Raw genomic sequence first — 108,965 nt, forward strand, 5'->3', positions numbered from 1 at the left:
GAGAACTGAGGATCTGAGACACGAAGCAATGTGCCCAAGGCCACACAGTTCGTGAGTGGCAGGATCTGACCTTGAGCCTGCAAAACCCACAGAGCTTTTTTTTTTAATGTGAAATTTAATATCATCAAATCATATTTCTTTGAAATGCAAACTGATCTTGTAAAATGGTAATGGTAGGATCTAGGTGGTGGGTACCCTGGCCTTCACTGTTGAATTCTTTCACCTCTGCTGTATGTTTGGAAATTTTCATGATAAAATATTGGTAACGAGAAAATGTAGCATGATTTCCAGGTGTTTTTTTTTCACCTGAACGAACTTGAGGACCTTGATGGGACTTAGGAAAGCTAACCTCCTTGGGCTCTAGGTGACCGGGTGGTCACCACCTTAACACTGGTCCCTCCAGGACGCCAGGTGCCCTAGGCCCTCCTGCCACCACGCTGCATTGCTCCTCTGAACATTAGTGTAGGTTCCCTTCATTCAAAACAGACACAGCTTTCCGGCAGAACATGACAACAAAGACCTTCTGGAACCTTCCCTCCAACTTTCTTCTGCTACCAAATCAGCAAAGAGAGTTTGGTCTAATGTCTGTGTGCCTTTGCCTTCTCATCCTGCTTATAAACTTGCTTTCCCTTTAGTGACTCCCCTCGATTATTTTGTCCTAAGGCTGCAATTAAAAAGAGATCACTGTGGTCTGGGGCCCAGAGGCCCTGCTGGTTCCCATTAGCTGGGCCCCTAATGTAGCCGAAGCTGGGCCCTGGTAGTAATTACTTGGCAAGAATAATGGGACACTTATTGCTCCATCCGGTGCCCAACCCAGGGCATGATATCAAATATGCAAAGTTGGGCTCTTGTGTAATCTACACAACTGTCTCCCCAGTCTCTCACGGGTGGCTAAGAAAAGGAAATGCAGAGCGCACTGGTGTGGCCTGATTGACAGAGGCCATCACTCCTCCTCCTCCTCCTCCTCCTCCTCCTCCTCCTCCTCCTCCTCCCCCTCCCCCTCCCCCTCCCCCTCCTCCTCCTCCATCATCACTTTGAACGATGAGTGCATTAAGATCGGGCACAGGTACGCAGCACTTGAAGATGCAGAGCCCTTCTGTGCTCCTCGTCTCCGGCGCGGCGGGCTGCCATCGAGGGCGGGGCGGCCGGGCAGGGATCACTGCCTCCACTTTGCAGGTGCAGAAACCGAGGCTGGGTGGGTGGCGGTGGCCCGCGCTGCTGGCCCCTGCCGAGGTGAGGTCTGACTCGGCCTCTCCGGCTCTCTGAGTCACGCGGGGCAAGGGCCCGGCTCACTCTCTTCCCCTCTGCTTTTCCTCCTGGCAGCTCCCTGCCCTCTGCGCTTTCCCTCTGCCCGCTCCCACGCCCCCCGCCCACCCTCAGGAAGGTTGATTGGCCAACGTGGGTCACATGTTCTCCCGAGAGCCAATCAAAGACAGGAGGCGTGGCTCTGCCCGCCAATGGCAGCTCCCGCCCTAACCCCTATAAAGAGAGTGGGAAGGCCTTTTCCAGGGGTCCTTGCTTCTGTCCTCCCCCTCTGCCCCACCCAGGAATCCCGGAGCAGGAGAAACCTCCCTCTCTGAGGGCGTGGGCCCCAACTGTCTGGCTCTTGCCGACTTGTCCCCCAAATTGCAGGCAGGAAACCAGAACCCCAAGTGGCCTTCTCACTTCCTGCCCATCACCCTGAGGCTTCCATTCCTGTGATCGGACCCCAGGTCCCCCCTTCCCTGCCAAGACCCCAATTCACTGGCGTTCAGAGCTTCTCGGATGGCTCCTTGGATTGTTCCCGTTCTTCCCCTTCCCACTACTTCAAGATGCCCAGGCCCCGCAGGTCTTGTGCCTGGCTGGCCCTGGCCTGGCTTTGACAGACCAATGCCCAGAATGAGTGACCTCAGAAACACAGGGAGTTCCCAAAGGCGGCTAGAGACTACATTCTGCAGTTGGAGTAGTGCTCATTTCAAAGACCAGAACACCAGCCACATTGAAATCCCAAGGGTGACATCCCATGTGGGGTTGAGCTCTCAGCCAGTGCCAGGGTCCAGTCTGCTGAGGTGAGCTGGAACATGGGAGAAGAGAGGCTCTGAGCCACAAGTGGGGTCCCTGCCCAAGAAGATGGGATAAACCCGGGGAGGATCCAGAGAAGAGGCATGTGTGGAAGCGAGGGGCCCTGGTGCTGAATCCCTGTGGGTCCCAGTTGCTGCGGAGCTTAGGCTGGGGGTGTTGGGACACCCTATAAACCCAGTCTATCCACCTCTCTTCTGACCCAGGGCTTCACAGAGGGATGGAGTTTGGCACCTGATAAACTGAATTTGAATCCCGTGTCCCTGAAAAGCTGTGTGACTTGGGCCGTGGAGTTCCTCTCTCTGAGTCCTCTTTGCTCATCTTGAAATTGTGTCTGATCATGCACACCTTGCCGGGTTCTGGGAGCAATGAATGAAGCACCACAGGCCAAGTGCATGGGAACTCACTGCACCCCGGTGGTCTCTCCTTCCTGCTGAAGGGAATCGTTATTTCTCCCCGGTGATTTCTAGAAGGGACCAGGATCCCATACGGAATACTATCTTGCCTAGCAGGGCTGGACATGGGGCACGGAGTGGGCTTGAACTACACTTGTCAGAGGGCAGCGTGGTATCAGAAACGACATGGGTGGAAAGCTATTCCTATACACGGGCCGGGTCCCACCCCAGAGCCTCCCAGGGGGCAGAGGGTCTCTAAGAAGGCGTGAAGGGGCATTCCCAGGTGCTTTGCTAGAGGAAAGCCCCCTTCTTGAAAGACTCTCATGCACAGGCCATCAGGAGGATCACAAAACTGTTTATTTCCCCCCCTCTGATAAGAAAAGATGGATGCAGGGTGCAGAGAAAACCCAGCCACTCCCTTGCTGACCACACAGGGTCCACACACAAACCTAACAGGCTCTGTCTTTCTTTCCCGAAGAATTTTTCCTGCTTTAGCAGAACCATAATGCACCTTCTAAGTGCTCCCCGAGGCATCACGTCATGCTGCTTCTGGGCAGAACGGGTCGTACCTGCTACTCGACAGCAACCGTGTCATTGGACATACAGCATCCAATTGGCAAAAAATGTACCAAATGTCAAATTTCATATGATCAGTGCAAGAACTGGTTTTCTCTTGGCATCTAGACTGGCTGCCCCCTGAAAAATGTCTTTCTTTCCTTGGTCCTTAGCAATGCTTAGCCCCCGGGCAGAGAAAGGGAGCAAACTTTAACCTTTGCGTTCAAAAATAAGCAAGGTTTTCAACAAACAGTTGAGTAATTGGACTCATTATTTAAATACCGAAATACATCAGATGAACTTATTCATCTGGCCCAGCTTAATACATGTTGGCCTAACACTAAAACAAATACATCAGTTTAAGAAATGTCACGAGGGATAGGCATGGTTGGTGTGGCAATGACTTGGCCTGGAGGCACAGACATGCTGCGCCATGGACAGGCCCTCAGAACCAGTACTCAGAGACAAAGATGTGCACGTTGACCACGTTTCGGTGGGACACCACACCCCCGACCACGTAGTTCATCTCCAGCTTCAGGACGGCATGGAATGGGCCCACAATGGGCCGCACCTGGCGCACGACACCTGGAGAGAAACAGAAGGCGTCTTAGACCCCCTCAAGTCCCATGCTGAGCCAGATAAAGTTTGAGTCCCCTGTCTAGCATCCACCTCCCAGTGGTCACCCCTGGGCTCTGCTTCCACCTCCAGGGGACAAATGACAGTGAGCTCACTCTGGCTATCTACCTGACAGAGGATTTGGAAGAGCCTAGAAGCAGGCCTGGTGTGGAGTGGATGCCCAATAGACGCTTGTCCCCCTCCTTCCTACCCACCGTGCCCAGTTCTGACCCTGGGGAAGAAGCAAAGCAGATGTGATCCTGTCTCCTGTGATACTGAAGATCACAGCGGGGTCCCGGAAACCCTTTATCCAAGCAGAGCTGTCTCCACGGGACATGCCCCTGGACCCCTCACTGTCCATGCCTCTGTGGAGGGTGATACCTGAGCTCACCAGTGTTGCTGGTAACCGATGAGCAAGAGGCAGCTCTGCCAACAGAGCCTCAGAGCAGGTCCAGCCTGAGCAGCGGAGCTTGGCCAGGGCCATCAGCAGGAGGACAGGTGGTGGAGGGACCACACAAAGGCCATGACTGGCGGCCTCCTCCGCCACGGCTCAGAGTACAGGGCACAGACAAAGCTCAGCTCGGAAGAGGGAACAACTCGAGGCAGATTTGCAGGGGAGCAGGACTGGGGGGAAAGAGTGGATTCCATAACTCTCTCCAAACCCGTGCCTGGCCATCTCCCTGTCTCCAGGCCAGGCTTTGCTAGCCCAACCTTGCCTCCACAGGACACCCAGAGGCTCAGAGCGAACTCTCCTGCCCTCTCGGATGAGATGGATGGGGCTAGGGTGGGCGTTACCCTGGCCGGACTGTGGAGACGCTGCTGCCCTTTCTGGGCCTCGGCTTTTTCAGTGAACAAATGATACCATGTGACCCTGTGTTTCTGCAGCGCACGATCCAGATGACCCAGCACAGCAACTGCCCAAAGGATGAGCTGCGGGTGTGCAGGGCCGCCTCCCCGCCAGACTGAGGGCTCAACCTTCACCTCCACCTGCATCCATACCTTCCTCCATAGGCCCCCGGAGCCGTTCTCAGTGACACAGAGAAAATAACAGAATCCTGGTTTCAAAGCCCGTGAAGGATCTGAGTTAAGTGCCGTGTTCTAATAGAAGTCCAGCAGAGGAGAATGGAGGAGACGGAGTCTGACGGAGTCAGGGAAGGCTTCTTGGAGGAGGGGCTCCCCCCTGCGGAGGAAGCAACACAAGCAAAGTCTGCAGGTTGATGGATTCCCGGTGCTTGCGGCCGACCAGGTGCCACCAGAGCTGTTGACATTTAGGGATGAATGACGTCCGAAGTCCTTTCTCCGTCCCGCCTGCTCTGATATTAGGACCTGCCCCGAGGGGTGGCTCTCCCGCTGGACTGTACAATCTCCGCGGCTGATTTTAAGCCGCGGAGGCGAGGTCACTGCGGGCGGGGTGGGAAGCGTGGACGGGCGCCCCTCAGCCGGCCGTCGAGGTGCACCAGAGCAGCGGGCGGGCAGGGGGCAAGCTCGGCCCGGCGGCTCCACAACCACGTGCTGAGCAATCGCCGCTGATTCTTTGCTGCTCCGCACTGCTGACTCCCTGCCACAGACCCGGGACCCAAGCACGGGGCAGCGTTGTCAGGCCCCGGGGCCGCCCCTGCCCGCGTCAAAGGCTCGGGGGGCACTGAAGGCTGGCGAAGGCCTTCTGCGGTGGCGCCAAGTTCATGCTCAGAAGGGGAATTTCGGCGTGCCATCCCCCCTTTCAGTCTCTGGGCTTATGTCTCAAAAGTGAAATGCCCAGCAGCCGGGGTGGAATTCCAGGCTATTCTAAGTAAACAAGGGCTTTCGCTCTGATGGAGAGAGATTCTGCAGGCTGTCAGCACCCTTTCTCTGGCCCTGCCCGACGGTGACATTGTAGCTTTGTCCCGGGTGAATGCCCGTGAACATCTTCAGCTCGCTGCTAAAGACGCGGGCTTGTCAGCAGCCCTCCGTTTGCCAGTGGCCCCTGACGACCCGGCCGCTCCCGCCCACGAACCCCCCCCACAGAATCTGGGCTGGGTCGGTGGGGGCTCCCCAGTGGGCCCCCGTCCATGTCAGCTTCTCCTCTCCCCAGGCCTGAGGCCCACGGTGCTGCCCACCAGACTCAGTGGTCCGGGTTACCTCCTGACTTCACCCACCCTCGGGGCAGAAGTTACTACTCTGCTTCCAGTGCTCAGAGAAGTTTCCGGGTCTTCAAGGAAGAGGTGAGAGGCTGGGGGAGCCTGAGAACTATTTTGGGACAGAGGAGCAGTGGAGTGGAGAGTACATTTCTTTTTTTTTTTTTTTTTTAAGAGTTTATTTATTTGACAGAGAGCAGGAGAGACAGCGAGAGAGAGAGCACAAGCAGGGGGAGCAGCAGAAGCAGAGGGAGAAGCAGACTCCCCACTGAGCAGGGAGCCCGATGTGGGACTCGATCCCAGGACCCCGGGATCATGACCTGAGCTGAAGGCAGACGCTCAACCACTGAGCCACCCAGGCACCCCTGGAGAGTACATTTCTGCAAACTACGATCGGATATGTATTTATTTCTATTTATCATTATTCTCTTTATATAGCATATAATTAATGTGATATAGATTATAAATAATTTAAATTATGTTATTATTATAATGCCAATGTATAACTAGATACTATGAAATATGTAAATATACTTATTTAAATATATATTAAAATCTTATATATAAATATGAATATAAAAATGTATAATTATATATTTTAAATGTATGTAAACTTTTATATATATATTTTAAATGTATGTAAACTTTTATATATATTTATATATATAAATGTGTTTATATAATTTATGAATATTGTATAAAAATATAAAATGTGCTTATACATTTATATGTAAAATATAAATATTATAAAATTATTATACACACACATTTGAATAGCATGAACGGTTTAGAGCCACAGAAGTTTCTGGGCATTGTGTATGTGTGCCAAGCACTGTACTAAGTAAGTACATAAAGGCAATGTTGGGCTGTCCTCGTGGCTCAGCATGGGGACAGGGAAGAGCAGTATGACCCCAGAAGAGTTTGTTAACCTTCCTGCATTTTAATTTGCTCTTCTGTGAAACGGGGATTAAAAATAGCAACCTTCAAAATCAGAAACAAAACAAGCACGAGGACATCCTCCTCCTTCACCCTCAGAAATGACTACTGGACAGCAAAAAAAGCATTTTGCAATTCCAAATTAAATGTGATCTGATTTTCAAAGTATGGCTGAATTCTTGGATGATGGAAAAACAGAGCAAGTGTTGAGTATTTTTACGGGATTGATTTTAAAACTGTACTAAAAGGAAAGCCCCGAATGTGTAGAAAGCGTTTGCATCTAAATCCATCATGTTGGGCACTTTTCGAGGTTTGGTCTCTGCCATGCGATGGCTCATTGTTTGGCTGCAGCTGAGTGTTGAGACAAAAGAGGCGTGGAAGGAAGCCAGGGGCTGCATTAGTGAAAGGGGAACTGGGAAGGGCCAGGGGGGAGGTGGGCCTGACTTCTGATGCAGGTCACACTCAGAGCCGAGATTTCTGCAGGGTATTTGCATTTAACAAGAAAAATGACTAAGGCAGGACAAATATGCGTGCTGCAATTGTGAAACAAGAAATCATGAGTGCACATAGCAAAGCTCAGAAGTGTGTCCCCTGCCTGCCCCCCTGCTCCCCCCCCAACCTCACCAGAAGGAGCTTCTCTACCCCTTCCCTCTGACCTGAAGTCAGCACTGAATCCCCACCTCTAACCATAATCCCAGCTAACCCAGGGCTCCCTTTCCAGGCCACACCCATTCTGTGGACCTGACCACTACTTCTTCTGCTTAGTCACACTTCCCCTGGAGCTCTGGTTTGGGTGAACATGTTCCCTCCTTTCCCAGGATAGTCTGAGCTTGAGTTCCACCTCCTAGTCCTCCCTTTGACCAAGCCCAGGCTTTCTCCTGATATCACTTCTTTCTTTACAGCTTTCCTACCCATCCATCCACCAATCCATCCATCCACCCAATCATCTATCCACTCATCAATCCATCTACCCACCCATCCATCCATTTATCCATCCACCCACCCACCTATCCATCCATCCATCCATCCACCTACCTACCTATCCATCCATCCATCCATCCATCCATCCACCTACCGAGCTATCCATCCATCCATCCACCCACCCATCTATACATCTACTACCCACCTATCTATCCATCCAGCCAGCCATCCACCCATCCATCCATCCATCCACCTGCCGAGATATCCATCCATCCATCCATCCATCCACCCATCCATCCATTAGAGGACATTCTACACAGGGGCAGGTTTAATGAAGATTCTACAGACATTTAAATTGGATTTTGAAGAATAATTATGAACCTAGGAAGCAGGAAGGACTTGGGCAAATCCCCAAAGTATGATGGTTCAGGCCAGTTCTCAGAACAGTGTCAATCCTGGGAAGAGAAAGGCAGATGAGGCTGAGGAGGTGGTCACAGCCTGCTCCCAGGACCTCACACCTCGTCAGTCTCACAGAACCAGGAGTCTAGGTCTGCAGTCTCCTGGCTTCTTCCCCACCATGGATTCTAGACCAGTGTTCATTCAGAACCACTACCAACCTTCCTACAGCAGGGAAACAGGGGAGGGAGGAAGAGAGACACGTGCTGCCCATCTGTGGCACCACAGAGATCGAAAAGTCTCCCCCGGCGGCCCAACTCTCCCCTCAACTTGATTCTACAGATATGATATTGGCATTTGTTGTGTGCTAGGCATTGGGGACCAGCTGGACCGCTTAGGTCCTCTTTCATGAAGCCTCCCCAGCCCTGGGGTACCTGATACCTCATCCCCCTCAGCTCTAACGCTGCACCTGCCCATGGCTGGGATGCGACAGTTGGCTCCCCCTTCGAGGGGCACCATCTGCAACTCATGCATCCCACTGTCCCCAGCACAGAGCACCATCATGATGACTGAGTGGGATAAGGCGGAGGAAGAAAGAAGGCAAGAGGAAAGAAGGGACAGGAGTCCTTGAGGCCCCCCACAATCTAGGAAGGAAGACAAAACTCTGTCCTGTAGGAAAGAGGAGCCACGGAAGACTCTGAAGGACACTAGTTAATGACCAGTCTAGCAGCAAAATACAGGCCCAAGGGAGAGGTGCATTTCCATCAAGCCTGGCGTGTCCATCTGACCTGCTGGGGTGTTTACCTCCTCAGCTTTCCAGAGCCCCAGAAATTAAAAAAAAAAAACCACCATGGTGCCGAGTTCAACTGTGTTAATCTTCCAAATCCTCGTCCTTGGCATTTCTGCTTCGGGTCTCAGACGCTGCTAGTATTCCTTGGCGTGTCGACGTGTCTGTGCCTCTTAAAGATATAATTAAGCCTTTTTTTTCCCTTTGAAAAATGTAGGCCCCTCGGGCACTTCACCTTCACATCTCGTCTCTGCTCTGTAAATTGCAGCTGATGTGCTGGGATCCAGGAGCCCGACATGAAGCACAGAGGTCCAACGGGGATCTTGGTCATCCCGTGGGGTCTGTGGTCGGTCCTCCTGGCCCTTGAATCCACCCCCCAGCGTCTGCTGCTTGGCGTGGCACCCAAGTGTCCGTCTGTTGTTTGGAAGGATGGAAAGCAGCCGTGGCGCTCTCTGCACGGGTCTTGTCTCTGACACGAGACGCTGATCTATAAAGAGACCCGTGATCACAGACTTGGGTTCCGGCCCTGGCTCCACAGGGACCAGAGGTGTGACCTTGTGCAAGTCACCATGCGTTCTCAAGGTCAGCCTTCAACCCAGAAGTCCTGTGATTCTAAATGACAAAGTATAATGCGTGAACGGGGTTGTCAGAGAGGATTTTAACAAGCCAGGTGATGCATCAAGAGACTTCGTGTTGATCTCATGTCAGTGGAAATTAACCGTGCTTTTAAGAGAGATCCGGCTTAGGAAAGACAGAGGTAAGAAAGTCACGTGCCGGCATAATAAAAAGAGGGAGAAGCTATCCCTCCGTGAAACCCGGTTATAGAACCACTTGCTCTCTTGGGAGTCATCAGTCTCCCCGTGGCTGTGTAATTCCGGGGGCCAACGGCACCGTCTTTCCGGCCACTCTTGTGTCTCTGGCATGCGTCACAGAGCAGGTTCTTCGTCCTGCTTTGCACTTGACACACAGGAGGTCCTCAGCCCACATTTGCTGAATGAATGAGTGAACGAACTGAACATCAAAGCATTAAGCACAGTTTACAAAGTGGAAAATTATCACCCGGAAAGGAGAGCATGGGGAGAGGGAGAATGCACAGTTGTCGAAGGTCGTTGAGTTTCCTGGCTTAGGTGGAAAGGGGACGAGGAAGAGCAAGTCCTCACTATCTGGCCTCAGTGGCCACCACGCAGGGCCACAAGCAAGGAGGAAGGCGGAGTGCCGGCCGAGGTGCTGGGACCCAGGTGCTGGGACCGAGAACCGGGAGGTCAGAGGAGACCCGCGTGGTCACGACAAACACAGACATGACGGGCAATCGGGAAGGGGCACATCATCACCCACATCTCAGTGAAGTCTCCTTGGTACAAATAATGAACCCTGCAGACGAGGATTAAGAGCACAGATCAACGGCAAAGAGGAAAACCCAAGAAAATGAAGATACACTGTGGGTACATATAAAGAGATGGGGCGCCCAGCTCAGTCAGGAGCATGCGACTCTTGCTCTTGGGGTCGTGAGTTTGAGCCCCACATCGGGCTTAGATATTACTTAAAACAAAACAAAACAAAACAAAACTAGAGCATGGATGGGCTCAGGGAGGGACACACAGCAGGCGAAGGGGAAGGGAAACAGGTGGACCTCACGGGCCGGTGGCTTCTTCGGTCCTCACCACAGTGCTATCGGGAACAGACCGTCCCCTCCCTTCCCTGGGGGAGTAGAGTGGCCTTGGAGGGCCGGATGCCCCGGGTCCCACAGCGCACAGCTCCGGATGCCATCCAGCTGGGACTGACCCCAAAGCCCAGCTCTTCCCAACCCCCTGCGTCTCCTCCCTCTTCACAGTGCCACGTGACATGGAGGAAACTTCCAGAATGTGCTGCCCTTGGCTGAGTCATACATATAGGGCAAGCATGGCAGAAAGGAACCAGGAAGCAGTCACATCTGTAATTGGCAGTGGAGGAACTGAGCTCCCGAAACCCCGTCTTCTCTTCTCCCCCTGAGAAACACCCAGGCAGGAGCTTGGAAGGAAGGGGGACAGGAGTCTGGCTGCATATTTAAAATACCAAATGGCACTCAACATGTCTTCACAGAACTCGCCATCCACACTTCTCGATTGTTCTAAGTGTGCTCCCCCCGCCAGCCTCCCGGGAGCTAAAGCAGCCTGGACGGGACAGCTGCAGGCGCGAGAGGCAGCCCCCGGAGACCACCCTTCCCCTCTGGGAGAAATGTGGAAAGCTAGACCTTTCAGCCTTCCTCCCTGATGTGGAAGCTGAGTTTCTACCGCGCTTTGTCCTTGGGAAGCCCACTCCCGTCTACTGTCTGGTCCTCCTCCTGTCAACAGCATTGTCTGTGCTCCTGGAGGAGGAACCGGCTCAGTGCGGGGAAGTGAGCATCAGGGAGCCCACCCTGGGCCACGCCCCTTCCACCGAGCAGTGTGGCTCGCCAGAGGAAGAGGAGGCCGGGCACTTTTCTGGAAGGGATTCACCATCTAAGGCACCGACTTCAACGGAGTTAGTTAGCCAAAAATGTGCCCATGAGGAGGAGGATAAGAAATCATTTGCTGCCCCCACCCCTGCCTGCTGGGGTCCTTCCGCTCAGATCTCCCCAGATGCTCCCTTCCCCCAAACCCACTGCTCTTCTGCAGTCTCCAGAGAACTTGGACCCATCCTCCCATCCTCAGCAGGCCGCCTGGCTTCCATCCCTCCCACTCCGTCACCACGGACGCAGAGGAATTCCATCGGCAAGAGTGTCCACACCCTCCTGTCTGCTCTGGCCCCAACCCCGCCTCAGGTCAGGCCTGACCTTACAACACCTTCCTCCTCACCCCCAACGCGCTGCCCCCACTGCGGCCACAGCCAGCCTTCTAGAACACAGGTCGGATCCTGGGGATGAGGTGTGGCTCAGCCAAAAATCGCATCTCTCCCACCCCAGCCCCCAGCTCACAGCAGGTGGAGTTCACCTTGCTCAGGTCCCCCGCGTTCTCAGCACTCTGCCCCCGCCGCACTGAACCCCTCACAGTCCCCCCAGGATGTGCAAAGACCACAGAAAGGCAGGTGTGCACAGTCTTGCCAACTGGACTTAGAATTAGAGACTTGGGAGTACCAGAGTGAGCCAAGTCCTGACCTCTGCGACATTACCTCCTTCTTCAGAGGCAACCAAGGCCCTGAGGAATTAAGACGCCGGCCCGGTGTGCAGCTGCTGAGTGCAGAGTAGGGACCCCGAGCCCCCACTTCTGGTTGCAACACAGCGCCCTCTCTTCTCTTTCCTTTGGCAAGCACGGAGCCCGTGTTCTGGGCACGCACTGTGCTGGATGCCATGGGTATAAACACTGCCCAGCACTGGTGAGGGTCCTCATGGAGCTCTCGGCCCCCTGGGGGAGTCAGACGTAGATGGCGGGGCCGCAGAGCCTGGGAAAGTGAGGAAAGAGGCTTCGGGGGAGCTCGGGAGAAGTGCTCACCCCAGACCAGGCCCTGGCAGCCCATGGAAGCTTCGCCAAGGAATTAGTCTCGGCTGAACTTTGAAGGACAAGTCGGCCTGGCAAGAACAGTCTGGGGGCGGGGGGGGTATGCTCGGAAATGCAGATGCAGAGGAATTTCAGGACTGGGCTGGACCCCGAAGAGTCAGACTTCACCCTGCCCAAGGTCGCCCTGGAAGGTCATGGCCCAGGAACCCCACATGGAGTCCCGACACCCCGTGTGCTCTCCTGACTCACGCTCCCTGAGCCCGAACATGCTGTGTGCCTCAGTTTCCCCGTCTGCAGATGGGGAGGAAAGTGAGTAGCATCTCCACCATGCTGGAAGAGTGGCTGGCACACAGCAAGGTCCCCAGGGGGTTAGCTATTAGTCTGATGACAGTGATAACTAGGACGCTACTTGGGGTCCCCAGTCTCAGCCACGGAGCAGATGTTCCTCGCAGAGTCCGTCCAGAAACGCCCTGCCCCTCGTAGGTCCTTGCCTCCAGGAATTCATAATTGTTGGAAGAACAAGACCAGCAAGAACTCATGGGGCCGTGAGCACCGCACCCCTGCCGCGGGCGCGGGCATTTCTGTGCTCCCATTCCAGAAGGATTCTCCAGTGATCCTGCCCCGAGCGTCTCCCCTCCACCCTGTGCACTGGGAGGGCCTCGCCAAGGTCACCAGTGGCCTGGGCGTCACCTAATCCAATGGGTGTGCCCTCCGGGAAATGCCTTCCCCTCTTCCAGGACATCTCGGCTCTACGCTCGCTGGCTCACCCCGACCTTGAGCACGAGGGCTGCGGCGCCCCATCTTGGCCTCTTCTCTGTGTCTACACTCGCTCCCTCGGGGAGCTCATGGGGTCACGGGCTCTGATCACCATCCCCACGCTAACATCTCCCAAGCTCATCTGTTTCAGTGCTCACCACCATGGGGCCATGGCGTCTTGATCCTAATGTCCAAACTGAACTTCCGGCCTCCCCAAAGCTGCAGTGTCTCGGCCTTCTCGTCTCAGCAGACGGCAATGCCAGTCTTCCCGTTTTCGGGCCAAAATCTGTGGGGTTATCCAGCCTACATCCAACTCATAGCAAAATGTGGCACTCCCTTCTAATGACACCCCGAATCTGTCTCCCTCTCATGCCTTCTGCTGGACCCGCATGGGGGGGTCCCACCATCGCCTCAGCCCAGCCGGCTGTGGGAGCCTCGGCCCCGCCCCCAGAGTCAGCCTTTAAAGCCTTAGGTCATCTCACTCCCCGCCTCAAGACCCTCACATGGCTCCTACCTCACTCAGTGGAAAAGCCAGTGGCCTCACAACAGCCTCAAGACCCCGCCTCACCAGCCACCAGCTCATGCCTCTGCTCAGCCACATTGGCCTCCTTGCTGCGGTTCAAAGACACCAGGCTTGCCTCTGTCTGCCTCAGGGACTTTGCACGTGCCATTCCCTCTGCCTCAGGGACTTTGCATGTGCTCTGTTCCTCACATCTCCGTGTGCCTCATTGCCTCAGCTCCTCAGGTTAGACAACTGTCTCTGACTACCAGATTTAAAGTTGTTCCTCTGCCCCACCCACACCTTCCCCCTCCTCCTCTCCAGCCCTCTGCATCGCACTCACCACCCCCTGACCGTGAACATATTCTACTCGTTTCTTGTCTGCTCCCACCCTCTGGAATAAAATGAATATGTGGCAGGGATGCATGTCTGTCTGTCTTGGTTGCTGCTGTGTCCCCTGGACCAGGACCTGCCTCTGCAGGGCATAGACAGTGTTTGCTGGAAGAAGGGATATGGGAAGAGTCCCAAAAGAGGCCCATCCAGGCTGCTGTGGAACACAGGGGAGCAGCCGAATACTCCAGCCTGTGGGGGTGCAGAGGGTGGGCAAGAGGAGAATTTGACACTGACCTGGGCTTTGAGGGATGGATAGGAGTTTACCCAGAGGAGGAAGAGGGGCATGTCCTAGCTAATGTCCAGAAGAGGGGAGAGGCCACGGATGTCTGGGGTCTGAGGCATGGGCTGGGGGGCTGGAGAACAGTGGACAGAGAGAAGGGACAAGAGTGCTGAGTGCCGAGGAGGACAAGGACAGGCCTAGGCGGAGGATGTCTCTCTGGCTGGGCAGCAGGGGTTTAAAAGCTGGCAGTCCCGGCAGCAGCTGGTTGTGGGGGTGTAAGGGGAGCCACTGAGGGGGTGTAGAGGGTCCCTGGCTCCTGGCTTTAGGAACCGAGGGGCTAGGGCACATTTTGCCGTGACACGGATGCACATTGCTGAGACAGGAGGCATGCGTTGGCCAGGCTCAGCGGGTCCAGCTCGGGCCACTGGGGCAGTCTGGGCAGGAGCAGGGTTCCCTGCATGCCTCACTCGGGGGGACTCCAAAGCCCTGAGCCCCACCGAGCCCTCGGAGGGTCCAGCACAAGCCTGGGGGGGCTGCCTGGGGGCATCGTCAGCTGTGTGAGGGGTGACCTCTGAGAGTCTGTGTCGGTGAAACTGGCGGCCGAGAGCCCTCCTTTGAGGGTTTTGGGGGCATAAAACTGACATTTGAGCACGGTTATGAGGTCAGGTGCAGCACTGGGCCCCATGCCCTCCACCCCATCTCTGCTCCACGGGATCCCAGCACAGGGGGCACAAGAAGTGTTTGTCCCTCTCATCTCCATCCCATCCCCTTCAAGAGACCCTCCCACATACACTCCACCTCCCACCACCCTCAGTGACGCTGCCAGCCTCAGGGTGAAGACGGGCCACGGCCCATCCTGGGCCCCGAGGCTGCTGGGCCATCACCCCAGGAAACACGCTGGCTGCTGGCCAGGGTGTGGCCCGGGGTGACGGGCAGGCTGCGTCTCCGGGAGCAGAGAGAGCGCCTAATCCCTGGGATTTGCCGTGAAAGCCGGGACAGGGCCAATCACTCGTCACCCGGCAGGGACAGCCGCACTGTTGTTTTTAGGTGGAATTTCTGAATGTCATCTGTAATGTGTACTGATCCCGGGCCAAGCTTTCTGAATCAGGCTGCAGGACAGGGTCAGCAGCACACGTTTAACCCCTTGGGGTAATGATTTTAAAGAGGTGATCTGCGCCCCGCTGGCTGGGACAGCCGAAGGTGCCCTGAAGCCAGATAGTTGGGCAAGCAAGCGCTTTGCTCTGAAAGAGGCTTCCCTCGGCGGGGGGCGGAGGTGCCGTGAGCTTGGGATCTTCGCTCACGAGCTCTTGTAACAGGTTTGCTGTGTACTAGCCCGTATGTTGTGCACTGCACACGGAAGAGGCTGAAAACCCTGGGGTTTTGCAGTACACAACATATTCAGCTGGACGGGGCAGCCCTGCCACACCCCACTTCTCTTTCCCTCTGAGACATTAACAGGTATGGGGCCTACAGGAGCTCAGATGGCAGGATACTAGGGAAGCGAGGAGGCAGCTTCATGAAAGAAAGCTCTGTGGCTTGGGTGTAAGTTTGCTGCCCAGCACCCAGCCCGGGGCTTGGCCTAGAGTAGGAACCCGGGATGTTCTTGTTGAGTGAGCAAGATAATTCAAGGATGCCAGAACTTGGACGGCACGGCCTCCACCATCTTGCTTCTGGCTGGGCCTGCCTCGCCCACCCAGGCCACAAGGATGGCTCCCGGGCAGCTGGAGCTGCTTTGGGGTGAACACTCTCAGCCCTGTCGTCCCCTCAAGGGCACCAAGCTCTCACCCACTACAGCTCCAAACGGCTCCTCACCTCAGCTCATTTATCCCCTAACAACCCACCCAGCTGTGTTCGAATGCGCACATCCAGTCCTCCCAGCAGGCGGTTATCAACCCAGCAAGGCAAGTATTATGGCAATTTGGCTGAGATGAAAACTGAGACTCAGAGAGGTTATGCAAACTGCCTGAGGTCACACACCTAGAAACAGGGAAGCAAGAATCAAGCCCGGAATGTCTTACCCCGAGTCCAGTGCTCAGACTGTGGCCACAGAGACTCAATCACGTTTTGCCCCAGAAGGGCCACCCCAACTACGATCATTTTCAGACAGTCAACTTGCAATAGGGTAATAACCCCTAGACTCACAGATGAAATTCAGAATGCTATTTCAAAGTGAAGATGTTTTTAGTTTGCTTCAAGAGGAATACTGTCCGAGGGTGCCCGCGCCCCGGTCGGCACACATCACGCTTCGGCAGACAGCGGGGCAAGTGGGGACTGTCGACCCCTTTCCATGGAGAAGGCTCAGGTCCCACTAGGACTGACTCTCTGCACACTCATTGCGTGCCAGGCACTGCTAGGAGCTTTCACATAATCATTTCATCTAATTGCATTAATGGGCGTCTATAATTAGGGCATATCCCTTCTACACCTAACATTGGGAACCATCTCTGAGGTGAGTGGGACAATCACATGATCCTCCATTCATTCTGACTTTATCGAGCACAGGACTAGCTGCCACGGTGCCAGGGGCAAGAACAGGAGCCCATCAGTTTCTCGGGGGGACCCAGGGGCCCTCAGAGGCGCCCATGAGGCTAGGGAGCTCGGGGCAGACCGAGCACGGAGCGGGCACGCGGCAGACAAGCTTTCCAGCTGCAGCTCTGCCTCGCCGGCTGCAGGACCCAGGGCCGGCCCTTCAGTCTTTTCTTTTTTTTTTTTTTAAGATTTTATTTATTTATTTGACAGAGAGAGAGAGAGCACAAGTAGGCAGAGAGAGAGGGAGAAGCAGACTCTCCAATGAGCAGGGAGCCTGACACGGGGCTCGATCCCAGGACCCTGGGATCATGACCTGAGCCGAAGGCAGCCGCTTAACTGACTGAGCCACCCAGGCGCCCCCCTTCAGTCTTTTCTTACAGAAACAGCGACGCCAGCCCACAAGGCAGCACGAGGAGTGTTTTGCTCACAAGTGCTGAGCGTGTAAAGGGTTCTGCACACGGGAATGAGTGAACGTACACAGGGGCACCAGGTGACCTCTCCACTCCCAGGCAAAACCGTGAGCAAAACCTCCAGATCCTGGCCCTGGGCCCAGGGTGGCTTTGCACTGGGGACATGAGGCTGAGCCTTGGTATTATCGGGTCACCCTTCTCCAAGCCCGCAAGTATCACACATCTCAGAAATCAAACCCTGTGTGCATACACACGCTCATCTGCATCCTCCTACAGACCTAGACACTTAGCCACACCCATGCCTACACACATCCATATACACTCACCCGTAAACTCACACCCACCCACACACACACACACACACTGTCAGACCAGAGGGCTTTTCCAGAGACAAAGGCACAAATAGAGTGGGATCTGAATTTCTCTCCAGATTTGTAGGTTATAATTAAAGCATGTTTCCAGCCAGAGTCCTGCCCAGCCTACAAACAATCCCCCTAAGTTGCAAGTACCCATAGGGGGTGTGGCTTGGCCCAGGCTGCAGCTCCCCACTGCAGCCCTGGACCCCCCTACCAGCCTCCTGCGGGCAGATGGGGAAGAGGCAGGCCCGAGGGTCCCAAGCAGCAGCCCCCCCACCACCACCACCACCACGGCCACCTGTGGGAACAAGAATGAGTTCGCACTGGTCAGGTGAAGAATCAGAGAAGGCTGTTCCAGGACCCTGCTCCCTCCCCAGCATGGTGGTGTTTAAACCTCATCTCTTGACCATGTGGGCTTGGAGGGGCTCTTTATTCACAAAGGGGTAGCCTGAGACCCAAGACCCCATGGCTGGGAGCACTGTGGCTACTCGAAAGGAAATGCTTCACTACCTATCCCCTCTGACTGCTGCTGACAGATAGATGCCAGTGGTATAGATGTCAGCCGGTGTAGACCAAAAGAAAACAGGGTGCACCACGAGGGCCATGGGGGTGGGAGGCTCTGGAGACAGGTGGCCCAGGTCCAACTTCCGTCCTCAAATGCTCCCCAGCTGAGAGGCCCTGGCAAGCAGCTTAGTTCCCCTGGCCTCAGTCTTTTGATCTGCAAAGTGGGGACGACCACCACCTCAGGCTGCAGGAGGTTGCAGGAGGCTGCAGAAGGATCTAGAAGCACCTTGGGCGGTGCAGGCCTTCCAAGGAGCGTCACGGACCTGGAGTGGCTCCCTGTGGGCCGCGGAAGTCTACAGGGGCCCGGCCCTGTGACCCCTCCCAGCCTCTCTTCTCGCCCTTGCTCTGGTGGTACCAAACTGCGTGGGGTGCCTTCCCACCCACTGCCTCTCGTCATGCCGCCCCTGGGCCAGGAATAGTGCCTCCTTCAAATTGATATGGTCAAGATGTTCAAAACACCACCACGCTGAGGGCGGGGGGAACGAGGTCCGGGAACAGCCTTGTCTGATTCTTCACCTGGCCAGGGTGGAGCCATCCAGGCACCACCTCCTCCTGGCAGCACGCGACGACAGTTTGCCCAGGCAGGGGTGACCGGACTCTGCACCCACAGCACCGCGGTGCTCTCCTGTCCCACTCCGGCAACTGTCAGCCTCCCTACAGGCAGAGACTGCATGCTCCTCACCCAGCACAGGAAGCTCTGTGGCATGCGCAAGCCGGTTAACCGATCAGTCCTGGTGGCCCCGACGCCCACTGCCAACTGCCCACGGGGGACCAGGGAGCTGCGTTAGCGCGGCCACCATTGGATCCTTGCAGACCGCCACAATTTAATCAGAACGCGAAGGGGGAGCGGCTGCTCGGAGGGACATGGGGGCAGCTCAGGGGAGCAGCCTGCCCCGGAAGCTACGATTCATACCCGCGTGAAACCTCTACGCAATAGTTTATTTCCAGGATCTCTGCAGCCGGAACGCGGGGACGGTCACGTCAGAGTTCAAGTGGAAAGACTAGTGCAGATCTCACGAGGCCCAAGGCTAACAGCGCAGGTGATGCTGACACTGATCTGTTCTTTTGTGTTCCTGCTCGTTTTAGTAAAATTAGAGCCCTCCCAGTAATTATGCAAAGACTGAAAAAACAGAACTCCCCACTCCACCAGGCAAGAACAATTAGCAAGTCCATCTCTTTTACTTCAGCCCATTTTGGGGCTGGGAGAGCTCACTAACTAGTAGTTTTAGGGCTGTTCTTACCTTAATTATTGTCATTATTTATAAGGGACGTCCGCGAATACAGTCAAATTTTATGAACCTCACCTCACACACCAGGGGCCAGGCGTGAAGGATTCCACTAAAAACAGGAAACGTGAGCTGTAGTCACGGCTCCATCCCAGTCCGGTGGCCCTTTCTTGCCAGGGTGGGGGGAGTGCCTCGGGAGGCTGTGACCCTTGGAGGCTGTGTGAGCCGGGGCGCTCCTGTCCCTCCAGCGTGGCCTTGGGTAAATATTCGATCGCCTACTGTGTGTCCATGCCTGATGGGGAACCAGGGTCCCGACCTGCATAGAGCTCACACCCCACGTGGCTGACGTACTGTCCCGAGGCTCCCCGAGCACCCTCCAGCTCACGAAACGGGTATGTGGCAGGAGGGGCTGACTGGCAAAAAGCCACTAAATCTCCCATCCACGTGCCCACTGGCCAAGGATCGGGGCGGGCCTATACAAAATCGAAAGGTGGGTCTAAAAAGCCACTCAAGCTACGAACTGTCTAGCTCCTCTTGGCTTTGGGGAGGTTTTCACAGAAATGTTGGCAAAGCTGACCCTCAGGATAGACCGATTTTATTCTCCTGTCCTTGGAAAGAGAGTTGAAAAGAAGCAGGGAGGAGGGAGGGTGGCGGGGAGGGCTGAGGCTAGCTGGGGCCCAGCGGCCCGGGGAGGGGGCGGCCCCCCGCGGCAGGGGGGCTGACAGGACTCAGCCCCCGCAAGTCCCCCATCCCGAGCTAGTACCAGAAGGACCCCCTTCTTGGTAGAGCCCTTGACCGCAGCCGATAGCCCGAAGAGCGAAGCCTGAATCCGGGGCTGGGTGAGGAAGGCTTTGTCGTGGCCCGGGAATACCTCAGGCATTAAGAGGGCATTTTTGCAGAGGCTAAAAATGCTTTCTTCATTTTTCACTGACAGCTGGTTAAGGAGGAATGCAACAGAATGTCTGCTCAGGCTTTGGGCCGACAGCAGGCTCAGCCCTGCTGCAGAGCCGCCTTTATCCCCGCTAAGAACGGGCTTTTAAAGGATACATTAGGGGAAGGCCTGGCCCTTTCAGGTTCTGAGTGGACTTGGGGCACTTTCTTCTTCTGTTATTTGGGGGAAGAAGGAGCTCCGTGGCCTCAGGGTCCTGGCAGCTTATACAAGCGTATTTCTCTGGGACCCAAACCCTCAGTCACTTTGCCCCAGTCGGCCCCAGCCATCAGTGGGCTCCAGCCCCGGGTGTTTGGGGAGCACCGGGCTCTTGCTCTCTCTGGCCCTTGCTGCCTCACCTGGGAATAACGATAGTCCCACCATGTCACAGGGGTGTGGCGAGGAGGAAACGCCTGCTCCTGGTACTCACTAGGTGTCAGTCACTCCTTCACATGTGTCGAGACTCAGCTCAGACCTCACCTCCTCCAGGAAGCCTTCCAGACCCCGGTGTCCAGTGTCCGAACAGGGCATGGCCTAAAGCGGGCAGGTGTTCAGCCAACACCTGTGAGCAGGTCAGTGTCTCTTCCAGGAGCTACAGGCAGCTGGGGCTGCACACTGATTCTCATTGGGCCCAGCTAGGAGCCCCCCCACATCCCGCTGGATGCTGCAGACAGGAGGCATGAGTGGCCCCAGAAAACAATTTCTTCCTTTCCACTGACATACAGGGTTTCTAAGACATTGCTTGAAATGAGAACTGCGCCCCTAAAAACAAGTTTGCAAACACCCAGGCCCCATAGGGTTTCAGATGCCCTGTCCCAGGTGGTTATTTAACTCAGTTCCCTCCTTTGCCCGAGGGAGACGATCACACCCGTCCCTGAAGGTGTTTGTGAGAACCGAGCTGGGTGCGGGGTAGACAAGCTTGGCTGCGACTTGCGGGCGGCTCAGGCTTGGGCTCAGGTCCAGCAGCAAACCATCCACCGCAGGTGGACAGGCCTGGAGCTGCAGCGTTGTGCCCGTGTCCAGGGCCAGCACGCACCAGCATGGCCACCCCCGGTGGCCCAGAGCTCCCGGGGTGCACAGGAGTTATTTGGGATAGAGGGGGAGAGGGGAAGAGGTGGGGTTAAGGAAGTCCAGGGAAGAGACCCAAGCAGAGAAATAAGGCAGCGACGGATGGGCATAGAGATGAGGGTCCAACCCGACATACAGTCCAGGTCCTACCCCAGTGGGACCTTGCCATCTGGACTCCCCTGGCCTCAGTCCTCTACCCAGGAGATGACACTGGCATGAGGACCCTGGCACGGGGTCCTGGCCAGATGGATGCCCTGCAATCAGAGCGAGGAGCAGAGGAGGCCGGGCCCACCGGAAGCAGGACGAATTTTCCGGGGCCAGCCTGGGCCCTCCTCCACGCAGCCCCAGCCCGGATTCCAAAGACCAGGGCACGCGTGACCGAGCGCAGTGAGGGACAGCCGCTCTTTCTTTGTGACCTGATCCACATTCCATTCCCAGGGGCTCCGTTCTGTTCCCCACTCTGCCCTGAGGCACTGTGAGAAGGCTGGCACACCCTCACGCCTCTCTGGGCCTCGGTTTCCCCCTCTACAAAGGAGTTGGAAAGAGATGGTCTCCAGGAGCCTCCAGGCTTCGACACGCCAAGATTTTCTGCCCCAGTGGATGGGAAGCCGAGAAACAGAGGCTCCCAGGTCGATTTTGTCTGGCGTACAGATGCGGCTAGAAAAATGCGCTGGTGGGCACTGGATCCGGGCCCAGCCGCTGCCCAACCCCCGGGCGCAGGTCACCCAGGAGGGATTTAGCTGGGAACGCAAGGCGAAAACGCAGCAAGGAGCCACCCCCAAGAGGTTTCTCTTGGGGTCATGGAGGCTTGTCAGTCTCTGGAGTGTCAGATTTTGATGATCTGCTTGTGGGGCCATCTCTCTTCCCCACTGGATGGCAAAGGCCCCGAGGGCAGGGTCTGCATGGTGTTTATTCACCTGTCCCTGCAGTGTCCAGCCCAGGGCCCGGTACAGATGAGGGCTCGGGAAAGGAGCAGAAGGGCAAGAGTAACTGAGTGAAGCTGAAGGCTCTCAGTCCAGTTCCTATGGTTCCGAAGCTGTGACTTCCCCCGCGAGGCCGAGATTTACCCCTGCGAGGCCGAGATTTACCCCCACGAGGCCATGTTGCGTGGCGCCCGCCGGCCTAGCATCAAGCACGGGGCTGCTAGGAGGGGGGCTTCTGGACGCCAGTGTCTCGAAGAGCTCACCACCACCCCACCCAAGCGGGACGAAGCCTGACCCTCCCTCCTCCCGTCTGCCCTCATCCCTGGGGCCCTGCAGGGCTTCGTCATCTAACATGGGGGAAACTGAGGCCCAGGGTGGGCAGTGACTCAAGGGCAAGCAGCAAGTTTTATGACTGCTGACAGCCAAACTGCATGCCCTCCCCTTGGGATCCCAGCTAGGACTAATGTACCATTAATTGTAATTAACTAATTATTCCTGCTGCCAACTAGCGGAGGAGGCGGCTGGGAGTGGGGAGCCCCTAAATGACTCAGTCATGTTTACAACATGCAAACCCATTTAAGAGCTTGTAAAGTCGCTATAAATGGCTCTTTGGCAACAGGGGAATAACGATCCCCTGTCTCCAGCTGCCAGTTTAACAACGGTTGGGGTTGGCAGCGGGTGTCCGGGCGCAGGGACCAGGGTTCTGAGATCCAACAGCGCCACCTAGAGACCTTGTTCCAAAACTCGGCTGAAGGGCCACCCGCTCGGACGCTCCTTCTGGTCAACACCTCACAGAATCCACGACCCAGGACACCACAAAGCCCGTGCCCCCCCCCCCATTCGCAATGGAGAAACTGAGGCCGACGCGAGGACAGGGCCTGGCCTTCGGCTACTCATCTGCTTTGAATATACTCAGAGTCTAAATCTAAGTCCAAAATGGTAGCTGGGATGGTTTCCATTCCCCACAAACTTGAGGTCTCTAAAACTCAACAGTGCAGGAGAGGTTTACGAGCCAGTTCCCCAGACTCACCTGCTTCCCGCCTCCGCTGGCATCCCTCCCCTCCCTGTCCACCCCCCAGCCCTCCTCCGTGCTCCCGAGGCGCTGAACCTCGGTGGAAGGCGCCAGCAGGCTCCTCGATCAAGGGCTGTGCGCGTGACCTGCCGGGCGGGACACCGCCTGGACGCACGGCAAGGCAAGCGGTCTGGGGCCGAGGCCAGAGCACGGGCTCAGACCCCCCGTTTGCTATTCCTTCTGTCGTCGCCCCCGGAGACCTGGAGCCCAGCCAGGAGCAGAGCCCACTCCTTGCCTGTGACTGCCTTGGGAGGGGGCAGGAGGGGGTTCCAGCTGGCCCTGAAGAATAGGAGGGATTTAGGAGGGGGACTCAGATGGGACATCGGCTGGTCCAGAGAGGTTTTCCCAGCAGCCTGGCACCACGGGCCTCCACGAGGCCGCTGGCTGGGAGAACCTGAACGTCTCCAGCCACTCACCCACAGTCATGCCATCCATGTAGCGCTTGATGATATCAAAGGAGTCCCGCAGGTTCCCTTCGGTGATGTCGAAGATGATGTCGGCGTGGTTGGCAGGATACACGGGCATGATGGCCCGGAGAAAGATGATCTCTGCGGGAGGGAAGCACATCATGGAGCCCCCGGAGATGCACCCTCGGGTCCCAAGAACCCAGGGCCGGCGAGCCCTGCACCGAGAAGGCGGAGGAGGGGTCCTGAGGGCTCACAGGTCATCGCCTCTCCCCCTTGTGATCAGCGGGGAAACTGAGGCCTGGAGAAGCTTTGGATCTTCCCTGAGGTCCTGCGGCTAATGGGCAGCAGTGGCAGGGCTGAGGGGCACTTGGTAATTAGTTGTAAATCTTCATGAACTTGGGAAGAAGGGGAAGGGCGGTGGACGCGGGGACAAATGGAGAGAGGTCAGCAAGGGCAAGAGAGCAGGCTGGTCTCCTGCCCTGTGGTGACGTGGGCCAAAAAAGCCACTTCTCAGGGTGGGCTGGGCATTTTGGTGGTTGTGTCCATCTCCTCGGCCGCCCCGTGTAACGCGGGGCCAACCACCCTGGGTTGGGGGCACAAGGCCCCAATTCTACCCTGGCTCTGGGTGATCTAGAGGCGTCTTCCCTCTGGGCCTCCGTTTCGTCATCTGTAGAGTGAAGGAGGCAGACCGCCAGTGCCCACTGAGGGTCCTTTCAGCACTAAAGGTCACGGTCAGGATTTCCTGGGCCCCAGATGTTAATAGGCATCTCCAGCCACGCTCAACTCCCTATAGAATCAACTTCCAGACCAGCGCTGCTCAAGAGGCCACAAAACCAGCCGTTAGGGGTTTGGGAAGGATTTGTATGTGGTTTGGTGGAACCGGTCATTTGGCACAAGGCAAACACCAGTCAGTGGATTTTCTCCAATCCAAGTCCATGCCATCCTGCAGAGATTCTGTGCCTCTCCTTTTCTAGAATAACGAGTCAGTGGGGAGGGGAGCAGGGGGCCACCCGCTCTTTCAGGTGACCATGTCCTTGGGGAGCATCTCCTGCCCTCGTCACCCCCACGCCCCCCACAACCAGGTGTTATGTTCTGGCATGTGCCCCTGTGTCACCCCGTGGGATGCTATCACAGTGTGTAAACATGGGCTTTAGTCCCACTGGCTCAACTCCAGGCACATCTCCCCTCGGAGGTTCAGGGAGCTGTTCCTTACCGTTGCGCCCCAGAGCCTGGCCCTGGGCCTGACACCTAGGAGGCTCCATAAATGTTTGCTGCGTGAATCAATCACGCGGCAAGGCCAGGGATGAAGACCCCACAGAGGAAGGGGTGGCCTCAGCATGGGGGCTGCACACCCAGAAGCAAGGTGTACAGCTGCCAGGAGGGTGGGGTGCCCCAGGTCCCACCCCAGCGGAAGGGGTGCTATGACGGCAGGTCTATACAGCAGGCCAGGAGCCGCCTGGGCCCCTACTTCACTCCTGGGCCCCCTGGATCCAGTCTAGGCCCTCGGTCTCCAGGGTGACATTTCTGTACGCAAATAGTACCAGGCACAGCCCTGTGATGGCTCCCAAAAGCCTTGCAGTGGAAGCCCCAACCCCAAGTCAAGGCTTATCTTCCCAGCCTGTCTCTTGCCAAGCCTCTCCCACTCCAGCCAGAAAAGCTTGGCTTCATTCCTCAAATACCCACCGCCCCCTAAACTTACCTCCAGACCTTCCAGATGAGTTCTGCTCCACTTGGCACCCCCCTCTCTCCCTGTTCCCCACTTTTACTACTTACCTCCTACTGACCATCTGGGCCCCAGCGTGGCAGTCACTTCCTCCCAGAAGCCCTCCCTGACGCCCCAGCGCTTGGCACAGAGCCAACGCTCACCACCCAGAAGAAGCATCCTCCTGAGCTGAGAGCCAGGAACGGGCCGGCATGGTGCTGTGCGCTCTGGGCACACTGGGAGACACAGAGGCAAATCCACGTCTTTCCCAGGGAGTAGCTCCTTGGGGCCAAGCTCTCGGCTCAAGCGCTGGGAAGCCCCAGAGGAGGCCGCCTCGCAGGGGCGTTTCTCTAGCCCCGGGGCCCCCGCGCCCATTCCAGCCGTGGGAGTCGCCACTCACCTTCAGGGCGGGTGAACTCTCGGAAGGTGGGCAGTGACACGACAGTGTGGGAGATGGTGTGCACTGGGTCCAACATGCAGGTGACGTCGTTGGGGCGACAGGACCTGATGCAGCGGACGGTGTCCGTCTTCTCCTGGCGGAGCCTGAGGGGAACCACAGCACAAGAGGAGGATGGGAAGGTCGGAACTGCCACTCCCACAGAGACCCAGGTTCCAGGAGGAGCCGCAGGTGGCCCGGCGGGGAGCGCCTGTCCCAGGGACGCCCCGCCAGAGAAGCGCAGCGGCCTCCACAGCCGAGCTGCTCGCCTGGGACGCCGCGTAGCCCTTCCTGCCAACCGGACCAGGACCCACACTCCGGTCCCCATCTGCCCTGGCTGTGGATAAGCGAAGCTTTGCTATTTGCCAAACTGTATGGACTGAGCTCCGGCTTCCACAACTGCAGGCGGATTCACCCGCTTGACAAGTGTGTTTTGAAGGCCTGCTGGGTTCGAGGCACCAGGGACGCCGAAGCAAACATGGGAGACATGGTCCCGCCTCCCCGGAGCCCCCCGGGCAGGTGGGTCGCAGGGGTAGTGAGAGACCGCATAGTAGCGCCCAGCTCGGTGCCCAGCACAAAGAGGTCAAACCCACAGTGTCATGCGACAGACCGGGAGGGGAGAGACGAGGGGGGAGCTTGTTTGCTAGCCATATTTTAAATCCTCTTTATTGTAAAATAAAACACAGATGCAAAACCTACCCGGAACAAAGATGTAGTTTAATGAGTAGTATAATCACCGCTGAGGTCAAGAAAGAGATCCTTCATCTGCCATCTGAGGCCCCTTCGTGTGCCCACACCAATCTCAGTGCCTGCCTGCCCGCCCCACCCCTCCCAGGACCCCTGTCCTGATGGCCCCAGCATCGCCTACCTGGGTTTCTTTATAGTTCCTATCACACGGTGCATGCCTCAAGACAGTCATGAGAAAAACGTGCTGTGTCTCAAGTCCTTTCTAATCTACAGGTTTCCTCTCTATCCCTTCATTTCCCAGACAGTTGATCTGTTAAGGAACTGGAAGCCTCTGAACCATAGAGCTTCCTACATGTGGGCTCGCTGATTGCATCCTCGTGGTGCGATGCCGGCTGTCGATCTGTCCTCTGCATTTCTGGCACACTGGCCGCTGGATCCAGATCTGATCAGATGCAGGCCCAGTGCCTTTGGCAAGATGACAGTTGGTGGTGTCTCTTCCATTGGGGGGCACTTGGTGTCTGGTTGTCTCTCTCTCTGTGATGTCAGCAGCTGTTGATGCTCAGGGCCTAGATCCACTGATCCATTGGGGATTGCAACATGCTGGTAGTCCGATTCTATCATTTCTTTTTAGTGTGTTAGTTGGAATACTTCTGTAAAGAGCGCTGCCCCTCATACGCTATCTGGTTACCAGGAGGTATTATTCATAGAAGAAAAGCAAGATCAATGCCTGATTCTTGCCTTATTTTCATAGGTTTTCAGGATCATGAACTTGCTCTCTCTCCATCATCACCAGACGTTACCGTTGATTTTTTAAAATATTAGTATGAACTCATGGATTTAAACCATTTGATGGATTTCAATCCATTGCAATTATTATCCTTTGTTGGAACTCAAGCTTTCCCATCTTTGGTCAGAGGGAAGATCAGAGTGGCTCCAGGAATCTTCAGTAGGTCTCTTACTCTGTGGTCCAACAGGGTGGTCCAGCCTCATCTTGTACTTTTCCTGCCCCAGCTACTTCTCCAAGAAGTCTTGGTTTTTTGTGTTTGTTTGTTTTGGTTTTTAGTGGAAAATGGTATTTGAAGACCACACCCTAGATACCAGGTATGATGGGTGCTTCTAGGTTGGCCATTGCTTCCAGGCCTCTTCAGTGGATTTTTAAAGGGAAAATATATCATGAGTTCCTACTGATATTTCTGATTCAAAGCAAGAATGACACAGACTTTTAATCTCTTCTATATTACAAAGGAATCTCTTTTCTTCCATAACAGAATCCTGGTTCTTAGGAACACAGGAGATGTTAGAATATCCCATAATTATTGATGTAGTTATTCTATATTCTGACACGGTAGTCTCAGAAGAGCAATACCTAAAATTACCACCACTGACACAAGGACTTAAAATAATGTTTATTTGGATATGTTCTCCCTATTCCACCTATTTTAATGGATGTGCTATATCTACATTGTTTGAACATATAGCAATTCATAGTATACCATTTCCTTATAACACTCACTTAGTTGTAGCTGGAAGAGTAACTATGCCTAATGCCAGCACATTGATACTTTTTCGTGTTGGTAATACTTTGTGTCCTTTGTCCACACAGGTCTGTTTTGTTGGGTATATAATCCTTGGCCTATGTTTTCTTGAGGATCCTAAGTATTCACCTTCTTCTAGCATAAGTGTTGCTGTGAACAAGTCTGATGACAATATAATTTTTCCCCTTCAAAGTCGTTGCTGGTTTTGCCTAGATGCCCTCTAGATGTTTGTCTTTTCTTCAAAGTCTGATAATTTTACGAGGCTATGTCTTCATATTTGCTGCTCTGAATAGGTATGTTCAGGTATGCTGTGTGTTCTCTCAATGTGGATTTTCAAATCCTTTTTTTTAATTTCTGGAAACTTCTTTGAGTTACCACTTTTAATACTTCTTTCTTTCCTTTGTTGTGGGTTCGTTCCTCAGAGATTTCTATTATCTGTATGTTGGGTCTTCTTTGCGTGTCTTCAATGTCTGTTACTTTCTCTTCAAGCTTTTTCATCTCTTCTATTTTTTTGATTTATAAAATTTGTCTTCTTCTTGGTCCCTCCGTCTCTCAAATATTTATTTCTGCAGTTGCTTTTTGCTTTAATTTTGTATTATTTCCTGGGTTCTGTCACTGTATTTCTCAATTTTTCCTAATTCTGACTTACAGTTTTCATCCATTTTTTAGCATTTTCTTAATGCTTTTACTTTGTTTTGATACAGGTTACAGTTTTGATCTGGATTCTGAGCATATCTTTCTGGTGTGTTTTCATTGTGCAGAGGGATGTCATTCTGTTCCTTATTATCCTTTCTCTTACATAATTTTGTATGAGATTCAATGTTGATTCTTTTTGGTTGGTCATTTTCAAGTGTTATTAATTTTCCTGAAATTTTAGAAAAGGGCATATTCACAGCAGTTTTCCTGACTTCACAGAGCTCCCTTACCTGTCATTTGGGGCAGTGTGCTTTCTGAGATTCCTCTACATTTACCTGGACTTTCTTTATCCAGAGTCTATTGTCTCTTTCCTACTTAACTCTGCATTTCTCTTCCAGCAGCTTCTCCATAGTGTGAGATCCTGATCTTAAGGCAAGCCCTGCTGGCTCAGTTCCAAGAGTTCCTAGGGGCTAGATGGCTCCATTCCCTCAACGCTTCCGTGAGCTCCTTGCACACACTGGAATGGAATGAGTAAAATGTCTCCCAGTCTCAGCTGCTGCTCCAAACTTTTTCTACTGTATCTTCCAGGGAATACCTGTTGACTACTCTGGAGTCTCCCACTGCTTTCTTCTGCACAGGTGCCAAGACCATGCAGGTGGACATAAACTGTTATCTTGGGGCTTGTAGGGATATCATGTCATCTTGTTTAGTTGGGCATATTTTTCTGTGGATTTTCAAATTTTTTTGCCCAGCCATCTTGGGTTGGGTTGGGATCTTTGGGTTTGGATCCAGAGAGCTTCAAACACTATGCTGCTGCATCTTCCCAGATTCTCTGTGCTTAAAGAGTTTGCACAAGTTATCTCATTTAATCTCCACAGCTCTTCCCTCTATACCACATTGCCTCCCTCTTTAGCTAATAAAACGTCCAATTCTATACCTGGGAATTATAGAATAGGGCTCATATCCATTATTTAGGAAAAGGGGCCAGAATAACAATCCGACCAGCACTGACTAACCCCAGCAATCCTGCCCTCTTCACAACATTCAAGGCAGCAGGGGGCAGGGTTTCAGGGAAGACTCCAGAGCCAGGCTGCCTGGGTTTGAATCCCAGCCCCACCTGATACCAGCTGTGAGACTTTGGGCAGGTTACTTATCTGCTCTATGTCTCCAAGGCTTCCATGTGAAATGGGGATCTTAACAGTATTTTCCTCACAAGGCTGTTGGGAGGGTTAATTGAGTTAAATGCTTGGAGCAGTGCCTGGGCCTCAGTAAACAGTACACGTGTTAGCTATCATAGCTATGATTATTATCATTATAATAATGACAATCATGATTATTATCATTTGCCCTTGGGAGCTAAGGTTAGTACAGTGATCGAGTCAGAAGAGCAGAGGCCTAGGAGTTAGTCAGAAGTGATGGCAGTGACCTTGGACACATCCAAACCCTCTGAACCTTCATTCCCCATTTAACTCAAGATCCAAATGAACACTAATGTTCCTTCCAATGAATGAAGAAACCAACACTTATTGACTGCCTACTATATATACCAGATAATGCCTCATCTGCAATTGCATGTAATCTTCAAAATAATCCATGAGGGGGCCATGAAAGCTCTGAAAGGCAAATGACTTATCTATGACTTTGGATAAGTCATAAAACTAGTAAATGTCAAGGAGGACCTTCAAACTCTTGTAACTTTTGTTATGTTTCTGCCCTGCATGATCTCCACAGCACGATGTAGGACTATCACCATGTAGCCCCAAGGAACTGCCGGGCAGAGATGAGCCTTCAGGTAATGCAGATATGGCCTCACATGTGCACTCAGGCACACACAAAGACAGCAGAGATGTCCTGAAATGGAATGGGCCACCTTACAAGTTAAGGAGTTCCACAAACAAAGGAGAGTGCAAGCAAAGCTGGATGGTCAGTTGGTGGGAATGTTGTACAGGAGACTCTGGCAAACCCTGTAACATCACTGCATGGCCTCTAAAGCCCCTGAGAGTTCTCCCCCACTTGACACTCCTATGGACATGAAGGAAAAGTGCTTCTTCCAATCTGAATGATCTGGAGCATGATGAAAGAATAATTGAATACAATAACTAGATCCCTGCTGTAACTTGCTGACTTCACAGAAGAGATGATATTTGAACTAGCCTCGAAAATACCATCCATCCATCCATCATCCATCCATCTATCTATCCATCTATCCATCCATCCATCAATCTATCCATCTGTCCATCCATCCATCCATCCAACCATCCATCCATCATCCACCCACCCACCATCCATCCAACCATCCATCCATCCATCCATCCATCCATCCATCCATCCATCCATCATCCACCCACCATCCATCCATCCATCCATCCAACCATCATCCATCTATCATCCATCCAACCATCCATCCATCTATCCATCATCCACCCACCATCCATCCATCCATCCATCATCCATCTATCATCCATCCATCTATCCATCCATCCATCCATCCATCCATCCATCCATCCATATATTTATTCAGATGTTTACTGAACTCCTTCTACAGGCCAAACACTCTGAAATGATAGAGAATACAGACATAATCCCTGTCCTTAAAAAGGCCCCAGTGCAGGGGCTCCTGGGTGGCTCAGATGGTTAAGCATCTGCCCTCGGCTCAGGTCATGATCCCGGGGTCCTAAGATTGAGCCCTGTATCGGGCTCCCTGCTTGGCGGGGAGCCTGCTTCTCCCTCACCCTCCTACTGTTCCCCCAGCTTGTGCTCTCTTGCTCTCTCTGTCAAATAAATAAATAAAATCTTAAAAAAAAAAAAAAGGCCCCAGTGCAGTAGGGATAATAAAAAGTAACAACCGGGCGCCTGGGTGGCTCAATTGGTTAAGCGACTGCCTTCGGTTCAGGTCATGATCCTGGAGTCCCGGGATCGAGTCCCGCATCGGGCTCCCTGCTCAGCAGGGAGTCTGCTTCTCCCTCTGACCACCCCCCTCATGTGCTCTCTCTCTCTCAAATAAATAAATAAAATCTTAAAAAAAAAAAAAAAGTAACAACCACAAGATAACAGGAAAAATGTTCGGATGGAGTATGTCCAGGGCTATGCGAGCTCAGAATAAGGAAAGGCTTCATGGAGGAGGTGACCTCTGAGCTCACGCTTCAAGGAGAATAGCAGTTTGCAGAAGGATAGCATGGCACATGCTAAAGCCAAGGGCAGGCACATTCAGGGAAGGGCAAGCAACTCTGCGTGGCTAGAACAAAGAGGATGAGCTAGGATGGAGCTGGAAAGGTGGGCAGAGCCTTGAATACCATTCAGGAGAGTTGGACTTCATCTGCTCGTAATAGAGAACCACAGAAGGTCCTAACAAGAGAGAAACATAACCAGACCGGCCCTTCAGAGGGGTCCTCTAGCTGCAGCTTGGAGAATGCATTAGAAGATAGGAGACTGGGTGCTGGTCCAGACCAGACATGATCAGATAGAGGTATGGGAGACCGATTGGAGGCTTGAGGTGACTGGCTAGAAGTGTGCATGGTTCCATGGCAACTTAACTGCTGCTTCTGTCAAAAGTGCAAAGCGTAGAGTTTATTTCCCTACCAGACAGCAAGGCCAGGACACCCTCCCCACCAACTTACATGTCATTGTAGAAAGGATCTTAGGATCCTGCAATATCCTTTACTTGATTCCTCTGTGGCATTCTGCCTTCCCCTCTTGTTTCTGCTCGGAAACAGCATCGGCAGTCACAGAAAATGCTACAGACATAAGCCAATGTTGACAGAGAGTCATCCACTCCCTCAACAGACATGGACAGAGCACTTAGTGTGTGTTACGCACCTCACCAGGAGCTAGGGACACGTCACTGAATGAGATGGAGCTGGTCTCTGCCATCACAGAGGCTTCTGGGTGGTGGAGAAGACAGATGTGAAACACAGACAAATGGGAAATGCAAACTGTGAGAAGCATAATGTTGAAGTGTTATGAGAAAGACTGACAGAGGAGACAACGCAATGGTGTTGAGGAAGGCCTCACTGAGAAAGGAACACTTAAGCTGAGCTTTAACCAACTTTCAAGCCAAGGGTACAAAGCATGTGCAAAGGGCCTGAGGCAGCAAAGAACTCAGCAGTGTGGCTCAAGGGAAGTGATCAAGGGGAGAATAATTCGAAGTCAGGCTGGAGATGCATGCAAGGACTAAATTATACAGGGCCTGAAAGGCACCCTAGGGACTTGTGATGATGGTTTGGCTGGAATCATGGTGGGGAAGATGAAGAGAGGTGGGTGGGTCAAGGCCAATGTTGAAGGTATTGTGATAGAAAGGAATAGTCAGAGTTGTGGAGGCAGCAAGCCAGGGTTCAAATACCAGCTGTGTGATCTTGGGCAAATCACTCGCCCTCTCTGAGTCTCTATGGGGATGAGACACCTGCCTTGCACCCCCTGGAGGTAAGGATCACAAAGGACCTGAAGCACCCTCAGTGGTTCCCATGAGCGGCACATTTATTGTGTCGTCCTTAACCGCCTCCCGGCATGGGGGCAAAATCCCCAGTAGAGGCAACCGCCCTCATTTAGGCAAGAGCTGCATCCAAGATTCTGCAGCTGTGTTCGGGGCTTTTCCCCACAAGTTCAGGCCTCTCATCAAGACAAACAGAACGAGAGGCTTGAATCTCAGGATAGAGTTTTTCTGACTCCATTAAATGCTCAGCTCCGTGCGACAGAGCAAGGAAACCAAGGAGAGCCAGAAGACCTGGTCCCATGGCCTGGCTTTGCCACACACGGGCCACAAAACTTTGGCCGAGCCCCTTCCCTTCTCCGGGCCTCGGTTTCCACATTTGTAAAATAAGAGAGGAAGGAGCTCAATAATCTTCCAATGATCGCCTCATCCTTTGGGCTCAACACAAAACGAAGAGATCCTTCATCTGAAATGATACACGCGAGCTTCCTTCTCCCCGCCCCTGGGCTCCCTGGTGGGGTGTATGGTGACCTCCATCAACAGGGACCCCCAGATGCACGCTACTGTATGAAAAACACTTTGTCACCGCACGGGGGCACCAGGCAGTGGCAGGTGCCTGCCCCCCTCCCCGCCCCCCCACCCCAAGGTGAGAGACAGCACAGAATCCCCACCATGCGAAATAAAACCAAGGCACGCGAGGCATGCTGTGTAGGGATCGCCTGCTAAAACTTTATTAAAATCCCGGAGGGGAGGGTTAGGAAAGCGACAAGGGGGAGCCCCCGGCGCCCCAAAGCAAGTGCTCAGAGCTCTGCGGACACAAAAATGAAAAGCTTGGCCACAAAGGAGCTGACGGTGCCGTGGCGGTAGAGGTCCATCTTGACGGTCAGGAGCAAGTCCCTGGGCTCAGGGATGGGCTTGGTGAGGGCCACCACCCCACTGTGGTGGCTCACCTTCCGGGTGGTGAAAAAGCCCTCCTCATTGCCGCCAGTGATGGCCAGCTGCATGCTGTACCCAGGGACGGCACTGGAGGGGCCCATGCGGAAAACCACCGCGGGCACTTGGATGTTGGTGGGGAAAGAGAGGTGGTAGTAGGTTATTCTCAGAGGCAGCTTGGGGCACTCCTGATTCTCATGGCAAGGCAAGCGCTCGCAGCGACTGCAAGAAAAGTGGACAGAGACACAAGAAGAGGGTTAGAGCCAATTCAGCAAGCGGAGGAACAACAGAGCACGAGGGAAAGCGGGGGGCTCGCTGTGCGGGGCCTCCCGCCCCCCCCCCCGGCCAGGTCAGCCGACAGGAAGAGCCCCCCTCACTCACCTGCGGGAGGTGCCGTGGACCTCCGGGCCGCCGACTCAGCCACTAGCCTCTTCCAACACCCTCAGGGGGCACTGGGTGGCTGGGGCCTAGGGCTGTGCCGGGAGCGAGGCGTGTGCCCTCTCACTGGCAGAGCCCCACCCCGGGCCACACTCACCAGGCACACCCTGCCCGCTGAGGGTCGTCCAGGCGCCTGGCCCCTCACCCAGACAGCGGTCAGGGCCATACAGGGCTCTTGGTGGGTCACGGAGATGCCCCTGGGAGTGATCATCTCCGCCACGAGCAGTCATGGCTGCTGCCATCTATCAAGTGCTTGGCCATTCGTCATCAAGCTTTCTCTAGTGATCACTGTAACCGCACTGTGACAGTGGGCTGAGTGCCATTCTTCAGGCGAGGAAACTGAGCCTGAAAGAGTTGGGGGCCTTCCCAAGGTCACAGTGAGTGAGGAAGCCAGATCTGTGTTCAGGCAGTGAGGTCTGTTCCTCAACCCCCTCGCTGAGCCTTGTGCTCCAGGCCCAGGTTCCTGTGTGTCCACAGGGACAGCCAGGGCTTGGAATGGAGAAGGAGACAGGTTCTAACTTCCTGTGACAGGATGGGGAGAGGTTCTGACTTGCTGTTATAGTTCTAACTTCCTGTGACAGAATGAGGACAGCTCCTAACTTCCTGTGACAGGATGGAAAGAAGTTCTAACTTCCTGTGACAGGTTCTACCTTCCTGTGACAGGATGAGGAGAGGTTCTGACTTCTTGTTACAGGTTCTAACTTCCTGTGACAGAATGATGATGGCTCCTAACTTCCTGTGACAGGATGGAAAGAGCTTCTAACTTCCTGTGGCAGGTTCTAACTTCCTGTGACAGAATGATGATAGCTTCTAACTTCCTGTGATAGGATGGAAAGAAGTTCTCACTTCCTGTTATAGCTTCTAAACTTCCTGTGACAAGATGGAAAGAGGTTCTAAGTTCCTGTGGCAGGTTTTACCTTCCTGTGACAGGATGGGGAGAGTTTCTAACTTCCTGTTATAGGTTCTACCTTCCTGTGACAGGATAGGGAGAGGTTCTAACTTCCTGTGACAGAATGATGATAGCTCCTAACTTCCTGTGACAGAATGGAAAGAAGTTCTAACTTCCTGTTATAGTTCTAACTTCCTGTGACAGGATGGAAAGAGGTTCTAACTTCCTGTGACAGGTTCTAACTTCCTGTGACAGAATGATGACAGCTCCTAACTTCCTGTGACAGGATGGAAAGAGGTTCTAACTTCCTGTGACAGGTTCTACCCTCCTGTGACAGGATGGGGAAAGGCTCTGACTTCCTATTAAAGGTTCTAACTTCCTATGACAGGTTCTACCTTCCTGTGACAGGATGGGGAGAGGTTCTGACTTCTCGTTACAGGTTCTAACTTCCTGTGACAGGTAGATGATAGCTCCTAACTTCCTGTGACAGGATGGAAAGAGGTTCTGACTTCCTGCTATAGGTTCTAACTTCCTGTGACAGAATGATGATAGCTTCTAACTTCCCATGGTAGGATGGAAAGAGCTTTTAGCTTCCTGTTACAGGTTCTACCTTCCGTGACAGGGTGGGAAGAGGTTCTGACTTCCTATTATAGGTTCTAACTTCCTGTGACAGGATGGAAAGAAGTTCTAACTTCCTGTTATAGTTCTAACTTCCTGTGACAGGATGATGATAGCTCCTAACTCCCTGTGATGGAGATAGAGACAGGTTCTAACTTCCTGTGAGAGGATGGGGACATGAACTATCTTCTGCTTCCTGAATGCTACGCCTTCACACTCTGATGGGAGCTACTTTAGGAAGTGGAGCCAAAGTGCCGAGCCCTATGGGACTTGGCAGAGCATGTCCCAGTAAGTTCTGCCATCTTGACTGTGTTGGGATTCTCCAGCCAGGAACATGTACTGTCCTAGTCTTTCATCACGTCTCCCTTTCAGCTCTTTTAAGTTTCCATGCCTCATGTTGGGTCACTTGGACTTATTTTACACTTGGCATTTACTGTCAGTGTGGTCTCTTTTTACATCCTATTTCCAGCTCTTTATCAGGGCTGGTAGGAATCATTTCATTTACTTGGCCATTTACCATTCTGAGCACTTAAAAAGGACATCCCTGGGCGTGAGCGCCATGGCCCTCCCTGGGCGATGATCCTCCATGGTAGGTGAGGAGTCACGCATGGGAGGGGCCCTGGACACAGAGGGGAGAGATGGGAAAGAAGGTAAGCAGAAGAAGGGTGCTGCTGAGGGGCTGCCTACGCCCAGAGACACCTAGGTCCAAGCCAAATGGGAGTGTTCCTGGGGATTTGGGAGCCACTGAGGGATGGTGCCCTAGCATTATGCCGGGTGCATGAGGGCTTCTCCTTCCATTAGCTCACTTCATTGTCCCACTCTGTTCTCCTGTTCTACCAGCGGGAAGATCAAAGCTCAGTGAGGACACGTCCATGACTCCATAGCGTAGTAAGTGGCGAAAACAAAATTGGCCTCATTGAAAGCCGTGGTGCACACATACACACACGTACCAGCTGCTTCAGGAAGGGCCTGGTAGGTCTGTCCAGCAGGTGGCACTAGAGTCTCCTTCATGTGACTTAAGCTTGCCCACTCCTGTGTGGCCTGTACCCTGTCCAAGGACAGGGTTTTGATTTGTCCGATGGAAGCATTAGCCGAGCGTGTGCGGAGGGAGGGAAACGTGAAGTGTGCGTGATGCTCTGGGAGAGCTCCCGTGGGCATCGCACACCAAAGAACTGGACACCCCCTCTTCAATGGGCTCCACACCGCTCCCCTGACCCGAAAGCCAGAGCACCCCAAGCTCTTTCTCACACTAGGCATTTCTGAGCTCTCACCTCCCAAGAGCTCTTCGGTTTTATCTCCAGGACGTGACACCTACTATGTGCTTCGTAAATGGACACAAATAAATATGGCCCCGATTTTCCCGGTCAGTTCCAACCTCAGTGATCCTATGCTGCTCTACCCTACACTTACTGAAACATCGCAGAAATCATAGCTACTGCATCTGGCAAACTGCCTGACACAAAAGTCTTCGTTAGCCAGGATGTCTGGACTGAGGAGGGGCCGCCGTCACGCAGAGAACGGCCAGGTCCCTGGGACCGCACGTCTTGGGTTTCCATCTCACCGTGTACAAGAGAACAACGTGCCCTAATTTTTCAGTTCAACAAGCTGGATCAGAACACCCTATTTTCTGTGAAAATGCAGTTACTGGAAGTCGGCACACACCAGAGAAAGAAGGTCCTCCAGGCCCAATCCCTTCTTCTGGAAGGCATGGCCACTCGGGCCACCCCCCAGGCTGTCTCATGCTCACAGCCTTCCCTGCTAGCACTTCCCTGACTTCCATTCTCTTGTCATTCTGGAGAGAAGCCCCAGGAACAGGCTGAGGCAGGACTCCACCCCCTCTTGTCCACCCGCGGTACACCCTCAGGTCCAGAGCTCTGCCAACCGGGGCTGCCAAGACCACGAGCCTCAGGGGTCGGCCCTGCTGAGGGGATAAAGAGGATGTTTTCAGTCCCATCCCAGGCTCTGGAACACTTTGACATTCCTCTTGTGGGTCGGAAGGAATCGTGTGGTCAGGATCTTAACAGCCTGGATGATCCACGAGGCCCAACCCTGTGGTTTGTGGCCCAGCCTGCTGGGTCATGCTCCAGTTACCGCCCCTTGGCTGCCAGGGACACTGCCCAGAAGGAGACTGTGTGAAGAGAAAGAGAAGGCTGAGGCCCAGAGAGAGAAAGAGAGAGAGAGTATGCACGCCTTAAATCTTCCCTCTCAAGGCACCCTAAATGTTAACCTCAGAAATGCTGGCTACTGGGTCTTTCCTAATACAGCTCTTTTAAGTTTTACAAATTGCTTTCTGAAGGTCAGATTATAAATTCTTTAAGAGGATTTTTGAGGAGGAGGAAAAGAAGCCATGAAAATGGCAAACTCCAGCCTGAGCTGTTAGCAGGGCTGAGAAGATCGGCCCCTCCTTGCTTGGAGCTCTGGCCTGCATCCTGCCCGTGTTGCTTTCAACTTGTCAGAGGCTTGTCTCTAGGTTCACACTAAGCTATGAGCTTCCATGGTCCCAGAGTAACTCCCCTCACTAGGAGGGGGCAACCTGGATAAGACCCCTCCTGTGGCCACTCAACTTGGGATTCCAGCCCCAGCCCCCACTTCCTACTCTGGGTTCCTGGCCGGCCCGTGATTCTCCACAGGGATCAGCAAAGGAGAAAATTGTAACCAGATGGATTCCAGTGTGTAGCCGTGACGGCCCCAACCACCCAGCCCTTCCAGAATCCCCGTCTCGTCTCCCATCTGAGGGCCGGGCAACTCCCGTCAGCCACACGGTCAGCAAGCAACACAGCAAGAACGGCAAAGTTACCCCGAGGAACCTCCGCGTCGGATTTGCCGTGCCCCAAGGAAGAGAAACGGGGATGTCTAGTGATCGTTCTCCTCACCACGACTTTTTCTAAGCATGGATTATGTGCTGGCACTGGGCTGGACGCCTGGAGCTCGTTACTGCTAATCCTCGCTAATCCTCAAGGCCTTGCCAAGCAGGTGTTGCAGACGCAGAAAGGGTCCCTGGGTGGCCAAGACACTGACCTGAGGCCACAGCCCCGAGGAACAGGAGAACGAGTCTGGAAGCCTAGAATCCTGGCCCTGGTTCTTCCGCTTTCCACGCAGCCCCTCGGGCCATACCCGGACCTGGACACCAGGGGCACCACCCACCTTCCCTTCATCCATATTACACTGGCAGTGAAATACGCCTTTGGGGTGCCTACCCACACCCCACTAGGGCTGAACCCAGTGTGAGATTCATGATGGGGCTCTGCCCCACAATCACTGCTCACCCCACGGGAACCTGGCAGGGTGACATCACCACCCCCTTCACAGCTGGAGTATGGAGGCTCTAAGAAGCTCAAGGGACCTGGAATGGACTGAGTGGGGAGGCAAACCCAAGTGAACCTGACTTCCAGCTGGCATCTTTCCAGAATGCCACAGCATCCCCACGAGGCTTGAGAACAGTCACCGGGGGCTGGTGCACCGGGTGTCAGGTCCAGACTCCGCCCCCTGCGCCTTTCTCCTCCCCGCCCACCCCCCCCGCTCCCACCGCTAGGTGGCGCTGGAGAGCAGGACCATGCGTTAATCTTGGGCATCTTCTTGGAGGGGCAGCTTGGAGGCTCATCCTCCCCTTCTTGCCTGTACTGTGGGTGGGGGCCCACTTCCTGTCCTTACTCACAGAAAATGACGGGCCCCCTCGTTATCTGCCCCAGGTACCGGCTGATGGATCAATCCATGGGATGGGGACAGACTGAGCCTTGAGCATCAACACCCCAGTGAATGGAGTGCGGGTCCAGGTTCCCTGCTGAACACCCCATTTCACGGCTGGAACCCCTTCGCTCCCCTGTCCACAGCTCTACTCCAGTCCTGCCCACCACCCCTTCCCTCCCTGCCTAACTCAGCTCTTCCTCCCCATTCTCTCTAGCATCGCCTACTCCAGGCAGCCCTCCGGCCCCCACCCCAGCCAGGTGGGAACCCTGCTATATATATACTCTGTGGCCACGGCTGTTCTGGCATGTGCCCCTAGCAGGCACGGTGCAGGGGGTGGGGGCCTTTGCGGGCCTCCTGTCTGCCCAGGCACCTGCACACGGTCTGCCCACTGTCCCCAAACAAGTAAAAGACTTTCTCCAGCATGTGCCAACATGCAGCAAGGAGCCGGGTCTGCTGATTTCAGCCACGACCTCGACACACAGCGCCCACCTGTCAGCCCCGCGGGCTTGGGGGGCGTGCAGACCCCCAAAGGGCAGCCGCCCCCTCTGGGTTTCATGGCTGGGTATGAGAAGTCCATGCCCAGTGCCAGCCAGTCTTCCAGAGTCCTCAAACCCAGACACAGACAAAGGCCTGGGAGAACAGGCACAACACACAATGGCATCCCAGCCTCAGACTGAGGACACGGAACTTTCTTAGCGGTCAGAGGAACGTCCTCACTGCCCTCTGGACCTCCGGGTAACCCAGGACGTCTCTGGAGTGCCGCACACTCAAAAACCCAGCTCTGGAGGGGATCTTCCTTCACAGGGGCGCAAGGAGGACATGAGCTGTTGGGTTTCCAGGCGGATGAACATACCCGCGCTGGGGGAACAGAGCGGGCCCACGGAGGTGGGGGGGCCAGAGGATGAACGCAGACACTGGGAAGAGCCCAAAGGGCTGCGGGGGAGACGGGTTATCTGAGCATCTCTCGTTCTGGCGTTCGGCAAACCGGAGGCCGGGCCAGAACCACAAGCCAGGGCAGCCGCCCCTGAGGCTGAGCAAGTGGAGACCGAGGCCCTGACCCTCCAGCGGGAGCAGCAGACTCAAGGTCAAAAGGCCGAGTCACAGTCCGCCTAGCTGTGCGCTGGCTTTGAGCATTTCCAGGGGTAGGAGGGAGGGGTCACGCACCTGTGCTCCCAGATCTGGCCCCACTGGAGAGCTCTTCCTGAGACTACTGACGGGGGCACCAAATGAAACTCGCTGAATAAAATCAGGGGCAGGGTGGCGGGTGGGGAGATCAGAGGGTCCTCACGACGCCCTGAGGAAGGGGGTTTCTGGATGCTCCAGCACACATCCCGGTGGCCTGGGAGGGAAGGAGCTTCCAATGACATGGGAACACACAGCTTCAGGTCTGGGACACAGACCTTTTGTGCTGGCCCCACACTGTCACCGGGCTGAAGGGAATCTGGCTTTTAAGAAGGGGGGTGTCGCTGACTGATGACGCCCCAGCAATCACATCAGCTCACCCAGAACCAGCACTACCTTCATCTGGGTCAGAGCACGTCCTGACACCTGCATCGTGCAGATGAGAAAGCTGAGGCCCAGCAAGCTGCCCCGCGCCCTGGTCTTGCCCTCGGAAACCAGAGGCCTGGGATCTCTGCCTGGCTCCACACACAGGCTCCCCCGGGGGAGGGGGGGTAGGCCCGCCCGTCTTGAAGTCACTACCTTGGCTCTCTGCGCTCTCCCGGCGTTTGGGGACTAGAGACTCAGGGATCCTCCAGTTTCCCGGGTCACCCCCCCCTCCGTGGGAGGGCACAGTCGGTTAACTGGCCATCCAGGCCGGGAGCCACGCCCCGCAGGAAGGCCGACGCAGACAGACCGCGGGGGGCCCGAGGGACTTACGTGTCTGCGGAGCGCCGGTAGTTCTTGGGGCACTCGAAGGCCAGGCAGCGGAATCCCCCCTGGATGTTGAAGCAGGTCTCGTTGATGGAGCAGTTGTGGATGCCGGTCACACACTCATCGATGTCTGTGAGAGACCCCGAGGCAGCCCGGTGAAGGCGGAGGCCGCCCCCATCCCCAGCCGGGGAGCCCAGGCCTCCCACCGCGCAGCTCCCTTACTTACGGGATATCGGTATTTTAGAGTTTGTACTTATTATTCACAGTTCCTGGGATGAGGGTGACAATACAGCTCTGGAAGTGCTTTGGGGAGTTCTGTCCCTTCTAACGCTTCCATGGGCAATACCATTATTATCCTCATTTTAGGGAGGAGCTCACAGAGCTTCCATGACTCGCCTAAGGTCACACGTTTTGCAAGCGGCCGAGTCGAGCTTTGAACCCACGCGGGCTGGTGCCTGGGTCAGCACACCCTTACCTCACACCTTTACCTCGTGTGGGGCTTGTGACATCCCGGCAGGGACATGGCAGAAACTACTGGCCCCATACGGTATAGGGGAGGAGACCCAGGCTTACGGGAATTCTAGGTTGCGCCAGGGGCCCGGGGTCGGTGATGCCGGGGGCACGGTCCTGAGAGGACCCTGGACGTGGGGAACTGTCCCCCTTCCCACAGCTCTCTGGAGCAGCCACACTGTGGGGTCCGGGGGACGCCACCAAGCCTGGGAGGCATCTGTGAAGAGGGGCCAGGTGCCTGATCTTGGTGGCAAAAACAACACTCTCAATCTCAAAGACCGAGGTTCAGGAATGTGTTTCTGCTGGTCCTGGCAGAGCACCCAGGCTGCGGTAGTCATCTCTTGCGCCAGAAAGGAGAAAACAAAGTGACTTCCATCCAGAGCTGCAGGCGAGCTGAGTGGGTGCCTCCCAGGAAAGGCCATATAGCTCCTGCCTGCCTTTAATCAAAGCCACCTTCTTCCCGACCAGAACTGACAAGTGCAGAACCCGGGGCCTCTGGAGCCTCTGGGTCGACAGTCCTGTGGGGGGCACTCATGAGCAAGGGGCCGAGAGACCCGACCTCTGGGATTCAGCTTCTGGGGCCGTCCCTGGATCCATTCCAGGGTCCTTCATTCACAAATATCTACTCAGCACCCCCTCTCAGTTGCCAAATGGCTCAGTTCCAGAGCTCACAATGACCCCTCGAGTGTTCTTAGACATGGGAGCTGAATACAGATGGGTGTCGCTGGCCCCCTCATTTAGCCCATGCTGGAGCCGACCCCCGGCCCCAGAAGGACCCTCGCAGCCATAGTGCTCATAACTACGGGGACTATGCTCATAACTATGTAGGCTGTCACGCACCAGAACACACCCATCCCCTCGACCGGGCAGTCATCATCAGCACCCGGGGACAGAGGCCTCCACCATCCGCTCAGTGTTCTGCCCTTAACTCTTGGCAGGCTCGCATCAAGGGTTCGTCGAATGGGCGAATGCAAGATGGAGCGAGAGGCCCTGTGCTGTGGAACGGGGTCTTCTGGGCACTGAGCTCCCATTTCCTCCCTGGCTAGCATCTTTCTAAAGGCTGTCATCCCCTGTTCTGGTCCCCTTGGGGCTGTTGAAGGCCTGGCAGGAGGGTCAGAACCCCCTGAAGACAGGTGTGCCGCGTGCGGGAGACCAGGGCGCGTGTGCAGAGGCCTCCCCTCGCCCTCCCAGATGCACCCCATCTATGGTGTGGCCCCTGGGTCAGGGGAGCGCATCCCCACAGCTGCGGGCTGCCTGGCCTCAGCTCCCCAGCACCGCAGAGCCCCGCGCACAACCTGAGCGACCCCCGGGGGTTCCACAATGCTCACCTTGGCAGTTGCGGCCATTGGGGGCCAGCCTGTATCCAGACGACGGGCAGCTGCACTGGAAGCTTCCAGGGATGTTGATGCAGCGATAGGAGCAGATGTGGCCGCCAGTGGGCAGGGCGCACTCGTCAATGTCTGTGACGGCAAAGCGCCCCCCTCAGCATCCCGTGTGGACCCCGGCCGGGCTGCATTCCCAACAGTGGGCCAGGATGGGGTAATCTGGACACAGGAAGCCTCCGGTGCTGGGGCGGCCTCAGAAACTATTATGCCAGAAGGGGAAACTGAGGCCCAGAAAGGGGAAGGGCCTCGCCTAAGGTCACACAGTGAGTTCGTGGTGTGGAGCGTGCATATGTGGGGGAGGAGGCAGACTGGGGGCTCAGGGAGGGGACTAGCACATTATACAGGCGACCTGCGGGCCCCAGGTACATCCTGATGCTAATGAGTACAAATGTGCTGATAAAAAACACGCCTGCCGGGAAAGGAGCAGGAATCCTAACAGCAGCTGCCAGGCACCGGACCAAGCGCTTCCGAGTCGTCGTCCGGTTTAGTCCTCTGACAGCCTGGCGGGTCTGGGCTCAGCCCTCAGGCGGCAGGGGATGCACGGCCCCGGCCAAGGAGAGGCAGAGCTTCGGGTCAGGCCTGTGGGCGGCCCCTGGGCCCCCGCCTCGCCCCTGGGTCGCCACCACCAAGCCCGGCCACGTGCGCGGTTCAAGGTCCCGGCACACGTGATGCTCGCGGTCACATGTTTGCTCCTTTCTAAACCTCACTCGCAGTGGCTTCTTTGTATCCAAATAAATCTCAGTTGGAGGGGGAAGAAAAAACCCACACCCCCGCCAGCCTGAAAGGGCGTTAAGCAGAAGCGGGGAGGAGGGGCTCTCCCCTCAGCCGAGCGGGGCGCCCCCACCTTCGCAGGTGACGCCGTCCACGTCGCTGAGCTGGTAGCCTCGCCGGCAGTAACACTGGTAGGAGCCGTACACGTTGGCGCACTCCTGGCTGCAAGGACTGTTGCTGCACTCGTTCACGTCTGAAAGGGACAGGGTCCCCGGAGGTCAGCGCTCGGAGCCAGCCACCCGCCCGGGCTCCCTGGCCGGGCTGCAGACACAGCGCCTCCCTCAAGGGAGCACAGAGGAAGGGCCAGCGCTCCCGCGGCGGTGGGGGCTGGGCACCCGCCTGGGCTCGTCCCGAGGGACAGCGGCTCCCACTCCATCCCCCACGGCCGAGGGGCCGGGGACCTCTCATCAGGACGACAGTAAAGCCTCCGGCCTCGGCTCCTCCCAGTGGGTCCCCATCAGACTACCCATCTAGTCCTCAAACGGAGATCTGATCACGGCCCTCCCCGTGTCACCTCCAAGACGATGCCCTCTGCAGACAGGGAGGCCTGGGTGAACAGCCGAGAGGCCAATATTCCTAACACGCCAATGCTTGGCGCTCACCAGCCCACTCGGCATCCCTGGGCTCCTGCTTCTCGGTTCCCTTCACTGAGAGCAGGGATCAGCACACATCCGGCCCACCTCTTGGTTTTGTAAAGAAAGTTTTATTGGCACACAGCTATGCTCGCTCACTCATTTACCCCGATCTGTCGCTGCTTTTGCAACACAGCAGCAGAGGGGAGTAGCTACAACACAGACTGTATTTACTATGTGGCTTTTAGGGATAAAAAACAACTTTGCCAACCTCTGGCCCAGAAGCCTCTTCTCACGTTTATTTACTGCTAACTCCTAGCAGGGCAGGAGAGGCGAGCAGCTGAGAATGTCCATTCGCCTCTCAGCCCGTGTTTCGTCCTGCAGTAGCCCCGTGCCCAGCCTGGCCGCCACCTGCCCACCTGCTCACCTGTTCACCTCTGCTCTCGTCACGTCCTGGAGACACTCCTTGAAGGCGGGAACCATGTTCCCGCCACACACCTTGTCAGGGGGCCTTCATAAAAGCTTAGTGGAACGACATGGCAAAGCTGGCCAGGCCCTGTTTTTCTGTCCCCAGTGTTGCTGCTAATGTAGACGTGAATATCTCCTTTCTGGTCACTTAGCAGTGATGAGGAACAGCATAAGCCATGAATGAGAGGAGCAAGAACACCGGCGGTCTCCATAGATGGCACTTTGTCGCACGCAGGACACTGGGATGAGCTCTTCACGTGCTTCACCCTCATGACTCCCGATAAGGTGGGTCCTGCTACCCCCCACTTTTGCAGGTGAGGACACTGGGGCCCAGAAATGCTGAGTTACTTCTTCAAGACCATAAAATGGCAGAGCTAGGATTTGAACCCAAGCTCAAGGGACAACCCCCCCACCGCCAATGTGTGAATGCTTTCCTTGCCAGTATACATGCATTGGGTCCGGTTCTTGGGGGCAGATCCTAACTCTTGGGGGGGACCCTAGGGCCCAGGATTTTGTCACACTGTCCAGCCTCCAGTTTGAGAACTGTGCATACTGGGTGCATCTGGGCATAGCTGACTTCTGTGATCGTTCTGCTGAGGGTCCAGAGGCTGTGCTGGGCAATGGGAGGGCATCACTGAGGGCCGTCAAAGCTCTTTCCTTTGCTGACCTCAGAACCTAATCCCCATACAAGATGCGATACCTGTTGAGCACCTACTATGTGCCAAGCCCTGTGCTGAATGCCCTTCACGCCATCTCGGTCCGTCACCAGAAGAGGCTGGTGCTGCGTGCTAACCGAAAGACGCAGCACGAACAACTCCATCCAACCCCCACGTGGTGGACGGAGAGACCGGCCACACTTTAGCATGGCTTCTACTGGCCCAAGACGGGGTGCTTAGGATGACGGCCTCAGACCCTTAAAATGCCTGCCTGAGAAAGCTCAGCGCTGCCCAAAGAAGATACTCAGTATTCCAGCCAACACCTGATGACACGCCCTGGCCTCCTTCTTCTTAGAAGTATTTACTTTAGAAAACCTGTAAATGTAAACCCTCTCTCTTGTCCCTTTGAGATGTATCCTCTGCCACCCAAGAGTCTTTCTCCAGGATGCAGGAACCACACCTTTGAGATGTGGTCATCAAAAGGGGAGGCGCCCCCCTCCCAGTCTCTGCGGGAGGGGAGGAGCCAGTTAGCAGGTCCAGGCTGACCCCCACCTAACATCCTGTGGTGCCTCTCCTTAGCATGCCCCAGCATCTCAAAAGCCTCTCGCCTTTTGTTTCTGCAGAGCTGAGATGGATTTACACTGACATGTGTCTCTCTCCGCTACTGCAAAATCTGAGTAAAACCTGTCGTTCCAATTTACTTGAAAATCTGACCTATCAACCCCATTCCTCCCGTTAGGACACGGAGGCAGGTGACATCGGCCACTCCCCACGGTCACGGGAACACAGGGTGGGTCGGATGCCTCCAAATCCCGCACTCTGAGCCGCGTCCCACACACCTGCTTCAGCTCATTAATCCCCACGTGCGGGGCCCTGGACAGACGCCGCCAGGTGTTCCAAGGCCCGGGAGGGACTGGGGGAGCAGTCATCCCTGACAAGCCACCTTTTGCAGGCGATTCCCCGACCAGCGCGCCACCTGATACGTGCTGGGGAAACAAACTCGAGTCCGTCCCCGGGGGCCTGCAGGTGGAGCGCTGGCTCTCCCCAGCAGCAGGGGGTCCCGGAGCGCCCCGCCCTGCCCGCCCCACCTCACCTTCGCACGACCGGCCGTCGGCAGAGAGCCGGAAGCCCACGGTGCAGCTGCAGAAGTAGGAGCCCGGCGTGTTCTCGCACTTGTGGCCGCACAGGCGCCCGGGGTAGCGCCGACACTCGTTGATGTCTGCAACAGAGCGGACGGGGCCGGCTCAGGGCAGCGTCCGTCCCCCAGCGGGCAACGCCCCACGCCGCCTCTGCTCGCCACCTCCGTCCCCCACCGCCTGCACACCATCTCTCGGATGAGAGAGGCAAAGCGACTTGTCCCCAAGCCACAGCGAGTCAGCGGGGGAGCCGGGACCACACCCGGCCTCTGCCTGTCCGCTGGGCAAGTCTCAGGCTCCTTCCCTGACGGCCGCCCTCCTGGGGACGGGCCCACCCGCCAGTTCTCCACCCTGGAGTCCTGAAGGAGGGTCCGCTGGGGTCTGACACGGGGCTCTGGGGCTGAACGGGACAGTCGTCAGCCTCTCCTGAGCAGCCTGGTTTGGGGGTGGCAGGTGGCAGTCAGCGGGGGTCTGTCCCCGTTCCTGGCGGAGAGGTGGCCATGCCACCGCGGGTTCTTCTGCCGTGATCCGTGCACACCGCCCCAAAGCCCTGCGGGTGCGCACGGACTCTGGGAAATCACTCATGCTTCTGGACATTTGTGGAGCGGGCCGTAGTCTCCCAAACCCTTGCCGGCCTTGGGTCAAGCAGAGCACCTGCTGTACAGGCAGGGGGCCTGGCTCACACCCGGGAGCGCAGTGGCAGGTGGAACCAGGATGGGGGTCACCTGACTCAGGGTCTGCTCTCTGGGGCTGCTGTACCGGGACTTTCTCAGGGGACCACCGAGGCCTGTGGGGACACCCACGTACCCACACACGTCCTGCTGATGCCGTCGAAATAGTATCCAGCCTTGCACTCGCAACGGAAACTTCCGGGGGAGTTCACACAAAGGTGCCCCGGCCCACAGGGCTCAGAGGGTGCTGCACACTCGTCCACATCTTGTAAAAAAGAATGACGCATTGAAAAACGTTTAGTGTGGGTTTTTTTTTTTTTCCCCTAAGATATCAGAGAGGAAGACAAGAAAGCAGCAAACTAAAATGTATGTTGACAAAGCAACATTATTTATTCTTCAACACGATGTCACAGAGTGCCTGCTCGTGCTGCGCCCCATGCTGGGGACACAGCGGAGCCAGGTTGCAGACCCTGCCCTCAGGGGCCTCCTGCTCCAGCTGGCTAGCAAGGGCCCTAGGGAAGGCAGGAAGTGCCCAGTGACCCGGGGGAGACGCTAGGGAAGTGCTCTGGGAGTCACAGGGAGAAAGACTCCTTCCTGCTAGCAGGGATCTGGAGCCAAAGGAATGTAGCAGCAGGTGGGCAGAGGAAATGATGTAAAAGCAGAAAACCACACAGAGAGGAAAGGGTAGGGCTTGTTTAGGGAGCAGCAAGACCTATTTCATCTGAATTATAAGGTTTTCGAAGTTGGGTCAACCTCAGGAGGACTGAATTGTAAGCGGGGTCACTGCCTGAACTCTGTGTCCCACCAGTGGGAATTGTGAGCAGGGAGGCACAAGGGAGCTTTCAGCTCAGGACACCCCAGACAGACTGAAAGGGACAAAGCTGGGTGCAGTGGTAAGCTGGCATCCTATTGCAATAGTCCAAGCAATCGATGGCAAAGGTCTATGCTTGGAGATGAGCAATGAGATGGATGGACAGGTGGAAACGGCTTCACTTTGGGGATCTCCTCTCCCCTTTCAGAGAAAGGAGGGGTGTGCTGGGAGCAGACAGAAAAGTTGGTTTTCTTTTTTAATACCAACCAACACAGCGGGTTCCCTCCTCGTTGAGATGGTAGCCACGGCCACAGTTGGGCACGTTCTTCTGGCATGTGTAGGAGCCCTCCGTGTTGATGCACGTCTGCCCAACAGGGCACGGGGCACTGATACTTAAACACTCATTGATATCTGCAGCAGGGAAGACAGAGACAATGTGGTGAAACACGGAGGGCCTGCAGAAACCCAACAACCCGGTCTCCAGAAAACCCCTACTTCCCCCCCTCACTACAAAACCCCACACAGAGGTACCATGGTGCCCCCTCACCCTGGACCACACAGCAGCCTCCCAAGTGGCTCCCAGATCTTGCCAGCACATGCCACCTCAAACACCACCTGCCTGGGCCATCTCCCTGTCCCTGAACCTTCAACCCACCCGTCTCTCCCTGTACGGCATCTGAGGCTGCCTGCCTGGCTCTCAGGTCTGCCCATGGTCACATGGCCATGTCTCTTCTGAATTTCACACGCCTAGTGAGTGCGAACCGGTAAATGCACAAGGATAACCTTTCGCTCCTCTAGCTCCAATTCGGTGCAAAATCACAGAGGCTGGGGCGCGGGGGTGGCTCAGTTGGTTAAGTGTCGGACTCTTGATTTCTGCTTAGGTCATAATCTCAGGGTCATGCGATCGAGCCCCGTGTCGGGCTCTGTGCTGAGCGTGGAATCTGCTTAAGATTCTCTCTCTCCCTCTCCCTCTGCCCTGCACCCCACTCGCGTTCTCTCTCTCAAACAACAACAACAATAAACCGCACAGGCTGAACTTCTCACTAGGGGAGACTTCTAAAGGGACCGAGGGTTTTAAGAATTCCCTTTTTCAGATACTTACAAAGTATCTAGGGGACAAAGAGAAGGGAGTGATGGTAGAAGACCCCTGAGCTGAAGTCAAAAAGAGGGATTGGCTGTACTTCTCCCCTCCCGGCCACACCCCACCCTCCTTGGACAGTCAGTGACCAGTCGCATCCTCCCCCTTGAGTCGGCCTTAAGCACAGATGCAGTACTTAACAGTTGACAAAAGCGTTTAGGTCCACACTGCCCTCACCCGCCACAGCTAGCCTCCAAGTTAGGCCGGGATTAGCCTCTGCATTTTATAAACAAGGAAACTCCCAAGCACACAGCTGGGCCTAGGGCCCACTCAGCTCTAGAACCAGGGAGTCCTGCCTCCCAGCCCTCAAATCGGGGGTGGGCAAACTATAGCCTGCCAGCCTGCCAACCAAATCCAGCCCACTGCCTACTTTTGTCAATAAAGCTTTATTGGAACACAGCCATGCCCATTCTTTTACTTGTTGTCTACAGCAACAGAGACCCTAGAGTTCATGAAGCTGGTACTTAGTATTTCGCCCTTTACAGAAAAAAATTCTGCATCAAGAATAAATGCAGTGTTTAGCAACAACATGGCTTCCCTCCAAGCCTTGTGCTCGCCAATCAGATCTACAGTTCCCAAACTCTGTCCCCGGAACTGTGAGCGTCCCAAGACAGAGTGGGCCAGCGTGTGGGAAGCCCTGCTCTGGTCCTCTCTGTTGTCCTCACTAAAGCAGAAGGGAAGACGGCGCACACCAATTGGGAATCAGAAGAAACAGGGAAAAGAAAACCAACAAAAAGATGGGATCTCTCAAGGCCCTCAGCAACCAAACCTCAAGGTTCTAGAACATTCTATGTCTTATAATAAGGAAAAAGGCCTCTGCTTTCTTAGAGCATGGCCATTCTTGTGCATCCTCCCTTTCCCCCCTCACCCCGGGGTAGAGCTCTACAGCTGCTGGGCTGTCTGCTGGTGGCCGGAGGGGGACAGGCAGGCTTGTGGGGCACCAGGAATGCTTCCAGGGATCCTGGGAAGATGCATTTGGCTGCCCATGAGGTCACGCTGTTCTGGAGGGGGTGAGGGTGCCGTTGGTGGAGGTGTGCAAGCCGAGGACCAGGACACACACAGGGGAGGGGAAGACGGCCTTGAAACTTGCATTGGATCCCGATACACTTTCTCCTTGTAGAGAAGTATTTGGGATGACGAGGTCATTTTTAAAAAGATGACATAAAGGTACTGACGTAAAATGATGTCGAAATACACTGTGAAGGGGTCGGCGGTGGGGTGGGGGGGAGCACGTTGCAGCTCAGTCTGGCTCCATTTATATCAGAAACAAAGAGTCTCCAGACAGCAGGAGCCCAGAAGGGCACACAGACACTGCTGAGCAAGAGAGAAGCGTTTCCTTTCTGCACTTCAGGATTGGCTTGCATTTTTGTAAATAAAGATATATATATATATGTATAAAACTTCTGAAATTAAAAAAAAATTTTAAAGAAAGAATCCTGAGTCTGGTTGCAAGGAGTGTGGGCACATGAAAAGGGGGGGCCGCCCCAGGGCTGAGATGAGGGGCATCTCATGGTTGGTTTGCAAACCCTCCACATAACCAGGTGCTGGCGGGTGGGGCTCCTTTGGGGCTCAGCTCCACTCACCCGGGCTCTCCCTGCGTCTAGGGGAAGACACCGAGGGGACTGTCCCCTCCCGCTACTCTCACACCTTGTCCCTGCACAGTCTGCACCCCATAGAGGGGGAGGAGGGGGCCACGCTGAGACTTGCCAATGTTCCTTTGTGGAAATCGGGGCTGGTTTTGCCATGAGTCAGGGTTTCCATCCCAAACAGATGCCAGCCTCCTCAGCAGAGCCCCCTCCAAGTGCATGGCAAGTCCGGGCAGGCCCCTCCTCCCTGCTGGCCCTGGGAGGGCCGTCAGCAGCATGGTCCCCTGCACTGTGGAAGCTGGTGAGGGGCCAAGCCCAGCCAAGCTGAGCCCCTCCCCCGCCCCCCAGCTCCGAAGCCTCCCCACACGGCCCGCACGGGATGACAGGGGAGCTTTAAAGAAGGAGGCTGGGGCACGGCTCAAGGAGGCCCCTGTCCAAAGTGAGGGTCACTGTTCGATTTGTCTTTAAATATCCCAGGGTGGTAAAAAAAAAAAAAAAAGGCTAGGAGACCTTTCAGTCCAAACTACCACTTCAAATCAAAGATCAATACAGATTTCTCTGAGAGCGGGTGAGCCAGACAGACACCCGCCATCCCTCACTCCCGGAGGTGTCAACCTTTCAAAGAGGGTAACGGGGCAGTCCCCCGGGAGGGTGGGCTCTAACAGATGGCATCTGCAGCTCTCATCGGGAGAGAAGTCTTCCTACCCTCAAAGGCAGGACCCAGAAGCTTCTGCTGAGCAGAGGCCAAGGCCAGGCCGGCGGATCTGGACGCAAAGGCCAACAGCACACAGTGACCGAGCCAGGTGGTTAGCCGGGGTGAGCCCAGGAGAAAGGGGAGTCACCCCCCGTGTACAGAGCAGGTAACTGGTCCGCTCGGCTCCCTGCCCCTCCCGCACGCTGCTTCCCCGACCTGAGCCTCTCGCCAGGCCTCCTGCATTTACTAGTTTACTACGTTCCCACGGGATTTTCTTTCTCTGATAGCAACAGAGTAGTTTTGTGGGGTTTTGTGGTGCGATATATGTGACAGAAAATGTGCCGTTTTCCCTATTTTTAAGTCTACAGACAGGTGGCATCAACTACGTTCGTGCTGTTGTGAAACCATCACCACCATCCAACCACGCAACTTTTTAATTTTCCCCAACTGAAACTCCCTGTGCCCGGTAAACACTAGCTCCCCACTCCCCTGCCCCAGGCCCTTTGCACCTCCCGTGCTCCTCTCCTCTCTCTACGAAACTGACTACTAACACAGAGTATCTCTTAAAACAAATCTTTAGTACACCAGACTCTTCACAATCCTCTTCTTCGATCCTTGCCTCAAGCCTCTAAGGCAGATATTACGATTCTTCCCATTTTATAGAGGAAGAAATTGAGGGTCAGAGGAAGGAAGTCAATTACCCTAAGTCATTGAGTTCTAAACCAGGTGTCTCTGACTCCAAAATTGAAGCCAAACCGGGGGTTTCGTCTAAACCCGGGGGTTGCTCAACTCTGGCCCCGGGGCCAACCCCTGCCTGTACCCGTTTTTGTAAATAAAGTTTTATGGGGACACAACCGCCCATTCATCCACGTTGTCGTGGCTGCCTTCCAGCTTCAACGACAGAGCTAAGTAGCCACAACAGAGACCGCACGGCCCACGAGGCCTCAGCGTTTGCTCCCCGTCCCTTTATAGGATGTGCCTGCCGACCTCTGCTCGGCGGCCCCTCACGTCGCAGAGACGTGGCCCGGCACTGGGGCATCGGCCCCGCCCGGGGGACCCTGCCAGCCCTGGCGACAGTGTCTTACCAATACAGTTGCCTAGAGCATCTTGTATAAAACCGCTCTTGCACTGTAGCTTGGGTCTGCAGCGGAAGGATCCCAGAGTATTCTGACAGATAAAATCGGGGAGGCAGTTATGAATACCACTCTCACACTCGTCAATATCTGGTACGTCATAAAAAAAGGAAATTGTTAGCAAGAGTCCTGCCAGAAGCATCATACAACATTTAAAAATCACAAGAAAGTTTTTTTTTTTAATGCTCATTACTCAGACTACAACCCAAAACATTCCAATAGAGAGGTCACATAAAAAGGCGCCTTAGCTAGCCCAATAATGCTCATATTGCTAAAGATTGAAAACTCTTTCTCTTCCCCCAAGGCTCTTATGAGGCAAACTTTCTGTTATATAATAAATATCCCAGGCATTTTCCTGGCAGTATGTGGGATTTTTTTTTTCTTCACTTTAGGCTAAGTGCATGTTTAGTTTAGATAATAAGCAATGATCTTAGTGGTAATAAACACTGTCCCTATAAAGTTATTCATTCTGAAATCGTCATAATCTTCCAAACATGAACAATGGTGATTGTCATGATCAGACATGTTGGCTGCCCTTCCCCTGAAGTTCATGGCTGTCAAGTGTTCAAAAGTGTATACTCAGCTGGCTGGGCCCCTGGGTTCTCAGGGTCCAAACCGCCCAGCGAGGGTGGAGTGGAGTGAGCTTGCCCAAAGGCCGTCAGACGTCACGAGGGTGTGCCTGGCTTTTGAGTTACCCTCATAACTCAACCAAAATTTTCACACAAGTGGTTTTGTCATTCTGGAGGGCTGGAAACCCTCAGAAGAAAACTATGTTCTAATAGATCCTCATCAAAGCCTTATCTGCCAAATCGTATCTATGGCTTGGCAGGGAAAGGCCAGCAGCCAAAAATGTCATGTTTTTATGCAGCGGAAGAGAATATACTTTGAACTTCAAGGAAGCCTGGAGTCAGATGGAAGGCAGCTGTTGTACAGAAAAAATTGGGGGCGGGGGGGGTTGCGGGGAGAAAGCACATGTGAGCACCTGAAATTCACCTCTGGTCTCGTTTTGAAATGATCCTGCTCTGAGCCTTTCCAGAAATGCAAACTCACCACTGTCATTAACTCAACGTTATGGTCCAGAAGGTAAATCTTTACCAAAGACACAACCGGCCAGTGTCCCTTGGGCAGTCACGGGGAGCCCAGACCCCCGGGAGCCCAGTGCTGCTTTACCAGCAATCCTATCTAGTCCCGGGGAGCTGAGGTGTGTAGACTCGAAGCATGTTATACCTTTGCAGTCATTGTCCTCCGTGAGCTCATAGCCAGTCCCACAGCTACTGTCTCTCTGGCAGCGGAAAGAGCCCACTGTATTGACACAGGACTCTCCAAGCCGGCAGTTGTGGTTGCCCATGACACATTCATTGATATCTAGGAGAGATGGAGGCGAAGCAGGAGTAACCAGCAGGAACCACGGACCCCCGAGCTTTATCAAAAGGAATGTCCCGGAAGGCGTGGTGCAATTGGTCCCCAGCCATCTGTCCAGTCCCCCACGCACGTGCCTAGTCGGGGTCCTGGGCACCCACCACCAAATCAAAAGCAATGGTTTCTTTCCCCTGCTCGGTTTCAGATCTACTGCTCTCCTTGAGCACCCACGGAGCAAGTGTCAGGCCCTGAACCCGAGCCACGTGATCCGTAAGGCCCCTGCGAGAGGCGATCACCTTGCTCCGTCTCCCCCGCCTCGGACAGGAGGGGCCGAGAGAGGCTGAGGGACGTGCCCGGGGCCACTGAGCAGATCCTGGATTCAGAGCCCGGTCAGACCCCAAAGCCAGCCCTCTTCCCCAACGCGGTATTTGGGCGTTCCTGCAGGAGAGCCGTGCGCTGTAGACTCCAGGGAACGCTGTTCTTCACCTCCGAGGGGGCCCGGGGTGTGCAGGGTGGGCCCTGCCCGGTGCCAAGGCGAGGCCGAGGCCCCCGGGGCGGCTGCGTGCCATCCTGCTGCGGCTGGAGCACGGCAGCGGTTACCTTCACAGGAGACGCTGTCGGCCAGCAGCTGGTAGCCCACGAAGCACGAGCAGACCACCTCCTCCCCCGTGTCTCGGCACTGCTGCTTGCAGGGTCCGCCGCCTGGAACCAGAGCAGATCAGAGCGAAGGTGAGCCAGGAGCCCAACACACACGAGAGGCCCTTTGGGGGGCCAGTTCTCTTTGGACTAGGCCGGAGCGAGCGCCCTCGGGGCGGACAATACACGAGGGCAGGCTCCCCGGTTTAGAGCCCACCCTCTCCGGCCTAGCACCACTCCCTTCCCGCGCGAGACCCCCCCACCCCAGGATCTGGCCCCGGACAACCTTGGGGCGGCTGCCTCAGGTCCCAGCCCTGGTCCGACAAAATGGCGGCAGGCTGGGCCATCCCTGCAGGTCGTAGTGGTGCCGGGAGAGGCCGGGCAGAGAAGCCAGGGATGCTGCCGCCCAGCACAGACACGGAGGGGGCCGTCCCGTGAGGGAGGCCAGGCCCCGCAGAGGCCCCACGGGCCCCCTCAGCTCACCTGGCTCCCTGACTGTCCCTGGTACTGCCCCCCCCGCCCACTCCAACCACACTTCCTGCAGGCCGCTGAGTGATGCTCAAAGAGCGACTCTCACCGGGACAAACCTCTCCCGGCTAAAGATGCTACCAAAGCTCCGACTGCTGCCCAGGGCCTGTGGGCCTCTGCCTGCTTCCCCAGCCTCTTCCTCTAACCCCCCCCCCCCCCCCCCATGCCACGGCCACCAGACTCACCCACGCCGAGTCTGGGTCCACATGTCTCCACTCCTGCTGCCCAAATCTCTGTCCAGTGGTACTTTCCTGGCTAACCCACACTCACCCCCTCGCAAACCAGCTACATCCTCCCCACGAAGGCCCCCCCCCCCCCCCCCGGGAGTTTTCTGGGCTCTCTGCCCTCCCCCAGCATCCCCACCCCCGCCCCTGTGCGGACTGGCACTGTGCACTGACCACGTCATTTTGTGATTACACTGGCCCCCCATCAATGCTCCAGCCACAGGGCAAGCCTCCGAATGGAGCTTTGGAGCAGACTTGCCAGTCTAGACATGTGGGAATGTTCCATGAAGGAGAAATAACGTTTTATCACATGAAAAACAAACCTGTCAGGCCCCACTCACTTTTAATTTGCAAACGTCTCCCTTGCCAGACAAATGGATACAGTCCACGGCACCTTCTGGGGCTCCAGGACCCAAAGCCGAGTAACGCTCCCCCCTCCCCGGGTGTTCACCCTTCGCAGAGCCCCTGTTTAGGTGGGTGCTGTGTCTGGGGGGGGGGCACTTCTGATGCCTGCTTCCCACATGGCCCCCTCCCTATCAGCCCACCAGGCCCCAGCTCGAAGGGAAAGAGAAGGTGGGAGCCCAGGAGTGCGGGGAGGGCAGACAGACTTGAGCTGACCCGCAGCCAGAGGGCTCTTCCCACGTGAACCTGAGCGAAACCTGAGGTCGAACTCCCAGTGGGATTGGGAGGTAGCAGGGCCTCACCTCTGCAGCGGTCGTTCAGGTATGGGTCCTCCTGCTCCTCCTCGATCTCTGAAATCTTGGCTGAGGGGAAAGAGAGGCAAAAAGGACATGTATACAAATGCAGCATCCCATCGTGTCTCAGCAGAAACCCTGAATACTTTTTCTCCTTTTTTAAAAAATATTCTTTTTTTTTTTTCAAGATTTTATTTGTTTATTTGACAGACAGAGAGAGAGAGAGAGCACTAGCAGGGGGAGCGTCAGGCAGAGGCAGAGGGAGAGGGAGAAGCAGGCTTCCCGCTGAGCAGGGAGCCCGATGCGGGGCTTGATCCCAGGACTCCAGGATCAGGACCTGAGCCGAAGGCAGACGTTTAACAGACTGAGGCACCCGGGCACCCCACTTCATCTCCTTATAAATACCAGGCAATTATGCCCATTTGGGGAGCTCAGGGATTGCCAAGGGACGTTAGGCACTCCACATTACTTGCCTATTTCAGCAAATGTAGTCACAGTCCTGCTCTAAACCGGGCCATGGCCCCCAAACCTTAAACAATGCACCCGGTAAAAACTTGTTGTTGGTTGAACGGTGTCACCCCCCTCAGAAGATGTTGGAGCCCTAACCCCTAGAACTGGCAAATGTAACCTTCCTTTGGAGAAGAGTCTTTGCAGATGATCGAGTTAAGGCGAGTGAAGGCATGCCCCCAGACAGTATGTCTGCGTCGTTATAGAAAGAGGAAAGAGGACACAGAGGCAATTGATGTGAAGACACAGGGAGGGGACAGCCATCCATGTACCCAAGGCCACCAGAAGCCAGGAGAGCGGCCTGGAGCCAATTCTGCCCCACAGCCTCAGAGGGACTCAGACAGACAGCCAATACCTTGATCAGGGGCGTCTGGCCTCCAGACTGGGAGACAGAACATTCCTGTTGTTTAAGCTCCCCCCCAACTCCAGTCCGTGGTGCTTTGTTAGGGCAGCCCCAGGAAATAAATAACTATATACAGTCTGCCTGCAAAACTCAATTTAGTGCGGGTCATCAATAGTCACTCACTGGGTTCGTTCAGACGAGGTGTCTGAGCATCTGCTCTGTGGGCCGAGCACTCGGCAGAGACAAGGCCCCTACTCTCAACAGAGACTTCAACAGGGCAAAGGGGACCAGTGGGGTCCCCTAATTTAACCTAATAGGGTGGTTTTCCACTGGTAGTTCTGGGTGAAGAAAAGAAATGGATTCGTCCCTCCAGGTTGCATAAGACAGCCAAGGGAGGGAAGGATCCCTAAAAATATCCGGAAACCACGCTCTGGGAAGTCGAGGCCCCTTCCACAAGAGAGGATAGCAGCGATCACAATTCAGGCATGAGTCGCAGCCTGGCATGACTGCGATGGGCGGGAAATAAATCCAAGCGCATCCACTGCACACTCGCGCCCGTGTGCGAGAAGCCAAAAGAGACGGAGAGAAAACAAGGAAAGGAAATGTGACCTAATGGAAACAATATTTCTCTGTGTCAATTTCCTCTTCCCTCTGCTTTCTGTATCTTCTAAAACGCCCACAGTGAGTGTGTAACAATACACCAGAAAAATAAGCATCATCAAGAAGAAACATATTAATAATGACTCTAAAAATTCAATACAACATAACTCATATACACTAGGCACAAGGCAGTCTCTTTTCGGGGCTGTTAAAATATGGTCAGGGTCCCTAAGTAAACCTTTCACTTGGCCAGAAACTAAGCAAAAAGATCTTTAGGGTGTGAATCATCTCTTCTAGTTTAGGGGGCTGGGAGCGCCTTTGCCACGGTCATTCAACCTGGGGACTCTTGGCTCACTTGGGGCATTCAGTCGAGGCAGGGCACAGGCCGGGGTGTCAGCCAGGAGAACCCGTGAGGGGCTACCTCTTGCCCGGGTAAGGAGGCCATCGAGGTTTGCGGGAGCCAGCGAGCCTGGCACAGAGATACCACCATTTCTGCCAGAAAGCGAATCCCAAACCTAGGCTTCTCCAGCCTCTACCTCCCAATCTGTAGAATGGGGATAGCCAATATATGGCCCAGCACAGTTCCTCCCAAACTCTCTGCGGTAAAGGGACAGGGCTCTTTCCCCCATTGTAGGCCAATACCTTGATAACATGTAATATAAAGTAATTACCAGAAAAATTAAGTTATGAGAACAAATAGGCCCCCATTTAGATGAAACAGACATAAGTCATGCTATCAAAGGCTTATAAAAGTTTCTAAAAGCTTCCTCTCAGTTCATGTACTTAGTTTGTTAGAGGCCAGCAGTGGTCTGTGGACCCTCTGTGTGGCCCCATGGCAGCACACAGTAGGCCTGTGACAAACACCCTTGGAAGAAGGAAGGCACGCCTGTATCTGCGAGGAGGAAGGGCAGGGGGTCCTCACATAGACTCTGGGGGAAAAGTCAGGGGCAAGAACTGAAGCAGATAAAAGACAGAAGAGAAATAAGACATCTGGAGTGGCAGCAAAGCTCAGAGATTGTTATGGAAACAAGACATAAATCAACAAAAACCTCCCCAGAGACACAGGAGAAATTCTCCACCAGGACGAATAGTTTGGGTTTGTTGAAAGTGAAAATGTTATCTCTGGGGTTTCAAAAGTCAAGGAGGGAGCCAGAATGTGGTTCCAGACCTTCTTTAGGACTGAGATATCTGAAATCAGCCCCACGGCATCCATGAGAAATTAAAAACAGAGAGACTGGTCTGTTTGACCCAGGACCACAAAGCCACTGGGGTCATGAAGCCAGGATGATGGGCAGCCTGACTTAAGGAGCACGGGTCTGTGAGCTCCTCCTTCCTAAGGCCTTCCTGCCCTTAACCCTCCCAAGCTCCCTGGAAGCTATCCTTGGGGTCACTCACCCCCCCCCTTTTTTTTTGCCGGGGACCAGGATGCATTTTATTGACCTGATAGAGCGGAGATACTCCCCCGACCCTGCCATAGAATAAAGATCTATTAGTTAAAAGAGCACAGCCAGCTAGGAATGAGTGGTAACCCTGCCCGCCTCTTGTCGACATGTCATTGGCACCAGATGGAGAGAGAAAGGGCACTGGCCAAGGGGCGGAAGGCCAGCATGCTCCCTCCCCTGTGTGTTGGTCATCTGACCTTGAGCATCAGGCCCTCCATCCGTGAAATGAGAGCAGGGTCGGCCACCATGCTGACCAGCCCAGGGCTGTTGGAGGGACAGGGAAGAGTCTTGATGACAAACATTTATGGAGTCACCCCAAACACTCTGTACTCATTCTCCCAAATAATCTTCCCAGAAACTTTATGAAGCAGGATTATAATTATCCCCATTTCACAGATGAGGGGACTGAGGTCTGGATACATCAGTTTACTTAAAATACATGTTAGGACAGAAACATGAACCCAGATTTGTCAGATCCGGGATCCCAAGTCTTTGGTCCCACTCTAGGGCAGTGGCTCTCTCAGATGAGGTAATGAACACGAAACTGCTCTGACACCTAGAATCAGTCTGTGCTGAGTTAAAACAACAGCAAACAGGTGTGCCCCCCCCCCCCCCCCCCCCCCTCAATTTTACGTGTTAACTTGCTTGGGTCACAGTACCCAGAGATACGGCCAAACACCAGTCTGTATTTGCTGTGACTGCATTTTATTATTTTTTTTTTAAGATTTTATTTATTTGTTTGAGAGAGAGAGAATGAGAGAGAGAGAGAGCATGAGAGCGGTGAGGGGCAGAGGGAGAAGCAGACCCCATGCTGAGCAGGGGTCCTGATGCGGGACTTGATCCTGGGACTTCAGGATCATGACATGAGCTAAAGGCAGGCGCCCCACCAACCAAGCCACCCAGGCGCCCATGACTTTATTTTAGATGAGATTAACATTTAAATCAACAGACTTTGAGTAAAGCCGATTGCCCTCCATAATGTGGGTGGGCCTCGTCTAATCAGGCGAAGGCCTCCAGAGAAACATCGACCTCCTCCAAGCAAGAAGGAACTCTGCTAGTAGATGGCCTTTGGACTTGAGCTGCAACATCGGCTCTCTCTTGGGCCTCTGGCCTGCTGGCCAAACCTGCAGACTTCAGACTTGCCAGCCCCCACAATTGAGTGAGTCAATTCCTTAAAATAAATCTCTTTCTCATATACACACACATCCATTGGGGGTTTGTTTCTTCGGATAACACTGACTAATGCACTGGCCAAAAGGGAAAAAAGGGGGGGGATTACCTGCTTCTTGGATGTCCCCAATGTCCCCGGGGGCGAAGTCGGCCGTCTCCTGGCCCCTGATGCAGCAGGCCCGGAACACCAAGCCACACTGGTAGCCGACCATGAGGGTGTACTCGCAGCTCTGGCCCTGGGCCTGGGCCGCCCTCCCCAGCAGGCAGCAGTGGCAGCACCTCTGCAAACAAGGTGGACCCTCGGGATGGAGAAGCCGCCCAGCACGGCAGAGCCCCCGTGCCGCCCTGGGCCCCGTACCCACTCAGCCTGCACAGCACTGGCACTGTGGGACTTAGCTCTCTCTCCTGAACCCTGGCAGTAAGCAGCTCAGCAAGCCAAGCCTGAGGCGTTCCGCCCCCCAAATCTCCCAGGTTCCTCCGGGTTTTGAAAGGAACCTCAAAGGGGCTTGCACCCAACACGTACCCCACCACACCTGACGGTCCCCCCCAACATCCCCGCGCCGCCCCACTCACATACCTCCAGGAGGAATTGGCTATAACAGGGACCCTCTGAGGGTCACACAAGCGCTCCCCGAGGGTCCCCTCCTGGTGTGTGGTCTAAGATTTCTCTACCATGCCCGGAAAAATGAATACGCACTTGTCTCTTCCCTCCCGAATGCAGGTGATTTGGGCAGCAGGAAGCGCATCGTGCATTTGAAAAGCACGAGAACCTCCAGACAAGTCATCAAGCGAGGGACAGAATCACTGCCTGTCACCTGGACCCCGGCGTTCCTGAAAGTGACACCTGAATCCCGGGGACGGCATTCAGCCTGATATACGAAGAGCCCCATTTCAGTCCTTACTATCCTAAGAGAGGCACAGAACTTTCCAAAAGGCCCCCAGCAGGAGCCAGGAGGTGTGGCTTTGCTTGAGTTTCTGTGGGGGCTGATGGGTCTTCCATCCCGCTGGTTCTACAACCTCCGCGCCAGAAAGAGCAGGGCACCAGTTACCGCCTCCACCTTCCAGGGCATGAGTAAGCCTTCCCGGAAACACAAATCACCCATCTGCCAAAGTGGCCTGTTCCTACGCCCGTTAGAATGTTCCATGCCTTTTCCACACCTCCCTTTCTCTCTAGTCTGGGGACAAGGGCAGAGCTGTCTGCTGGGCAGACGGCGTCTGCAGGGCCCCAGCCCTGCCTGGGGAGACGGTCGCTGAACGCCCAGGCTCCTGGCTCTGGGGGCCCCCTTGACCAGACCTCCCTACTCTGGCCCCACCCAGCTCCCTCATGCCAGAAGCCTCCTCCCAATGTAGGCCCACAAAGGCTGAGGGTGGGTGGAGGACCTCCCTCCCAGAATTCAGACTCCATTCCAATTCATGCTCCTTGAGATCGCTTCCTGGCCCTCCTAACGGGGAATGGGAAATCTTTCTTCCTGGAAATGCAGCTCCAATGGGAACCCAGCTGCCCAGGTTAACTGTCCAGAGCTCCTTCTGGTCGGGCTTGTTTTTTTCTCGCAGTGGGTGGTGAGGGAGGGACAACCTAGTTAATTTGCAATTTTCAGGCCCAGAAAGTGGTCAGGAACTCCTCCACCCCCACGGGAAAATGCAAACCTTCCACAGGGACAGAGGCCCCGGAGGGACCCGGCGCAGACCCACGACGGATGATGTCACTCGCTCAGCGCTCACCTCCCCCCAGGCCCGATGGACCTAGGGCTGCCTCTCCAGACCCCTCCCCTGCTGGTCCTGAAAGTGCCCCTGGCCAGGCCACTTTGGAGTGGGGGCCTCTCTGAACCTCCCTCTTCTCTTCTAGGGCAGTTTGGGAGGTCGTGTGTTCTCAGAGGCCCCGGTGGGGGCCCCTTCTGAGGTCCAGGCTCCACCTCGCCCTGGTGGGCAGGAAAGCTTCAGGGCCGCCTGCTCCTGGCAGACGCGGGTGGGAGGGTCTGCCTTGAACCGTGAAGAGGGTTCTGATGGCCCCGGAGCTCAGGTAGCCTCTGCTCTGATCTCTGCATTCCGCTGGAAGCCCTGGGACTGGACATCCGCAGGGCCAGCCTGGGTCCCTTCGTCCCTGTCTCCTCCGGGTCGTCCAGGGTTTACTGACTAAACTGCAGGGGGTGGGGGACCCGAGGTCCCCCCCCGCTGCTCAGAAGGACAGGCCTGGGCAGGTGCTGCAGGCAGGAGAGCACCCAGGCCTCCCGTGGGGGGCAGGGCGGCTGCGGGTGGAGGACAGGTCCTCACCTTCACGAACGTAGCCTCGAGGCTGGTGTTGTCACCGTGTGGCGTGGCACAGCTGTCCTGCTCGTTGGCCAGGTTGATGCCCGTGGTACAGTGGAGTTCCTCCAGCTGGCTGTGGCAACACTGCTCCCGGACCATCCTGTGGGCGCAGGGGCCGTGGGGCTGAGGGCAGGGCCCTGGGAGGGCGGGGGTCCCGGCTGGGGGCCCAGGGGGCCTGGGAGCGGTAGCCCCTCGGGGAGGGGGGCTCTGTCCTCGTTGGGCGCCTCCCCTTCTCAACCCACTCCCACTCTCACTCACACACACGCTCACACACTCACACGTGCGCACACTCACGCGCGCATTCGCTTGCACACACTCCACCCACTCGCACACACGTACACACGCCAGCTCACACTCACGCACACACGCGCACGTACCCCACCCACACTCGCACGCACACGCGTGCACACGCCAACTCACGCACACACGCGCGCACTCACACGTGCGCACACTCACACACGCACTCGCTTGCACAGTTACCCACACATGCTCACTCGCATGCACACACTCCACCCACTCGCTTGCACACACGTGCACACGCCAACTCACACTCGCGCACTCACATGCCCACGGACCCCACCCACACTCGCTTGCACACACTCATCTGCACACGCTCATTCGCATGCACACTCACCCCACCCGCACAGCCGCACGCACACTCGCACGCACACAATAGCTGGCAGAAGGAAGGGGCTCCAGAACTGGAGAGCCTGAAAGCAGAGCAGCGTCTGGGGCTGGGGTCAGGAGACCCCGTTGTGCCGCCCGAGCCCGATTCAGCTCTCTGAGCTCTGAGCGTCATCCTACAGAATGTTCCTGCCGAGTTGAAAAACCAGGCCGGCTGACTGCTGACTCTGGACCAGGCACCCTCATCCTTCACCGCTCAGCTCTCTCTTCCAGACTCAGGAAATCACTCCAGAGAGGTGGAGGAGCTTGCCCACGGCCACAGGGCGTGGGACGGTGGCAATGGTGACGCCGGGCTGGGGCGTCCCATCTCCTGGCCCTGCTGGGGGCTCCGGGAAGAAGGTCCTCGGAAACCAGAGGACACCCGTGCGTAAAGGCCTGTGTCGGCAGAAGGGCCAGCGGCAGCCGGAAGCGGTGCCTCAGCTCAGAGCAGGGAGGGCTGGCCTGAGGCGGTGAGCGAGCAGGGGCTGTGCGTGAGTCACAGGTGTGGCTTCCCCCAAAATAACTTCCCCCGTGGCTTCAGCCAACCCCAGCAAGGGCCGGAGGAGCCGCCCGACCTGCGCCGGTCCGGAGAGAATGGGGCCTGCCGGGCCTCCTCTGCCTGCGGAGCAGCACCCCCCAGCCCGTCCTTCCCCCCACCTCCACCCCGCGGGGCTGGAGCTCTCCGCACCTGGCTCCCCATGTGCTTCCTGAACCATCTGGAAGGATTTATCTATGCTTGTGATACTACACGTTTCACTCACACTTTCGGTGAATTTACAAATAATAGGGATTCCACTAGATTGTCAAGAACAGCAGCCAGATAGGCATCCATCTGTCCATGCATTCGAGGATGTTGGCTGCACGGAAGACAGTGTTGGTGAGGAGGTCGATGGGAAGGTTTAGGCACTGCTGGTGGACTCGCAAATGCTGCAGCAGCCGTAGGTTAGCTCCTCGAAAATTAAATGTGCAACTACCGTATGATCCAGTGATCCCACTCGTGGGTATACACCCAAGAGAACTGAAGGCAGGGACTCAAGAAGATAATTGCACACACACGTTCACGGCAGCATCATTCACAGCGGCCAAAGACGGAAGCAACCCCGTGTCCACTGAGGAACGGCTGAGCAGAATGCGGTCCATCCGTACTGTGGCACGTGATTCAGCCTCAACAAGGAAGGAAGGAGATCCCGCACCCGCTATGGGCACGGATGGACCTTTCCTTTCCCATGACACAGAGCACCTTCTCACAAACCATATAGTTACCTTATTGTTTGATCATCTGTATCCTTTACAGAAGATATTTTGCCTGTTCTGTTCACTGATTTATCCCCGTCTCATCGAGAACGGTGCCTGGCACCTCGCAGGCCCTCGGGGATGTTTGTGAGATTAGGAGATGAAGGTGTCTGGGTGTGACAGGTGTGATGAAAAACGTCAGTCTTAGGTCTGGGTCCAGTGCGTATTCAAACTCCTCTGAGCGGTCCATGGGCTTGATTCAGTCCAAGGTTTTAGTAAATTTAGATAATAAGGAACGTTGGTCCTTGGTTCGGGCTGGGGTGTGAGGTGATATGCGCCTGGGGGAAGCATCAGAGCTGCCATCCCCTGACTGCCCCCAAATGTGTCTCGTTTAGAGGCTCTGGCGGAAGCTGAATGCACTTGGCTGCCCATGTGTGCAGAGAGGGCTCAGCTCCTCCCACGGTCCTCTGGGGTCGCCCCCTCCCCGCCCAGGGGAGCTGACCGCACCCAAGTCTGCCCAGGAGGCTCACCTGCTGTGTTATTCCATCCCACCTTGAGTGACACCTCTCTTTGAGCCAACAGTCCAGGCTCGGCCTCTGATCTCTGCAGACTAGGTGGGGTTCAAACCCCAATGTTAACTGAGCAAAGGGGAAAATATGCAGGGGAGGTCTGGAGGGGGTGGCAGACCGTGACACAGTTAAAGCCAGTGAGCTCGATGGCTGGCTATTCACCAAGAGGCCCCGGACACACACGCAGCCCGGCCCGTGAGTTCCCCAGGACGAGCCAACTAGCCTCCTGGGGTCTCCGTGAAACAGAAGTCTGGTCACTGCCAATCCGTGGCCCGTAGGTGGTGTCCCGGGAGTTCAATGACATGTTTTGAGGACACCGTAATGTGGAAATGCGCACCCCCCAACCAGAATTTCCGCAGGTCCCTGCGATGAAGTGAGCTCCACCAGCAATACGTGGGGGGGGTCAGGGGGAGCCCGGACTCCTGGCTCCCACATTTCCCACGGAGAGAAGAAATTCCCGCTCAGGCGTTCAGATGATATTCCTGACGTTTCAGGATATCTCTTGAGGTCTGTTCGAGACTTACCCTTGAGCAAAATGCAGGTCATAAACAAAAGCCTCTTGCATAGCTAAGAAGGTATATTTTCTACGTAATCTGGGGCCCAACTGGGGATTACAGATAACTCCAGAACTTATTAGAGACTTTGGTGGGTAGAAGTCACTAACAAATTTAGTAATGACTGAAATCCAAATTCACAAGTAGGGCCCAGCGACCTCTAGGTCTCTCTGACCCGAGTCCCTCCATCTGCACGTTGAGAGGTTTGGCTGGCTGATGCCTCACTTTGAAAGTCTTTGATTTCAGCGGCTCCCTGTTATGGGTTGAACTGTGTCTCCCCCGCCCCAAAATTCTATGTTGACATCCTCAGCCCTTGTACCTCAAATGTGACTATATTTGGAGAGAGGGTCTTTAAAGGGGTAACTAAAGTTAAATGGTCATTGGGGTGGGCGCTAATCCATTACAACTGGGGTCTTTATAAGAAGAGGAGGTCAGGATAAGACGCACAGAGGGACAACCACGTGAGGACACGGGTTGAGGACAGCCGTCTGCACGCCCAGGACAGAGGCCTCGGGAGGAGCCAGCCCAGCCCACACCGTGATGCTGGACTTCTGGCCTCTGGAGCCGGGAGACCATAAACCTCTGTTCTTCAAGCCCCGGACTGTGGTGTTTGTGATGGCAGCCCGGGCAGACTCTGACATTCACACTGTCTGGCTTCGTGGTGCTGGTTTTTTCCCTCCCCTCTGTCATTTTCCCAACCCTGAAGGGATGTCATCATAATCCTCCTTTTCCACTTGGGGAAACTGAGGCTCTGAGCTGGCTCAGGTCACACAGCCAGAAATCCAGCCCCGGTCCATCCAGCTTCCCCCGGCCAGGCTACTTGTCGTGGACACAGTCTGCAAACAGAACGTTCGGTGCTGACCACCCAGCTTGGCTCCGGCCCCTCTGACGTTTCTAGCCCTGAGCCACACTCGGGAGCCAAACTCTCGGCTCTCACTCCTCAGATGCCCCGCAAATCCTGACTGCGGGGCCTCCCAGTCAATTCCAACAGCCAAGCATCCTGTTTTCTCTTCCTTTGTTTGGTCTATAATGCTCTTGACTTTTCAAGAATTTCCTAAATCGAGATTTACATCGCCCGGCCGCGTTGGCAGACTGCACGCGATGCTTGCTGCCAACATAAATGCAAAAGTCCAGAACGAGGCGAGCGAGCCTTCCCTGCACATTCTTTCCGCGGCCGCTCTCCGCCCAGCTGCCCACAGCCCGAGTGTGGCTCAGCTCAGACCCAGACGGGAGGCAGAGCAGACTAAGGGAGGGAAAGTCGCCTCGGCGACATTTGCTCTCTTAGGCAAGCAGATCTGGGTTCACATCCGAACGCCGTCCCCTACCAGCTGTGTGTACGGGGGAAAGCTCAGGTTCCTCATCTGTGAACCGGGATTAGTAACAGTTAAATGGGGTCACGTGCTACAATGCAAAGGCACAGAGGACGTGCTTCCCACAGACTTGCTACTATTTTTACTATTACTTTTACGGTGACGATCAACATTACAGATCTTTGTCATTTTCTCTAAGCGTGTATCCTCCCAGAAGTTGGAAGGACCTGGGGTTGGTTTAAGGGAAGAAGAACAGCGGATCCAGGTGTCGGCTACCGCATAAGGGGGAACAGCCATCTGGGGGAGCTCTGCTCCGGACTGGCCCGTCTGCATTCTCGGGGTCTGAAGGCAGCCCACACGGCGCCTCGCCGGTCACGTGACCACATCCGACCCCACAACAGACCCCTTTTTGTTAGGAGGAGCCTGACGTGGCCACAGTGCCCAGCGGCGGCAGAGAGAGCAGCAAACCCGTGTCTCCCTGCTCTGCAGCCCGGGGAAGGGGAGAGATGCCCCGGGCATCCCAGGGCGGCCCAGGAATGGTGAGCTCAGTCCCGTACGGGGACGTGGGAGCGCAAAGGAAGGAGGCCGGGGTGAGCCACCACACCTCCCGCAGCCTGCGTAGACGTGGGCCTGTGCGCCAGGCTCTGCCAGGGGTCCTGGCTCATGCTGTTCCTTCCTCCCCGGCGTTCTGCTAAAGGAACACCATTCTGGGAGAGCGGTGGCCATTGGCACACATACCTGCATTCCTTGGATTCCGAGGCATAAGGCAGCGAGCAGTCCTTGTGTTGTGTGGCCATGCTGTGTCCGTCCGCACAGCAAGCCTCCATGAGGGTGTCCGCGGCCACTGTGCAGGGAGAGAGCAGGGTGCCTGGTCAGGGAGTGACTCCCCGCTAGCCCATGGGAGCTGCCCTCTGACATGCAGCCCCCCTCCCAGTTCCTCGGGCCCCCACTACAAGTCAGGCCGGTCTGAACGGGCATGCACACATCCGTGAGACACTCCACAAACGTGAACGGAAAACCCGCCGGGTCCTGGGCTGCAACGCACACCCACGCCTTTCTAGAAAGGCCTGATGTCTGAACTATCACCTTCCCAATCCAGTTCTTATGGGGCTGCAGCTCAGCCCCCGGGATCCATGCTCACGCAGGCTGATTCCCTGCTCCAGCCACGCGCCAGAAACTCAGACGGGGACCCTGCCCAGACAGGTTGGGAGGGCAGCTACAGCAGGAACGGGGCACGAGCCAGCTGCCGTCCAGCCCAACGGCGAGGGGGTTCAGGCACTGCCAACCTGACTCTCAGAGGGTCAGAAATGGGGGCGGTCCGGAGGTTCCCAGCAGGGCTGACACCAGACGCTGGGACAATCCGGGAAGGCTCCCCACCAAGGAGAGATCCCCCTGGCCAGCAGGGAGCATGCACCAAGGGGGAGGTGCAGCAGAAGCAAGACTCGGGGGACAGAATGGAAATGGAGTCCGCATCGCCACAAGCCCCCTCGGTGACAAGAGCCCACGTTTCTAGACCAACTTCTGGGAGCTACAGCTATGTTCTCTGCTGTAATTTCTCTAAGCTCCTTGTTAGCGAGGCGTCAGTCCTCATCATACAGTGGCCAACAGTTCCTGCTCTCGATCTGCACAAGACCGCGTCCTCGCCCACAAGGAGGACAGCAGAAGGGCTCATGTGGGTCAAGCAGCCGGCCGCGCACGCCCTCACAGCTGGACAATGGCCCTCCAGTCCCCAGCCTGGCTCTCTCAGCCTCACCCCAAACTGCTGCCCGGATGAGCCCCACACCTGGCGGGAAGGAGAGGGCCCCAGTGTGCCCAAGGGAGGAGCAGCTGGGTACGGAGGTGCCCCCAGCACAAGGGGACTTGAGTGGCCAGAGCATTAGCCCTGACGGCCTCCGCAGTCTGGGTGGAAGGCCACACTGTGGCAGGATGTGGCAAGATTGGGTTTTAAGAAACACCACGTTTTCTTACTGATGGCTTTCCAGCACCCAATGGGGTAAATCCTGCTGGGCTCGGCAGAATTTCTTGGCACCATCGGCCATGGGTGTTTGGTCTGGGCTCATTATTCTTCCAAGGCTGGGCCCTCGAGGTGGCCCCAGAAGGGAGGCTCACTCTCGGGCTTAGCACGAGGCCACGACTTCCTAAAACGCCAGCCCTGACAACCTGCAGTCAACCGTCACAAGCATCTCTGCAGTCCGACCGGGTGTGGGACACGCAGCCCTTGAACACCCAGTGGGCAGAAGCTACCACTGCCCACCAAGAGTAATTGCTTCCAGAAGGATGCTGGGACAGTTCGTGCTTGGCCGGCCTTTCCACATGGCCAGGAGGAAGAGGGGTGTCACCTGGAGCCAAGTGAGCCCCACCCATTCCCCGGGGCTCCCGGGGATCTCTGAGCCACTCTCCCCAGTGAGAGATGTGCCCTGGCCTGTTCTCACCCTCACAGGGCGAAGAGTGACAGACACCCAGTCTGCTCCCACCTAGCCACTCGGCCCCTCCCCAGCTCAGCTGTCGCCCCTCCTCATTCCCCGACAATGCCATCTGGTGAACATGGGAGATTCACCGTGGGGCCAGGGCTCGGATAAAACTGCCTGGCGTCACAGGCCTCCCAGCACCAAAACAGGACCACTTCCCGAGGGGAAGCCATAGAGTTACGGGGACAACGTCGAACGTTCCCATTCACACAGCCCCTCGCTCATTCCTTCATTCTTATTCTTACCCTGAATTTAGGAAAAGCATTCGCGAAACAGAGGACCTTATCTGTTGGAGATAAAATATGGCCTGCGGTTCATCCCGGGATGAGCGTGACCCAGCCAGGAGGCTGATCTCCCCCACGCCGCCAAGCCCAACTCCCCATCCGCCCCAGCTCCAGCTGCGCCCACCCAGCCCTCCTGCCCACAGTCTCACCCCTCGGGCTTCTCACAGCCTCTCAGGTCTCCAGTGGCGGCCTGCCCCCCACCCAACAGGGCCCCCCACTCCTGCAGCCTGCCTGGCCTGGGGGCCCCTCTGCTCGCACACCACAGCCTGCACGTGGAGCGCAGCTCCCTGCTTCCTAATATTCTGACGGCCTCACCCTCCCACCCACAGTTATCTCGTGAGCTGGCCTATCTCTTGTCCTTACGCTCCTCCGCACAAGGCAGCTACAGAGCTGATCAGAGCCTGAGCTCTGGGCTCACAGCTCCAGTCCCGGCTCCAGCTCTTTCTTGCTCTGTGACCCTGGGCAGGCTGCTTCACCTCTCTGAGCCACAGCTTCCTCGACAGTAAAATGGGGCTCGAAGTACCTTCGCAGAGTTGCTGAGCAGATGGATATAGTTTCTAAAGTTCTGAGCAACACAAGGGAGCTCTCAGTGAACAGCGCTTGATTATGTGTTAAAGGAACAAAGGAGATTGCTTGCTGCACGTGGCCCATGAGAAATGGGGAACCATGGCCCCGGGTTGGTGTGCGGAAGCCCCCCAGGGATGAGCAGCAGCCCCAAAGCCTCCCTTCACCCCTGAGAAAGGCAAGCACGAGGGAAACTCGGACTCCCACGACCAGCTCAGTGGGGTGAGCACTTTGTGCCCTGAGCCGTGGAAACATTTGGAAATGATTCTCTCTGGGGAACCTGAGCACTTTGAACCTTGCTCTCAGCAGGACAATAACACGTTAAGTTCTTTCCTCAATCCAGAAATTCTGGAATGTCCCTGGAATGCTCCAAGCAGCCACAGAGCTGGAACTCACACAAAACAGAGCCATCTGAGGGCCAGGGCTGGGTGGGATCAGCATGCAGCCCCCTGGGAGCCACAGGGACGTTCCCACATAGCCCCATCAGATGGGCGATGGAGAGCCCCCCAGGGACCATGGCCGGGCCGGACGGTGACAAGGCCGAGGTGTGGGGAACAGACCCGGGCATTACTGTCCTCATTGTAACAAGCATCCTTGACACATGATGAGCTTCTTTCATTCACCATCTTTTTTTTTTTTTTAAAGATTTTATTTATTTATTTGAGAGAGAGAATGAGATAGAGCATGAGAGTGGGGAGGGTCAGAGGGAGAGGCAGACTCCCTGCTGAGCAGGGAGCCCGATGCGGGACTCGATCCCGGGACTCCAGGATCATGACCTGAGCCGAAGGCAGTCGCTTAACCAACTGAGCCACCCAGGCGCCCCTCATTCACCATCTTTTGCCCCCTCAACCCCATACCTTCCTGGTTATGCCCAGGGTGCATGGCGTCACACTGTCGAGTAGAAGAGGCATTTTTTCCAACCATTCCCCCTCTCTTGGCCCCTCGGTCACTTCCTATATTTTATTCTCAAGGGATGAACAGCTCTGGATTGAACATCTCTATTCATACACCGTCATTCCGAAAGTCCTAAGCATTTGCTTGGGCAGCCGAAGGAGAGGAGCTGGATCAAAGGGAAGACATTCTCGAGACTCTCCAAACGAACAGCGGACTGCTATCCCGAGAGGTGTCCCTGCTCACACAGCCCTGCCAACCCTGCAGCTGGGGCAAGGTGACCAGGGACGTGTGTCGAGCCAGCACCTGTGGCCGACGGGCCGCTGGAGGTGGGCTGACTGGCCGCAGCTCATGGGCTTCTGGTCAAGGCGGAGGCATGGACCTGGGGATGAGCTGAGAGCCCCAGCTGCAAGTCAGAGGGACCTGAGGAAGAACGCCAGCCCCTGTGTTTATCACGCTTCTCCGGAGAGCAGCAGGGCAGAGGGGAGGATGGGGTCAGCTTCGGGCAGACCTGGGTTTGAGCCCCTGGCCCATGCTCTGCGGCTCACCATCCCGGGGCAAATTCCTGAAGCTGTCTGCACCTCGGATCCGTGTCCCAATCTGTGAAATGGGGCTTGGCCCACCGAATCACAGGATTCCTGCGGGCGCCCGGCACACGGAAGGCAGCCAGGGATCTTCCTACTCCCGTTCCTACTCCATCCCCATTCGCCACTCTCTTTAAACCATATGCCATAAGTAACAGGCAACCAAATTGTCACAATTAGTGGCTGTAGGTCTGGAACCTGGACTTCAAACGTAATTACAAACGGAAGAAGCCAAATGGAGTTAAGTCCCCAAATAGTGATGTGAACATAAACGCTAAGGTGTCCTCGTCCCCACCGGGACCATGCCTTGCCCTCCCGAAACCCCTGGCTGGCCAGCTCTGCACAGGTATCACTCAAAATCCCTGATGCTTTCCTGCCAACCTCTCATCCCACTGCTCCTTGGCCTGGGCTCTGGCCCCTCCAGGCTCTGGTCCTTCTTGGCCAGCACTGTCACCTGCTCACCTCCGGTCACTACCCAGTTCCGTCGAGATACTCCTTAGCACCAGCCTCCCGAGCATCACTGCCATGGCTCAGTGAATGCTCCTCACTGAGTGCTCCTCACTGAGAGCTCCTCACTGAGTGCTCACCACGTGCCAGGCACTGCACCAGCACTTACTTGGTTCTCACAAGAACCCAGAGAGGCCAGTTCATGATGCTCCCCATTTTGCACATAAGAAAATTCCAGCTCCGAGAGGTTAAGGGACTAGCTCAAGGTCACACAGCCTGAGAGGTCGGCCAGTGAGCGGCAGAGCCAGGCGTCGGGCTTGGTTCTGACAGCCTCCAAAGCTGGTCTAGTCTGCCTCCTGGTGAATTAGAAACTCCTTTGGGGCAGGGATGGTATCTTTCTCCTCTCAGTGACTCTGAAGCACCTGCCCATGCCCAGCACAAACAGTGAGGCTCAGTGTTAGTTCAACAGGACAGACTGGCGACAGGCATCTTAACCAGGGGCCTGAACTGCAAGGCTGTCCTTGGAGTGTAGGGTTTGCTGCAAACACGCCTCATCACGGGGAGGGAATGACCCCCAAGGAACAATATGTGATTGGAGCCGACTACCCCGAAGAGCAGGGCTGCTTAGAATTTCCGCAAGAGCCCGGACCATGCTGGGGCACGGGTCTGAGACTCCAGAAACTGCCACTTGCTTGGCCTTAGAGACAGTTGCCCCCAACCCATCAGAGCTGTGGAGAAAGGAGGAGTCTCATGGAGAGAGGGGAACGCCCTGCAGAATTCTCTGGAGTCCTGGTGCAAGATGTTAACAGAGATAACCGTCGGCAGTAGGTCGGTCTTTAACAGACTCGTGCATCCCGTCCGAGAAAAGGTCTGTTATTAACTTATGTTCTGAAACAACCACAGCAAAAAAAAAGCTGCCCAGCCCTTCCCAAGCGTTTCCTTTCCACGGGGCGGGACCAGGCTTTCAATGCTACTCCCACCCCTGGACACACCTCTTCCAAGACACATGCCAACTCGATAGGGGCACAGAGCTGTCTTTGCTGTTTTCATACTTGTCCCCTTTGGAGTGAGCAAGCTTTACTCTGGTGATGAAAATCACATTAGGCCAGAAAGGAGGTACAGTGACCCAGGGAAAGAGTGCAACATAGGGAGCCTGGGCTGGCGTCCCCACCTTGTCTCCCTGGTGTTTACCAAGGGAGGTGCGGTCACTATCAATGTTTGCTGTAACCTGGACAGAGAGTATGAAAACCACTACCTACCGTGTTCAGAGGCTAGAGACCCCAACCTGCTGTTCTACTAAAACCATTACTCGCGCTCTCCCGTTCCTATAGAATAATGGCTATGCATGCATCCCTTGGGTTAAAATTAACTTAAACTTCCCCACAGTTGTTTAAAAGCTGAGCACCTAATACTGAACTAAATGTTTTGTTTAAAATTTTGTTGTTGGGGGCGCCTGGGTGGCTCAGTTGGTTAAGCGACTGCCTTCGGCTCAGGTCATGATCCTGGAGTCCCGGGATCGAGTCCCGCATCGGGCTCCCTGCTCAGCAGGGAGACTGCTTCTCCCTCTGACCCTCCTCCCTCTCATGCTCTCTGTCTCTCATTCTCTCTCTCGCAAACAAATAAAATCTTTAAAAAAAAAATTTTTTTTTAATTTTGTTGTTGGGATGCCTGGGTGGCTCAGTAGGTTAAGTGTCTGCCTTGGGCTCAGGTCATGATCCTGGAGTCCTGAGATCCAGCTGCACGTCAGGCTCCCTGCTCAGCGGGGAGTCTGCTTCTCCCTCTGCCCCTCTACCCCCACTCATGCTCTCTTTCTCTCTCCAATAAATAAATAAAATCTTAAAAAAAAATAAAATAAAATTTTGTCGTTGAAGACATCATGCTCAGTGAAATAAGCCAGTCACAAAAGGATCAACCCTGTGTGATTCCAGGTCCCTAGAGAAGCCACAGCCAGAGATGGAAAGTAGATGGTGGGCGCCAGGAGCTGCGGGAGGGGGAGATGGGGAGCTGTTCCCTGGACACAGAGCTTCAGTTTCGGGAGATGAAAACATTCTGGAGACGGACAGGAGTGGTGGTTGTACAACCACAGGAATGTACGAAATGCCACTGAATGGTGCACTTAAAAATGGTTAAAATGGCTAATTTTATGTTATGCATATTTCACCATGATTTAAAAAATACATTTTAAAAAACTAAGTGTTTGCATGCCATTTTGTACTGCTCTTCGCTCAGAAAAGGCCTAGATGTTCTGCTGATGATCTCACCTGCTGTTCTCAATCGATGTTTTAATGCACGATCACGCATACCGTAGAGAGGATTAATTTGGTAAACTATTTCAGAGCGTCCCCCCCATAGCAGTTTGGTTGTGACTGCAGTGTTTTACATAAGCAAGCTAGGTGACCTCCAAGGCGACAGGTAAAATGTTATGGAACGAAGTAAAGCAGAGGGCAGCACTCACTCCCAAGCCCAAGGAGGAGCCTAGGGCAGGCTCTCAGGAGGTGACAAGGAGGCCAGGCTTCTGGAATCGCTTCCCCAACCACACACAGTAAGAATTCAGTGTTGTCAGTGGAAGGGAAAGAGAGAGGGGACTCCCAGGCAGTGGCTTCACTCCGACACAGGACACACAGCTGGGCTGCGGGGCTGGGAGGGGCGCGGGGGGGAGGGAGCAAGAAAACAAGTGACACCTCCCACTGGACACCACATCTCACTGGTTCCACCAAGGATTTCACTGCAGTCGACAGTGTCGGATCAACCGGGCCAACCGGCAGCCACACTGGCTGGAAGCCCTTCCAGAAGGACATCAGTTCACAGAAATCCCATGCAGAGACCCCAGCACATCTGAACAGCCCTCGGCAACATGGAGCAAATGAGGCCACTACTGTTTCTTCTACCCCTCACTCCTGGGAGCCATGCCAATATCGATGACGTTACTTCAGGTGACCCCACGCTGGACGCCCACCCATGCCCGTTTGCAGGGCTGTAGGTGCTCTTAAGAGAGAAGTGGTCTGCAGTCTCTCAGATCACTTCCCTCGCTTCTGAGCAGAAGCTTCGATCGAACACAGTTTTCATCTCTGGTTCCTGTAATCGGACTGTAAATTGGATCCGCAAAGCATTGCACTAAATATAAACGAAGAATAAACTCTCTTGCAAGATCTTGTTAGCCTTGGACGTGGACCTTCCAAGGGAAGGCGACGGACATGTGAGTTAAAACCGCCCAGGCCCCGGACCTGCCTCCACCTCACTGAGCCTCCCTTTCTCCATCTGTCAAATGGGGTGGTAACTGGGTAGGGCGGGGAAGATCGATGTGATCATCCAGGCAAAATGCTTAAATTGGCGGCCAGCCACGGAAAGAATCTTCAAAATGGAATCGTCACAGAAGTTACCGCACTGCTATGGGGAGGGCATTCCTCTTGAAGGGAATCACACGCTCCCCAAGACTCACACATCGCCACGTGGCCAACACCCCCCCACCTCCCTCTGGGAAAGAGGCACACCTTCCAGACGTAACTGGCGAGCATGTGGACAGAGAAGGCCTGGTTCACGGGCATCGGATACCATTTGTCACCTGAGACAGTGGCTAAAACGAAATTTCTTCCAGGTGAGTTATGCGGTCATAAAGACTACAGCACAGATCGAGAGTCGTGGTGGTTTTGATGGACAAAGGCACGCCACGTGTTGGGAGCCACGCCGAGGCTCACGGTCTAAAGCTGCACACATTCTCGTCGAGGGGTAAACATACAGACACATGTTCTTTCTAACACCACAGACGCTGGCAGTTGGAGGGGCTCTACTGCTCTTTGGGTAGAAGCTTCCAGAATGTCAGCCCGCCACCCGTCATCATCACAGGGGCTCTGGGCAATGTCTGACTGGCCTGTGAGCAGGTTAGCAGCAAGCCAAGTTGCTTGGTGCGCCACATTGTGGTGGGACAGGCCCAGGGCTGGAGCTCCAGAGGCCCAGGGTCTGCTTACGGCTCCGCCATCGAGGGTCCTTCCACCTGGAGCAAGGCCAGGCCTCAGTCTCCTCATCTGTAAACTGGGTGGAGAAGTTGGCCTGGAGTCAAGCGAAGGCTTGCCAAGCCCCACCGTGTGTATGGACACTGGTCTGACAAAATTCCCATTGGATTGCAACAAAATGAACGAGAAAGGAAATGGCCAAGGGAGGTTTCCCACAAGTCAGCCTGATCCTGCTTAAAAGGCTTTCTCTTACTCTGAGACCCTGCCCGTCCAAATACCCTGCGTGTACAGGAAATGGTGAGAGAGGAGGTGGTGAGCGGTTGGATCTCTGCTTTATATTTTAATATTCTCATTTGGCAAAATAAAAAATTGACAAGCTCTGTGCATAAATGAGAAGGGGGGGAAGGTGTGTCACCAGAAGCTAGCTAGCAAGTCAATTTTCTTGGTTTCCTCGTACAAGCTCAAAGCCGCAGGGGGCCTCGGGTGTTTCAGAATGGGAATGGGATCCTGGTGTGTCCTGTGGGTCCCCTGAACTTGCCACCCCGCAAAGCTCATGCTTCATCTGCTCCCCAGCAACTGGCTAAAGCTCTAGCCAAAGTTGGAGGGGGCCCCCGTGGTGTCCAGGACCCACATCACCAGGAAGCCTGAAATGCAATGAGACACCAACGGGAAATTGTGACCAAACAGAACCCTGCAAGACTCAGCCCACCCCTGCCAGGGCCCCTCGCCTCCTGAAGCTGGGGAGCCAGCAGGAGTCCAGCCCAGGCCCCAACCCTTGGCCACGGCTCTCATGCTGTCCTAAGTCCGTCCTCTGTGCATCCAAAAAGCCCCTCTGTGGCTGGCTCGGTGCGTAGAGCACGCGATTCTTGATCTCGGGGTTGTGACTTCAAGCCGCTCGTTGGGTGGAGAAATTACTCAAAAATAAAATCGTAAAAAAAAAAAAAAAAAATCCCTCTTACAACACTTCCATGTACAGTCTTTGGCTTGGGGCAAGGGATCCAGAGGTGAAACAGTAGGACCTGGTCCTCAAGGGGATAGCCCAGGGAGACACCAGGCAATTGTCACTGGGGTCTGGTGCGCCGGACCTCTGCACCCCTTGCGGGTCGTAAGGATAAGGGCAGCTGACCTCCCCAGGAGGAAGTGGGGTTTGCCGGAGTTTGCTCTCAGGGCTCACACAAGAGCCGCAGGTGACTCAAACTGCCACACCAGCACCTGCCACGAGAGACAGGGGTCTGGGGCAGAGAACCACCTGGCCGGAGGCAACAAGACACAAGGACCAGAAGGCACATCTCTGGGAAGGAGAGGAGAAGCGTCTCCCAGGAGACTCCCCAGCAATCTGCAGTCTCCTCCCTACAGCATCCCACCCTGCGGGACCCATCTCCCCCCGTTTCCCTCTGAACTCTCTGACCACCTGTCATGTGTCCTCTGCACCTGGCCTTTAGAAGCTGGAGCTGGGTGGTCCTGGGTCCACTCCCTTCCTAGGACTGGCTCATTCACACCCACATCAGTTCAAAGGTCCTTTCCTCCAGAAGTCTTCCCTTACCCCCTCAACACACACACACATACACACACACACACACTCCATGGTCTCTGCACCCTGAACTTCCCGGCACCGAGCACAAATAATTAACTGCGTGTGTACTTAGCACCCGAGGGACTGGGACAAGCTCTGCACCCTGCCCCAGGCCGGCCTCAGAGCAGGCACTCAATAAATTCCTGGGAAAGAACCAATGGACAAATGATCTCATGGGATCCTAGCAACTCTAGGAAACAGGGGCTCAGGGAGAGATTAAGCAAGCTGCCCCAGGCCACAGAGCAAACACAGAGGTGGCCTTGGAGTCTGGCTCGGACTTGAAAGCTCACCACCCGCCCTGTCACATGCCGAAGGAAACTGGCTTCCTCCTGAAGCCGGACTTAACAAAATCAAGACTTTTCAGTCAGAAAGATAAATGAGGCAGGGCAGTGTCCTGCTTAAGAATATAATCTGAGGGGCGCCTGGGTGGCTCCGTCGGCTGGGTCCTGGGATTGAGCCCCACGTCGGGCTCCTGGCTCAGCAGGGGGGCCTGCTTCTCCCTCTCCCTCTGCTTCTGCCCCTGCTCGTGCTCTCTCTCTCTCACACACATAAATAAATAAAATCCTAAAAAAATAATAAAATAAAATAAAATACAGTTTGAGAGCCATGCTTCCAGGTTTCAGTCCGGGTGGACCCACTTAGCAGCTGTGTGCCCTCAGTCACACTACTTGGCCTCTCTGAGCCTTGGTGTCTTCACACCCTCCTTCATGGATAATGGGGGATAATAACGGGAGTGAGGTTGCAGAGAGAAGCCTTATGTCAAAATCAGAAGCATATGTAGGCAGCAAAACTTATAGTACATTTTACTCCAGCAGGTGACATGATCCAAAAGGAAAAACAGGCTCAAGAAAAATACCCCATTAGAAAAAAAACACACAGGTCCCTCCCATCTCAAAACCAGTCCTGGCAATGTCCAGGCTACCACCCAGAGTTCTGGGAAGTCCCCAAGCGGGCCCGATACCTTGGAGCTTCTCCCTCCCCAAAGTGCCTGGGAGGGCTCAGTCTGGTGGCCCCTCGTCCCCCCGCCTCGCCATCTCCCCAGCCCATCTCCTGCAGCCTCATCCTATGGGCTGAGACTCCCGTATTTCTGCCTGCGGCCTGGTCTTGCCTCCAACCCCAGGCTCCACCAGATGCCCAGCAGGAAGCTTACGGGGTCCACTAGGAACCTGGACTCTTCTACTGCCCCTCGGCCCCACTCCATCCAGCCTTCTCCAGCTCAGTCATTAGCAATCACCATCCATCCAGCTGCTTGCACCACAATAACGGGGTCAGCCTGAATTATTCCTTCTCCCTCACCTTCTCTCTCCCATCCCAGGGCAAGTCCTGGCCACTCGAGCTCCCAGACACCCTAGATCTATCCACCTCCCAGTGGCCCCCTGATTACCACTCTGCCCAGGGCACCTTGAGCCCTGGACCCTGCAGAAACCTCCACGCTGGCTTATTCTGCCTCCTCTCGTCTGCCCACAGTCCATTCACCATGCAGCAGTCCAGAGTGGCTTCTAGAAACCTGAGTCAAATAAAGTCACTCCTCTGCTTAAAATCTCCAGCGGCTTCCCAGTGCACTCTGGATAAAACCCACAGTCTGCACCCTAATTTTTAAGGCCCTCCTGGCTCAGCCACCCTCTGCAGTACCCTGTGTCTCCCCTCTACTCTTCCCCAGAGGTACACACTTCCCTCCGGTCCCTCCAATACACCCGGTCCCCCCTGGGGCCTGGAGCCAGCTGCTTCATTTGTCCAAAAGCTCTTCTCACGTCACAGATGGCTCCTCGCCATTCACACCTCAGCTAGGTGTCACCCCCCCACACACCCACTTGAGAGGCACCCTTGTCTGCTGTCCCCGTCATGGCACGTCATGGTCATTGTGGCATTGATTCCTACCGATACATCCTTGTGAGGGCATCTACTAATATATGTAGTGGCTTGAACAGTGGCCCCTAAAAAGATACATCCACGTCCTGACCCCGGAATGTGGCCTTATTTGGAATAAGGGTCTTTGCAGGTGTAATTAGGGATCTCAAGATGAGATCCTCCTGGATCATCTGGGTGAGCCCTAAATCCCATGACAAGGGTCCTTAGAAGAGACACAGGGAGGAAGAAAAAGCCACATGAAGACAGAGGCAGCCACGAGCCCAGGAGCTGGGAGAGGTGAGGACGGATCCTCCCCCAGAGCCTTCGCAGGGAGCAAAGCCCTGCAAGACACCGTGCCATCGGACTTGCGGCCTCCAGGATGGTGAGAATAGAGACCTGTTGTATTAAGCTGCTCGGTTTGCAGTAATCTGATTCGGAGCCGCGGGAGACCCACGCAGCACAAGCTCCATGAGGCAGGGGCCTCGTCTGTCCCGTGTCCCGGGGGCCCTGCACTTGCCGAGTACAGGGATGACACGCTGACAAATGTTGGCGGCGTGACGATTAGCTCCTCTGAGGCCAGGCCAGGCTCACAGGGGAGGCTCGGGAAACGTTTGCTAACTGGAACTGAGAAACAGCCGATAAATGACACTGCGGATCACTACTTCCTCCTTCTGGGCCTCAGTTTCCCCACCTATACAAAGACTGGATCAGCTGATCTATGGTTTCCATGTCCCGATAGACAAACTATGTCTTCCCAAATTCACCTCAAGTGCCCATCATAAAACCCATCCGGGGCCCCACCGGCCCCCAAGGCTGGTTCTTTGGTTCTTATATCCTTGCTGTGTCTGGGAGATGTAGGGACCCCGGAGGGTCCAGACCCCCCTCTGTGTGGTGTCCCCTCTGAGTGGCCTGAAGCCAGCAGTGCAGGTAACAACACACATCAGAGACCCCCCACATGGAGAAAAGAAGGTTAGGAAGTCAGCAACAGGGTGGGCGGGAACCCAGTGTCCCCAGTCCCGGTGCTGGTCATGTCAGCACAGCTCTCTGGCAGGATCACTTGGCAAGGCCGGGGGCCGATCAGGCAGGAATATGACCTAAACAATTTCCAGGGCTGTCTTTTCCAGATGCTGGGCCCGCCCTGTTGTGTCTGGAACCCAGGACCCAGGCCAAGAACATTTTCCTTTACAAAGGTGCCAGGAAAGGGGCGACTTTCTACCCTGCGGACAGTTCTAGACCTCGCCATTGTCCTATGGCCAGAGGCAGCCGTCCCTGGGTGCACCACCTCGCCCTGCAGCAGGAGGAGCACTGCCAACGTAGGTTCCTGGGGGGCTCCCGAGCCCCACCCCCAGATGGCAGCAAGGAGGGCCTGGTTTGGGCCACACCCAAGGGAGAGGCAGGTCCGAGGCCAGACCCTGGGCTGGGTACCCGAGCAAACAGCCCTCCACCACCACGGCCACTGCCTCCCAGGACAGGACGGGCTTGTCCGCAGATCTGAAACAAGAGAGGTGCCATCACCTGGGGGATCCTACCAAGCCAGCCACGAGCCCCTCAAGGGTTCTGTGGTCCCCCATGAATGGGAAACACCTGTTCTTCCTCAGGACCCCCTCACATGCGCAGCAGTTGTCTATGGGGCTTAAGTCCTGTCCAACCTGCTTTTATTTCCCCTCATTAGGTTTAAGGCAAGACAGCCAAGCGGTCAGGAGCCTGGCCCTCGACTCACCACTGTGTATCCCAGACAAGTTTCTTAACTGCTCTGGGCCTTCGTTTATACATCTATAAAATGAAAATAAGGACAGGGCGCCTGGGTGGCTCAGATGGTTAAGCGTCTGCCTTCGGCTCAGGTCATGATCTCAGGGTCCTGGGATCGAGTCCCGCATCGGGCTTCCTGCTCCTTGGGACCCTGCTTCTCCCTCTGCCTCTCTCTCTCTCTCTCTCTGTCTCTCACGAATAAATAAATAAAATCTTTTAAAAAAAAATTTAAAAAAATGAAAATAAGGACAGTCCCTTCTTCATAGAATTGTTGAGAGGATTAAGTTAGGGACTACATATAAAATATGTCAATTATTAAAATTTCCTAGGGCAGAGTGTGTTCTCATTCCATACTTAAGGAAAAGGAGAGAGAGTATGGGATTGGTCACATTCAGAACTGGGACCAGTCTCCTCACCTCCTTTGAGTGCTGGCCCCCACCTGCTGATAACGTGCAGGCAGCTGGAGCAACACACACCTGACTCCCTCCTGACTCAGAGCCTGCTGAGGACCAGCCTGAGGGATAAGGGAGGCAGCCCCAGGGGAAGAGCACTGGTCTGCAGCACCCAGCCTCTGGTCCTGCCCTGCCCGCTGCGACTTCATCAGCCTCCCTGCCACACCCCCTCCTCGCCAAGCTCCCTCCAGGCTCAAGGGTGTCCGATCCCAGGAAAGTTGACAGAATGGGTGTCCCCGTTTGGTCAGGTGGCCACACGTGAGGTCATTGCCAGGACACTGGAACCACACAGAGCCTGAACAAGCTTTTATGAATCAAATTGTTATAATGCGATGTTTTGCAAAGGAGTCTTTTATTGGATAAAATATACCGGCAAGACGACCATGCATGCTAGCAGACCTGTGTTCGTAAAACTGTCTCTGCAAGGCTGTCCCACTCACTGCCCCCGATGCTCAGAGCCCTGCTTTCAGTGGAACAGGAGGGAAGAGGAGACATGTCCACGTTCTCTCTCGCCTTCTGGGCTCTTGCCTATGCTGTTCCCTCTGCCTGGAGCACCATCTTCCCGGCCACCCTCCCCAGAAACCCAGCAGCGCCTGCTGTATTTGCCAGTCTACAGGCTGCATCGTTCGTCCCCGGGGACGTCATCCCTGACTCTCCGCCTGTGGGCTTGTTTTGTAATGGTCTGTCCACTCGTCTGGCTCTCCTGGGGGGTGGGAGCCCCACAGGCAGAAGGGCCCGCCCTCGCCTCTTCCTTGCCGTACCCCCACGATTTAGAGCATCATCCGGCACAGAGCAGATATCTAGTGTGTAGATGACTGGGGAGGCCAGCGACGCCCCTCTGCATGACCTTTCCCAACACGGCTTTGGCTCTGGACAGCTGCGGGTTCTGAGGCCCTCCTGGGGAAATTAGTAGGACTTTCAGAGCACTCTCGGGGAAAAGGACCCTGTCTTACCCTAAGGGAGGGGGCCACACAAATAATAGGTCATACTAATCCAGCTGCCTTGGCAGGCGTGGCCCCATGTCTTCCCGCCCCAGACCCCAAGGCACGCTAAGAAGTCGGTTTCTGCTATCTTCATTTTACAAATGAGAAAACCACCAACCCATCCTGTGGGCTTTTCCAGCCGGATACAGGCAAAGTTGTTTTCCCGTCCCACAAAAGCTCGTGGCAGCCCGCTGGGACCCCAAGATGAGTGAGCCATGCTGTCCCTTCTCCCCCGCCCCCACACGCCACAGTCCAGCAGGGGTGGCAAATGGAGCCCTGAGCTGGGGGGCCTCAGGCAGAGCCAGGAGAAGGTGTCACCCCAAGCCGGGGGCCCCACAGGAGGCGCCGCGGCACTGCCCCCCACCCCGGGGCACCCCGAGCCTCATCTTCATGCATCCAATTCCCTCCAGCAGCCCCCCCCACCCCCCTGCCTGGGAAAGTTCCAGCAGCAGTGCAGGCCACGTGCTTCCAAGCCAAGCCCTCTCCCTCTCCCGTCTTTGTTCTCCCTCCCAGAGACTTGCTCTGTAATCAGTCGGCAACGCTGCCCACAGGAGCCAGAGGCCAAGAAAGTTTGGAGAAAGCACAGTTGTCTTTCCCCAGTGCCCTCCTCCTCTCCACTCCCGCCCACCCCGCTCTCAGTAAAGCCCAACAGGACAGACGGTGGCTCGGCTCTGTCCCCTGGCACGGAAGGTCAGCGCCCTCCTGCACTGCTGTGGCCAGGCCAAACTAGTCGCAGCAGATTAGTGAAAGGGCCCACCACTGGATGGCCTTTCCCAGTGTCACTTCTAAATTACATTTCCTGGTGCGCCCCCCCCCCCCCGCCCCCGGCTCTCCAGAGGGTGGTCCTGTGCCCCCTCAGGGAACCTGACAGCCCCCAAGCTTGCAGCCGCAGACACAAACCAGGGAGCTCCAGCTCCCTCCCCCAAAACCACACCAAACTTGCTGAAACTCAAAAGAGGGCCGCCCCAAAAGAAACAGAAGGCCACGCCAACCGGGGTACGCAATGAGCAGGTCTCCTTTATCACACCCGCTTGAAGTCAGGGCCTCCTCGATGAAGACGCTGCGAGCCCCTCCAGCCTGACCCTCACAGTGATGGAGGAGCGGGTACTCAGCCTCGGGAGAGTTCACCCATGCCTTCTGTCTGGGCCTGCCTCAGTTACCCCATTTGTAAAATACACAGGGGGCCCTGGGGCCCTTTCTATTCCAACAAGAGTCTTGTGTGGCCTCCAATCAGAGCCTCCCCCCCCATCCCCGGGTTTTCACTCCAGCCACCAGTCACCTTCTGATGAATGCCCGTCTTCCCTCTGCCTGCCTGAGCCGCTCCAGCCCCAGCACCATCTCTTCCAACAAGCCTCCGGTGAGCCCCTGGGGGGACCAGGATGGCTCTCGCTGCCAACCCCAAGCCCTGTGCCTCGCATGACATCTCCCCCCACGAGATGCCCCCCAGCACACGCCCGAGACAGAGCCAGAGGCCCAGGATCTGCTGCAGCCAGTGAGCAAGCCAAGAAACCTCCGCAGAGATCTGCCTTCTGCCCCCAACCTCTCCCAGGTGACCTTTTGACCAAAGAGGAGGGTGGTCATCTGAAAGTTGAAAAGAAACTAAACTAAGCCAGAGATAAAGCATCTAGGATTCTGAGGGTGGTCAGGGCTCTTGTCTGGGCCTGGCCCCAGGAAGAACAAAGCCTCCAGGCAGGCAGGCCTGACTAATGACTCATGAGTCATGGGTCAGCAGAGAGGTCAGAGGCCAGGGCTCTGCTCACCCGCAACTGCTCTAATCCACAGGGTCTAATGCTTCCCCGCGCACCCCCCCACCCCAACCCAGGAGTTAGGCCTTGAGAATTAAGGGAGAAAGAAGGGCCATCCCCGTGCTGTCAGTCCTGGGCCGAGTGCTCTGGCCCAGGGGTCTGCCAGGAGAGACACATCCCCCTTGCCACAGGGTGGGTGGGTGTGGAAGTGGCCTGTCCCCAGCCCAGGCTGAGTATGTAGCCTCTGTCTTGGGACCCTCTGTATCCCAGGAGGGCAGACAGAGATTTCCCCATACACGGCTATCTCCTTAAAAAATCTATCTCCAGACCGCTCCCTTCCTTTCTGATTTTTCAAATCCACCCCCTAACCCATGAGTGGCTTTGTCTCCTGGACAAAGTACTGTCCCCAGTCTCAGTCTTCTCACCAACAACCTGGGTACAACAACCCCTACCAAGAGGTGGAGGTGGGGGCAGTGGGAACAGATGGGTGCTCTGGATGCAGAGCAGGGCACCCAGGGGCTCAGCAACCATCAGCTAGGGCTTCCTCGCTAACCTCCCAACCTTGGCCCCCGCGGGAAGATGGGTGGGCACCAGGGTGGGCAGCAGGAGGGTGCGGGCGACGGTGGGGGCGGGGAGGAGGAAAAATCTTTAAAACAAGTGCCCCAGGTCTCCGAGGTGATTAGGACCAGGGCCAGGGGTGGGGTGAGGGGAGGGCACGGCCACGGCGCACAGGACCCCAGGGCCGCCGCGGGGGCGCAGCACCCAGACTCCCGCTACGCCTACAGCTCCAGGACTTCCGAGGAGTGCGGGGCTGGGGGCGAGCCACCAGAGCGCGGGCCGTGGACGTGGGGCGCCCCTACCTTGGGCCGCCAGCAGCGCGAGGCCGCCGAGCAGCAGCAGCGACAGCGGGACCCTCCTGGGCGCGGCGCGCTCCATGGGGCCGGCGGGCGGCGGGCGGCGGGCGGCGGGCGGACAAAGGCGCGGGGCGCGGGGCGCGGCTCCTGGGTTCCACGCTCCGGCCGAGCCTCCGCAGCCAACGCTGGGCCCGGGCTGCGCCGTTCAATTATCCCGCCCCGGAGGGGGGCGCGGCGGAGGCGGGGCCGCGGGGCGCGCGGTGCCCTCCCTCCGGGCCCGCCCCCCGCCGGAGGCCCGCGCACCCTGGCCTCAAGGGGCCGCGGGCCCAGGGCCCCGGGCGGGAGCGGGGGCCCCAAACCTCTCCCAGGTGGGGCCCGAGAAGGGGGGCGCATTCGGGCGGGGGGCAGCCCCACCCGCTGCCGCCCTCCCCCTCCCCCCAGGCGCCCGTGAAACCCGATCCCTTCCCCACCCGCCGGCCCGAGGGGCGGGCCGGGTAGCAAAGGTTAGCTCCGCCCGACTCCGCGGAAAGGGCTGGGGACCGGGACCAAGGTAGAGAGGGGTCCCGAAGGGGCGTAGGCACCTTCGGGGGAGAGGGGCGGAGACAGGGCGGTGCCCTTCCGAGGCGGGGGGGGCTCCCTGCAGGACTTGGCCCGCGAGCAGAGCCCCGCACCCACTGTCAGATCGTTTCCCGCCTTCGGCCGCCCTGCACCCACGCACCATCCTGGGGCCTGCAAGTCCCTGGCCGCCCCAGCTGTGTCCTGGCACCTGGCGCTGCCCTCAGGAGACTGCCAGTCGGGCGAGACAAACCCCAACCAACATCCCAACTCCCCGGGAATCTGTTGAACCCAGGACCCCGAAGCGCAGAGGAGGAGATTCGTTTTGCCGAGAGGGAGCAGCCCCTGAGCTGGGCCTGCAGGAATTAACCTCTTTGTGCGGGAATTCATGGCTGCGACCAGACAGTGGTTACTGAAGGTGAATTAGTCTGTTGGAACCATAAATACATTTGTTTTAAACAGGGGGGGGGGGGGGACCCCAAACTAGTGCAGGCGAAGGTGCGGAGGATGAGAGGAAACCCGAAAGAACACCATTCAGTATGGACCCCCTGATGCGCCATGCCACTCCTACGTTCACACCCAGCAAAAACGCACACACGTGTAAGCGTGCACCGCAAGCCAGGTACTAGGGTGTTGATAACAGCGCTCTTCCTAGTAGCTTCTATTTAGGAACTGCCAGACATCACCAGCATAGAATGAAAACATCCTCGGGCAGAAGCCACACCTCTCTGAAAAGTGGATGCTGCAGGATTCCGAAGGACAAGAACAGCTTAGAAGTCAGGAGAGTGATAGTCCTTGGGGAGCACAAGGGAGTTTTTTCTGGGGGGCTGGTTGGGATCTGGTTTTTAAATCTGGATATTGGTTACAAGGTTGGGTTCCCTATGTGAAAATGTATCCAACTGTTCAATTATGCTATGTGCCCTTTTCTAAACAAACGTTAGATTCGAAAATAAAAAACAAAAAGACAAAAAACTCATGTCTTCACAGGATGCCTCCTAAGGTGGAGGTTTGCAGAGAGTCTAGGAATGCTCATGAAAGGGGGTCACTTGCTAATTCCTAGGCTAAGGACGCTTCCCGAAAGAGGTGGTTTGGGATTGGCCCTTGACAGATGAGCAGAGGGTACAAAGGGTTCCCTGCCCTGGGCAGCTCAGGAAGATTATCTGGTCCACTTCACTGGATGGTGGGGGGTGTCCGCAAGAGGCAGAGACCTGTTGGCACTTGGATGGGCGTGGGTGGGGAGCTCTGAGCTGGAGACAGATTGAAGACTTGTGCTTAGGTATTGTTTTTGTTTTTTAAGCCATGGGAGAATAAGGGGGCCCTGCAGAGAGTTTATGGCCCAGAGTAGGTGTGGTATGTGCGGTGCATATTACACGCCTGCACATTATTTTGTTACTTCAACAGCCACGGAAGGTCTTAGTGCTCCCATTCTGCAAATGAAGAAACCGAGGCTCAGAGAGGCAAGGTCACTGGCCAACTGCTCACAACTAGGTGATTGACAGTGCTAGGGTTTGAAACCAGGCCGGCTGAGTCCCAGTCCTGGGCTCATCTGAGAGTGAATACTATGAATGCTGTACACACGTTTGCTTCACCACTCCCCGGGGACTGGACATTTAGGGCATTTAAATTGGGGGGCCGGGGGAGGGGTGTTTAATAAATCATGCTGCAGTGAAACCTGCATGTTCTAGGCTCAGCATCTAGCGTAGAAGAGGATACCTTAGAAGAGCAATTCTGCACCCAGAAATGGACTGATTCCCTCATGTGTCTGGAGAGGGACACGGCCAAGCCCGGAGTCTCTCCAGTACTGCCCCGCACTGAGTAACATCTTTGTTTAATTTGGGCCAGGTCCACAGGCAAAAGCAACGGGCGTCTCACTGTTTCAGTGCATCATCAATCATCGTCTGATGTATCACCACAGAACTTGAACAAGTTTCAGGGGCTTATTAGCCATTTGTATTTCTTTTCTTTGCGACTTCTTTCATAACCTTTACTCATTTATTTTTATAATAACAAAATTGTTTATTATAGTGAATGATCGAGAAAAAATGCAGTGTCTAATAGCCTATCTATGGTGTATATGATTAGGTTCAACTATACCAATATTCTGTGGTTCAAGGGAATATTGTACCATTGCGGAAAAGGCTGAATAGGATGCCTAAGTAGAAATAGGATCTTTGTGAACTAATATTATGTAAAAACAACAAGAAACAAAACAAAACAAAAACAACAAAAAACAAAATTGAGTATGAGTGTATAGGTCCACCCTGCAATTACAACCCTAGAAAGCTATTTTTATGTAGCTAGAGATCAAAAGGGAACTAAAAGAAATAGGATATTGTGTTTACTAGTGAAAATTTCATTGTTGTTATTATTATTATTATTTTTAAGAAACAGTTGCGACAGAAAGGAGTAATTATACCAGAAACGTGGAGTGGTATAACCCCTATACCTAAACTTGACTGAGTTTCTGGGCAACCAAAGTAAAAATAATTTTTTTTGAGCACTTAAATAATCCCTGTTTTCTGACCAAAGAGCATGCATCCTTTCATCAGGAGAGACCAGCTTCTTCTGGCACTAAGTTCTAACCATTTTCCCTCTGGGTCCTTATGTAAGAGTCAAGAAACTTGAGAAGTGGCACATTGCATGTTGCATGTCATTTGCAGAAGATGGGACTGGTCTTCAGAGAGGTTCCACCAGAGAATTAGGGACCAGGGAGGCCCCCCCACCATCTGACCCCCGGGTCCAGGGAAAGACAACACCCCACCCCCCCGCCCCAATTCTGCTCCAAGCAGGAAGCCATCTGTCATGTCCCACTGTGACAGTCCAGCTTTCTCCCATCTCAGAGGAGCCGAGCCACTCACTGCTCCCCACCCCCCATAACAAATAGCTCTCCGTTTGTTTGAAAGATCATTGTTGGCACACGTGGACTGTTTTTCTCCAAGTCAGAAAACAAATGGCTTTGGCCCTGCCCAAACTCTGGAGGACAAGCCTCCTGTGGTTCTTGTATGTGCTCCCCACCCTAAAGGCAGTGGCTGCCCTGACCCCCCCCACCCTTCCAGGCGCCACCCGGCCCTGCATCCCTAGCTCACGGCTCCCAGAGCACCCAAGCACCCCCCTCCCTTCCTGCCTCTTTGCTCCGCCGGCTCCTTCTGTCCTTCAGGCATCTGCTAAGATGTCACTTGGCAGAGGTCTTTCGCTGCCCCTGGTGCTAACCCGAGTGCCCGGGGCCCCATGCTGCACAGTTCCATCCCCTTCACGACAATTTCCCTCTTCATACTCCTTTACTTCTTTGTTAATGTCTTGGTTTTCTCTCTGGCCACTAGCCTGTGAGCTCCCTGAGGGCAGGGACGGGGTCGGCACATCAGTGCACAAGAAGTCCTTGCTGAGCGCATCAGCAGAGAAAGCCACCTTCCTAGCAGCTGGCCGTGCCATGTGGTAAGAAAAGCAGGGTTCTGCATCAGAGACACACAGAGCATCACAATGTTCACTGGGCTGGACATCATCCTTCCATACGACGGCCGAGGAGACTGAGCCGGGGAGGTGACAGAGTCCCTGACGCCCAGTGTGGCTCAGCTCAGGAGTTGGCCCCGGGCTGCAATCCGACCACCTCCACTCCCGGTTCCCCCCCCCCCCGGCCCCTCCGGGTCCCTTCTCCATGCTATCCCAGGGTCTTTTCCTTACTAGGAAGGTCCTAGGGACAATGGCATGACTAGAGTGACAAAGAGAAAAGAATCCTGTCCCCTCCAGGTGGCTGCAGAAAAGGAGAGATTCCAAATTATGCCAAATATCCATAAAATACACAAAATAGGGAGGCCCACTGGGCACCCCAGATCCCCCAGCACACGTCTCTCTCCCAAACTCCCACACAGCAGGGCACTGAATCAAGGCCCACCCTGGGTGCCTCCACGTCTAGTGACAACTGTCATCAGGGAATGCCATGACTAGGGAAGCCCCTGACCGGGGCCTTCTAATACTTCTATCTCCCCCCGTGACACCGTGTGAATTTCCGCACTTCCAGTGTCTTAGCATGCCTTGGGCCTTCGATCGAATTTCACTCACATGGCCAGCCGTGAGTGAGTCTCTGTGTGACCCCTATTTCGCAGCGAGTGAGGCAGGATCATGGAGGAAGCTGCTGGCCTCACATGGACCAACTGCAGGGCCAGGATGCACCCCAGGTGTGTCTTACCACCCCACCGTGCCCACCCAGCACAGTGCCAGGTGGTCGGCTAAGGTGGGCGCTGAAGTAGGCTCCCCCCAAAATCCACCTGTTGAAGTTCTAACTCCCAGGACCTCAGATCGTGACTGTATTTGGAGATGGGCCTTTGAAAAGGTAAGTCAGGTAAGACGAGGTCCTGAGGGCAGTCCTCAATCCGATATGACTGGGGTCTTTATAAGACGAGACTAGTACACATACACACACAGAGGGATGACCATTATAGACACAAGAGGACAGCCATCTACAAGCCAGAGAGAGAGGCCTCAGGAGAAGCCAACCCTGTCGACGTCGTGATCCCGGGCTCCCAGCCTCCGGAACCACGAGAGAAAATAGCTCTGTTGTTCAAATCACACAGTCTGTGGAAGGAAGGAGGAGGGGGAGCGTACAACATTCCAGAGCATTCTAGAAGCTCAGCTGTCCCAGGACTCTATGGATCAGAACTATCAGGGCAAATTCAAATAAAACCACCATCATTCATTTTTGTGTTACACATAAGTCTTGAGGGGCCTCGGGAGCTCCAGGGCCATCCAAGCAGAAGCCCAGACAACAGAAAAGCCAACGAGATTCTGTCTTTGGGGGACCAGGCATGATGTTTGGGCTGACCTAAGAGTAGTTAAGTAGAAGTGGGAAAAATGAAAGTCAACAAGATTAAAAGCACGGAGCTCATGTGGTTAAGTTGTGTGTGTTGTGGGGGAGAAGCTATTACATGCTGAAGCAAATGTAATTTTGTTTTGACAAAAATGAGAGGATCTAACTGATCAGGTTCTGGAAAAACCGCCCCCTAATGCCTTGGGGACAGTGGTGGAAACTCAGACTGCCTTTTGTTTGGTTTTCGTTTGTCTCGACAGATCTGCATGTCTTGTGTTCTTTGCCAGAGATATTGCTTTGGAAGGGGAATCTCGAAGCTTCCTGTTAGTCTGGGTTGCGGAGTCACGAGTGGGATTATAAGCACATCTACCATTTTCTCCCCTTCGTTTGAGGAAGTCCCCGCTGAAAAGCCTCATGAGGCAACTCTGCTTTCTTCCCACGACAGAGCCTAAACCCACACTTCTCCCACGCCCGCCTCCCTTGAAAGCGGGGTGCGGGCCCTTGCCCGAGGGGAGCGAACCGCCCCAGACTTTGTAGTGGGAGCTGGTAATGGGAAGAGGCAGGGCTGGTGGCACACCCCTTCTGTTGGCAGTGAGAAGCAACGGCAGCGAGAACATGGAGTTTCTGGGGTCCGTTCTGGCAACAGAGAAGCCAGGGCACCAAGGGGCACAGTGGTGGGTGGCAGGGACATCACCTGACTGGCTGGCTATGTGGCCAGAATTTGTCTGAGGCCCTGGCTTCACTCCAGATGCCCCTGGTCTAGCCCAGCTTCTAGGCTTGGTCTGCGATATTGCTGATAATTCTACAGGCTGCCCAATACCATGCCAGTCAACTGCTTTCCATTTACATCGACCCCAGTCGGTGGCAACTAAGAGTCCTGACTGACACTTGGGCCTTGTTACAGGAGGAGGAACGGGCCTTTTCCCCTACGCATGGTGAGCCCTGGGAAGAGGGGCTCTAATGTCATCTCGCGTCTGAATACAATCTCTGAACATGACTTCGGTTGCCTCTGGTGGGAGGAAGTTCACAGCTTTGTAGTTGTATGCAAGAGAGTTGGCTTGAGTTCAGCAAAGACAAGCTTGTATGTATAGAGAGAGAGAGAGAGAGAGAGAAAGGAAGGTATATTAGGGTGCTGAGAGCACCAACGGGCAAAATGTTGTGGGCACCGTTGGGGAACCACACTGCCATGACTCCCTCTTCTTGGAGAGCTGCATCCCTTATTAAAACTTTGTATTTTCCAGAAGGACAAATTTTACAACTTACCTCTTTAGTTCTAAGTGCTTTGCGTGGGTGATTGACATTCCATTGGAATATGTTTTCCATCGTGGTTTCTACGTTGTTGCCGCCGATATAAAGGAGAGCTGTAAGATTTTACATATCCAATTCGTACAACTCTATGGGCATCCCATGCAATTATACTTATTGCCATGAGATTTATAATAGAAACATGAGCATAAATGGAAACATGGCAACGAGTGTGTAGGAGAATGAAATAGTTAAGTAAATCTATGGCAGACCCCCGCTCTGGAATATCATGTAACTTTGTAAATTTACAAATGCGAAGACAGAGATGCTTGTTTTTTAATCAAATAAAAATGAAAGCAGAACTTAAAATTGTAATATACATATTGCACACACACTAAGCTTTGTTAAAACATATCTAAATATGGAGAGATATTGGAAGAAAAACGCCGTTTCATGAGGGTGGTGGCACTTCTAGATCTTTCTGCACTGAATATTTTTTTACCCTCTACGTGTGTTACTTTTTCGACGAAGAAAAATAAAATCTAAAATAAGCCATGCCAGTGGTTCTGCAGAATTTGTTTTTACAAAGTCAGGAGATCTATCTCCACCCCGGGAAAACCAGCCATTGTTTCTTTGTTTTGACTTCTTAGTTTATAATATACTTTTAACTATAACCACATTGCAGAAAATCAGGAAGACGGAGAGAAAAATTATCCACGATCCCACCCTCTGACAGAAGCAGAACTGTGGTGCATTCGTTTCCCGTATTTTGTATGCATAGTTTACATAGCTCATCTCAGGGTACATAGTTTTGTAACCCGATTTCTTTAATTAACATTCTATCATAAACATGCTCTGTATGGCTGCAAGTCCCCCGTGGCCACGCCGTCTCGGTGGGCAATAAAACGCCATCCAGTTGGGGAAACATCAACTCATTCCCCTATTGGATATTTGAGTTCGTTCCAGTTTCTCTGCTGATATAAGGAATACTGCAAAGACCGTTTATTTGCTCGTGCGGCTTTTCATATTCGGGATTATTTCTTTAGGACAGATTCCCAGAAGTCAGATGAATGGGTCAAAGGGCACATGCTGCCCCAATGAGCATCTCTCTCGAAGCTGGCCGAGTCACCTGCCGTTTGCTGGAAGGACAAATGGTTCTAATTAAAGGCCCAAAGTTTTCCCGTAGGTTCCAGCTGCGTGGAGGGGGAGAAGCGGCTGGGGTCTCTGCAACCAGAGCAAACTTGCTAAACTAAGTGGTGAGTGCCAGAAGTCTCCGTAGTTAGTGTTTTTCTAAAAGGAACTCTGCAATCTTTTGTACTGACTCATGCTAGAGGAAAATCCATATAGCTGTGAGCCTTACAGAGCGTCTGCTTGGCTTAGCAAGGAGCAGGCCTTCCCCAGAGCTGGCTTGGGAACTGCCATCGTCCCTCCGTACCACCACGCCCCAATTCAGTTTATCAAGTGTTTTCATCTCTCTTTACCTCAAATTGTCCCCATTCTACAGATGAGAAAACCGAGGCTCAAGTGGGTGAAGGGACATGCCCGAGAGTCCACAGGGATTCAGTAGCAAAACCAATGCTCCATCTAGTCCCTCCAATCCCAGGGACGCTTCAGAATCAGTCCACGTTGGATTGGATTCATTCACTCTGCAAACGCTGAGCACAGACCTGTGCTGGGAGCTCGTGGTCTGGGGGGAGACCTACACCAGCCATTTCAGTACCGGGGAGAGCCGTGGGAGCCCCGGCAAGGGGCAGGCTGCAGGGAGCCGGGGGACTCAGGCTGCCTGCAGAAGCGTGTCAGGTGTGCAAGGAAGAGGGGAAACCCGGGAGGAGAGTGTGTGGTGAATGTGGGCAAGTGGGCCGTGGGCCTGGCTCTCAAGAATCTCAGCTCCTGTGGTGTCCTGGATGGAGACAAGCATGTGAAGCTAACCCTAGAGGAAAATAATCAGGACTCCCTCTGTGCACATACAGAGCACCAATGGACAACGTCAGAGACTACAGTCACCTGTCGCACGCCTGGCAATGTCTCCTGATGGCTAACAGCAGGCTTTGTCCTCGTCTACCTCTGTTTAAATGCTGCTTCCACCAATCACTGGCAAGTCCCTTACCTGCTCTGAGCTGCAGTGGCTTCTTTATAATAAAGGATATTGACGTCACCCTCATACCGGTGTTGGGAGGATTAAATAGGGTCACATACGTGAGGCTTCTCGACCTGAGCACGGCACAGGGAACCTGTCTGGTGAGTGTCAGCCGTGACAGAGAAGAAGAAAGGGGAGGACGAGGATGTGTGGGGAGAGCTGATCTTGAAAGACCTCAAGGAGGTGCTGAAACCCGACCTGGGAAGAGGATGAAAAGTTGGGGGTGGGGCACCTGGGGCAGAAAGCACAGCAAAGGCTGGGAGAGAGGCCTTGGCCTCCCCAGGTGGACCTGGTGTTTCTGTCGTTTTTAGAAATATCCCGGTGTGTCTATAGGGAGCCCCGACCAAGGGCCAGTGCTTGGCTCGTCAGCTTAGATGGTGTTCCTAGAAGCCGTGGGCTGGGAAGCTGCCATTTTACAGAGGTAGGCCCTGGGGGCGCAATGCCCCTCTGCACGCAGGGGCACTCTCTTCCCCCGGGCACAAGGCAGCCTCCTCTTGGGGTTTTGCTCCGGTCTGCTGAGCCCGGCTTGCCCCTCGCCTTCCTTCCAGCTGCTTGGCTTTGCAGCTGTTTGTTTCTCGCTTCTTCTGGCCACGTGGCCCCATGGCCCCGTGGCGGTGTGGCCAGGAGAAGCCTTGCACGCACACAGACTTCACAGCAAGACGTCAGCCAAGCGCCTGGGCGGTCCTGGAGGGCTTCCAGGTTGGTGGCTGTGGCCGTGGCCCTGCCCAGGGTCCGGCGGCCCCACGTCTGCTCCCACCCCAGGCGCCGGGGGCAGTTGGGCAATACCGAGGGGATCTTGATGCGTCCCTGCTGGCTCCCTGCCATCTGCAGGACCCCGTCCAGGACCTCAGGCTGCCACACGAAGTCCCTGGGACGCTGGCCTGCCTGTTGCCTTCGGTTTATCAAGTGTTTTCATCTCTCTTTACCCCTCATCTTCAGCCCCTCCCCTCCTGGCAAATCCATCCTCATCCTTCAAAGGTGCCCCAAGTGTTTCCAACTCCCCAAGGGCAGTCTAATGATGGTGGGGGGTGGGATCTCAGCACTGCCCCTGCTGACCTTCCCTGAACACACACAGAAACTTCACGATCATCTGACATAGAGTGTTGTATCTCACCAGGGCATGGGCTCTGACCTTATCTTTGGTTTTAGCTTCAGTCTTAATATAAAATGTGCAGTGTTTACTCTGACATGGAAAGAGTCAGTCTGTGTTTTGGATTTCACAATTTATGAGGCTGGCTTCATTTATGACCACACTTTACGTGCTCTCACATTTCAGACCACCAAACACCTTTAACTCCTCTGGGATTTCGGGGTTGACTTTGGGCACAGCTGGGTGTTCAGTGGGGACAGGCTAGGATGCACGTCTCCTCTCCCTTCGGCCCTCTTCTGGGTCTCCGTGGTCCTGCTCCCCCGAGCCTCACACTCGCCAGCCCGTGATGGTGTGGACCATTTGCCCAGCTCTCTCACCACAGGGAGGGCGGCCTTCTCTTCATCTCAGACTCCAGCTCAGGGCTCGCCTGGACAAAGTGCGCATTTGTCCTGCATTCACCCACATTGAGCGTCCTGTGGAACCGTGGGGAATGAATGAGTGGGCGTAGCTGGTGAGTGTGTTGACCCAGACCAGTGCCCTGAGCCTCCACACTTGCCATCTGCTCATGCCTGTTGACCCCATGGCTCTAAGGCAGGCTTAGCCAAGCTCTGGCAAGCCACAGACAGCACGGCCCTGAGTCCTCAAAGCACACTGTGAGGTAGGAGTATTGTGCCCACTTCACAGGTGGAGAAACAGGGGCTCAGGAAGGCCAGGGCCTTACTGGCCATTGTGCAGCCAGCAAGAGGCCAAGCCTGGTGTTCCCCTTGCCCCAGCTCTCCTGGCTCCATGTCCACAGCTCCATCCATCGAAGTACCAGAAAATGAACAGGAGACTCAAATGGGCCAATGTGGTTAATTCTCCCCAGCTTTTTAAAGCATCTCAATGAGGAGGAAGCCAGGGGCCAGATGAAGTGTGGGGGCTCTCTGGAAAAGCAGGGATCACCTCGGGTGACAGCATGGGTAGAGCCGAGGGGCGGTGGCCCATTTACAAGAACCTGGGACACTGTCGGGCAAGCAGACCTCAGGGAGAGCCACATTGCCAAGACTGGTTTCCAAAAATGATATTTTTAAAAATTCTATAAGCCACATTTTAATCACATTAAAGGAAATCAAAAGAACAGAGAAAAATGGACACTCCCACCACCCCAACCCATGAGGCTCATTTTTCATGTTTCTTTCCAGTTCTTGTTCATTTGCATGGAGGATTTTTACAGTTGGAATCATGGCATAGATATAATTGTATATTTAGGTTTTTTTCACTTAGGCGTGACTTTGGGGCAGGAGGAGACAGACAGAGAGAGAATTTTGGTTTTTTTTTAAGATGTATTTATTTATCTTAGAGAGAGAGGGAACACCAGCAGGGGGAAGGGGCAGAGGGAGAGGGAGAGAGAGAATCCTCAAGCAGACTCTCTGCTGAGTGCAGAGCCCCATGTAGAGCCTGTCGAGGGGCTGGATCCCAGGACCATGAGATTATGATCTGAGCCTAAATCAAGAGTCAGATGCTTAACGAACTGAGCCACTCAGCAGAGTGTATGGCAAGGAAGCTTGAGAGGGTTCAGATGCATGGATCATTTTTCCTGGTGGAGCATTTGCTGAGTTCTGGTGCTATGCAGGGATCTGGGGAGCCAGGGGTCAACCTGGAAGGCAGAGTGGAGCTTTGGGCACAAAAGACCAGCTAGGGAGAGACCTGCCTCAAACACGCTGCCTGTCCCCCTGCTCCACATATTTGCCAGATGTGGAAGCCACTTGGCAGGGAGTGGGAGAACTGGGCAGGATCCCCTGCAGGGCAGAGCTGGCCCTCCTGGAGTGTGCCAGGGCTGAGGAGACAAGGTCTCATCAGGTTCTCGATTCAAAGCTCAGGAGGACATGCTCTGGGGACAGGGACACCCAGAGACACACAGACCATGACTAAAACTACAACTCAGACCCTTCCCTGCTCAATTTCTGGTTGGATTGGAGTGAAAAGCCCCTCATACTATTTATCGAATAGGGACAGTTTTTGTATTTAGCTTTTTTTTAGTTTAGCAGGAATATTTTTAGGAGGTGAGGAGAGACCACTCCCAGAGGAGAATAAAGTCACCTGGAGCCCCTTTGCTTTCCACACACAATGTCCAGCATTCAGTTAAAAATCGTAAGACATGAAAAAAGTGAAGAAAGTAGGACAAATAATGAAGAGAAAACACTGGCAAAGAACACGTAACCACACTTGATGCAGATACTGAAGTTAGCCAACTGTTAAAAATAATAATGTCAAAGGAAATAAAGAAAAATGTAGGCAAAATAATGAAAGGTGATTTTCAACAACAATGACAACAGAATGAAATCTTTAGAAAGGAAGAACCAAATAACCAGATGGACATTCTTGAACTGAGAAATTAAGTGCCCGATGGAAAGGTTTAACAACCAATTAGGCACAGCACAACACACACAAAAATGAACAGAAAGACAAGTCAGTAAAAAGTATGTAAACTGAAACAGAAAGAAAGAGGAAGAAGAATCGATTTTTAAAAATACAAAGAATAAAAGACCTATGGGACGTAATCAAAAGGTCTAACGTACATGTAATTATAGCTCCAGAAAAAAAGGGAGGGGCAAGGCAGTACTCAGATTATGGTCAAGAATTTCCTGAAAACAAGGAAAGATGTCAACACACAGGCTCAAAAAGCTGACTCAGTTTACCCCAAACAGGATAAGCACAAAGAAAACCACATTCTAAAGCACAGAATAGTCCAACTGTTGAAAAACCTTAAAGTTGAAAAATCTTAAAGGCAGCTGGGAGTAGGAGTAGGGGGAGAGAAAATACATTATCTTCAAAACACCCTTGATAAATTAAGGTGGGCAGAGGAAAGAGCATTAGGGAAGAGTAGAACACCCTGTGCCGATCACAGAGACACGAACACATGGTCCCTCCCAGAGAGGCACACAGGCTGGGAATGACACAGAGGACTGCAATTCCTCGTGATTTGTTCATGGCAGACAGAGGCTCGGAGGGGACGAGACAGGTGACCCAGGCTGGGGCGGTGCGGTCTTCCCACAGAGGGAACGTCTGACTGGAGTCCTAAGCAACAGGTGGGACTCACTGATCCAAGAGAGAGGACATTCCAGACAGAAGCCACCAGCCAGGCCTCTCTGCCCCGACTTCCGGATGGCCTCCAGCCCACAGCCCAGGGCCTCCAAGAGTGCAAGGTCCCTGTTCTTCTGGATTCCCCAGAACTTCTCCTGGGAGTCAATCACCCCCATCAAGTTCTAAGAGAGGCACAGGGAGCAGGCACAGGCCTTACCCAGGGACTTGGCAGCATTAAAACTCTCTTCCTCCCCTCTCTGGAATCCCTCCCTCCAAGCAAAGCAGCTCCTTAGATTTTAAGGCCCCGTCTGCTCAGAGTTCCAAAAGTTCATGTTGAACATGAAAGGCAGTATGGCATCCTTTGCCCTGAGCCATGGATCATACTCCTTGGGGACCCATCCATTTAACACACCTCTCGGTGTCAAAACATTCTCCAAGAATCCAGTTAGCTGCTATCTACTGAGCACCTAACACTGTCGGAAGTGGAGCTAGGGGCTGAAAATTAAGGAATAAATGAGTCCCAGGCCTGCCCTTGGGGAAGATCCTTAATGAGAAACATTTGGGGGCCAACCATGGGGTAAACTGCTTTCGAGCCAATGTGCTGTAATGCTATTTCTTTTTTTTCCCCTCTGGGGTTAGCTTTAGAAGTGCATTTGGCAAGCACTTTTAACAACCTGCACTGCTCCCAGTGCAATGTTCGTTATTGGCGTGCAAGAACGTTGGAGCTGAAGCTATCCAAAATGCATGAGAAAATTGGGAGGTATGCAATCTCATAATTTCACGCCTAATCTCAAATGCCAGTTTCCCAGGTTTGAGTTTTGGCCATTTAGAGTCACACTGGGGACATAGGCCAAACAAACAAAAAGCAAGCCCAAGCTGAAAAGGGAAAAAATACATGCATATATTAGAGGCCATCATTATCTATCTATGCACGACTGAACCCCTGAAATCGAATCTGAGACATTCCCCAGAGAATGCACGTATTTTTTATGGCAGGTTTTATATAAGCCTAATCTTTTTCTGTACACGAAAATCACTTTAATAAAACTTCCCCACACGCTCATGTTCTAGAAAGAGAGCATCTGTTGGCAATCCTGAGATCTTATGACTTCATTCTGAGCCAGGGAAAATTCAAAATATACTTTTTAAACTTTAATAGAAAAATGAAACAGCCCGTAAAGTCGTGACCTCTACTTTAGAGACACAAGTAAGAATTTGGTCATAGTGATCCAGAATTCGTAAGACTCTAATTTAGAACTGATCAAAAAAATCATTTCCAACAGTGAAGTCGCCACCGAGACCCCAAGCGAGGGGCCGGACTGCCGGTGTGACCCCCTCTGCTGTCACAGAACATTCCATCTTCCCTTTAAAAACACCACACAGTAACCACTCAGTGATCAAGCGTGTTTGGAAAAGAACCAGTCCCACATGAGCAAATCCCCCCCTCCCCCGGTTTTGATGCTTCTCCCTTCAAGCGACAAGCCTGTTTTTTATTTTGAAAGGAGAGATTTTAAAAACACACAATACATTTCCTTGCCTTTAGAAATGGAGTGCGAGCTTATATGGTTATGATTTCCTTTGATGATTTCTAGCCGTAATGATGATGGGACACAGTCCTGCGTCTTCAAGAGCAGGGCTTGTGTGTAGCTTATCCCCACCCAGGACAGACACGCACTACCGGTTTGCTGATTGACCCTTTCTAGGAGTGAAAGTCAGAAGCTGGAGAGACAGGGAGAGGGGCTCCAGCAGTCTAGGACGAATGACTCTAAGTTCTGTGAACTTCCCTCGGTGAATCTGCTCCCCAGACACTTGGGTTATGGAACCAAGGCATCAGGACAACCCAGAGAGAGAATTCCAACTCCTGCACCCTTCTGGCCTGCTAGCCACGAAATGCTGCCCCCAAACCATGCGTTGCCAGCAAGACCCCTACCTGGGCCTGGACTGAAAAGAACAAGAGCAGGCTTCTTCCACCTGCCCTTAATTTTGGAGAAGTAATTACACTTCGCTGGGCAATGGCCACATATTGCCAGAATGCCCCCTCCCTTCTGTTTTAAAACATGCTTTATTGGAAGCTTTTGATCTCAGTGTTGTAAGAATGAGAGAGAAGGAGGAGAAGTGAGGCAGAGAAACGGGGTAAACCCGTGCAAAGAAGGCAACAAACAGAGCCACATATACACATTTTAAATTTCTGGGTATAGTAGGGCTCACAAAGTGCTCTATCTTCTTCTTGGTGTCTTAGCAAAACTGGAATTAGAATTACTTATAGGGGTTGCAAACCAGAGGTCTGCAGCTAAGATCCACAAAGAAGTTTTTTTAAAGAAGTTTGAATTTGAGTGCTTTGCTCTCTAGCCACAGACCCCACCACTCCCTATTACAGATTCAGCTGCTTCACCTGTTGATCTTACTGGTTCAGCCCTGAAGCCATTCCAATTTGTAACCGTTGATCCAGAAGCACAGATTCGTTCATTCCACATGTGCTAAGTACCTACTGTATCTGTAGAGGGACGGACGGTTGGAGGGCAGAATCAAAGATTAGTAAGTGGATTACATCAAACATTTGAGATAAAAATGACACCAATTGTACACAAACTCAGGAAACAGAGAAGGGAATATTTCTCAACCCATTTTATAATTACTCTCATGCCAAAACCAGCAAGAACACTAGAAGAAAAGGAAATTGCAGCTTAACATCTCTCATGAATACAGACACAAAAGATCCTTAACAAGACACTGTCAAATCACATCCAGCAATGTATCAAAACGATAATACATTGGGGTGCCTGGCTGGCTTAGTGTGTAGAGCATGTCACTCTTGATCTCAGGATCGTGAGTTCAAGCCCCACATTGGGTGTAGAGATTACTTAAATGAATAAAACTTAAAAGGGGGGGGTTGGGGCACCTGGATGGCTCAGTTGGTTAGGTATCTGATTCTTGATTTTGGCTCAGGTCATGATCTTGGAGTTGTGAGATCAAGCCCCGCCTCTGGCTCTCCACTGGGGGTCTGGAGCCTGCTTAGGATTCTCTCTCTCCCCCTCTCCCTCGGCCCCTCTCCTCCTCTAAAAAAAGAAAAAGATAATATATCATGACCAAGTTGGAGTTATGGAAATGCAATGCATGGTAAACATTTAAAAATTAATCAATGTAATTTACCAGATGACCTAAATTATATAATCATTTCCTCTGTGTGTTGTGTATATATATATATCTATCTCATCATTTGATATATATACCATCATTTCTGTGTGTGTGTGTGTGTGTGTGTATATATACGATATACACATATAGGAACAGCATTTGACAAATTCAATGTCTATTCATGATAAAACGTTTCAGCAAACTAGGAATGGAAAGGAGCCCCTCAACCTGATAAATGTCTTCCACACAGACTGACAGTGAACATGCTCAGGAAATGTTCAAGGACATCTGGGTTATTCCAGTTTGGGCCACTAAGAATAAAGGTGATATAAACATTGGTGTACAGGCTTTTGTGTGAACATAAATCTTTATTTCTTTGGGATAAATACCCAGGAAGACAAGTGCTTGGGGGGGGGGGTGCATATGGTAGTTGAATATTTAATTTTTAAAGAAACTGCCAAATTATTTTCCAGACTGGTGGTATCATTTCACATTCCCATTAGCAATGTGCGAGTGATCCAGTTTCTGCACATCCTCACCAGCATTTAGTGTTGTCACTATTTTTTGTTCTAGCCATTTTGATAGGTGTGTACTGAACCATACCAGTATGGTTTTAATTTGCATTTCCTAATGACTAAGGATGTTGACCATCTTTTCATGTGCCTATTTGTTTTCTGTATATTTTCCCTTTTTTAAGATTTTATTTATTTATTTGAGAGAGCGTGAATGAGAGAGAGAGAGAGAGAGAGCATGAGTGGTGTGGAGGTGCAGAGGGAGAGGCAGACTCCCTGCTGAGCCAGGAGCCTGACACGAGGCTCAATCCCAGGACCCCAGGATCATGATCTGAGCCAAAGGCAGACATTCAACTGACTGAGCTGCCCAGATTCAAAGAAATGTCTCTTCATGTCCTTTTTCCATTTTCTAATTGAATTGTTTGGGTTTTTTTCACTCGTGAGGGTTTTTTTTCGTTTTGTTTTTTTGAGAGTTCTTGCGAGAGCAGGAACATAAGCAGGGGGAGTGGGAGAGGGAGAAGCAGGAGAAGCAGGCTTCCTGGCGAGCAGGGAGCCTGATGCGGAGCCCAATCCCAGGACCCTGAGATCATGACCCGAGCCGAAAGCAGACGCTTAACGACTGAGCCACCCAGGCGCCCCAAATTCTTGATATATTCTACATATTAATCCTTTGATGGATATATGGTTTGCAAATATTTCTTCCCAGTCTGTAGCTTGTCTTTTCAACTTTTTAATAGGAGCAAAATTTTTAAATTTTAATGAGTCAAATTTATGAGTGTCCCCTTTTCTGAATAATGCTGTGAACGTCACCTCTGAGAACTCTTTGCCTAGTCCCAGATTCCAAAGATTTTGTCCCATGCTTTTTTCTAAAAGTTTTACATTTTAATTCCAGTCCTGAAACAAATATTACACTATGTGTTACCTAACTAGAATTTAAAGAAAAATTTGGGGAAAAAAATTAAAAGTTTTATATCTTACATGTAAGTTTGTGATCCATTTTGAGTTAATTTTTTTTAAAGATTTATTTATTTATTTGAGAGAGCGAGAATGAGAGAGAGAGAGAGAGAGAGTACATGAGAGGGGGGAGGGTTAGAAGGAGAAGCAGGCTCCTCGCCGAGCAGGGAGCCCGATGCGGGACTCGATCCAGGGACTCCAGGATCATGACCTGAGCCGAAGGCAGTCGCTTAACCAACTGAGCCACCCAGGCGCCCCTCGAGTTAATTTTTTAATGGATGGGAAACTTCAGTTGACGTTTATTAATTTATTATTTATTTATTTATTATCTGAGGGATGTCCAATTGCTTTAGTACCACTTGTAGAAAAGGCTATCTCTCCTCTGTGTAATTACTTTTGCACGTTTATCAAAAGTCAGTTGGGCATATTTGAGTGGGTCTATTTCTAGGCTCTTTATTCTATTCCATTGATCTGTGTGTCTTTTCCTCTGTCAATAAAACAGTTTTGATTACTATAACCAGTTTGTAAAATAAGTCTTCAAACTGGGTACGTTGATTCTCCCCACTTTATTCTTCCCTTTCAAAACTGTTTTAGCTATTGTAGTTCCTTTGCCTTTCCATATAGATTATGGGACAATCTTGTCTATATCTATATATTGCCTATATCTTGCATTAAACATGTATGTATGTTTGGAGAGAATTGACAACAATGCTGTGTTGTGTCTTCCAATCCTTGAACAAGGTATGTCTCTCCATTTACTTAGCTCTTCTGTAATTTGTTTCATCAGCATTGTATAAATTTCATCCTGTACCTGTTCTATTAAGTTTATTCCTAAGTATTCCATTTTTTGAGTGATTATAAATGATATTGTGTTTTTAATTTTGGTGTTCACATGTTCATTGCTAGTACATAGGAAAAATAGATTTCTTTTTTTTTTTAAAGATTTTATTTATTTGACAGAGAGAGACACAGCAAGAGAGGGAACACAAGCAGGGGGAGTGGAAGAGGGAGAAGCAGGCTTCCCACGGAGCAGGGAGCCTGATGCGGGGCTTGATCCCAGGACCCTGGCACCCCGGAAAAACAGATTTCTGTATATTTATCTTGTATCCTGAGATACTGCTGAACTCACTTATTAGTGCTAGGAGTTTTTTGCAGAATCCTTGGAATTTTCTATGTAGAAAATTAGGTCATCTGTGAATAGGGATGGTATTATTTCTTCCTTTCCAGTCTGTAATGCTCTTTATTTCCTTTTCTTGCTTTAATATACTGGCTAGATCTTCCAGTACAATGCTGAGTAAGAATGGTGAGAGCAGACCTTGCCTTGTTTCCGATCTTAGGGGGAACGCATTCAGTCTTGTACCATTAAGTCTAAGGTTAGCTGTAGGGTTTTTGTAGATGCTCTTCATCAAGTTGAAGAAATCCCTTTCTATTCCTCTCTTCTTAGAGTTCTTTATCATGAATGGGGTTGAATTTTGTTGAATGCTTTTTCTGCATCAGTTGATACGATCGTATTATTTTTCTTCTTTAGCTCGTTAATAAGTGCATCAATTGATTTTGAAATATTGAACTGGATTTCATTTCTGGAATAAACCCCATGTGTATAAATCCCATGTGTCATGGTGTATAATTCTTTTTATACATCGCTAAATTCTACTTGCTAGCATTTTGTTAAGGATGTTTGTATCTAAATTCATGAAGGATATTTGGTCTGTAATTTTTTTGTTTCTTTTCTTAATTGTCCTTTCTTTATCTTATTTTGGTATCAGTATAATACTAACTTCATAAAAGTGAATTTGGGAAGTGTTCCTCCTATTTTCTGGAAGAGACTGTATAGAAGTAATGTTAATTCTTCTTTAAACACTTGGTAGTATTTTTCAGTAAAACCATCTGGGCCTGGAGATTTCTTTCTTTCTTTTTTTTTTTAGGAATTTTTAAATAATGAATTCGATTTTCTTAATAGTTGTAGGGTTGTTCAAATGATCTCTTTCATATTGAGTGATTTGTGATTAATATGTGTTTTTGGAGAAGATGGCCCATTTCATCTAATGTGCCAAATTTATGTGTGTACAGTTGCTCATAGATTTCCCTTATCAGCCCTTAAAAGCAGGATCTGGAGTGATGGTCTCTATTATATTCCAGGTGTTGGCAACTTGTGTATTCTTTCTGTAACTCGTCAGTCTTGCTGGGTTTGTCGGTTTTATCTTCTCAAAGAACCAACTCTTTGTTTTGTAGATTTTCTCCACTTCTATTTTTTTTCTTCTTTCTTCTGTCTTCTGATTTCTGCTCTTTATTATTTCCTTACTTCTGCTTTCTTTGGGTTTTTCACTTCCTCTTATGGTATCTTGAGGTGGAATCCTAAATTATTGACTTGAGGATTTTCCTCTTTGCTAACATATGCATTTAGTGCTATAAATTTCCCTCTTGGCACTGCTTTAGCTGTGTCCCACACATTTTGATATGTTGTATTTTTATTTTAATTCAGCTCAATGTATTTTTTTTACTTTTCTTGAGACATCCTCTTTGACCCATGGAATATTTAGAAGCATGTTGTTTCCTTTCCAAGTGTCAGGAGATTTTCCTGTTAGCTTTTTGTCATTGATTTCTAGTTGGCTTCCATTGTGATTAGAGAACACACTGTATGGTTTCAGTTCTTTTCATTTTTTTGAGATCTGTGTTATGACCCAGGATATGGTCTGTCTTAGTGTATGTTTCCTGGCAGTTAAAAGAATATGTGTCCTTCTATTTGTTGGGTAGGGTGTTCTATAAATGTTGTTTAGATCCTGTTGGTCAATGGTGTTGTTGAGTTCTGTATCTTTGTTGATATTCTTTTTTTTTTTTTAAGATTTTATTTATTTGACAGAGCGAGACAGCGAGAGAGGGAACACAAGCAGGGGGAGTGGGAGAGGGAGAAGCAGGCTTCCTGCTGAGCAGAGAGCCCGATGAGGGGGATCCCAGCCTGATCCTGGGATCATGACCTGAGCCAAAGGCAGACGCTTAATGACTGAGCCACCCAGGTGCCCATCTTTGTTGATATTCTGTCTGGATGTTCTATCAATCATCAAGAGAGGCATGTTGAAGTCCCCAAGTATAAATGTAGAGTTATCTATTTCTTCTCTCAATCCTACCCATTTTTCTTTCACATATTTTGCAGCTCTGTTATTTGATGCACATTCAGAACTGGTGTGCCTTGTTGGTGAATCTATCCTTTTATCATCATATAGTCTCTCTCTATCTCCAGTAATTTGCTTTGCTCTGAAATCCACTTCATCTGATACAGCCACCTGCTTTCCTTTGATTAATATTTATATGATCTTTCTTTACCCTTTTGATTCTAACCTGCCTATGTCAGTGTGAGTTTCTTGTGGATAGTATATAGTTGGGTCATTTAAAAAATCCACTCTGCTGGGGCACCTGGATGGCTCACTCAGTTGGGCTTCTGACTCTTGGTTTCAGCTGGGGTCGTGGTCTTGGGATGGTGAGATTGAGCCCTGCTTTGGGCTCTATGCTTAGCATGGAGTCTGCTTGGGATTCTTTCCCCCTCCTGTCCTTGCCTCTGTTCCTCCCCCCACTTCCTCTCTCTTTCTCTCTCTCAAATAAATAAATAAAATCTTTTAAAAAATCCGCTCTGCTAACTCCTGTCTTTTAATTGCCAATTTCTGTCTGTTAGTGGTCTTCACTTGGGAAATGACCATTTACATTTAATTTAATGATTTACATGTTAGGGCTTAAGTCTCCCTTTTGTTTTTTTGTTTTATGTTTATTTTATTTTTTTTATTTCTCTGTGTTTTTCCCCTGTCGTCCTGTGAGTTATTTGAATATTTTTTAGAGTTACATTTTCATTTGTCTATCATGTTTTTAAATATATTGTTTTGTATAACTGTTTTAGCTGTTGCTTTAGGTAATGCATTATATATACAAAGCTTATGACAGTCTATTGGTGTCATTTCACCAATCAGAGTGAAGTGTAGAAATTGTACCTCCCTTCAGATTCCTTTACTCTCCCCCATTTATAGTTGCCCAAAATATTTCCTCTACATGTATTTGGAACCACAACAACTAGTTTTTGTATTAATGTCAAACATAATTTAGAAAACTCAAGAGGAGAAGGACAGCTCATTGTATTTTCCCATCCTATCGCTTGCATTTCTGATGTACCAAGGTTTCCTCATTGTATTGTTTCCTTTCTGTTTAGAAAGCTTCCTTTAGCAATTATTTTAGGACAGGTCGACTGACAAAAATTCCTTAGTTTCCTTTTTGTTTCAAGGATTACTTTCCCTGTGTATAGAATTCTGAATTTTTCCTTTTGGCCCTTGTTAAATATGGTGCCACATTCTTCTGGCCTTTGCGACTTCTGATGAGGAGTCTACTGTGATTGGAATGGTTTCCCCTACAGGTAGAGTGTCCTTTTCCTCCTGCTGCTTTCAAGAATTTTTTCTTTGTCGTTGGCTTCCAGAATTCTGACTATGATGTGTCTTGGTGTGCGTTTCTTTAAATTTATCATATTTGGAATTTGCTCACCTTCTTGAAGTCATAGTTTATGTTTCTTGCCAAATTTGGGAAGTTTTCAGTTATCATTTCAGGCCCACCCCCTTTCTCTACCCATTCTAGGACTCTGACGTAACAATATTTGATCCTTTGATATAATCCCACGGGTCACTGGGGCTCTGTTCATTGCCCCCCACCAAGTCTCTTCTCCCTCAGTTGTTCAAATCAGATGATTTCTATTTTGTTTTCCAGTTCACAGATTCTTTCCTTTGTCTATCTCCTATTTCTTTGCTGAGACTTTCTATTTTTTCATTTGCTTTGAGCATATTCATAATTGTTTGCTGAAGTATTTTTATCATGGGTGCTTTGTAATCTTCACCATCTTTGCCATCACCTCTGCTTTTCACTCTGTTTGGGACCTTTCTGGTTCTTGGCATGATGAGTGATTTTCAACTGAAACCTGGACATTCTCATATTACCTATGCAATTCTGGATCTTATTTAAACCTTCTGTTTCAGGTGGCTTTCTCACACCATTCTGGCAGGGGAAGTGGGGGCCCTGCCTCATTATTGCCAGGTGGAGACAGAAGTCCTGGTTTCCACTCAGCCTTCATTGACACCCAAGGTGGATGCTTCCCATTCCCTCTGGGGGGTAGGTAGGAGGTCTGGCTCCCTACTGAGCCTCCACTGAAATCTCCCTGCCTGGGAGGGATAGAGATGTTTTGTTACCTCTTTCCACCTGGAGCCCGGGGTTGAAGGAGGGAGGAGGGTTACCACTGGGCCATGGTGAAGGTCCTGACTCTACTTGGCCTCCTCTGACAAAACCCCCATGGGGAAGAGGGGAAATGCCTTTGCCACTGCTGAGTTGGGGGAGAAGTCAAGACTCCCCATGCGTCTGTACTGACACCACAGGAGAGGGGCCTCATTACCAGCTGGCAGGGGTGAAAGTCCTGGCCCCCCACTCAGGCATCTCTGACACCAGCCTAGTTGGGGTGTTTACATTACAGCCTGATGTGGGTGTGTGAGCAAGGCCATGTTTTTTTCTGTGTGTTTAGCTAAAGTAGGGCAGTTTTTGTCTAAAAGTTTTCTGTCTTGCTGGGCTGCCCTTTCTCGGTCCTTTGGCTAGAGAGAACAGGCTTTTGTTGGGCTTTTGGTCGTCTGTGCCTGCTGACTTTTCCAGAGGGCAGCTGCCTCAGCTCCAAGTCCGGGATACGTACGGCAAAAGAGAACCCAGGGAACTCACCACCTTGTTGTTTCTTGGGTCTTGAGGCCCTTTGTTGGCCTTCCTGCTTCTCTCCATCTTTCAGAATCTTCTTGTATTTATAGAAATTGTTCAGTTTTTAGTTGTACTTAGTGGGAGGAATAAGGAAAAGTGCATCTACTCCATCCTCCCAGAAGCAGAAAAGTCTCCGTGCTATTTTTGCGACTTCTTGTGAATTTATGATTATTTCAAAACAAAAGGTTAAAAAGAAATTTTAACATGGGCG

The 108,965-nt window shown here is 53.5% G+C and overlaps 1 protein-coding gene across 2 annotated transcripts; it reads right to left on the minus strand.

The window, feature by feature from the left end:
• Positions 1-2,788: 2,788 nt before the first annotated feature.
• FBLN1 (fibulin 1) lies at positions 2,789-85,627 on the minus strand. Of its 2 annotated transcripts, XM_034987311.1 has the most exons (17): positions 85,509-85,624; positions 67,849-67,954; positions 62,746-62,881; positions 60,584-60,755; positions 56,422-56,481; positions 54,930-55,031; positions 54,198-54,335; positions 52,923-53,060; positions 48,687-48,830; positions 47,745-47,873; positions 46,895-47,020; positions 44,179-44,298; positions 43,278-43,409; positions 41,446-41,569; positions 25,683-25,825; positions 23,590-23,721; positions 2,789-3,593 (listed from the first exon to the last, which is right to left on the minus strand). In XM_034987311.1, exons 1-17 carry the CDS (start codon positions 85,582-85,584, stop codon positions 3,454-3,456), a joined length of 2,118 nt encoding a protein of 705 aa, XP_034843202.1. In that variant the 5' UTR covers positions 85,585-85,624; the 3' UTR covers positions 2,789-3,453. The 2 variants fall into 2 exon arrangements, with proteins under 2 accessions (XP_034843202.1, XP_034843203.1); XM_034987312.1 differs by lacking the exons at positions 2,789-3,593; positions 23,590-23,721; positions 25,683-25,825 and adding an exon at positions 33,699-34,157 and having other exon boundaries at positions 85,509-85,627.
• Between the last annotated feature and the right edge of the window lie 23,338 nt (positions 85,628-108,965).

Source organism: Mirounga leonina, unplaced genomic scaffold, assembly GCF_011800145.1.
Source record: "Mirounga leonina isolate KUSES-001 unplaced genomic scaffold, KU_Mleo_1.0 Mir_418, whole genome shotgun sequence".
In the NCBI taxonomy this organism is placed as follows: Eukaryota; Metazoa; Chordata; class Mammalia; order Carnivora; family Phocidae; genus Mirounga; species Mirounga leonina.

Excerpts from the sequence above, each read along its gene's own strand:
- FBLN1 (XM_034987311.1), bottom strand. The coding sequence starts at position 85,584 with ATGGAGCGCGCCGCGCCCAGGAGGGTCCCGCTGTCGCTGCTGCTGCTC. Across the intron at positions 55,032-56,421 it reads CCTGAACGACCGCTGCAGAG|GCGGCGGACCCTGCAAGCAG; the intron begins GTGAGGCCCTGC and ends CTCTGGTTCCAG. Across the intron at positions 44,299-46,894 it reads CGACGGCCGGTCGTGCGAAG|ACGTGAACGAGTGCAGCAAC; the intron begins GTGAGGTGGGGC and ends TGTCCCTTTCAG.